This window comes from Falco punctatus (genome assembly GCF_963210335.1).
Source record: "Falco punctatus genome assembly, chromosome: 7".
Classification (NCBI taxonomy): domain Eukaryota; kingdom Metazoa; phylum Chordata; class Aves; order Falconiformes; family Falconidae; genus Falco; species Falco punctatus.
The window spans coordinates 43,695,488-43,817,383 of record NC_137587.1 but is presented as its reverse complement, the minus strand read 5'-3'; the positions used below and the strand labels follow the sequence as shown (position 1 = coordinate 43,817,383).

At 45.4% G+C, this 121,896-nt stretch overlaps 4 protein-coding genes and 1 long non-coding RNA gene across 5 annotated transcripts; 4 read left to right on the top strand and 1 right to left on the bottom strand.

Annotated features, from left to right (window-relative positions):
* Nucleotides 1-1,169: 1,169 nt before the first annotated feature.
* On the top strand, nt 1,170-37,261 carry LOC308067141 (inositol 1,4,5-trisphosphate receptor-interacting protein-like 1). The gene is made up of 2 exons (XM_080395473.1): nt 1,170-19,479; nt 37,162-37,261. The coding sequence occupies exon 1, from the start codon at nt 17,564-17,566 to the stop codon at nt 18,404-18,406; it is 843 nt and encodes a 280-aa protein (XP_080251599.1). The 5' UTR covers nt 1,170-17,563; the 3' UTR covers nt 18,407-19,479; nt 37,162-37,261.
* A 10-nt stretch (nt 37,262-37,271) lies between these two features.
* LOC308067143 (inositol 1,4,5-trisphosphate receptor-interacting protein-like 1) lies at nt 37,272-38,255 on the top strand. The gene has a single exon (XM_080395475.1). It carries the CDS (start codon nt 37,581-37,583, stop codon nt 38,109-38,111), a length of 531 nt encoding a protein of 176 aa, XP_080251601.1. The 5' UTR covers nt 37,272-37,580; the 3' UTR covers nt 38,112-38,255.
* An 11-nt stretch (nt 38,256-38,266) lies between these two features.
* On the top strand, nt 38,267-40,560 carry LOC308067140 (inositol 1,4,5-trisphosphate receptor-interacting protein-like 1; the record flags this gene model as incomplete). Its single annotated transcript, XM_080395472.1, has 1 exon — nt 38,267-40,560. Exon 1 carries the CDS (start codon nt 39,703-39,705, stop codon nt 40,558-40,560), a length of 858 nt encoding a protein of 285 aa, XP_080251598.1. The 5' UTR covers nt 38,267-39,702.
* Nucleotides 40,561-42,670: 2,110 nt separating this feature from the next.
* On the top strand, nt 42,671-43,655 carry LOC308067142 (inositol 1,4,5-trisphosphate receptor-interacting protein-like 1; the record flags this gene model as incomplete). The annotated part of the gene is made up of 1 exon (XM_080395474.1): nt 42,671-43,655. One exon carries the CDS (start codon nt 42,671-42,673, stop codon nt 43,511-43,513), a length of 843 nt encoding a protein of 280 aa, XP_080251600.1. The 3' UTR covers nt 43,514-43,655.
* An 8,758-nt stretch (nt 43,656-52,413) lies between these two features.
* On the bottom strand, nt 52,414-75,909 carry LOC308067146. Its single transcript, XR_013929461.1, has 2 exons — nt 57,714-75,909; nt 52,414-57,554 (listed from the first exon to the last, which is right to left on the bottom strand). It is a non-coding gene; the product is annotated as an uncharacterized lncRNA (long non-coding RNA).
* Between the last annotated feature and the right edge of the window lie 45,987 nt (nt 75,910-121,896).

The window sequence follows — 121,896 nt, the reverse complement described above, 5'->3', positions numbered from 1 at the left end:
AAGAGCGACTATCTTAGACTTTTGAAGCAAGTCACATGATGAAATTAACAGGTTTCATTCTATTATATAGAGTGCTTTAAAAACTGGTTTGCTGACTTAGCAAATGTTTCTTCTTCTTTGCAAACTGAACCAGAGTATTTCCAAAAACCATTCAGACTATGTAAAGGTTTCCTAAACATTATTAAAGGTTTCTGACCTTACCATTTGTGAAGGCTTTGGTGGGAATGGAAAAGTCTGGAAATGGTAACATCTGGTGCTCATAACAAAACAGAGGAATAGAGAAGAAGTGCTTGGTGGTACTCAGCAAATGACAGACTTGTTGCTGGGTATGTGTTTCTGACTCAAAAATACAGAATTGCAAAAATGTAGATGCCTGTCCAAAAAGAAGAGACTTGATGTGGCAGGGAACTGAAAATCTCTTCCATGGGAAAAATCAACTTTCTCCATGCTTGGATGCTGTGGCAAGAGGGCATATATAAATATAATGCAAGAAAATAATGTATTGATTTTACCACTAAATGTTATAATACATGCTCTGTTGTTCCAGGAAAGGTTAATTGTGTTGCCCAAAAAAGGAACATACTATTATGTTCTGAAAGTAATAGAAGTACATTTTAAAGTTATTACCCTAGGCTGTAACACAGCATAGGAGAAGCTAACTATTAACTTAACATACAACATGATGAGAAACAGGCGACAGTGCTTATTGGAGGGCCAGACTTTGTCAAATAGGGTTTAAAAGAATGTTTATTTGTTAATGTGCCAAAGGCACCACCAACTTGTCACCCACCTCTGGTTTCTAGAATACCAGTGAGCTTCCTTCATTTCTCCCCCTACTTGGAGTGGTAATAGCAGTTAATATGGAATAAAGCAGAGACTTCCAAGTAAACGAGGAATTTTGCAGTTCATCTTGCCATGGTGTGTGGCATATGAAGGCATGGACCCCAGGTGAGATCCTCCATTGTATACATAAATACTGGTTACATACAATCTCTAATCCAACCAAGTTCTGCCCTGGAATATGCCTACGTACAACTAAGCACCTTTGCAGCCAGGTCACACTCCACCAAGCTGTTTACTTCCTCCATGCTTATCTGAGGAGATCTTTTCTTCCCCAGTACTTAAGCTGCGGGAGGTTTTTGGCATGTCCCTCATTAGGAGGCTTTGGGCATGCCCCTCATTGTAGACAGGTGTGCAGACAATTAATTTGCAGGTGAGTTCAGAGAGCCAGATTTAGTGTTAGTTGTTTCCTCACTACATTTTAAGACATAATCACTCCGCAACCTGGCACCCAGACAATGAACAATCTTACAGTGGTGAATCACTGTTGCATGTCCCTCTGTGCACTTGATAAACCTCCACTGCATCCTGTGTTTGGCTGGTGCCACCACTCTGTGGTCATCCATTAGGCAAGACATCTAGTCAAATAAATCCACTATTTGTACCTCACGAAGAGAGAGGTACTTGTAGAAGGGAATTCATCTCAGCTTAGGTGCCTGGTTTAGGATCGGATGAATGACTCTCTAGCAAAATCTCCTCTTGACTACAGTCTCAGCAGCAAGTTTAGAACAATTAGCTTATTTTCAGATAGCTAAAAGTTTATGGCTTAGCTTAAGACTAAGATACCTAAATATAGGTGTTTGTGTACACACTATCTGCCTAAACTGCTTTTACGGTCAGGGCAGCTGGGGTCAATGCCATCAGTAGAGCCAAGGGAGGTGAGCATGCTCTGCCTCTACTGTGGGGTGGGTTGAATCCTTCTCCAGGTTTCTCTTATTGTAAAGATAAGGATTGGAAGGAAGAACTGATCAGTTCATGCATTTTAAACCAAAATTGAGATCACAGTGGTTTATTGGTTTGCTAAAAACATATAATCAGCAATCAATGAACTATACATTCAGGGTCAATATTAGCAATGTTACAAATAAACCATAACACCACAATAGGAGACACTTACACAAATTTAATATACCACTACAGACTTCTAAACACCCCTGTATAACCAATCCCCCAAATTCCAGTTTTTCAGCCCCATCCCCACTGAATCTTATGCAATCCTCAGGCCATGAGGGCCACAAACACAAACCTCATGGAAAGATGGGTTCCCCTGCTTCATAGCCCTTCTGATGGAGGTGTAGGTGCTCCAACTTCATGTGTACCTGTGCTGCAAGCCCACAATCCACTAACAGACACAAAGATGAGAAAGCCCCCATGAGTTCCCCTTTACATGCACCCCAGGTGAAGGTCCCTTACCCTTAGGGCTTGCTTCTGAGGTGTCTAAAAGACGTACATACATCCTGGGGTACCTGAAACATACTGGGAAGGCTAGTGGATATGACATGGGGCCTATGTGACATTCACACCATTCTGGGATAGCAGCTGGATGTCAGATAAGGTATCTCAAAATATCTCAGGTGACACTGGACGCAGATATCGAGACAGCTGAAACCAAGCTACATGTTCTTCTGTTCACTTCATACATGCATCAGCATCTGCTTTCCAATGGACTGTGATCAGTCTTAGAGGCTGAGTCTTGTGATCCCATGGAAATGTTCAGATTTCATGCTCTGCAGTCTGTGTCTACAGGCTTTCTGCTCTTGGAGATGTTTAATAGCTTTTTTTTCCTTCAGCTAGAGTTCCTTCTTCAATGAAGTAAAAAGGTAGCTTTGTAGGATCCATGCTCCAATCCCTCCATCACCTTTGTCATTAAGTACAACTTTCCTAAGAGCTGAGGAGGGAGTGATGGAGAGGCTGGAGATAAATCCAAGAGTGCAGGAAGCCTCTGAGTGCTGAGGCATGCTCTATTTTTGAGAAATTGTCAGGATGTTAATTGATTTGTATTTCAAGTAGATCAAAGCTGGCCAGCAATTAACCATTTCCAGGAATTACTGGCTGACCCCTGCAGTGTAATGCATAGGGAAGACATTTTCACTGCCAAGCCTGCTGTTTTATTCAGCATTTTGGGTAAGGAGTGCTGATTAACTAGACAGGGTCATATCTTGGCATCGGTACAACCGGTTTAACCATCACCTGCCCCTTCCTCTTGGGGTTCCCGTGTTAAGGAAAGCAGCATATGGGAAAGGGCATGTCACTATCACAAGGCTCTGCCAGGGTGGGATGGCACAGTGCTGCAAGAAGGCAGCATGCCCTGTCCTCCCTAAAGCAAAACCCAGTATGTCCTTCCAGTCACTGAGATGGATATTTTGTAAGAGCATCCACGTTGTGTGCTCATTCTTCACTTCCCCTCTTGCCTCCATCCCTTTGGCTTTCATTCCTCCCCTGACTCAGAGCCACCCATTTCTTCTGCATCTTTTCATCCATACTTCTTCAGGAACATTTACAGTTGCTTGGGGATTAGTGGTTGTCACTCAAGTGGGTACATGCTTATTGCAGATCCCTGCTGATATGGCTGGCAGAGGAACACTGCGGGTTTCTCAGGAGAAGAAGGGAGGAAGAAAGTCTCCTGCTTAAATAGATATGACCCCAAAGTGGGAATCTGGCTGTGTTTTACATTGATACTGAATGCTGTGGAATAGCTAAAACAGCCTCTTTTTCCTGTTCCTTTCCAGATGGGTTTGTTTCTGTAATGATCCTAGTAAAAAATACCATTTAAATCTTTTTCAACTAAAAAAAGACTCTTTAATGACATGGGAGTTTTGATGGAACTGTTTCCATTTTCATTCTGTCTAAAAAAAAAGCTAAAGCAAACTTCTAAAATTTGTGAGCAGAAATTTAAACACATGACAAAAGCACAATATTTTCAATGACATTTTTCTTTCTTGTCATGTAAAAAATATTTTATATGTGTATATGTATATACATATTTATATCTTCCCAAAGCTGCTCTCACAAAGAAATACAGAAGAAGCTTTCAGAAACACTGCCACTGATTTTTCTTTTTTCAAAACCGGTATGAGATAGTGCTCATGGGGACAGCTGATGCTGATCCTTCTTTCTCTGGGTCCCCAACAGGAGACGAAGGATGGTTGCAAAATTTACTGCATTAACCTATGAGGTCTGTGTGGAACATGTCTTGTCACTTAGTGCTGGAGTTTCCTAGGAACTCATGTGTTCTGGCATGCACTCACTGGTAGTGAATGGAAGAGGTAAACTAAGAAGAGGTCTTTTAGGAAGACAAGCAGTTCAAGGGCTGGTAGAATGCAGTGCTCAGCATTGGTACTTACAACATCTGCAACTAGTCTGCTGGTGGCATTGGAGCAAAAGTAAGGATTCGTCATGAACTGGCCTGTCTGGTACTTCTTTCATGTCCTGAACAACCCTGTCTCCATCCTTCTTCCTTCCCTTCTGCTCTCCCCATCTCTCCTCCAGAGCATCTCCCACGTACAGCCTTGCCTTTCCAGCTACAGAGTTCAGCCTCTTGGCTGAGTCCCCATAATCACAACTCAGAAATTGCAGTGTCCTTTTTTGTGCTCTTTATAAATTTCTCTCTTGATTAGTTACTCTTAAAGTTGCTGCAAATTGTGATTTCCCTGGCCCTTCACTTTGAGATGGATCTCTCTCCACCTTCCCTGGTTCCATCTTCTCCACTGTTTTAAAATCTTGCCTTCTTTTTTTTTTTTTTTTTTTTTTTTTGTGACGCCATGTTTTTTCTTGGTTTCATCAGCCATTTTTCTGATTGATCAGTCTCCTTTGCTGCTGTGTTATGTCCTCACCTGAATGCTTTTGGAGGTTTTCTGGAACTACTTCTTCCCATTATAAGGAATTGTGGGTTGCCATCTCTATAGCTATCATATTGTCCTCCTCCAAATGCCATCCTTTCTGACTGCCCACAGATGCTACAAACTCAAACATTAAGCCCATGCGCAACCACCAAATCCTATTGTCTTACTTCCCACTAATACCTCAGGGCATTCCATTTCATCTGTTCATCTGTTTAACCCACTTCTCTAGTGACCTGTGTTTTCTCTCCAGTAGCATATTTACATACTGCAATCAAGACCGCTCTCATGCTTCTCTCTAACAATTTAAATTGATCCAGCTCTTCAGAACATGGAGACAAAGGCATTTTCAGGAGTCATCCCATCACTTCATATGTAACTTCTACAGTCTCCTTAAATTCTAAGCAGCTGTAACACCAAAAAGTGCATGTTACACTCCAGCACTGCAGTTTGCATCACATCCTGGATTTCAGTGTCCTGCATGAAGAAGAAACATCTTCCCCACTTCTTCTCACCACTCTTCTGGTTTGGCAGCTAAAGATTGAATTAGCAAGCTTACAGTCATGGCATCATTTGGAGTACAGGGCGTGATTCCACTTGCACCTGAGCAGTTTCTTCATTATGAACGTGACAACCTTGCCAGAATTAGTGCTTTACAGAGTATAGTTTCTGCATGTTCCATAGAAGTCTAATCTGCTTTCTGTGTTCCCAGATTTTGCACCTTTCTGTGTTAAGACTCAATTATTTTTTTGTAAGCCCAGGTTAAAAAGTAAACCAGATTCCTTTGATGACTGACTGGTACTTTAATTTACTACTTTAATACTTTTTGCACGATTTAAATACTTGGTAGTTTTGTGGTATTTTAATAATTCATTTGATAATTTAATTGACTGACTGAATACTGCTTGGCCCAGAACAGAAGGAAATTTGTGAAGCATGTGTGATAAAGGTGCATCTTCCTGTTCCCTCCGATAACACAACAAAATTACTTAGGAGACGTTTATGTCTGTTCCGGACCATTATTGCCCATCTCCCAACCTCCTTCTGAAAACTGGCCTATCTTGGTTCTTGCTTTTCTCTTCTTCCTGACAGTCCTTCTTTAAAACCTCTTCATACAGTTCTTAGGGATGGATTTTTCTCTGGTGCCTTTATATACATATGTAATTTTTCTGTACCTCATTAACTTCTCATTTATATTGATTGCTATCTACTTTTCTTTTCCCCCCTCCATTTATTATGTAGGGCTATTTTATTTCCAGTTGCTGCCTTCCTTCCACTGCTGAACTAGGATGGCCTTGTGCCAAAGTTCTCAGCTTGACATCAGTCAGTCTGCCTAGATGCTGAGACTATTAGCCGCCATCCTGACCAATATTGCCTCCTTGTTTCTTGCTTTCTCCCTTTCCTCCCAGTCAGTCTGTCTGCCTCCAGCTGTCTCTTGTTTCCTACTTAGATGAAAAGCTCTTTAGCTGGAGATTTCTGTCTTTCTGTCTTTGTATAGTATCTACCAGGGCTTCATCCATTGCAAGAACTCAATAACCCTGAGCTATAGGTGGATGTTCACCAGTGGAAAAGCTGTAACTGCGTCAGAAAGTACCACACTTCAGCTCCAACACACGAAGTGACCGTGCAACCATGCCTAGATCATTTCAGCAGAGAGGAGAGCAGAGTAGCTGAAACCCCTGCTAAGGTGCTTTCAGTAACCCTGTTTCACTTTGCACTGAAATAGATCAGGACTGCTCACCTGGCCAGCTGACTTGCATCAGTCAAGCAGCGTGGTGAAGAACATTTTTATGGGCAATAATTTCACAAAATTTCTTTAAATATTGTATGAGCAAACGATTGGCTGCACACAATATTGGTCCAACAAAGGAAATTAGTTAAACCTGGATATAGGATACTGCTCCCTTTGGCCCAGGCTTTCTTTTATTGTTTTTCCTATGGAGAAAATGGGAGAAAGGAGGGTAAAAACACCTTCACACTCTGGTTGCGTTAGAAGCCACTCTGGTGATGTGAATACCTGTTTCCCTTTCTCTAAGTAACATACTCCCACATGTCATGATCAGTGTCTTTGACTAATGTAATTATTAAATACTCAAAAGTTGTACTTGTTTTTGTCAAAACAGATCAAAGTTAAGCTTTTATTAGTATCCATGCAATCAGTGTGGCTTTGATAATACACCAGTTACTACTTATTATTCAATTGATGTGAAGGGAATGAAACAAGAAGAGGGTTTGTGTGTGTGTAATGCTATTTTTCAATTAGGTTGCTTGTGTTTTCAGCATTAAATTGGATAAGTGAAAGATGGTGGATAGGACCCATCTGCCACGAAATTGCTAACATGTGGCCTTCTGTTGCTATCCTGCACTTGATCAGTGGTACAGAGTGTGTGCAGATTAATTCATTCAGGTCCCTCTGAGGTACACAGCCTGCCTAAGAACATATACCCTAACAAATAAGAACTCAATTGGTGAAAAGCACTTTGTGAAAATATTGAGTAATGCCACTAATTGCATAGAACAAACAAGAGTGGGATTCTTCCCCTCTCTCTTTCTGCTCCCCCCACTAGCACGGCTAGGATCCCATCTGAAAGAAAACCAACTCGCGTGCCCAGGCAGAGCCCTTCCCACACGTATCACTGAGGCTGAATGTGTAGATGTCATGGAGACAACAGACCAAATGCTTGGCAGTTTTAAGCTAAGTACTTGTGACCAAGACCCAGTTCAGCTCATCTGAGGTGACCTGCAGCTGCCCTTTCTTTGGGGGCCTTCAGGCTCAACTCTACTCTTAGGGCACCTGCTGAATGAAAGCAAATCCCAGCATACCCTCATATCAGAGGCACAGCCGAGGCTGGCCAAGAAAAGCAGTCTCAACCTGGAGACCCTATAGTCACCTGCATGGGGAGCCAAGCCTGAATGTGTGTATGCTGCCCCCAGCTCATGAAAATGACCTGCACTTGTTAAATGACCTGTCTCTGAGCTTTCCAAAGGAAAAAACTTTTTTTTTTTTTTATTTTATTTATTTTAGAGGAAATTTTTGTCTCCTTTTGAAATGGAAAATGATAAAATGTTCCAGGTGACCAAAGTCCATTTCTCTCTAGTTTAAGATAAATAACTTAGATCTTTTCTTCTTTTTCAGGATGGTTATATTTTCAAAGGCTCATACACTGTTTCCCTTCCAGCCCTAATCTGCAACATCTTCTTTATGCCTCCTCTGTTTCAGTCCCAGTCTCACCTCACAGAGCCTCTCCAGCTCACGCAGGCTTTTCCATGTCTAGCAGAAGGGGATAGTCAGGGCATCCTAATACCAGTCCACAGACCATCTAGGGAGTCAGAGAGTCTGGGATTGCAACAAAGTAGATGCAGATGAGCTCCAAGATGCCTCCAAGTTGTCAAATGTAGGTAGAAGGCTAATAGTGGAGATGGACACATTTAAAACAGCTAGTAGGCTCACTGGAAGTTGTAGCAACTATTCTGAACTACTTGTCCTTCAGACATCAGACAAAAATATTAGCAGGTATTCAAATTTCTACGATGTTCCCATTCTCCAATATTTTATCAAGGCACAACATCCACTTGCAAGGTGATGAAGACCAGGCTTCTAAATCCTACAGGACTGAGTATATCACAGTATTTACTCTCTAGAGTGCAGAGAACAAATATTTCCACTTGCCAAAGTACTGTTCTAAATCATCTTTCTCATTTTGTGTCTGTTTGGGTAGCACATCACAGCTTGTTTCTCTAGACTCATCATTGCTTTCATAGCCTTGATGAGACTTATGATTGTTTAATACACCAGATCTTTGGGTAAACCCAATGGTACTATCTGAGGCTTTCATTAGGGATGTTACAACTAAAAATAGCAGACATGCTCAGAAGGAGTGGTGATCAACTGTATCCCTTGCTACACTGAATAATCCTCTTGTTTTACGTTTTTCTCAAAACGTGTTTTAAATGTGGTGGTTTGTTACAGCATTTTACTCTAATGGAACATTCATAGCCTTTGTCTCTCCTTTTGTCATGCTTAAATTTAAAGGAGCAACAGAAGCATTGAGCAGCAGCAAGACCTGAGTTAAGAATGCCATCCTCTACAAAGAAAAATCACAGATTAAGTTGCTTCCAGGGAGAACTATTTACTATTCAGCCTTCAAATAAAAAAAGACAATGGATAGTATCCCTTAGCAACCCTGAGAAAAACCTTGATTTATACCAAGAAATAAGCAGTTAAGTTTTATTAGATACAATCACGTAACTCCTCAAATCAGAGGTAATTCAAAGCTGCTAAGGCACAGAATAGTGTATTTGAGCCCTCCTTAAAGCTCTGTGGTTCTATTTAGGCATCTTTGCAAAATGAGCTGTGTCAAAACTTGTAAAATGTGAAATTCACCCAAGGTGACAGCAGTCCTCTGCAGCAATCCGGCTCTTGGGAATTTGCTGGGCACTTTCCCTTTCTCCTCTTCTCCCCAGGCACTTGCAGGAGTTACTCTGCTGCAGAGGTGAGCAAACCCAGAGTTTGGGCCATTTAAGAGTAGGACTGCACATGCCTGAAAGAGACAGGGACTTTGAGGTCTCATCCACTCCTCAGTTGCTCTATCACAGCCTTGTTCTCTACCCTGAGAATATCAGAGGTTTAGGGACCAATACCACTGTTTCCTCCCAAACCAGCTCACCTTTCAGCACAGCAGGACTGAAAATTTATGCACAGAAAATCACCAGGTCTGACCCTTTCTCCTGCAAACTTATTTCTGCTCTCAGGATATTCTTCATAGTAGAAAGAAATGGCATTATTATTATCCTTATACATTTGTTTTGGTTTTCTCTTGACATTTCAAAGTTGGGTAATTGGGTCTGCAGAAGGTACCATGGGAGCTAGTGGAATAGCCCTGTGAATGTATTTTGGTTATCTGTGATCATTGTGAAATTGCTTTCTATCAGCACCTGCAATACAACACGTAGGATGGATAGAATGGAACAAATTAATTGGATTTTATTTTTATATTAAACAGGAAATGCTTGTGAGTGGAATCGCAGAGAAAAATGTCAAAGTTTAATTGCTTTCTGCATTTTTGCACACACACACACACCCCTACACAGAAACAGCTGGCACAGATTTCCTTCATATCTTCAGGCTTCCAGTGCTCTTCCTATGCTCTTCCCATTTCTGGAAACCTTGGCTGGTGGCCTGCAGTCTTCCAACCCCCCCAGCACAGCAAGCTCTCACACCAGCATTGCAGGCAGATGAATAAATGCCCTGTTACCTTCTGGACACCCAAGAGCAAGGCTTTACATGACTAAGCCAGAAGTTTATTTATAGGCGTAACTAAACCCAGAGGAATGGTTTCCTTGTGTGTGTGGCAGTCACCATAATATTTCTCTTTATCAAAATACAGATATATGTAAAAGCAAATGTAGTTTTTAAAAAAACAAAGTAGATTGCATTTTTATACACTCTTTAAAACCAGAAATGAAGAGAGTTTGAACAGTTCCCATCCTTGCTCTTACCTTGCTCACATAAGCCAACAAGCTTCCAGACCAAGGAGCTCTATATAGCCCTGACTGTGTCTGGAAAAACTGCTTTTCATATTGACCCTGTCCTCAATTAACATATGAAACCATCTTGGGTAGCGAAAGACTTTCCATACCAATGACCCAAGTGGTTTTATGAGTGTTTAGCAGGCACCAGCCTTCCAATTCTAATGTAGGACTGTTTGCTTCCAGTACTGACTTACGCTGTTCCCTGAATGCCTGTTTATTAGAGGATGTGAGAATGATGGGACATACAGACATCTGTGTTAACCTCACTGTGTTCCTATCTGAGGCTGCCTTAATTAAATTTGGGAGCCTGATAATTTCTCCATGGACCAGTTTGCAGCACAGACAGCAAGTTCTCTGCTGAGATAATGAAACTGTTATAATCTGTAGGATACATTTTCCTCGGCAGTATATTTTATACTCAGGGTTATAAAAAAAGCAGAAAAGGCTTGAGTTTTTACCATTTTTCAGTCTAGATGGTAACCAGCATTTTTTCAGCTCCCTGGGAATTCCCTCCATGCCATTGACAACATGGTGAATCATGGTGCTCTGCCACATCTCCGATGCTCGAACATGTTGAAGTTCACAGTAATTTGTAACAGATTGCACTGTAGAGCCCTCTAAAAGTCAACATGATATATTTGTTATCAGTAGCTGGTGCTTTTGTTTTTCTCAGTGAGAACAATGAGCAGACAGCAATCCTGCTGCGCTGAGATGGGGCTGGAGAATAACATGCCTCAGCCTCCATCCTCATAGCCCAGTTTGAAGAGCAGGCTAATGCTGTTCTCAGCATTCATCTGATATTTGCTGGGAGGTGCTAAGGGACGTATTATCTTTATTTATTGAGGCCCTCATCATGACTTGGATCACTCCTTAACAAGGTCACCATAATCACATTGCAATCAGGCTGCCCTTTCCCTTCTCAGTCCTGTAATTAGTGTTTGCCCTTGTAACTGGAAGATTAACCACATGACCTATTATTAACCTCTCTTCACCTATTATGGTCTTAGGTGTTTCTTTTTAATGCAGACACTGTTGAAACAGGGGCTGTTTTAATTACATTCTATTAACATGGGACAGATTTTCAAACATGTGAGGAATGTGCTGCTTATAGATGTAATGATAACTACAAGTATCAGAAAGTGTAACTGTTGCATAATTAGAGAGTAACTCCAGTGCACAACACACGGTTCTCACTTGGTACTCACTAAAATCGAAGTGGCTCCACAGTACAAATTGGTATACATAGGCAAATACATTCTCTGCCCCATGGAGTCCCATTCCAGGGCAGTCCAGTCCTGATGCTTATAGTCAAGTGCCAGATTTGAGACCCCTGTATACTCATCCTGGGTGGTTGTGTGCCCCTCTGTTGGGACACCTTCACACATTGCCCCAGTGCTTGTTCTGCACCTTCACCTAGGCCTGGAGTTGTTCAGAGACCACCTGGTCTGTCCAAGGGCAAGATGCAAAGGTAACAAAATGCAAGAAGGATACTGGTATCTGCAACTGTATTAGAGTTGTGAAAATTATTACAGTTATTACAATCTATTAATGGCTCTGAATTCACAGCCTCCTGAGATTACTTATCCTGTGAATCGAATTGAACAAAGGCTGAGTAACTATTTCAAACAGAGCACTAGTGACCAATGGACTGCATCATTATTTTGGGACTAAGGGTTCTGAGCCAGCAGGACTTCCATACGGCTGTGGGTAGTCCCTTGATTTCAGGGTTAAAGAGGTTAAAAGAGAAGTGACTTTATAAATGCTTTTGAGGCTACAGTCCTCCTCAAAACAATACTTGATGTTTACTCACAGTTAAAACAATCAAAGTGAGTTGTATAAATGTTATTCTGAATTATAAAGCCAGTTTGGATGGTTCTTTGGGAATGTGTTCTCATACCTTTCTGGAAGCTGCTGAAATGTCAGTTAACCTCTCCAGTGTTACGGCCATGCCCTGCAACACTGCAGGGATGTGCATATGTAAACACACACCTTTCCTGGTGCCTATACTGTGCATCAGATCTCCTAATGCCTGGTCATCAGGTCAGAACAGTGCTTCTCCTCAGAAGCATCCCATACTCCTAGTTTTACTGAAATGGATAGAAAAGAAGTGTGTGGATATGGAGTATACCTGGTTGAATATGGAGTCCACACTAACTGCTGGGGAGTGTAGAAGGAAGCTGGTAGCAGCACCTAATAGCTTGTTACCAGCTTCTGTTGGTTGACACACAGTATTGTACCAAATATTTCCTCCTCTTGGATTAACAGCCATCTGATGCTTTATTTTTCCTTTTCATTCATGGTGCCGCAATTAGACTGTACATAGGACACAAGATGTCTCGCCAATGATTATGTCCAAACTGACTGACTGAAAACTTCTGGCTGGTGAGGATGCCCTGTCTGCATCTGTGCCTGCTCCCACCAGGGCCTCACCTGGACACCCATTTGCCTCGCAGTTTGGATGCAGACTGTGAAAAATCTGGGAGCAAACACTCCTGACCACTACTCTGCACTAGTCCTGGAAGTCAAGAAGGATGCACGATTTCACTCTGTAAAATCCATCAGGCACAGCGGAGCTACTGGAGTTTCTTACTGTGCCTCTAGTTCAGCGGCGAAATGACTCATATATGTGTATCGGGTTCCATTTGCTGTTTTTGTGTTTACCCTGTGCCTATCTACTGATCCATCCTAAGCCAGCCAAGGACTCGATTTAACACCTACCCAACTCAGAGAGAGTCTTTCCCTTTGGACTGGGGCCCAAGAGCACAGATGTTCAGGCTCATCCTCCATGAACTCCCTGCAAGCCACAAAGGATCAGATGGCAAAGTCTCTCTCCACGTGACAGGACTGTTCACTGAAGTCATGGCCCCAGTACAGCCAACAGACATGGGGAACATGTGCAGAGGTAGAGGTGTCACAGAGCTGCAGGCACCACCACTCTGTACTCAAATCTTGCTGCCATGAAGGGAAGCCCTGGATCTCCAGAGCTGTAATTTAACCAACCACCAACACCCAAGGGCTCCCAGTGCTGCCAGTGGTCTTGGACTTTGACACACAGGATATAATTATGGGGGTAGCTGCAGCAGACATATCAATGGAGGTTGAATTTGGAAATATCCTCCCCAAAAAAAGCAAAATGAAAAATGACACTGACCAGCTTGATGGGATGCCATCTTTTCACCTCTGTTAACACAAAGCAACAAAATAAAGAGGTATTTTAATCTAACAGCTTCATAGGAACTAAAAATCCCTAAATGACTTTGCATTTGTTGTCAAAATTATCCCTATAAACTGATCTCATAAATCCAGGACTCTAAGAAAATACCTATAACACTTTATGTTTCACCTCTATTACAATTTTCTATAATCACAAGAGAAAAAATATAAAGATGTCTAAAACTCACCAACAAGTGGAAACAAGGATTTTTATGATTTATAGTGTAATCTCCCTTCCTCAGCTTTTTGGGATATCAGAAGTGATAGTTTAATCACACATCTATCTATGTCAAGAAATAAAGGAAAGACACATGTTATACAAAGGGGAATTAAATGCAAGCAGCAACTCTGTGTGGTCTGGTGATTGGAAGAAAATCATCCATGTTTGCAGATAATTGAAATTTACTTACCATAGGATGCTTCTAAAAATATTTCATTTTCTACTTAATTTGGCTGCAGTGAGTCTGAAATGTACTAATTGAGTCTCATTTTTCATCTGCACGCAAGTCTGTGAATGTTGTCACTTTCCAATCTACAAGGCCAAGGAAATACCTTCCAAGGGGATCTGACAGTGTAGCTGAGACATCTTTATGGTTATAATTTTGCTGCTTCTGTTTCAGGCCAGTTAAGTGTTGTGTCAGGATACAGGCATTCTTTTAGGCTGTTGTGAAATACAGATCATAAACTGAGAAATTACTAGTTTCTCCAGTCCTCTATTTCCCAGTTTCTTGCTACAAAAGGGGTATTGCTGGAGAAAATACCTTGAGTTCCCATGGTCCGACCAAACCCAGAAAGGTCGTTATAACCACTGAGGCTTAAGAGTAATTTTTTGGGCTGTTTTACTTTAGGAAAGGATATTATCACTGCAAAGGTTGTCTTATGTTTACCCTTTGCAGCTGCTACACCCAGAGTCTGGGAGATCATTTCATTTTCCAGTTAGAAAGCAAAGAAGAAGTCAAATGTTGTATATCTAGCTCATTGCACACTGTGAGCTGCCATCAGTGTGTCGTAATGAATGTGAGCATATTGAGGCCACTGGTCCCTAGCAAGAAATTCCTGGCCATCCAAAAGTACTCTAAATACAGGGTTCTTTTAATCTAGCTGTTGTCTCATTGATGTATTTGTTTTCACTCCTTGCTCCTAAATATTTCCTGTATTACAATATCGTAGGCACTAGCCTATAGGTGATTTTAACACATTGCTTGCAAAGAAAAGACAACATCCTTAGTAACAGTAAAGCTGGGCTGTAATAAGTTGTGATTAGCACCATTTGATTCTAACCATTTTTTTTCCTTGAGCTGTCAAATAAAGACAATAATCCTTTGATGTATGGCGATACCAGGATTCTGTGTCAATCTGCAGCACCAATAACTACTCATGTCCTGTGACATTCAAGTTAAGCTGCCATTCACCTAGATTGGCATTGTTTCAGGTATAAGTCACCCAATAGCATACCTTTTCACTGTAAAGTGATGTGGTGACCAACCCTCCCATATAGCTGCTTACTATCAAGCAGCCTAAAGCATTTGACAAGAGCTGTATGTGACAAAAAGACAATACAGAGATGCCTGTATGCTTCTTGTCAGTGCACTTCCTAATGCCTTGCTTGATGTCAAGGAGAAAAGATATATATTACTTTGTTTGCAACCTCAAAAGCATGCAGGAATGACACTTCCACCAACAAAAGCAAACTTACTGGGTTTTCTTTGGCAATATTCCGGTTTAAGTCTGGTGGGCATGGGGTGGGGAGGGAAGACATCCCTTGACTTTTTTCTCCATATGAAGATTTATTCTCAGAACACAGTCTACCTTGGGACTATCAACTCACTTACAAGCCATTTCTTGATTCAGATATACCAAACCATTTCCTAGACGTACTTGGAAATGTTTGGCTCCTATTTAAGCCAAGCAGATTTTGCTCAAAGTGTCCTTTTTCCCCCATCTAGGCACAGTTCTTGGCTTTGACATGTTTGGTTAACATCTCCAGGACTGTCATGTGCAGGTGTAGAGCTCCCAGACAGCTTCACTGCCTGCAGCGTGTTTCACCCATCACCAATGATCCTGTTCTTTCTGGGAAAATTTGGACCTGCTAGACATTTGATGTGCAATCGGTTTGGGTATGGAGGGAGTGATCCATCCTAGGAGTGCTACATTCACTGTTATACATACATTTGGGCTTAGGAAATCCATGACAAATATGGCCCCATTAGGAAATGTGGTGCTATGCATTCAGGTTTCATAGTGCGGAGACTGGTAACTTTTGATATGTGAAGTGTAACTAATGGTTCCAAAATTATGAAGGAAAGGCAATGTATTTTATTCCACTTAGTCCTCCTCCACACCTGAATTTATAAGGAATCTGAGACACAGCATTTAAGACTTTATAGAAGTGGGATCAGTCTTAAAGGAGTAGAGACTGCAAAGGTCTTAACAGATATTAAAGCTACTTTAGTAATAAGAAAAAGCAAATGAAAAAAACAAGTTCTAGGAAAAGGGGAAGACAAATAGAATATGAAGAGGATGCAAGAGAAATTGGAGGGAGGAAGAATAAAACCTGAAAAAAATAATTGCTAATAACCTTCCTCCCTTTCAACACACTCTCCCAGGATATATGAGATATAAACAAAGCTCACAGAGGCCAATGTAACATCTGCATTGCTCTCAGTCATTCTGTTGTGTCCTCTGATGTAAGGGACCTGTTCATCACTAGTGAAGGAAACCATTTAACCATCTGATAATCTCCCATCTTGTGTCCAGTCCCACTGACTTCAGAAAATTTGAAAGCATTGGCCAGAAGTCCATGGAACTGCATGCTTCCTCGACCATGTCTTTGGCTGAGAGTGCTTTGACAAAATAGTTATGGTCATTATATGAAGGTGAAAGTCATCATCAAATCCGGACTCTCCCAGAGGTAGGAATTATGAAGAAGATGTTCAAACCAGAAGGTTCTTCATAACAACAAGGAGAAGCAGAGGGAGAAGAGAGAGTGCCCCAGATGTAGGAGAGGCCCCGGGAAAAAAAAAGGGCCCGGGTGAGGAGAGGATGACTGGAAGAGAAGCCAGAACATGGAGAGAATCCAGACAAAGCAGAGGCAAGAAGCAAGTTGGGCTGGCCTGAAGAGGCTGAAGAAACAGCACAGACAGTAGATGAACTCTCAAACCATGTGGGGGATTGTTGGCCGCGCCGGGGAAAGGCACGGGACCTACTTATTGAAGTTAACCTGGCATGGGATGGTAAAAGCCTTGTTGCAGCTGGCTAGTTTTGATAGTGCTGCGACAGCCAACCAGCTGTAAAAATACTGTTTAAGTCTCTCTGAAATACTTGATACCTTTATTTGCTTGTGGAGAACCTAGAGAAACCTTTGGATCCACCCATACAGAAACATGTACCCAGGTTTGATCCCTGCCCAGGAGGAATACAAGGAGGTACCAAGACTGAATCCTGGAGTAGAGAGAGGGGAGGGGAGGTGAGGGGAAAGGGAGGCAGCAAGGGGAGACAGAGGGAGAAGGGGAGGGAGAGGTGAAGGGGGAGGGAGAGGGGGAGGTGAAGGGAGAGGGAGAGGATGCCCATGGAGAAGACCTTGCCTATCACCTGCTTGTGCACCTGAAACAGAAAAAAAGGGCAGAGGCGAGAGCACCCCTGTGATGTGCCCTGGCGCACATGATGCTGCGCTCTGGCACATGTGACATAACAGGTGAGTCACAATGGGGTGTGGTGGAGGGTGTGAGGCGGGGCAGCAGGCAGTGCTGCCCCAGTACGGCCTGGGCCAGCGGGGAGTGCACATGCAGCGAGGAGACTAGGCTGGATAAGGGCCCGGGCAGAAACGCGGGCCCTCAGGGAAGGGGTCTGACCCTGTGCAGAGGGCCTGGTGCTCAGAGGAATGCTGAGCAGGGCAGGGCAGGCCATAGCTCTGCCAGCACCAGGGCTGGGCACCGGTCTTGCCGCCTCCCAGCTCCCTCGCCCCCTCTCCTGCCTGCCCCCAGATCCCTGTTGCTCCTGACCCCACTGCCCCCGCCCAGCCCCACTGAGCCCCCTCCTCTACCCTCTCCTGCACGCTCCATAGCGCTGGCTGCAGTGTTGTCCTTGATTGTGCCGGGCGTCATCCAGATGCCACTTGCACAGGGCAGCTGCTCCAGGAGATGCCTCGGATGATGGAGCAGAGGACCCAGCAGCTGAGCGAGGTGGTCAGGGGAGCCATGCTCTCCACTGACTTCCAGCAGTGCCTGTCCTGGGACTTTGCTCAAGGCCTGGTCCTGCTCTTTTGTCTCTGCTGGCTCTTCTGGAAAATGAGCCGTGAGACGGGAAGCAGCAGCAAGCATGGCATCTCCGGAAGCCTGCAGGAGGAGGAGGAGCCATTAGATACGGACAGATTTCTGTATAAGTACCCGTCGAGCAGGCAAATACCCATTGTGGTGAAAGAGCTGGTGGACAACCTTCTCTGTGTTTGCCAAATGCTCTCTGGCAATGGCTTCGTGCCGCGGCTGCAGTCAGCTATGGAGGACGGCACCTTCCCAGAAGGCGAGGATGCCCATCTTGTCTATCGCTTGTTTGTGCCCCTCGAGCCGCCCCCCGGGCACTCCTTCCACCTCGAGCTGGGCACCAAAAGGGACATGCCGGTGAGGAACTCCTGCCTGCATGTGGAACTGGAGTGCATGTGCACACAGGAGTATGAGATGCAGGGCATGCTCTGCTTCCTCCACCAGCCTGAGGACCTGCTGATGAACAGGCAGGAAGCCAGCCTCCTAGAAACCTTCTGCACTGGCTCATACCTCGACGTGCGGAAGACTGCCTTCTGGCTCCAGCAGTTGATGATGATAGCCGGCGTTGTTGTGCCTCGGTTGGACAAATGGAGGCTCACGGTGCTGCCCTCATCACGCTTCTGCAAGATCAAGCTGACCAACGTCCTCGAGAGACCCCTCACCATTGAGCTGGTCTTGGCAGTGCAGCGAGGCAACTCAGACGCTTTTGTGAGCCTGGAGTAGGCAGAGGCCAGTGTCACCAGCAGTGCCGCGAATGGGCATCTGGTGCCCTTTCTGTTGGCTTGGGCATACATATTCCACCCTACTCAATAAAGTCCTTAGGGAATTGAGCACTCTGGTGTATTTTCTGTAGGATTCTAAAATTTAACTTTTAGATGTCTCTGAAAAGGCTAGATTCCAGCCGTGATGAGCATCGGGCTGAAGCCTGCTCTGGTCTGACAGCGCCCTTCAACCCTCTGCACCAGTGCTGCTGGCACCTGCCATGACAGAGATGCAGGCCCCACTACTACTGGAAAAAGTGCTCCTCGGAAGCCGGCAGTGGGGAATACCAGCCTGCGACAAAACATCAGACGTCTGAAACACAATTATTCATGCTTTGACCACCTTTGGTATTTCCCTGCATGTTTGTAAAGGACAGCTGCCCAAAGACTAGAAATGCAACACGGCCTTAGTGCAACATCCTGGCCTCAAGGGACCGATGGAAAACCCACGGGAACTTCTGCACTGCTGCCTTGCTGGATTTTGACTCAGGAAGCAAGGCTTTCCCCCACCGCCACTCTCCCAGGCAGTCGCTGCTGCGACTTCCAGTCCGCACCGGCGGGGAGAAGCTGGGTGCGCTCCGTGGAAGGCCATTCTGCGAGCTGACCGTCTCAGAGCTCCTTCACAGCCCTGCCGGGCTCGGTGTAAGGCTGCCCGGCCATTTAACCGAGCCCGGGAGCTGTGGGCCAGACAAGGAGCAAACAGCCACGCGGAAGCAGGCATCGGCGGGGGTCCAGAAGTGGGTGCCTCCTTTTGGGGGTCATCTCCAGACACGACCCTGCCCCTGCCCGCCCCTGCCCCAGCCCGCCTCAGCCTCAGCGCGCCAACGCGGCTGCCGCGTGCGCCCCTCAGAACCGCAAGTGCCGCTGTCAGGGAAACGCGCTCCCGGACGCTCTATAAAAGACCGCGGCCCCGGGCACTGAGGCGATCCGGGGACTCCACCACCGACGGGCTACGGAACTAGGGACTGGCGGGCCGCCGCCGCTGGGTCCGTGCTGGTGACTGTCTCTTGCAGCTCTATCCCTGTTGCTCGCTAGGTTTCCTCCTTTCCTAGACTTCCAAGTACTGGCCTGAAGAGAGCAGAACATGCTCTCTGTGGAAAGGGTTTCCCTGACATTGTGCACACTGGTCCCTGTGCACAGGTGTCCCCAAAGAGCGTGATAGCCACCTCTCTACATGGATTTAGAGAAAGCAGCCTTGCCCCATGAACTCGGCATGGCCAAGGGCCCAGAGCAACCCACTGTGCTGCCTGTCACTCGTGCCAAAAGGAAGCTGTAATGAAAACAAGTGGCTTTCAACAAAGCCTTTGCGTTCACTTGGAAATAATGAGAACAAACACAAAGCAGCCAAGGAGTCCTTCTCAGGCTGTGTGTTGCTGCTCCCTGTGGTCACACTGTCACCAGTCTCCCCTAGAATGCTTGTTCTGGGTCCTTGCTTGCCTGCTCCACTGGGTTTCCCTGCAGATTCACGGTATTAAACATCCCCTCTTACCAGCACTGATAACAAGCCACGAGTTGTGCCCCCTTTTTAGCAGTAAGAGGAAGCCACTTGCATTGGTCTTTGAGCATCAGAGATACTAATCTGAGGGCGCTCTTGCTGTTTGCCATGCTTTGAGGTGATTTTTCTAAAATTGTTCTGATTATTCATAAGCCATGCGCTCACAGCTTTTGCATGCAGTAGTTTATTTCTTCTGCTTAACAGAAGCTGATGCTTTACATAGAGAAAGGCCTTTTTTAGTGAATCATGCAGAGCACTGAAGACACAATTTGCTGGTGAGAAATCCTGGAGTTAATGTGACCTGACAACAGAAAATTTTGTTCTTCATGTCTAGTTCCCAAAGACTTGCCAACAGGAAAGCTACAATTTATGACTAGTGTCACTGCAATCCAGTTTTTTGAAGGGAAAAAAAAAAAAGATTGTTGATTTACATAGAAAACTCTAATTTATGTATTATCAAAGGATGGTGTTCCTGAGCTGGAAGAAGTTCCGACCTGCACAGAGAGAGCACTTCCCAGACCTATGGCACTATTTCAGTTACAAAGAAAGGAGTGACATGAGCAGGCTGTAATTTCCCTGCAGAACTTGTGTGGGAGTTCAGCTGCATGCATGCATGTGTGTGTGTGAGAAAGAGAAAGGGATAAGCCGAGAAAGGAAGAAACTTTCTGCATTATGCATTAATTTTAGTGTATGTAGGCAGAGTACATGCCAGAATTTTCTCTCTTGGGAGCCTAGAGTTAGGCCTTAGTTTTGTGTTGAGGTACTTATGTAGAAGCGCTCCAAATGCATTCCCAGTGTGCCAACTGCCTGCTACTTCAATTATGGTCATATTAAAACACAGCATTCATGGTTCTGAATGACTTGGGGTAGTAGGAGCATGTATTGCAGTTGTTCACCCTGAATTTCACCAAACTCCTTTTTTTCTGACTCCTCCTTTCTGTTGCTACCAGAAAACTTGCAGCCCAGTAAAACCAGGAAACAATCGATCTTTTACCCCTCAACAATTCAGAAGATATATTTGGTTTACTTGATACTAGCCAAGAAAAGGAATCTTATGAGGGCATCAGCTCCCTTAACACCTCAAGCCTGGCTCTTTCCCCATATAGGATAGGGCAGTTTAGACTTGGTCGCTACCTTCTCTTGATAAAGCAGTTATTCCTGAGAAGTACTGAGCACCACCTAGCAGAGAGGAAGCCCACTGATACCCTCTCTACTCATCTCTTCTGGCTGTAAAACTTGAGGCAGCAAGGAGAAACCCACAGAGGAATGAGACATACTTTTGGTAGGTGACAATGGCTTACGTTGGCTTCTGACAGGACTGAGTTCAGCACTCAGTCTAATTGGGCTCATAAAATCCCAATGGTGGTGGGGTTTGCAGAAGTGCTCTTGTTCTCATTCAGGAGCTGTGAGGTTTCCAGAGCTGCCAGCATTTAGTGGGATCTGGCTCTGAAGGTGGGTGCTCAGAAATACTGAGAATTAGACATCTTTCATTGAAAAGCCCACATGTTGCTTCAGAAACTGAGTGCTGGGGCCAGGGACTACCATTGCTATCTGGGCAGGGGTCCCACTGGCCAGCTCCAGCTTTCATGTGTCCAAGCGGCAGCTTGTGCTCCAACTCTCCTCTGCTGCTCTGACACACCGAGCACTCCCAAACCCTCCTGCCAAGCCCCATTTAATGTACAAGAGACTTGACTTTTATGAAAATTGTCATAATTTTATCCACAAGCTCTAAAGTTAAAAAAAAAAAAAAAAGCCCCATCCAAAGCTTTCAGCCTGACAGCTTCTCCTGAAATGACAGATCCTCCATGTGCCACATATCTAACACCCCAGGTGTATCTTTATACATCTCTTGTCACCTCCTCTCAAGCTCACAAGACCCAGACCCTGGTACTTTCACGGCTATCATTTTGCCAGCCCCCATCTTCAACGCTATCTCTAGCGCAGGGCCATACTGATTATTTCTTTGATTCTGCTGCATGCTAAGAATCATTTGCTCTTTTCTCTCTTACTATTTCTGATCTGGCACCACCAGCTTCATGAAGAGCACTTAGATGTACACTTAAGACAAGTCAACATGTAGTATCCTGAAAGAAGATGATTTTCCAGATCAAGGTCCACTTTGTGAATACTGTTCTTAAATAGTCCAATCTTTTATAAGGAATGGGATGCTTAAATGTTCCACTTCCTAAATGTTTCTCCAGGGCATAATTAGACAGCTTAGTGTCTTGCACCTTGACGTTGACACCTTGGATGTACTGAATGACAGGTGTTCCTGCACCGCTCTGCTGCTTGTTGCTTCCTGTGTCCTGGAGTTATTCCCTTCTCTGTGGGAGGTGATAGCCCACCCTGTCACATGCCCAATTTTCCAAACAACATGAAAAAGCAGCAAAGACCCAGATATATAAGGATCTCCATGCTGTCCAGGATGTTTCATTTAGCAGTTCCTCCAGGAAAGTCTGCAACTGTTTAGCAGCTCCATTCCTGCTATTTTTGCAGAGGGGAAAACAAAATGGATCCAGAAAGGAGGAGTTTCCTTATTCTTCAGAAGCATACACTTGCTATCATAGCCTGCATTGTGGATATCAAGTAGCCCTGGTCCCCTAGCCAACTTTTTATTCTGGTTCATCCAATTCTGAGCCACCTCAAAATATTGTGCCTACATACATGCACACTTATTTGTGTAGGACTATACACATAGGTAAGACTTAAGCCCTGCAGCATCTCAATGCTAGTCTCCTTTACAAAGGAAAAAGTAGGGCAGAGTTATGTCATTTGTCATGATCATGAAGGGAATCCACAGCAGACCAGAGACTGAAGGATTATCTCCAACCTGCCCCTGTACAGTTACCCCTTTAGTTCACTTCTTATTGCTTTTCCTAGGGATACTGAGTGTTTCATGATAGCAACAAACAAAAATCTTCTGTGGTACATTTTCTGCCTTTATGATGGTTGTTTGTTTACCACACCTTGTCAATATTCTCCTTCTTCTCTATTTTCTTCACAAACATTACTTTTTAAAAGGTGCCACATGTTCCTTCACCCTTAAAATTCAGCTCAAATGTAATCAAACCATAGCCCCAGATGACTTAAAACTCTCATTTATTTTTCTGAAGTCTATATATAAGATAGAGCTAGGAGGGAAGATGGATTACTTCAGGTTTTTTAAGAACCAGTGTCAAAACAATCCTATCAGCCCATGGCGCTAAATACTTGAATTACTGTTTCTTTATTTTAAAAGACAAAACATCAATTGTCATAACAGAAACATCTATCAGAAAAGGCATTATTGCCATATAATTAACAGCTGTCCTGACAAAACTCAGAGTTCAACATATATGCAGGACTATATTTTGAAAACATCATCAGAAGGAAATGAGTGAAGAAGGAGAAAGGAATATTTGGTACCTTCACTACTGCTGCAGGGTTGGTATGGAAATTAAGTACTCTTTCTGGAATGATAGCCCACACTATGGGATTATAGCAACAGATGCCTGAATTAGCCAGTATGATTCTTAAAATATTCTCAAAAATTCTGCCTCTAAAGCCCCACCATTTTAGTGTCTTAAATATAATTACTGAAGCAGGCTGTGCAGATACAGGTCAGCTATTTGCTGACTGTCAGAGCTGAGTGTTGTAAGTGAGAACACAAAAGCAGAGCTAATTTTGTGCTAGAAGAGTTTCTAAGATTTGTATACATAGAAACAGACATTTTTATCAGCAGTGTAGTAAGATTTTTTATTTTTCCCAGGAAAAGCTCTGTACACAGTCCAATATCACTCTGCTACAAAATTAGCTCTGGGCAAAACTATTCCAAGGGTTGAAGGCCAACCTAGCCCCTATTATGCTCTGAATTCCCCTTTTTCTTAATTTTTCCCCCCCTGCTATTGATATGTAAATACCTTGACAAAATTCAGGCTTAGTTATGCTAGTAGCCATTGGCCAAACTTTGATGCAGCTACTGGTAATTCTGCTCCCTGCTACAAGCAAGTCTTGTGCAGGCCTCCATTTTCCACAGCTAGTCACCCAACCTGAAATACGCTAAGGCAGCATGTCTGTCAGACAGTCTAAGCACTTGTCCTCTCTAAGTGAGGCCCTGGAGGTATTTCAAGAGGGACTTTCTGAAACTGAGACACCTTCCATGACTAGTGACTTTGCAAGTTTACTCCATTGTAATCCCACCCCTCTGCCCTCCCTTAATGTAACTGTGGTGTTTTTTTGAGGTCAAATCATTTAATGCCCAACATGAACACTGTCATATTTGGAGGGAGCATAACCCTTGCATCTCCATTGAAACATTTGTTTTTTTGAAATATATGCCCAGTAGGTGGTGAAAAAGATGCCACTGGTCTGTAAAAAGGACAGTAATCCAGAAACTAACAGTGCGTACCCTCAGCTCCATGACTGTGGTGAAGTCTGTGCAGAAATCACAGTGAAAAGAAGAAGCTGGATTGCTGGCCTGGGACTGAAAATAGCAAGGTTCAGTTTTTCGTCATTAAAATGAAGCTACCATACTGTTGTATCTCACACTGACATTTATAGGAAATGTTATTAATTATAAGACATCCCCATACAACACTGATGGGGATGTTTCAGATCACTATCAAAACTTTGGAAATCAATATAACTCAGGTCAATGCCATCCTGAGCGGGCACCTGAACAATTATTCATTCCTCTTGATAAATTTCCATGGAAAAAGATTAGTAATAATCAGTTATGGGCACATATATGAGACCTAAGTGTTTAAATATTTGCAGGAATTTGTAGTTAATATGCCTAGGCTGATTAAATGTGGCAAAGGCAGCCCTGGCTGAGCTCTGCAGCCAGGGAAGGGAACTGGAAGTATGTGAAGGATGGGAGTTTTTAATAACATAAACTCAATTCTAATCAAAGTCCTGTCGGAGCAGAAACCTGCAATAACTTACACAGTGTTCTAACACAACACTGTTTAGTGCTGGAGAAGATTTCTGGGCCAGTGTTGTGAACCATTCTACTGGTGTAGCTAGATCTGGAGGACAGTGGTGAAAAGGGCTCCTACCCACTCCAGCCCTGGCTCTGAGGCATGAGATCCATCCCTATCTTCTTAGCAATGCATTGCCTTCACCCGCAGGTGAGTTCAGCTCCCCAGCACTGTGGCTTCAGATCCATGGTGACGCAGCCCTGGCACGATCTCACTGGCACTGGGGGAGAAGCAACAGCAGCACCACAGGAGGAATAAAGGACCTCCACACAAGTGAAGGTGCCAAAGCAGACCAGTACATGGAAATGTCCAGAGTCTGAGCGCACTGGGGAGGGAACAGCTGTGGAAACAGCAGGCCATTATCCTCACTTACCATAGGGGAAAGTGAGGTACCAATGTTATATCACATTGCATCATCCTCAGCATTCCTGAATCCCAAAGTTCAGACCTGGCTGGAGAGCATCAACGAACTACCTGCAGCCTGCACCAGTCCTGGTGAACCAAACACAGCTCTACATTCCAACCATTTCAGGAAAAATATCTTTCTGGAAAAGAAGCTGTCAATGTAACCAAAGCTACAGCCTTGCTGAAGAGGAACTGGAGCTCCTTTTGTCTCTGACACATGGCAAGTTAGACAGAGTGGTTAGGAAGAGCACTTCAAGCATTAAAAATCTGCAAAGCTCTGGCATCCCAGGCACACAACTGAACCCCAGGACCTTGCTTCCTCTCTTTAACCAACACAGCTAAGTGTATGTTAATCATTTGTGGCTGTAAAAATCCTTTCTTCGCTGAAAGCCAGAAGCCTTTCCTGTCTTGCACTTTCATTAGAGTTCAGAAATCAACCAACCAGCTCTGAAAGTGGCTGCTGGGCACACAGATTTGTGAGCTCCGCATTAACTTCCCTCTTTGCACCTCTGTTACTTGGGGATAAGATGCATCTTTTTTCTAAGAGTGACAAGATCTTTAGTCCCTGCGGGAAACTGTTTCATACAGGTCCTTACACTGCCATTGCCTCTCCTGTCACACTGACAGATGAGGATCAGCTTCCCAGGAGGAAAGTGGGCAATGACCTTGATAGATCGTAGCCTTGGGTGTGTTATCAAGGAGCTGGAAATGTGAAACAAATGGTGGAGACTCATAGCAGAGTACAAGCTTCCCTGCTCTAGGCTCCGTCTCACACCCAGCACAACAAAGTACATGGCAGCTCCTGACCGAATCCAGTGGGAAGAGGTCTTTTTTTTCCAGTATCCGCAATGATCAATGAGGAACCAGCCCAGAACCCCCACAGTTCCTGCTGCAGAAAGCAGAGTAGGCACCAGTGAATTGGATTGCCAAGAACTGTCAGTTTTTACACAGGTTCGTGCAAGGTCGCTCATCACTGCAGCAGATGCCGACTGCTCTTAGCAGCATGGAAAAGAAATTAAAAGTAGGTAAAAAAGACCTTTTTGTTTAGCTGGAGGATAAATAATAGATGAAAATGTTTAAAATATTAGCACATTGCTGCAGCTCAGACACACAAGTGGGCTCCTGCAGCTTAACACATGGCAGAGTTGTCACCTGAGCAGTGGTGACTGAGTGTGTTGGTGGATGATTGCCAAGAGAAAAGCGTGGTCCCAAAGTCAATTATTATGAATGATCTGTGGTAGCTCATTGCTGTTACCCCAGTGTCAAGCTCTTGGCTGATCTTGAAAGCTGGCTGGGAAGAGCAGCTAACCTGGCCACATGGCAGTGTGACATGGCTGAATACGATGTCCCATTACCTGTCTCTATCAGCAGCTTGGTCTTGGAGAGGTGGAGCTGTTTGCCAGGGCAGCTTCTAGTGGGTTTGAGGGGTTTTAAAGCTCACAATAGTATATACAGACGTTCCTGGAATATTAAAATACCTTTTCAGTGTTGAGGCATTGCAGAGGGTGCTTATATATTTGATAGGGCCACAACAAGCTCACTGTTGTATAGGAAAAAGAGAAAGCAAGCAGCAGTCCCTGCCTATTGTGGCTGATTCCTACCCTTTGCCATCAAAATGCTGCTGAACTTATTCCCCTTGTAAGGAAGCCGATCGTTATCAGGTCAACAACAGCAGAGATGAGGGTGAGCTCAGAACAACTGATGGAGATCCAATCCAAATTGCCAATTGCCAAGTGCTTTCTCCATCCAAGATGCACCTGCATGCTCTGCAGCAAGTTACTGGTGTCACCTTGGCAGGTGTCACAGCTGTCTGGGAAGGCAGCACTGCCCACACCACTGATTCCAGCCAGATGGACCCTTTCTGGGCTTGCACTGATTTTCTGCAGCTCTTTCTTTTACAAGAAGTGAGCAGAACAAGCCAGCTTCTCCTTCAGAATCATGTGTTGATGTGTTGTCTTGTCATTATTTTTTCTTTAATTAAAGGTATTAAAAGATGGCTGGATCCATGCAGTTGGCTGGAGCTACTAGGAGAGGAAGAGCAGACTGGAGACCTGCCTCTCTGTGGAGTGGTCTGTGCCTGCAACAGCAGTCTCAGACATGCACCAAGGGGAGGCCAGCCCCAGTAGGCTGCACAGACCTGCAGTAGTTATTTTCCACATTGTAATAAGGATGCAAATAAAAATGTCCTTGTTGACATATAATTGCTGTAACTGATCTCAAGGCTGAACTCCTTCCATTTAAAAGCCATTTAGCTCAGAGCTTTGCTATCAAAATTGTTATCAATGTTAACTTGCCTGACACATCATACCTGTGTGCATTTTTCTTGTGTGCATGTGGGTATGTGCATTAAAAAAAACCACCCAAGACAGCAGATAACCAAAGTTTTCACATATGCATAAACTCTGTAAATCTTTTCCTTGCAGAGCAGGAACAGGAGGGAATCTCCTACTCCTCATGATGCAGCTGAGCTAACCCCAACCCTCTGCTGCAAACGCCCACAGCTAAACATGAGCTTATGGCTGACTTGTTCCCTCACCTTGCCAGGCAGCTTGTGACCACACTCCCGTCTGCACAGACTCATTGCCAGCAGGGTTTACATGTACTCATCTGAGCTGAGCTTGGCTGTGTTCACCTGAATGCCAGTCACAGAAGTAACTCCCTTGAAGACCTTGGCATTCTTAGCTGAGTGCCAGCCTCCTAAATTTACCTACATAAATAGTATTTATTCATAATATGCACATCTATGAATAAAACAGGCTGTCTGGAGAATGCAGGCTTTGGAGTTTACCTGCGAGTTGAGTCACGACTCAAAGAGCACGTACAGACCTTGCAAAATTATGTATCCTGTAAGCTCATTGAAGTGGCCAGAGAAGGGAAAAACAGCTGTGAATGTTTTTCTCTCTGCTCTTCTCACTTTGGGACTAAGTCTATAAAATAATAATACGCCTTTCTAGTAGTATTATTTGTCTCTGATTTTCTGTAGAGAATTGTGTAACAGCAACAGTCCTTTTAGCATTCAGCACTCATTTTTTTGCTTTGTGCTTTCTCCCTTGTTCCTTTTGCTTAATAAAAGAATGAATTTTGCATTTGTTAGATGCCTGACAGCCCAGGAGACTTGGTTGTGTTCTGTTTAGCCATTAAGTAGGAAAACATGGGACTTGCCTATGTGATAGCCCCTTTGCAATATGCCCGCTCTGTCCATATATTAGGAAGTGAGAAAATTCAAATCACACTAAGCCGGTGATGCTGATGAGAACCTAATAGAGCAAGAGGGACTGAAAGCTGTCACTGCCAGGGGGCGGTTAGTTACCAGACAGTCACATTTGCAAGGTCTAAGAGGTGAATAGGTTGAAAAGTGCTGTGTGCAAGGACTGTTTTCCAGACGTATTGGCTCAGAGCCTTGTATAAGGAGTTGCAACCTGGAGTTGCAACATATCCCAACTATTAAACAGTATTTCCTCACCTGCATTTCTTATCATCTCACTTTTATTATCCGCAGGCAAAAAATTTGCCCTGCAGAGCATCTGGAAGGTGCCTGTCCAGAAGGAAAGATGATGTCTCCTCCCTAGAGTAGGGAAGGAGGAGCTGATGCAATGCCTTGCTCTGCTCTGGTGTCACAGGGCCCCCAGCTCAGTGCGTAAAGCTGGGCAGCAGGAGCCACAGGAGCAAAACACACGTTAGTCCTTGCTTTCTCTTTCTGTCCTTAACTCACTGCCATGTAGAGTGCAGCTCCGGTGGCCTGGCTGCATCCAGGCTACAGTTCAGTGTTACAGGGGAGCGATCATCAGCAAGTGCAATACTTCATTAGCACCAGCGGCTGGAGAGCCCAGGCCAGTGAAGATATTACACACAGTGATGGTCCCTGCACAAGGGCCAAAGACTGGGAACAGACAGTCTTGGAAACCTTTGCAAATAGTTGCTGCCTTGGTCAGCACAGAGAGATGCAACATTTCCCCTGCAGTGAATAATCATGGGATTTGAGTCCCAGGGTAGCAGGTCTGGCTGTCCAGAGCAGCAGCCGCAGCAGAAATGAGCAGCACTTCCATTTAATCCGGTTACACGCCTGCAGAATGTCACAACTGCGTCAGAAATTTAGTGAGGATTTACTCCTCTCCCTCCTCCTTTTGGTAACGTTATGGAATTAAATATTTTTATTTTCAGAGCTGAGAGAGGAAAAAGGGAAATTCTTACACCTTCTCAAGGGAATGGTGGTGTTTACTGAAACTTCTGACACAGCCACTAGATGCCCCTGTTTTCTGACGAGTGCTCCAGAGCAGGGCATGTACCGGGTGCCGCAGCCAGGACCTGAACTTGGTAGTACTTGGTCTACGTAGATATCCTGACTGCTCCAGCCTCTTCCTCTCTAATGACCTTTGAATTAGCTGGGACTGTCCTTCTACATGTGGCAATTAGGAGAGACAGTGCTGCTTAGTAACGGGAATGGTGGTGTCCACCTGCCTTTTCTGTTTAGGTTTTGTGGTGGCTCTGGAAGATGTGATGCAAAGCTCAGTCACGAGCGGTCGTGCATCTGGGCATGGTTGCCTGGACCCACACACCCTGTCCCTGTGACCATACAGTCCATTGCACTGTCCCACCCCTGGAGCAGCACTCTCAGCCCCCACTGACGCTCAGGGGTGAATCAATCCATACCAGAAAAGTCAGTCTCCAGGCAAAGCCATTAACCCAAGCAGAAACATTTCCTTAATTAATTCTGAAGAGTGAATGTTTTGTACAGGTCCAGAAAGGAGACTGACACCACTCAAATGGAATCTGGCTCTTGGTCAACGTGAGGGAGCTTTTGTGGCTGCTGAAATAGTTGTGCCTCCAGAAAATAAATGCTTGCACCACATCCTTCCAATCCCAGAGAAGGTAAGCAGCAATGGTCAGCATAGAAAATCACATACAACATTTGCTCCTTCTGAAGGGATCACTCCCCTAAAATTATCTTGACTTAAGCAAGGATTTATTTGAGGGTCTCCTGGTTTAAGAACAGCAAATGTTCCTGCTCCAGTGATATCCTGGCCAGGCTTTGTAGGGCGTGCACCAGCACGTTTTCTCTTACCAAAGTCAGCACCAGGTTCTGAGGTAACAGTGCATGGTGAATATTATGGTCAGATACCCAACTCAGAAATCCTATAAGATACAGAGTGGTGGTTTATGGATTTGGTGCAACAAGACCTTGTTTTTGTCTGGGCATTCAGCCTCACAAGGGGAATGTTAAGAGATCTCCTTGCTTGAGGTTTTTACTTAGAGAGCTGAGTAAAATCCTGGGAAACCTTCAGAAGAGAACAAAAGTGGGCTTTCAGAATGAGAACACCTATGAAGGGCTTCTGCTACTTAATTCTTCCTGTTTTCAGGAGCAAGGTGCCTAATTAGCACTACCGAATGTGATGGGGGCTCAGAGCTCTGAGTCATCTGGGAAGATGTACTTTTTTAGTTGAGGCTGCTAGAGAAGCTAAGAGCAGATCAGAGGAAGAAGCACTAGAAATTCCTAGTAACCTAGTATCACAAATACTACTGGGGTCCAAAATACCTTTTCAGATGTTTAGAAACCAGTAGTTACTCACCCACTGCGACTAAAAGGGTCCCTCTGCTTCCCTCTAGAAGCTCTGGATCATGGTGTAAACCTTGTGACACCACTCCTCTCAGCACCCTGCTGCTAGTATCTGTATTTAGTGCAGTTGGTAACCAGCCTTATGATCACGATGGTACCAGCATTTCTGACAGGCTTACATAGATGTGTCACATAGCATATAGCACAGACAGCATTGAGGCTGGTCTCCCCCCTAGACTGACACTGTGCAGGACAAGCCACGTCTCTGGAAGCCACACATTGCCTGCCATTTTTTCATAAATTAAAAAAGAAAAAAAAAAAGGCTCAAACATACAATAGAAAATGGAGCCTGGATTAACTGATATCTCTCTTCTTTCAGTGATTTCCCTGTGTTTTCCCTTGGGCCTGTGTTGCTCTGCAGGATTATGGCATTCCAGAGTCATTGGCATAACGATAACATGACAAAAAAATATGGAGACTCCCCTCTCCATGCTAATCTGTGCCAAGAGAATACTGAAGGCAGTAGATAAAGGAGTCACTACCACTGAGCTACATTTTGCTTCTAAGAATTGCCTCCCAGAGGCTGTAGCCATTTTGCAACCTTTTTAATTTTCAAAGAAAATGCCTCCTGTGCCCATAATTAAGAGTTTAGTATGCCATGGGGTCTTGTTTATCACGATAACTTACTTTGAAAAAAAAACAGATAGACTCTTTGTAGGTCCTTTGAACACCTTTCAGCCAGTCCATTAGATGGGGCTGTGATACTGGGGATTTTAATCACTGATATTCATTATTCAGTTATTATTAATTTATTTTAATAAAGAAGCTGGGAATTTCCTTTGTTTTACAGGCAGCAGGATCTGATAAGGGATTTCAAAGCATGGAATAGTTCGGTTATCTTTAGCATCAGCTAGCTACGTTTACAAGTTTGCAGGATGGACATCAGGCTGAGCTTTCTCTTCTCCTCTTAGCATTGTACAGAAGGCATGTGGATCCAAGGCAAAGACACCTGTAAATGTGGCATGCATCACAAGACATATGGGAGCAGTCTTTTATCTCATGCGATGATTAATTGCATGTTCCCAGCTGGAATATAGTTTCAGAGCTCTATGCAGTTCTTCAGTAGAAAAAAAGAGGTCTGTGTAATCATTCTAACACCTGTGAGCAGAGGGCCCTGGAAATGGAACATGGCATCAGTGCACTGTCCTATTTAAGAGGGCACATGAGATTTTATGGCAAAAAGTCAGATTGCTTTAGTGCCTCCTTGATGCAAGATGATGCAAAGGGTAAAAGTAATTATGTGCAGACTGCTTTGCCTCAACCAAGAGCAATTGCTGTTAAGTACGCTGAGCAGCCAGAGACTGAGTTATCACATAACTATGTATGTGTGTGAGTGTATTTTAATATATAGTGATGGTTTCCGTGATAAAAACAGTATCTAAATCATGGTGTCTCATGACTCGGCTCCTTGCTGTTCCTCTTCGGCACCAGGAAGCAGCCTGATTTCCAGCTGACTTCTCTCCAAATGCCCCTGTTTGTATATGCTGGTGGGTAGACTATTGACCTTGGTTAGTTTCTTTTCACTGCACTGAGGAGAACACAGGGAAATGGAAAGCCAACCAGATGCATACCAATGTGAACAGAGAGGGAATGCTTGCAGTACGTGAGCCATTGAGAATCAGTACAAAGAAAAACTTCTAGGATGCCAATCTCAAATGGTTTGAGCTAAACCATTTTCCTGAGGTGAGCAGCTGCCATGCTGGCAGGATCCACAGCAGAGGGGAGGATCGTGGTGTACAGGGAGGTTTTCTGTACCTGGGAAACCTCAGGAGTGCGGAGAGACCCTCTGGGAGCCCACAGCTCACATGAGAGTGGCTGACAAGTCCCCACACCTATAAAAGAAACCCCTACGGACAGCTAGCTTAAGAAGATTAAGGGGAAAGCAAATGATGGTGATTGGTAGCTTCTTAGTCACCGTGATGTTGAAGTAGTTGAGTTCCAAATCATTGGTAATAGGAGGAAAACCGGCAGCAAAACTTTGACCCCAGATATGGGAGAGTGGCATTCAGGCTGATGAAGGAGCTAGTTAGCAAGATCCCCTGGGAATCTGCTTTTGAAGGTATTGGGGTCCATGAATACTGGTCGCTTTTTAAGAGCCATCTCCTAAAAGCACAGGAACAGGCAATATGGGACGACTACAGGGATGCTGTTTGCCACTGTAGGGAGAAAATTTGTGGGACCAAAGCTCAATTACAATCATAGAACCATTTAGACTGGAAAAAGTCCTTTAAGATCATTGAGTCCAACCGTTAACCCAGGACTGCCAAGTCCACCACTAAACCATGTCCCCAAGCACCACATCTACGCGTTTTTTGAACACTCTCATGGATGGTGATTCCACGAACTCCCGGGGTAGCCTGTTCCAATGGTTGACCATCCTTTCAGTGAAGAAACCTAAGAAGGTTCTAGGGATAGCAACAGACAATGATGGAAGGGGTGGTGGTGGTGTGTGCAGCTGGTGTCCCTTGGTTGGCTGGTGTCTCAATCACTTCTGGAACTGGGGCAAGGGAAGATTTCAGAAGTCCTGGAACTGGGTCAATAAACAGGGGCACGCACAAGCCTCTGGAGCGCTCTCTTCACTGAACACTCCTGTTGGCAGCTCCAACACTGGATCCAGGACTGGGGATCTCCATATCTCTCTGTAGCTCTCCCTCTGTCTCTTCCCCTGCTCCCCTCTTTTTTTCTTGAAGTTGTTAAGTAATACAAGGCCTACCTCAGCTTCTCATAAAGCTGCATAGCCTGATTGGGTATAATTGTGAAAGGCTTGACATTTCCTGACTGACTGTTCCACAAAAGTTGATGTCTATGTACAGACCTTGAGTGTTATCTTACCTTAGCTCACACTGAGGGGATTTGTGAATCTGAGCCACTCTCCCCCTTGTCATAGGTGGGACATGACAGAGGGCAGACGTGGTTCCACCAGTCTATCTCCCTCTCACACTCACTGGTACTCCTTAACTTTTCTACTTCCTCTTTCAGCTCTGCCCCCAGGCTGAGCAGTTCCTCCGCCTGGCTGCACCTCACACAGTCGTTATCCCTGCTGCCCTCTGCTAACAGTGACAGGCTCAGGCAGTCCCTGCAGCCTGAGACCTGAACAGCTGCATGTTTAAGTGGGAGCTCTGTCTGGGTCACCACATGCCTTCTAGCACTGCCTTTCGGCCAAATGAAAATCATGCCTAGGTGTCTTGTGAGAGGGTGATGACCACTACTTGAGCTCACCTCTTGAGCTCCTAGGGTGACCGCGCAAACTGCCATGCCGCAATCCTGGTCACTCATGCTCCCTGGGGGCTGCTTTTGCACGTGTGGAGGTTTGGCTGTCTTCATTCCCAGTCTCAGTGACATTGAGCTGGAGCTTCTGCTCTGGGGGAGGAGGACAGCGTGCAGGCACCCTCTCTTTCTGTCTGTGCTCACCTTGCAGTTTTGCCAGTTAATGGAAAGCTCCCCATGGTCCCTTGGCACGATCTGCCACTCCAGAGAACATCTGCGGGAGTAGTAGAATTCAAACTGGCCAGCATTTTGAAGGACAACAAAAAGGGCTTTTTAAAATGTTAACAGCAAAAGGAGGATCAGAGATAACATTGGTGCATTACTTGATGAGGTGGATTATGTCACAAATAGGGGCCTAGACAAAGAAGAAACATTTAATGTCTTTTTCACCTCCATCTTTCACACTGATGATGGGCCGTGGGACCCCCTGCATCCTGTGTTGGAATACTGTGACTGAGGGGATGATAAACTCCTAGCTGACTCTGAGACCTGCTGCTCCAGCTCAATGCACACAAGTCTATGGGGCCCTATGGGATTCCTCCCAGGGTACGAAAAGAACTGGCCAATGTTATCACAGGACCTCTCCATTCTCTTTCAACTATCTTGGGAGCCTAGAGAGGTAAGAAGACCCTGGTAATTACAGGCCTGTCAGTCTCACTTCAGTGCCTGGTAAAATTACGGAGAAGGTTATTCTGGGAGTTATTGAAAAACACTTGAGAGGCAATGCAGTCATTGGTCATAGCCAACATGGGTTCACAAGGGGGAAGTCCTCCTTACCTGTCTTAATTTCCTTTTATGACAAGGTCGCCCACCTAGCTGACCAAGTGAAGCCAGTAGATATGGGGGGGTGAGTTTTAGGAAAGCTTCTGATACTGTCTTGCAGTACCTTTCTGGACAAAATGTCCAGCATACAGCTAGACAAGTCCATAATATGTTGAGTGAACAATTGGCTGAAAGGTTGGGCTCAAAGAATTAGAATAAATGGGGTCACATTAGGCTGGTGTCCAGTCACCAGTGGGGTTCCTCAGTGCTCGATTTTACAGTCATTGCTCTTCAATGTTTTTTATAAATTATCTAAGTAAGTTTGCCAATGATACTAAATTAGGAGGAGCTGTGGACTCCCTCGAGGGTAGAGAGGCCTGACAGAGAGATCTGGATAGACTAGAGAGCTGGACAATCACCAACTGTATGAAATTTAACAAAAGCAGGTGCCAGATTCTGCACTGGGATGGGGTAATCCGGGTTATGTGTACAAACTAGGGGAGGAGAGGCTGGATAGCAGCCCTGTGGATTGATTGCAAGTTGAATACAAGTCAACAACATGCCCTGGCAGCCAAAAGGGCCAACTGTGTCCAGGGGTGCATCAAGCACAGCATAGTGAGCCAGTCAGTGGAGGTGATTGTCCCTGTTTACATCACACTGGTGTGGCCCCACCTTGAGTACTGTGTGCAGTTTTGGGCACTTCAATAGGAGAAGGACATCAAACTATCAGACTATGTCCAAAGGAGGCAATCATGATGGTGAAAGGCCTCAAGAGCAAGACTTGGAAGGAGTGGCTGAGGTCACTTGGTTTGTTCAGCTTGGAGAGGAGAAGGCTGAGGGGTGACCTCTTCACAGCCTGTAACTTTCCCAAGGGGGGCAGCGGAGAGGGAACTGCTGATCTCCTCTCTTCGGTGACCAGTGATAGGACACAAGGCAATGGAAGTTCATGTTGGACATTAGGAAAATGTTCTTAACTGAAAGGGTGGTCAGTCACTGGAACAGGGTCCCCAGGGCAGTGGTCAGAGCACCAAGCCTGTCAGAGTTCAAGGAACATCTGGACGATGCTCTTAGTCATATGGTTTAGTTTGAGGTAGTACCGCAAGGAGCAGGGAGATGGACTTGATAATCCTTATGGGTCCCTTCCAACTTGAGATAGTCTATGATTCTAATGTAAAATGCCAATTAAATTTTTCTGTTTTCACCTGTCATCGCTGACAGTTTTGATTGGGGAGCACAGCAAATAAAATCCTGCAGGCCACTGAGTCTAGGGTTTTTTTTCTGATTTCTTTCATTCAGCTTAACAAGAAAACTCTGACACATTGAGGCAGACCGCAAACATCTAGCCCATTTTCTATTTACTACCTGACCACAAGCATCTCTGAGCTTGGGCAACACCCAGATGCTGGCTTGGAGAGGTGAGGGGACAATAGTCCCCCCTTGCTCCCTGGCCAGTACCCAGAGCAGCACGCACAGGCCGTCAGATCGCATTGTATCCACAGCATATCTGGATCCTGTCCTGCCTCTGCTTCCTGCATTATGTCAAGGTAACTCACAAAGCACTGTGGTCCCCTATTCTGCAGAGGAGAATTACCACTTGTCTTCAGGAGAAGAGGGGGTTCACATCTGCCTGTTATTCAGACCTCAAGCTCTGCCTTAGCAGATGCATTTTTAACCCAGTAATTTTCCAAAGCACGTTACGCTGTAGACAAGGCCTATTCAAGGGTGTAGAACAAAGAGTGCCAAACATGCACAAAATCTGTAATTATACATATCTCAGCACAGACCTTGACTTCAGTCCTGCAGTTTGCCAGGCTGAGACACTCGGACAGTAGAGAAACAGCTGCGTCTGTTTCAGGTCAGTTAAGTGTTGTGTCAGCATGCAGGAATTCTTTTAGGCTGTTGTAAAATACAGTTCATAAACTGAGAAATTAAAAGTTTCTCCAGTCCTCTACTTCCCAGTTTGTTGCTACAAAACTAATATAGCTGGAAAAAATACCTTGAGTTCCCGTGGTCCTACCAAACCCAGAAAGGTCATTATAACCACGGTGGTTTAAGAGTAATTCTTTGGAATGTTTTATATGGGATTATGGCCATTCTAGGAATGTGACAGTGGTCATCAAATCCAGACTCTCCCAGCTGCAGGAACTAAGGAGCAGATGTTCAGACCAGAAGGATCTTCATAACATCCAACCCATATCCCACTCCACCTACCCTAGGTTTCCTCCTTTCCTAGACTTCCAAGTACTCGCCTGAAGAGGCTGAAGAAACAGCACAGACAGCAGATGAACTTTCAAAACATGTGGGGAATTGCTGGCCACGCCTGAGCGAGGTGGTCAGGGGAGCCATGCTCTCCACTGACTTCCAGCAGTGCCTGTCCTGGGACTTTGCTCAAGGCCTGGTCCTGCTCTTTTGTCTCTGCTGGCTCTTCTGGAAAATGAGCCGTGAGACGGGAAGCAGCAGCAAGCATGGCATCTCCGGAAGCCTGCAGGAGGAGGAGGAGGAGGAGGAGGAGGAGTAGGAGGAGGAGGAGGAGCAGCCATTATATACGGACAGATTTCTGTATAAGTACCCGTCGAGCAGGCAAATACCCATTGTGGTGAAAGAGCTGGTGGACAACCTTCTCTGTGTTTGCCAAATGCTCTCGGGCGATGGCTTCGTGCCGCGGCTGCAGTCAGCTATGGAGGACGGCACCTTCCTAGAAGGCGACGATGCCCATCTTGTCTATCGCTTGTTTGTGCCCCTCGAGCCGCCCCCCGGGCACTCCTTCCACCTCGAGCTGGGCACCAAAAGGGACATGCCGGTGAGGAACTCCTGCCTGCGTGTGGAACTGGAGTGCATGTGCACACAGGAGTATGAGATGCAGGGCATGCTCTGCTTCCTCCACCAGCCTGAGGACCTGCTGATGAACAGGCAGGAAGCCAGCCTCCTAGAAACCTTCTGCACTGGCTCATACCTCGACGTGCGGAAGACTGCCTTCTGGCTCCAGCAGTTGATGATGATAGCCGGCGTTGTTGTGCCTCGGTTGGACAAATGGAGGCTCACGGTGCTGCCCTCATCACGCTTCTGCAAGATCAAGCTGACCAACGTCCTCGAGAGACCCCTCACCATTGAGCTGGTCTTGGCAGTGCAGCGAGGCAACTCAGACGCTTTTGTGAGCCTGGAGTAGGCAAAGGCCAGTGTCACCAGCAGTGCCGCGAATGGGCATCTGGTGCCCTTTCTGTTGGCTTCGGCATACGTATTCCACCTGCTCAATAAAGTCCTTAGGGAACTGAGCACTCTTATGTAATTTCTGTAGGATTCTAAAATTTACCTTTTCCTGCCGGGCTCGGTGTAAGGCTGCCCGGCCATTTAACCGAGCCCGGGAGCTGTGGGCCAGACAAGGAGCAAACAGCCACGCGGAAGCAGGCATCGGCGGGGGTCCAGAAGTGGGTGCCTCCTTTTGGAGGCCATCTCCAGACACGACCCTGCCCCTGCCCGCCCCTGCCCCAGCCCGCCTCAGCCTCAGCGCGCCAACGCGGCTGCCGCGTGCGCCCCTCAGAACCGCAAGTGCCGCTGTCAGGGAAACGCGCTCCCGGACGCTCTATAAAAGACCGCGGCCCTGGGCACTGAGGCGATCCGGGGACTCCACCACCGACAGGCTACGGAACTAGGGACTGGCGGGCCGCCGCCGCTGGGTCCGTGCTGGTGACTGTCTCTTGCAGCTCTATCCCTGTTGCTCGCTAGGTTTCCTCCTTTCCTAGACTTCCAAGTACTGGCCTGAAGAGGCTGAAGAAACAGCACAGACAGTAGATGAACTCTCAAACCATGTGGGGGATTGTTGGCCGCGCCGGGGAAAGGCACGGGACCTACTTATTGAAGTTAACCTGGCATGGGATGGTAAAAGCCTTGTTGCAGCTGGCTAGTTTTGATAGTGCTGCGACAGCCAACCAGCTGTAAAAATACTGTTTAAGTCTCTCTGAAATACTTGATACCTTTATTTGCTTGTGGAACACCTAAGAAACCTTTGGATTCACCCATACAGAAACATGTACCCAGGTTTGATCCCTGCCCAGGAGGAATACAAGGAGGTACCAAGACTGAATCCTGGAGTAGAGAGAGGGGAGGGGAGGCGAGGGGAAAGGGAGGCAGCAAGGGGAGACAGAGGGAGAAGGGGAGGGGGAGGGAGAGGGGGAGGGAGAGGATGCCCATGGAGAAGACCTTGCCTATCACCTGCTTGTGCACCTGAAACAGAAAAAAAGGGCAGAGGCGAGAGCACCCCTGTGATGTGCCCTGGCGCACATGATGCTGCGCTCTGGCACATGTGACATAACAGGTGAGTCACAATGGGGTGTGGTGGAGGGTGTGAGGCGGGGCAGCAGGCAGTGCTGCCCCAGTACGGCCTGGGCCAGCGGGGAGTGCACATGCAGTGAGGAGACTAGGCTGGATAAGGGCCCGGGCAGAAACGCGGGCCCTCAGGGAAGGGGTCTGACCCTGTGCAGAGGGCCTGGTGCTCAGAGGAATGCTGAGCAGGGCAGGGCAGGCCATAGCTCTGCCAGCACCAGGGCTGGGCACCGGTCTTGCCGCCTCCCAGCTCCCTCGCCCCCTCTCCTGCCTGCCCCCAGATCCCTGTTGCTCCTGACCCCACTGCCCCCGCCCAGCCCCACTGAGCCCCCTCCTCTACCCTCTCCTGCACGCTCCATAGCTCTGGCTGCAGTGTTGTCCTTGATTGTGCTGGGCGTCATCCAGATGCCACTTGCACAGGGCAGCTGCTCCAGGAGATGCCTCAGATGATGGAGCACTGGAGCCAGCAGCTGAGCGAGGTGGTCAGGGGAGCCATGCTCTCCACTGACTTCCAGCAGTGCCTGTCCTGGGACTTTGCTCAAGGCCTGGTCCTGCTCTTTTGTCTCTGCTGGCTCTTCTGGAAAATGAGCCGTGAGACGGGAAGCAGCAGCAAGCATGGCATCTCCGGAAGCCTGCAGGAGGAGAAGGAGGAAGAGGAGGAGGAGCCATTATATACGGACAGATTTCTGTACGAGTACCCGTCGAGCAGGAAAATACCCATTGTGGTGAAAGAGCTGGTGGACAACCTTCTCTGTGTTTGCCAAATGCTCTCTGGCGATGGCTTCGTGCCGCAGCTGCAGTCAGCTATCGAGGACGGCACCTTCCTAGAAGGCGAGGATGCCCATCTTGTCTATCGCTTGATTGTGCCCCTCGAGCCGCCCCCCGGGCACTCCTTCCACCTCGAGCTGGGCACCGAAAGGGACATGCCGGTGAGGAACTCCTGCCTGCGTGTGGAACTGGAGTGCATGTGCACACAGGAGTATGAGATGCAGGGCATGCTCTGCTTCCTCCACCAGCCTGAGGACCTGCTGATGAACAGGCAGGAAGCCAGCCTCCTAGAAACCTTCTGCACTGGCTCATACCTCGACGTGCGGAAGACTGCCTTCTGGCTCCAGCAGTTGATGATGATAGCCGGCGTTGTTGTGCCTCGGTTGGACAAATGGAGGCTCACGGTGCTGCCCTCATCACGCTTCTGCAAGATCAAGCTGACCAACGTCCTCGAGAGACCCCTCACCATTGAGCTGGTCTTGGCAGTGCAGCGAGGCAACTCAGACGCTTTTGTGAGCCTGGAGTAGGCAGAGGCCAGTGTCACCAGCAGTGCCGCGAATGGGCATCTGGTGCCCTTTCTGTTGGCTTGGGCATACATATTCCACCCTACTCAATAAAGTCCTTAGGGAATTGAGCACTCTGGTGTATTTTCTGTAGGATTCTAAAATTTAACTTTTAGATGTCTCTCTGAAAAGGCTAGATTCCAGCCGTGATGAGCATCTGGCTGAAGCCTGCTCTGGTCTGACAGCGCCCTTCAGCCCTCTGCACCAGTGCTGCTGGCACCTGCCGTGACAGAGATGCAGGCCCCACTACTACTGGAAAAAGTGCTCCTCGGAAGCCGGCAGTGGGGAATACCAGCCTGCGACAAAACATCAGACGTCTGAAACACAATTATTCATGCTTTGACCACCTTTGGTATTTCCCTGCATGTTTGTAAAGGACAGCTGCCCAAAGACTAGAAATGCAACACGGCCTTAGTGCAACATCCTGGCCTCAAGGGACCGATGGAAAACCCACGGGAACTTCTGCACTGCTGCCTTGCTGGATTTTGACTCAGGAAGCAAGGCTTTCCCCCACCGCCACTCTCCCAGGCAGTCGCTGCTGCGACTTCCAGTCCGCACCGGCGGGGAGAAGCTGGGTGCGCTCCGTGGAAGGCCATTCTGCGAGCTGACCGTCTCAGAGCTCCTTCACAGCCCTGCCGGGCTCGGTGTAAGGCTGCCCGGCCATTTAACCGAGCCCGGGAGCTGTGGGCCAGACAAGGAGCAAACAGCCACGCGGAAGCAGGCATCGGCGGGGGTCCAGAAGTGGGTGCCTCCTTTTGGAGGCCATCTCCAGACACGACCCTGCCCCTGCCCGCCCCTGCCCCAGCCCGCCTCAGCCTCAGCGCGCCAACGCGGCTGCCGCGTGCGCCCCTCAGAACCGCAAGTGCCGCTGTCAGGGAAACGCGCTCCCGGACGCTCTATAAAAGACCGCGGCCCCGGGCACTGAGGCGATCCGGGGACTCCACCACCGACGGGCTACGGAACTAGGGACTGGCGGGCCGCCGCCACCGGGTCCATGCTGGTGACTGTCTCTTGCAGCTCTATCCCTGTTGCTCGCTAGGTTTCCTCCTTTCCTAGACTTCCAAGTACTGGCCTGAAGAGGCTGAAGAAACAGCACGGACAGTAGATGAACTCTCAAACCATGTGGGGGATTGTTGGCCGCGCCGGGGCAAGGCACGGGACCCACTTATTGAAGTTAACCTGGCATGGGATGGTAAAAGCCTTGTTGCAGCTGGCTAGTTTTGATAGCGCTGCGACAGCCAACCAGCTGTAAAAATACTGTTTAAGTCTCTCTGAAATACTTGATACCTTTATTTGCTTGTGGAGAACCTAGAGAAACCTTTGGATCCACCCATACAGAAACATGTACCCAGGTTTGATCCCTGCCCAGGAGGAATACAAGGAGGTACCAAGACTGAATCCTGGAGTAGAGAGAGGGGAGGGGAGGCGAGGGGAAAGGGAGGCAGCAAGGGGAGACAGAGGGAGAAGGGGAGGTGGAGGTGAAGGGAGAGGGAGAGGATGCCCATGGAGAAGACCTTGCCTATCACCTGCTTGTGCACCTGAAACAGAAAAAAAGGGCAGAGGCGAGAGCACCCCTGTGATGTGCCCTGGCGCACATGATGCTGCGCTCTGGCACATGTGACATAACAGGTGAGTCACAATGGGGTGTGGTGGAGGGTGTGAGGCGGGGCAGCAGGCAGTGCTGCCCCAGTACGGCCTGGGCCAGCGGGGAGTGCACATGCAGCGAGGAGACTAGGCTGGATAAGGGCCCGGGCAGAAACGCGGGCCCTCAGGGAAGGGGTCTGACCCTGTGCAGAGGGCCTGGTGCTCAGAGGAATGCTGAGCAGGGCAGGGCAGGCCATAGCTCTGCCAGCACCAGGGCTGGGCACCGGTCTTGCCGCCTCCCAGCTCCCTCGCCCCCTCTCCTGCCTGCCCCCAGATCCCTGTTGCTCCTGACCCCACTGCCCCCGCCCAGCCCCACTGAGCCCCCTCCTCTACCCTCTCCTGCACGCTCCATAGCGCTGGCTGCAGTGTTGTCCTTGATTGTGCCGGGCGTCATCCAGATGCCACTTGCACAGGGCAGCTGCTCCAGGAGATGCCTCGGATGATGGAGCAGAGGACCCAGCAGCTGAGCGAGGTGGTCAGGGGAGCCATGCTCTCCACTGACTTCCAGCAGTGCCTGTCCTGGGACTTTGCTCAAGGCCTGGTCCTGCTCTTTTGTCTCTGCTGGCTCTTCTGGAAAATGAGCCGTGAGACGGGAAGCAGCAGCAAGCATGGCATCTCCGGAAGCCTGCAGGAGGAGGAGGAGCCATTAGATACGGACAGATTTCTGTATAAGTACCCGTCGAGCAGGCAAATACCCATTGTGGTGAAAGAGCTGGTGGACAACCTTCTCTGTGTTTGCCAAATGCTCTCTGGCAATGGCTTCGTGCCGCGGCTGCAGTCAGCTATGGAGGACGGCACCTTCCCAGAAGGCGACGATGCCCATCTTGTCTATCGCTTGTTTGTGCCCCTCGAGCCGCCCCCCGGGCACTCCTTCCACCTCGAGCTGGGCACCAAAAGGGACATGCCGGTGAGGAACTCCTGCCTGCGTGTGGAACTGGAGTGCATGTGCACACAGGAGTATGAGATGCAGGGCATGCTCTGCTTCCTCCACCAGCCTGAGGACCTGCTGATGAACAGGCAGGAAGCCAGCCTCCTAGAAACCTTCTGCACTGGCTCATACCTCGACGTGCGGAAGACTGCCTTCTGGCTCCAGCAGTTGATGATGATAGCCGGCGTTGTTGTGCCTGGGTTGGACAAATGCAGGCTCACGGTGCTGCCCTCATCACGCTTCTGCAAGATCAAGCTGACCAACGTCCTCGAGAGACCCCTCACCATTGAGCTGGTCTTGGCAGTGCAGCGAGGCAACTCAGACGCTTTTGTGAGCCTGGAGTAGGCAGAGGCCAGTGTCACCAGCAGTGCCGCGAATGGGCGTCTGGTGCCCTTTCTATTGGCTTGGGCATACGTATTCCACCTGCTCAATAAAGTCCTTAGGGAACTGAGCACTCTCGTGCAATTTCTGTAGGATTCTAAAATTTAACTTTCCTGGACTTCCTTCTCCTTTTTGTCGCACTTTTCTTATCAACACTCTGCCCCCATAAACATTCCTAATTTGCGGCAGTTGAGCTCATTTGCGTCTGCACCTCCCTGTGATTGTCGCACCGGATCTCCCTGACTCGGGCTGTCCCGGGCCGGAACGTTACATTGGCGGAACGGGAGCCGAGAGCGCCGCGTTGCGCCCGTCCCAAGTGCGGTGTGGGGCGCTGGGGCTGGGCGGGCGGTGGGGGCGCTGCAGTCAACCCGCAACGAATTACACTCTCATAAGGGGCCTCCCCAGTTCCTGAAAAGCTATTGACATTCAGCTACAGGGGGAAATCCAGGCCGTGTCCCGTGGCGAAAGGGTATTGCCGCATTAGAAGGGATAGTGACCCCTAATTGCAAATCCCAGGGAAAGAAAACGTGGACCTGGGGAGAAGTTGCTCAAGAATCAAGAAGTTACAGATGAAAATACGGCCCTGTCACTGCTCTGCTTCAGGAAACTTTCCTGATTGGTGGCATTTGACCTCATTTGAGTCTTCATGTCACTGCAGGTATCAAGCCAAGTCTCCACGGCTCAGGCTGTCCCAGACCAGAACATGCTCTCTGTGGAAAGGGTTTCCCTGACATCGTGCACACTGGTCCCTGAGCACAGGTGTCCCCAAGGAGCGTGGCAGCCACCTCTCTACAGGGAATTAGAGAAAGCAGCCTTGCCCCAAGAACTCAGTGTGGCAAAGGGCCCAGAGCAACCCACTGTGCTGCCTGTCACACCTGCCAAAAGGAAGCTGTAATGAAAACAAGTGACTGTTTTCACAACAAGCCTGTGCGTTCACTTGGAAATAATGAGAACAAGCACAAAGCAGCCAAGGAGTCCTTCTCAGGCTGTGTGTTGCTGCTCCCTATGGTCACACTGTCACCAGTCTCCCCTAGAATGGGGTCCATTTGACTACAGCAATCTACTGCAAGGTATCGTTGGTCAGAAAACTTAAGTGCTAAGGGAACCTCCTAAAATAAATTACTTTCAAAAGAAAAGATAGATAATTATTTTATAGTTGTTCTGCGGTTGCTAAAATTGCTAAAGCTGCTTTTTCTCTAGGACCTTGCAGACCCCCAGCTCACTTCAAGTGAGGAGGAAACTCCCTGCTGTGGTGGTCTTCATGGAGCACCAGCCAGTTTCCATCCCCTCTTGTCTCTTCCACAAAAGCAGAAGTGGCATGTGTACTTCGGTCCTTGTTTTCCGTGGGAGTTCCTGCCCCACTGACTGCCCTGGAGACAGGCTGCAGACTTATTGCACATCTTCAGTGGGTAGTCATGCAGTTGTGACTATCAGCAAATGTCTTTAACCCACAGTCTTCACTGTTCTTCCTTTACTTCCCCTAAGTTTGCAAGAATTAATACGAGAAGAGAGATGGAGGAAAAAAAAGATTATTTCCGTGAAGCTGTCTGAGTTACCTAATGGTTTTATAGATCACCTTGCTAGGAAGGAAATACCCTACAGAGCAGTACTTTGTGTCCCTGAAGGTTTTAACCTGTATTCAAATAATCCTGGTTGACACTGCATGGAGACAGTGACAGCCCTCGGAGGATAGACTACTCCAATAGCATGTTCCAATGACAATGTAAAATCATTAATTTATTTTTTTACAGTGCATTTCACAAAGTTGGCTCCCAAACTACAACCTACCAAATAAAAAATATCTCTGCCTTGTGTTGGTTGGTCTACCAGCTTCTCAAAAAATCTTGTTGGATCCCCACATGACTTGGTTGACACGTCACGTTTAAATTAGTACTTAAAGAGATTACTTGAAGTTTATTGCTCTTATCTTTGCTGTTCACTGGGTGTGCCTGTCCCTCGTTGTTTTTTTTATTTTATTTTTTTTTTTTTGCGCTGAATGAAGCTGTCTGAAACACAGAGTTATCACTGCAGGGCATTTGTGACAGCAGAAGAAGAATAAAAGAAGCAAGTTTTTTCTAATCTCCCAGTGTACTTCATCATCTTCCATCAGTGCAAACCTACCAAATGTGAAGTTTAGAAATACATAACAATTTCTTCCTACAGCACAAACTCACACTATTAAGGCAAACTAGCAATTATTCTTCCACACTAACATCAACATAAAGCAGATTAGAAGAATTAAATGCACAAGAGTGCAGTTCTTCTATGATTATGCACCCTTAATCTTCAGAAGATGGTTAATTACATTTTAAGCAGCATAAGAGCCCTAACATATTTGTATGTTAATAAAAATTCTCACCAGGGGTTTAAATCTAACATGTATTCACAGGTATAACTAATGGCATTTTTCAGTAATGCTGTGAAAAAATATGCCTGCAAGTTAGTACCTTCATACAGGAAACTGCTGGGAGTTTTTAATTTACTCTCTAACTATTCTCCTAATCATTCTCTTATCATGCTGGGATGGCTAAATGCATACAGATTATAATGATGGTGTGCACCCACCACAGCAGTGTCAGCAATGACATTTGTCAGCGTTGGAAGTCAGGTTGCTGCAATCAGAGCTCAGCAGCCAAGGGAAGAAGAGAAATGAACAGGCATGACACTGCAGCCTTGCAGTTTCACAAGAGCTCACGTTAACCAGTTTAAGGCTTATTCCAGTTCAAAAAGGGATTAGTCTTTACCCAGCACAGGCCTAAACATCTCTGTGATTCAGAGCTTTTATGACTATGTGTTAACTATGTCATGCTCAGGGATGTTGAAAGTGCAAAGAGATTTCTTACCTAGAAATCCTCATAAGTGAAGACACAGTCTGTCCATCTATCTCTGCTTCCAGTCTTTGGGAAGCCATAGCACTGAGATTCAAAGTGGAATCTGTATTCTTTATCCAGATCTGCTCCTTGGAAATTTCAGCTCCAGACAGTTCAGAATTTTGGCTAGGGTAAGACCTAGCATGCTTCTGGGTCAAAACCCTCTTTGCTTCCAATCCAAGGCAGCTCCAGAAAAGCAGAAGGGATCCCACTTCTGGGAGAGAGATAACATACCCAAATGGGAAGCACATGCCTTCCTCCTTATTTCACCCACTGCCCAGGAGGAGAGAGGGGCTCATTCACTGAACGGCACCAGAACCAAGCAAGCTCAGGGGAATGAGTATCATGGGGAAAGGGAAAAAGCGGGTGCTCATGTTTCCTGCAAGTGCTGAAGTCAGTGGCCACTGGCTTTGTCCTTCCCTCGGGTGTGTTTATTCTGTTGGTTGACCATCATCATGCCAGTTTTCTCTGCAGGAGCCACCTGAGTTTCAGGAAAAAGAAGCTTTACAGATCAACTTTATTTTTCTCTACTGTTTGGTCATTTCTTCCCAGCAGTGTTTTTAATTCATGTCTGCCTTCCAATGCAGACATTGTAATTCCGAAATATCCCCAGGGCATAAAAGATAATTTGGGAATGGAGGAAAGAGCTGAACTTTTGAATTATGTTCCCTAATTATTAGTATTCTGCATTCTGAGCCTTATTTGTGGCAAGGGTGACTCACTGCCCTTGAAAACCCACTGCCTATCTATTTCCTCTAATATTGCTTTCCCTTCTGATTTTCCGGATATGGATAGCTGACTGCTTATCTAGTCCTACCGTTAAAATGATGCATAACTACTGCATTTTGTGGATGGAAACATTATGGACACTGAAATGTCATCACAGCCCCATTTGCTCATCTGCTGTTATTTACTTTCCAGCAGACAATATTCAGTACACAGGCACACACAATGTAGAAGTCAGCACAACATTCATCATGTTGATATCAGGACATACAACACATACTGCCACTGATCAACAGAAACAGTCCAGGCTGGAGGATTTACAGAGCTCCCCATCTCTCTTCAGGCTCTGTACAAATTTCCCCTGGCTGAGACACTGTGGCTCTGGAAAGGAGCAGAGGCATGGCTACCTGGCAGTGGGAGGAGCTCCTGGAACAGGAGGATGTAGAGGTCTACTGTCGGGGTGACCTTCCTCTCCGGTGGATGAAACTGTGCACTGGTTTCCTTCAAAGCCTGCCAGTGCCATGGCTGCACTCAGTGCTCCCTGGGAGGTTTGCATAACACTCCCTAGGGCACCAGCCTGTGTCACTGCCTCAGATACTTTCCACTGGTGAGGCTTTTTGTGGATGCAGATGAAACTCTGTTTAGAATAAGAAGACATCTCCAGAAAAAACATCCTGAAGTCCTGCTACACAGTCAGGTCAAAAGAAGCAAATGCCTAGCTAGCCAAAAGCATGCCTCAGTGAAATCACTAGTGTTGCCCAACAGGGACTGTTTAGATCCCTTCAGTCCAGGGCTTGAAACCAGAAGCCACAATACCTTGCATCTGTGCATTATCATGTGCTATGCTCTTTATAAACACCCTGCAAAAATTGCCCTTACTCAGGCGAGTTTCCACTTCAGTGATGCAAGTCAGGAGATGAATACTGCCCTGGAGTGCTGGCAGCAACAGTAAGACCCCTCACAGTGGTTATGAAGACTATGGAACAGGCTGTCCAGTTAAGTCATTGAGTCACCATCCCTGGAGGTATTTAAAAGATGTGTAGATGTGGTGCTTAGGGACATGGTTTAGTGGTGGGCTTGGCAGTGTTAGATTTATGTTGAGACTCAATGATCTTAAAGGTCATTTCCAACCTAAATGGTTCTATGATTCTATGATAATATTCAGCCAACTAATGGGAATCCCTTGGCAGGGAACTAGCAGTAATGAAGATGAAGATATTGGCCTTGGGCTCTGTGGAGAATTTTTCTCTGCTGAGAGAGTCACCGAAAGAAAGGATTGGGCATCTCTTAAAGGCAGGTGACTGGTCATAGGCAGGCAGAGGACTGTACCTCAGAGGGCTTTAGATCTCTGGAGGCTGGGAGATTGCCACTGCATACCTGTCTTCCTCTTCTTGCTTCTCTGGCAGGCTCCCTCCCTTTTTGAGAAAAAAATCCTGGGTTATCTGGACCTTTGGTGACCATTCTGACGGACTTAATAACACAGATTTCTGGGAGAGGCCAAAGGAAAAGTTCAGCTATTAGAGGGTGATGGAAAGTGAGTTTTATGGTGTGGTTAAGCTCTTCTGTCTTACATTTCTTTATTCTTTTGATTCAGCTTTCAGTCAGCATCCATGATGTCTCAAAACTTCTAGCTTCACATTTGCATCAAGATCCTTTTCAGCCCAGAGCAGGGCACTACTATGTAATGCTGAAAAAGAGGAAAATAACCACAATACTTGCAAAAAGGTGTAGGGAAGATAGCAAACAAAGCTGCTTGGAGAGCACTGGAGGTGGTAAGGAGCTGGCTGCAAGGTGGTGAGATCTGGGAGAAAATCCTCAGCTGGTGCAAGACTGGGGCTTAGCCCAGCTACTCCCCTGAAGAGAGATGTGCTCTAAATAGTTGTTCATTTTCCTTCCACATGGTTCTGAATTTTGTTATCTTTTCCTTTTGATGCCCTTTTCAAACAAGGAGCTTTGCCATATGGAAATTCACAATTACACCAGCTTGTAGTTCCTCATATCTGCCACATAAAACAAAGCCAGTCACTCTTGACATCTGGAGGCAGCTGGCTGAAGAGGTTGGATCCAGCTTCAAACAGTGTTCACTTTTGTTGGGCTTGTCCTCCAACCCCAGTTCACACATCTGTTTTGACACAACCAGAATGATGAGTTTCTAAGTTTTACAAGAGCTGCCTCAGTGAAGGAATGAGGAAAGACTTTGCCAGGTCAGATCAGAGACCCACCAGTCCCTGTGTGGACCCTCCAACCTGGCCCAGAGCAGATGGACACAAAGGGAAGAGGATATGGACATTGCAAGCAGGTAGCCATACTTCCTCAACATGTAGTATTTCAGGTCAAATAATTCAGTCAGATGTACACTGGTTTCTTGCAGTGGAAGGGAAGACAAAAAAGTTATTCTTCCAAAGGTAATAGAAATTTCTGATACTGTATGCATTCACAAGCATAATTCAGAAAACTTCTGTCTTAAATAAACAGCTACTGCCCCAGCGCCAGGTCAGAGCCACACTGTGCACTTTGCTAGCCATGATGGGAGGAGAAAGAGACGGTCTTCATCCTTAGAGTCAAGAGGGTGGAAATACTCCAGATGTGAGGAGCTGCAAGTCTCAATGGGAATCCTGATTCAGCTTTTCCTCAGCACAGCGTGGATGCTGTGAACCACCACTGGGCTAACAAGCAGAAGGAAGACTGGAAGGAGCATTGGTGGTGGATGCAAGTGCTCAGTCTGACTCTTCCGCCCGCTCTTCACCTCCTGCTTCAGGGACTGAACCTGTATCTCCTGATTGCCCATGACTTGGTTTTGGGAACACCCCCGTGTGGAGTCTTAATGGATATTGGATGCATGCAGAGGACTGGGAATAAAAATTGTGGAAACACAAGGTTTTTGCAAAATATTTCAAATTGGATACCAGTTTTACTAATCTTAAAGTTGGATTGCTGGTGTTCAGGGTGGCAGGTCATGATGACCTAGAGCAATTTCTCCACACTTGCAGACACAATGAGGGGATTTTCAGTTGCATGAAAACTTCATCTGAGTGTAAGCTGTGATCTGGAAACCTCCACTCCACACAAGGAAAAGATTTGATTGTGACACCTGGAGAGCAAGAGGTCACACATTTCCCATTTTCATCCCCCCATCCCCAGCTGGGTGTAAATCATTCCTCCCTTCTCCTGGTGGTCCTTCCACTCTCACCTTCCTTTCACAGCCTTTTGGCTAAGACAAAGCCAAAAGCTGTTACCTGGAAATATGTGAAATCACAGAAAGTCAGGAAACATGGTGTCAGCTTCAGTCTTGCCAGAGATTTGCCATGACTGAGCATGTCACTTAACCTTACATCAATACCACAAGTGATGAAGGCCTCATTGGTATCACATTAATCTGTAATCAAAGCTTCACATAAGGATTACAGTATTAAGCTACTGGAGCAACAGAATATTCTTTGTTTGGGTGATCCCTTTGTTCCGAGAGCCCATGTGTATTATTGTCATTTTCACATCTGTTCATCACTTGGGGCAAATTTCTTTTGTCCCTTAGTAAGCTAAAGAATACATTTTCCCCTGCCATGCTCCCCCACGCTAGTATTTTTAAATCTAGATAAATTTTCTAAAGGTTAGAACATGTTGTATAGTTAAAATCAAGTTGGCAGCAAAGAACTATTTCATTCACTACGGCTCTTTTCACCATATAATCTTCCAGCTGGAAAGTGGGTGGGAAATTTGAAGTGATCTCGTACTTCCTGGCAACAACAAGGCTGAGGTCATGGACAATGGCTAGTGACCCTGGATGTTCATTGTGACACTTGTTATGGGAGTTTAATCTTTCAGTTTTATTCAGTACTTTCTGAAAATGAGATACTGTAAGGTAATTCCAATAAGCATCCCAAAATCACAAATCACTTCTGTAAGTTGTGACTTTTGCACTCATTCTGGGAAAAGCACAGTGTAAGAAAGGTAGATACTGCTCAGCACTTCCACTATCCCAAATTTTTCTTTCCTGTCTTTTAACTTCTTTCTGTTATATATGAAGTAGCTCCATTCTCCATGCAGACTCCTTCCCAATATCTTTTAAAAGTAAATGAACTTTAAAATTGGAGGTGGTTCTCTAGAGAAGTAATTCAGCAATATTCCAACCTACAGAAGTTCCCAAGTCTGTAATTTATTGATTTAGCTAACAGTTTATACTGACTAGATAACAGTTTCCTATCTTATTACCCTGTGTTTTCATTATATCCAACCTGTCTGGTAGAAGGAATATCAATCTTTGGCAGCTTACAGTTGCTAACAGTAGTTGTTAAATATCTCTAAACTTGCCTTTATTTCCTTTTGGAGTCTCTCGAAGTTTCCTGGTTTGGAGGATTGGCAGAGAGTTAAAAAGATTTACTTTTCTTCCCAAGGAAAACAACAAAAATAAAATATTTTGATCTTCACTTGTGTCTCCAAAAGAGAGACAGACGGTTCTGCACTTCTGGTGCTTGCGCAAAATCCTCAGCTGCACTTCCCACCCAGCCTGCATAAAGCATTTGTCACGTCACCCCTCCCTCTCCATAGCAATAAATGCAGATGATGTGTGGTTGCCTAGTAGATGGAATAACAGAAAGCAGTGATGCACTTTATGATGCTTGGCAAGAAAGACAGACTAGATATTACTGCATTTTTAAGACAGGGTAGATGTTGATCACTGACACTTGTGGCTGAGAAAAGGTTCCCCAGGCCAGAGCTGCTAAAATTGGACCTGTAAAGAGGAAAGTATGAGAAGAGTGGGAATAATAAAGTAAATGTTGGGTATGTTCAATTTGTGAAATGACTTTGGTTCAACAATAGTCACAAACATTTTGTTCTTGGTTTTGGATGATATTTGAATGATTAGGTAGCTAAAAGGCTTACAAACAGTGGCTGTCTAAATTGCAAAGGAAAAAAGAAAACAAGTGGTGAACTGAGAGTTCACATACATGTTGTAGTACTGACATGTGCATCAGGAGTACTCTTGTGCTCTTACAGACATTTTTGTCCCATGCTACCAACAGGAACCAGAAAAAAAACCATGACTCAGCTGACCAGTCACACCTCAACAGATGCTGAACGCTTGCTATCTGTTGACAGAGAAAACATTCAAAGACTTTTTTTAGGCAAGAACAACAAATAAGGCCTTCTTCAATTTATCAGTTACTGCAAATTAGTTACTTAGCTCAATTTATCATCTCAGACCTGGCTCATCTAATGAAGAACTGAAAGAAGTAAATGACACAAGATTCAACAGGCATTTAGGGACCACTTGTCCCATATAGCTAATGCCTGCATTAATAAGGAGACCTCTTCAGAACAAGGAGAACACAGGACCTGTAACTCTCATGAGAAAGAAAGTTTAGAAGCTTTCCATTGCACTGGTGGAGAAGCAGTTATTTATCTGGCTTTTTATGAAACCAATAGCTGTTTCTTCTGCCTTATGGGCAATGGCACTACTTTGTAAGAAATACACCAAAACAGATCAATTCCATCTCCTGATGGACTTACCTGCCCAGGCTGGCTTAATTTTTCCCAAGAAAAACCTATGTATTCTGCTACCTTTAAACAGATGACATTGCTAGAGCTGAGTCTTTGCCCTCAGGCTGGCTCTACCATACCATCAGAGCAGACCTCTTGAATTTCCTGTTTTGGGGGCAGATGAGTAGGGAGGCTGTAAAGGGGTTTGCACAGGTGCTCTACACTCATGTGTAGTGACCATCCCCTCACCAGAGCCCAAACAGTCCCCAATATCACCTCCTCGGGCCTGTCTTCTGTACAACTTCCCGAACTAAAAACCGCACAGAGCTCCTTAACCTTTCCAGTGTGCCAAAAGAAAGAAAATAGGTTGCCCTGTGTTCCTCCATTTCCTGAGCTGTGTGATGATTAAGTGAACGTTCTGCTCCTTCTGCCATTATTTTGAGCTTGAGGACCACCAAAGTCTAGACACATTAGTGTTCTGATGTCAGTCTCACAGACTATATAACTTAGTGCACTGGTTTCAGCCAACATATCCCAGGAGGCAGCAGTTCCCTTCTCCTAGGCCATAGCATTGACAAACTTGAAGAAGTAGCAGAGACTCCTCACCCAGGGGACCAGTTAGTGTGTGCTGCCCCTGGCCCTCTTTGCAGAGCTCAGTGACTTTCTCATCTCACTTCTTTCCAAGATGCCCTCTTTGTTATCCAGCCAGGCTCTTGATGCAGCTCATAGTTTTCTTCTTCTTCTGAGAAAGCTGATGTCCCCAAACAGGGTAAAGCTGATTCCCTCTGCATGGAAGAGCACATGCTCAGCCTTTAAGCAACACTTGTTCCCTGAGCACCAGCCTACTCATAAATCAGCCACTAGGAGCTTCTATGGCTGCTTCTTTTCCTTCTGAAGCAATTAAAAAGGATTAATAGTCACAGTCCCACTGCCTCTGCATCCAGGAGCATAGGAGCACAGCTTTGGCTGAGGCAGTCTGTGTAACTCATCTCACCTTGCAAATGTGAAAAACTTTTGTTAGGGAGAAACCCTAGGATTTTGGTACCAAAATAAACTCAGCCCTAAGCATGGCTGGCCTGGCCTGATATTATCAGACAGGCTGCATAATATGGTTCCAGTTCTCCTTTCCCGTGCCTTTTCCTAGTTGTCTAGCTTAATGCCACTGAAACCCTCTGGCCAGCATGTTCCCAAGTATGAATAAAGAAGCTGAGCTGTGCTTTATCTGTTTCTCCTGACAAATGCCCCAGTGTGAACTTTCCAGCCAGTTATTCCAAGCTGAGGTAGCATTAATCAAACTAATGATATCTGGTTATCTGGAGGAAAATCAATATTATATCACCAAAAAAAAAAAAGAATCCCACAATTAATACTGTATTGTACAGTATCTGTGTTCCTATGCCAGGCTGGACATAATATAAATGACTTTTTTTTTTTTTGTCTACTCTTTGGAGAGGCCTATGGTATAATGAGGGGTATTGGAACCCTACAGCTGTTCAAGGATAAAATACCTTAGCTCTTGGCTTTACTGTGTTACTCATGCAACATTATTATGGCCATGGATGCCAATGACAGTCTGGAGTCTCTGTCCTACCCAGACACTTTGTGCAAACTGTCTGTTCTGAAGTAACAACTCCTAGGATAAAACCTGGAGAAAAGAGATTGCAAATCTAAATGAAGCCACAGTGACCTGTGGTTTGGGAGACACCAAATCACCTGTATCAGGACAGGGAATTCCATCACCTCAGTCTGCTTAGAAAAGAAAAAGAAAGCATGGCCCCTTTTCTCCAAACAATGCTGTGGTCAGGAACTGATTTATCTTAAATCTGTCTGCAGCACTCACTGCTGGATTTTATGATTGTGGCTCTTCAGCCATCCAGTATCAATAAGAGTAATTCAGTGATGAAAAATTCTCTTCACATCCCAGTTAGGCTTCTCAGGTGTGAGCTTTAAGCCTGTTGATGAAGCACCTATTTAACCCTTTTATTCTACTACCAAGAAGAAATGTCTCTCAGACCCTGCCCAGCTTTTCCAGTAAAGGCACTGTTGACCAACCAAAGAGGTAATAAAGATGCTAAAATCTGACTAAACCCAAGAGCAGGATCCCAGAAAAGCAGATGCTGAGCATCTCAGTTATTCTTAACCAGATAATTTGATCCAAGATGCTTTGTCAAGGAAGCTCATTGGTGGTAACGAGGGGTCTGCAGTGACTTCAGTGACACACACAGACCCTGAGAGCCCATCTTGACTTCTGTCCCCTCCTTCCAGTTTTACTGGTATCTTGAAAACAAAAATGATGTCTTTTTTTGTCTGCAGTGATGTTTTTCTCTATGTTTGTTTCCCCTGGGCTCTCTGTCCAGGGGCCTTCAGAGGGACATCTTCAACCTGTTCATCCAGGTCAACCAGACCCCCTTGGTGCTCTAACCTAGAGATCCTTGAGTGGTGGTGAGTACACATACCTGGTCAGAGCCAGCAGTGAAAGTCACCCTGCTGCAGCATATGTTCAGAGCCAGAAAAAAAACCCTCATGTTTCCCCTTTCTGCTAGGAAAAGCCTTTGGTGAGGATGGGGTGACAGCTGGAGGAAGTGCCCTCCGCAATCGTGGATCAAGAGAATGGGGCAGGCAGCATCTGGACCCTGGCCACATCTGGACCCCGGCTGCAATGTATCTGGGGCAGAGGCAGGAGAACAGAGCAGCAGAGTCCTGCAGACTGCTTCAGGAGGCAGCTGTTTCTCCATCTGACATACCTCGCTTCCCCAGTCATGTGGTTTGCATTTGTCTCTTTTTTTTCATGTGGAAATACTGCCTTCAAAGCCATCAGCAGGGATGAGAGTAACAGCCATGACAACATTGCCACCATGCCTCTTCCACCTGTAACTCAACAGCTATTGACAAAGTGGGAAATCCCAAAGGGAATCCTGTGGCTTTGGCAGGTTTATTCTTCTCTTGCATGCAGATGGTCTCAGTAAAGAGCAGGAGAACATGTCAGGGCAGAGGAAGCAGGAGAAAGAGTTGGAAAAGAGGTAGGTTAATTAGAAAGAGGCAGCATCAGTTACTGTGACATTTATTATCAGTGTTTTCCTTTTAATAGAGAGCACACTAGTTCCTTTGGGGAAATCTGCTATCAGCTTTGAGCCAAATGCCAAACAAACAGAAACTATCACAAACCCTCTCAAGTCCATGATGCCATGTGAGATTACACCTTCTGTGGACCTGGTCATGTTGGTGCTGCACAGCCCCGTGTCTGCCTTGGCACACCCCTCCTGAAGCAAAACCCAGGTTCTTAGAGACAACTTTGGGCTTCATAAGACAGATTTATTGTTTACTAGAAGATTCTTTGGCTTTATTCAAATCTCCATTAGGACTTGTCACAGAAAGGCCATGAGATAAAAAAAAACCAAAACAAAACAAAACACCAAAACCAACAACAAAAACCAGAAACAAAGACAAAGCTTTCCTGCTACCATGTCCAAAAGCACACTAATGAGATCTAAGCAGATAAATAAGAGACAAAGCAAGGCACATGACTCAGGATGTATCTGCACTGCACTGCAGTCAGGAGCACTGATGGAGCAGGGGTAGAAATACTCCCACTGGCCTTCCTCTAGCTATAACAAAGCAGCAAGGCAGGTTCATTAATGAGCCCTTGGGTTCCTCCAGGATCACAGGGACTTCAGCAGCTACTTCACATTGCAATCCAGGCTGGTTTTTCCCATTAAGTTCCTGACCAAAATCTTTTACAGGGACATTTGCACACACTGTAACCACTTCTTTAAGCGCAGGGTCTTCAGACAATTATGACTAACTTAATGTGTCCAGGTCCTAAGAGGGTGGTCCCACACTCTTGCTTTTAGCAGTCAGGCTGTCCACTTTGAGAGTGCTGCATTCAAATGGATTAGTTTGGAAAGATACGGTTTAGTCTGATCAGTTGAAAATGATTCATTTTCTGCCAAAACAGCTCCTTGGTCTACTCGTGTGCCCCATTTCATGCTAGTACTGGCATAAAGCAAGACAAGTATTGGGAGCTGGAAGCACGGACCCACATCTTTCTATATCAACGTCAACTGTGATCAGCTTAAACAGATGGAAAAATTGCAGCCAAAGACATGGGAATGGTAACCCCAGATATCTCGTTCCATTTCTACCCAAACTCTGAACCTAAATCTTAAGCTAAAGACTTTTTCAGCTAAGTAAAATACAGTGTCTTGTTTTTAAACTCTGACCTGCAATAAAAATACTCATTTCTACAGATCATTTTTAACAAAATGAAGATAATACCGCCTCACTTGTATGAATTTTCTTAGAAAAAAATAACATTGACTCAGGGATTTCTAATATATCCCTGTGCTCACAAGAATAAGTGGGGATTGTGATTCAGAAAGCAGTGGTGCTGCTGCTCACTGCTTGATGCTGATTGTACCTAAACTGCCAAGATTCTCCAGACTCCAGTGTTGTGGTTTAACCCCAGCCAGCAACTAAATGCCAAACAGCCACTTGCTCACTCCCCTTCCTCACAGTGGGAAGGAGATAGATGGGGGGGAATTGGAAGAGTGAAAGGGAGAAAACTCATGGGTTAAGATAAAGACAGTTTAATATGTATAGCAAAAGCCACACACAAAAGAAAAGCAAACCAAGGAATTCATTCACCACTTCCCATCAGCAGGCAGGTGTTCATCCGTCTCCAGGAAAGCCAGGCTCCGTCATGTGTAATGATTAGTTGGGAAGACAAACACCATAACTCCAAATGTCTCCCACTTTCTTCTTCTTCCCCCAGCTTTATATGCTGAGCATGACACCATACGGTATGGAAAAACCCTTTGGTCAGTCAGGGTCAGCTGTCCTGGCTGTGTCTCCTCCCAACTTCTTTTGCACCTTCAGCCTGCTCGCTGGTGGGGTGGGGTGAGAAGCAGAAAAGGCTTGACTCTGTGGAAGCACTGCTTAGCAGTAAGGAAAACATCCCTGTGTTACCAATACTGTTTCCAGCACAAATCCAAAACATAGCCCATACTAGATACTTTGAAGAAAATTAACTACCCCAGTCAAAACCAGCACATCTACTTTCCCTTTCTCCAAACTCCACCACTATTATTTACCTTCCAACAACAAATGTGTGGAAGATCTCTCACAGTTTTATCCTCCTTACCAGGCGGGAGATGGAAGAAGCAGTTACAGGGATTTCTACCTGTTGATGGGGATCAGTGAAATAGCAACGTGGCTTCATCAAGCGTGGGAGAAGGAAGCTCCCCTGCTGTTCAGATCATACTTTTCATTCTCCTTGCAGCTTTTGGCTGCCTGCACAGGAGCATTGTCTCTAGCTCAAAGCTCTCCTTGGCCAGTCAGCAACAAAATAATTTGTAAGGATGGCAGAATTGCAGATGATCTCATGGGCATTTATTAGTTCTGCATTTGCACTTCTAAACAGGTCAGGGAGCATTTCCTCCTCTTCATTTTCCATCTCCATGCTTCAGCTGCTGGATTGAGAAGTGAAATTGGAAGCATTTGCAACCCAGCTGTGGGCAGGTCTCTGCCCACAAGCTGTCCATCCCTGTCATCCCAGGAGATGAACATTGTGTGGCATCCTTGGCTATTAGCAAGACCTTGCCAAGGACATTTCCCATGGAGAACTGACAAATTCAGCTGTCACTTTCTTGCAGCATCTGCAGTGAAAGCTCCCATTAGGAAGGGATATTTTTAGCCTGGAGGTATTTGGCCAACTAGCCAGGGGCTGTCCTGGGTGCTTGAAGATGCAAAAAGGAAAGGGGAGGTCCCAGAGGTCTGAGTATTATCTATATTATAGGAACTCTGGTTGCAGGTGATCTCCTGTACAAGGAAAGGGTGTTCCTTTCCTTGTGAGCCAGTGTCATGTCACTCAGATTTGCCCCTTTTGAAAATTCATGCACTGTGCCTGGTGAATGTGTCCTGAGCTTTTCTAAGGGGTAAAACACGCATCAAACAATACCCCACAGTACCTCAGGAAAGTGGAAGGGAATGGAGCTGCCATGATATGCATTATATTAAGTGTGCTTGGCATGCACTGTCATACTATAGAACCAGTCCTTGAGCTCTTCCTTGCCTTTTGCTGCTTATTATTAACTTGAAAGAGAAATGCTTTAAGTGATGCAGGGAGTCAAAGACAGCTGCTGCAACCATCATCAACTACAAGTCAGTAATGGACACTATCCAGAGATGCTTCAGTATAAGAGGCATTTCACTTTCAGAAGACCAATTCTTGAAGTGAAGCAGCTGCCATTGTTAAAAGTACAATGAAATAGAAGAGTGGGGTAAAAAGTATTAAGAAAAGTGTTCATCATCATTAAGAGAATAAAAAAAAAAAAAAAAAAAAGAGGCCAACTTCTTAACTGAGACTGATGAGTCAAACTTTCATACTGACATGGTGCCTATACATGAAATTTCCAGCCATAAAGGTCTACCCTGCCCCTGGTTCAGGGCCCAGTTTAAGAAGTGAATATTTGGAGATGCCACAATGGTGCCTATGCTCACTCTTGCACACTCAGACACACACACACAAAGCCCTGACCAAGTGTAAGAAAGAAGACTTTTCTGCCTTTTGCTGAGTTAATTTGAAGACACAGCATTCCTCGGCCATGGGTCCAGACGTAGTGGCACAGAGTGATGCTGTCACAGGGTAGGAGGCAGGAGCATTGAAGAGCCAGGACAGACTGTGCCAGTTTAAGCTATCCTGTTCCCAGATAGGAGCTCAACTTCTTGTACCTGTACAGTCCCCATCAGTGTCACTGGTAACTCCTTCTAAAACCTCAATATATGGTTAAACTACAGTAGCGCTGTAAGAAACTCATGCCAACTGGAATTAAGGTTTTGGTTGAAGTCAGTTATGTGCCAGTTAATTGCAAGGTAAGGATGATGTATACATACACATGCAGCAGAACAGTTCATCTGTATCTCATTGATTACTCTTTGCATTTAGGTGTGTTTATGGTGTGGATTCTTTCTATGATATCTCTAGGAGTTACTGCTTTATCGCCCTGAGAGCAGCAGCTCATCCAGTCGGTATAGCACAGGGGCTCATCCAGATGCATTTCATCCGGCTGATGCAGAGAGGCTGTCCAGGAAAGTGTGGGACAACGCCTAGTTGAGACACAGTCCCTGGTCTACCCTGTGCAACTCTAAGCAAGTCACCATAGGCTGCCATGGCATGCACAGACTTTCTGTGAAATGGGATAATATCATCTCCTTAGAACAGGAAAAAGCTTGATCACAGTTAGCAATGTTGGGTCATCTGTTCCTGCTTTCAGGAGCCTAGGGAGAAATTACTGTATACAAACACTTCCAATAACTGCTTTTGTAGATTCACTAAACAGAGTGGTTAAAAATTATACCCTCAGTGAGTATCCAACAGTGTAACCTTTTAAGGTTGGAAATGAGTTCTGGATTGTCTGAGTAAAAACAGCTTTTAACTAACAGGATGGAGTCTAATGAGAGATCAATGTCTATTGTGGGAGAATTGGCCCCCTCCCCAGGAAGCTGAAGGAGACATTTGCCACTGTGGGGAGTGATGAGATGCGGGAAAGAGGCTGGGAAAAAGAAACAGGCTTGATTTTTGGTCAGTAGCACCACAAGACTAAAGCATGATCACACTGCAGCCCAACAGGAAACTGCCTCCAAGATCAAAACTATTTCAGATTCTGATTTCAGCATTCAGCCATCCTGCAGTATCTTTAATTAAATGTACTAACATAGAAGCTAATAAAACACAATGAAACCCTAATAACAATCACTCCTTTAGTAGCCTCCATTGGCAGGCCAGAACCAGAGCATTCAGGTCAGTGAGAGATGTGCCCTGAGGCGGGGGGAGCCCTGTGTATGGCAGAGCAGCTGGGGAAGGATGGGAAAAGAGGAGAAGTCCAGAGTTGAGGACTTTGTGACCCTACTGCAGTACTACAAGCTCCAGGTGTATATAAAGCTAGATGTTTGTAAAAAAGATCCCCTCTCCTAATACCATTCATTAAAACAAGGCAGGTGGGATATGGGTTGCCCCAATCTAATTATAGGGGCTTTCTAAATGAAAGAACTGAAGCTTTGTAAGTGGAAAGTGTATAAGTACACCACATCTTGCATCAACATTGGGAAAGGATGCTGCAGAGAATCACCAGAGTTGCCATTTGGGCAGGCAGCTGTAGATTACAGCCAAAGGCCAAATCTGCTGTTGAGTTAACTGGCCATTGGGTAAGATCACCAGTTCCATGTCATAATGACCTGATGAGTCATTATAGACAATTGTTCAGATTATGAAGATGTTTCATCTTCTTACCCATCTAGAAAGGAATCGGCAATACCATCTTTGTCATGTCAACTAGCCAGTCAGTGAATAGGAAAGATACCTGGGGAATAAATCTGAAATGAACTGTTTCTGGGAGGAGGAAGGCACTGACACTGCTCATTTATGCAGAGGGTAATTAATAGCAAAACATGCATCCTTCCTCAAGTTATTTTTCAATAACATAGTTCAGATGAGCAGCCACTAAAACTTTTGCATTGAGCTGGGAAAATTCCTGAACATGGTGACACGTTCAGAACACATTGCAGGAATATAAAGGCAAAAGATTAAATTTTTTGTACAGCTTTAGGCTTGCCTTCCTCAAGGCTTGACTTCTCTGCACCATCTTGGTTTATAGGCCCACCAGGTGGAGCTAGGTTAATTGTTTTATGAATCAATTTTAATGGACTCCAGAAGCTTGATTTTGCCAATGAAACTGGAACAGAGAGATGGATTCAGCAGCTTCTTAAAGTGTCTCCCAGTTGTTTCTTCAAAGCTTAGTGACCTCTGTTTGATCTGACATACAGTCTTTGCCTCAAACTTTCAACACTACCCATGGGTCCAGAGGAACAGAGCACAGGGTAGTCGCTGCCTTTGGAAGATGTGCTACAGAGGAAACAGGGCCATATCCAAGGTGTAAACAGCAATGCTGTTTAACCAACTCAAAAGGGATTTTAATCCAGATCACCTCTCTTCACTTGGGCTGCAAGATGCCAAGTTCTGGGGGAAAAGTTTTGCCTACAACATTCCTTCTGAGGAAGCAGCAGTAAGGGTGCATTGCTGCAAAGAGTGGAAAGGCTTGTTAGCAGCTCATGCTCTTCTTGTGGGGTCATTTTTGTGTTCTGGTTATCTAAGTGCTTCCATGCCTTTCAGCAGAGTTAGCAGCCCAGGCTTTTCTACCTGGATGAATGACAAGGGAATCCATCACCATTACCTGCATTACCTGCTCATGTTCCCTGAGTAGTTCTGCTCTATGAAGTGTTGATAATGCTGTACTCATCTCCTTAACACATTTATTTCCCACTCCCTGCATTAAGTGTATATTCAATTATGTTGGAAGAAAATCTCATTCTGAAACTGGAAAACCTCCCTGTGTGCAGCTCCTCTACTGCTGACCTTCTTCAAAGCTGTGAAGACAGCCTGTGTCCTTTAGGGACTTCTCCTCATCTGGAATTAATAACTTTCTTCCTAGGATAGTCAATCCTTGTTGAACTCATCATGTAATTCCTGAAAAAGCCAATCCACCTGTCATGAAGGTGACAGATTTTATCTCACAGATGGCCCTTCTTTGAGCAGAAGGTCACACTTGGGACTTCCTGAGGTCCCTTCCAACCTGAATTTTTCTCAAATTCCATGATTCTTTGATTTATCTAGGAAAACCTATGTGGTGCATGGTCATATATGGGAGAGGGTCTTGCAGATGCCTCTCATACCCCATGTTATGGTACTCTCTGCAGATGCTTTTAACTCCTTAAAGCACTCACTTGTGAGTGAGCTCAGATTTGCTGGCATAGCAACCAGTTCCAGGCTGGAAATCAGACTGACCTGGGCTGCCCAAGTGAAGCAGCCTGCTGGGGAAGCAGAATTAATAAACCCAGCTAGACCCCAGTGCCCTATCACTTTCCTGACCTGAGCTATGTTATTGCACAGTGCGAGCTGTGTACCACCTCTCTCCCAACAAATCCAAGGAATCTCTCGAGAAAAAGCAACATGTCAAGGCGCAGATACGTTCCATACATGCAGGTGATGACGGGGGGTGCCACACGTAATGACTGGCGAAGGTTACCTGCCCAAGGTGACTTGCCCAAGACTACAGCAGGGAATTAAGAATTGGCAGCTGACACAAGAGGGACATAGCCCTGATTCCACTATCCCCGGTGCTCTCCCATGGACCAGGCAGTTGTCCACATGTTCAAGGGCAAGCAGGAGCCAGAATTGCCCGTAGTTTCAGTAACAAGTGGAAGCTTCTGGCCTGTTTTCTCCTAACTCTGTACACTCACACACATTCTATTTACAGCACCATTTCTTTCCTAGGGCTATCCACAAAACAGTAATGTCAGATTTTCATACTCAGCATCCTATTTTGGACTAAAGCATATATTATCATCTAAGACTGAAATCTTTGGCACTTGATTTTTCATGGCTGAGTTTCCTACACCCTGAAAAGGTCTAATTTGGGTCTTCAGGAGGAATCTACCCTGTAAGTTTCCCCGCACAGTAGACTGGAGTCATGTATATCTCTATTACATCTCTTTCGCAAGAGGCACAAACAATTGTTTTCCATTGAGTTCCTGGGCTTTCTTCCATACAAATCATGACGGAGGCATTATTTTGCACCACAAACTCATACGTTCTTCACCTGGAGGTTTGGGGGGGGGAGGGTTTGTAAGATTTAGGCCAGAAACTGCAAAGGAGCACAGAAGATCAAAATCTGTTGTTTCTCACAGAATGGAGAAACAGAAAGAAGAATGCAATAAAATCGTAAGTTCACCTCCTGTAAACAACTTTGTAGATAAATGCAATGAGATGTGTCCTGCATATGAATACTGCCAGGCAGCCCTTTATAGATCTTAAGCTTGTATTGATCTGTGCATCCATAAAAGCTCTTACTTGTCAGGCATAAGAGAACAGACTCAGTATGCATGACCACACATGCCAATGGAGCTATAAAGCTGCACCCTCAGAAAAATAAATTGTAAGTCAGATTTTAGTTCAAAAGAATGGAAATCTGTGACATTAAGAATTAAAAATCAAAGACTTCTGACCCAGATTAACTTTCTTTGCTCAATCACCCATACATAACGTGCTCTAAATCAGCTCCTGGAGATGTCCTTTTGCATGTTTTTCATGATTAATTGAATTAGCAATTGATTTGTATAATATGACTCACTTAGAAGTAAAGACACACCAAACTGACAACATGCACACCATTCAGGTAGCAACAAATCACAGGTCCTACAGTTAATCTCACCCCAACCCTCCCGGGCAATGCAGATTTGTTATCTACTATCCAAAGCATAGACTTCCAGAGAAGGGTAAGAGTGCCTGTGCATGCTCTGTGTGTGTGCATACTAAACAAGCATGCACACACATGGCGTGCAAATGCACAAATAAGTTCAGGCGTTGCAGTCTCAATTTATTCTACAGCTAATTTACAGGTCTCTGCTGAGCCCCAAATTGGGACCTGTGCTTGCAGGGCTTGGAGTAAAGGTACAGGGCTTGGAGAAAACAACTCAAAATAGGTGCTTTTGAAGTCAGGGAGGGAAATGGGAAACCATATAAATTATTTAAGGTTTGGGGTGGGTGTTTAGTGATCCCTGACTAGTGTTAGAGTAGGACTTCGAATGTTCTAGGCCTGAGTTGCATCCTGGGCCTCGCTAGCAAAATTTAGGATTGAGGCCCATGGGTTTATGTCAGGACAAAGCTGGAAAGGAGGACTTGATGGGATAGAGACTGTGCTGGTGTGTGTGGGGTTCTGCAGAGTCAAACTGGGCCACTTTTGGGACATGCAGAGGGGGATTAAGCAGTGTGAGGGTGACAGGAGTTCCCACAGCCCACATGCTTGGAGTTAGTGAGAAGGAATGCAGAGCCACCCAGGATGGTGCTGAAGCAGCTGCATGCACATTGTTCTTCAGGCCATGAATATGGGTTTGGCTTGTAGGGCGTCCAGAGAAGGACAAAGCTAAAGATCAGATGTTTGCCTGAGCTCAGGTCAAACTGAGTGAGAGCCCAGGATTAGTTTTTGATGCAAATGACTGCACCTTGCTGGTTACCTCATACCCAGTACCACATACATGCCTGGTGGCTCACAACTGAGTGCATGAAGGAGGTAGCTGCCCTAAGCATCCATCCTCCCATCAATGGCAGAAAATAAAATTGAATTTTGTAGCAATTCAGGAGCAGACTCGGCTGACATCCCCCTGCCCTGGTGGCTGCCACTCACTTGGGAACCTAATAACACTATGATTTTAACCCACCGGTGTGCAGCATCCCAAGAAATAGCTGTGTGCATTATTCCCATCACTCAACCACAGCTCCTCAGCCAGCTGCGAGGGTGGGCTTGCACAAGATGTTGGAGTTCAGGACAGCTGGAGCAGGCAGAGCAGGAACAGGGAGGCTGACAATGAGACCAGGCAACTGCAGGTGGGGACATGCTTATAAGTGGATTAATCGAGTATGTAACTCCCAGACCAACTGTCCAGCAGAACGTGGCAGCCCACGTTTTCCAAAGTTTCCAGGAGATACCAGCGGAGTCCCAGCCCCCTTCCCTGGATGTCTCTGGACTTGCCAGAAATGTGAATCCTCCCAAGGTGCTAAAAGCCTTCATAAGAGGCCAGGGTTGCTTGGGAAGGAGGGTAGCTAACAGCAGTGGGAAGAGATGACCTTTCCTTGGCCCAATTATTTTGATATTTAAAATGTGGATCCAGAAGTAAGAGTTCATAATTTCCTTTGTTGGAGATCATTATGCAGTGAGAAATGGGCAATATTGTGAATTATTATAAACTGGCACCAGACTGAGACTGCTCTTTTCTTTTCCCCTGTCTTTTTCTTTCCCAAGAAGCATCCTCATTCATGTAGTGAAGGAACAGCTTTTCATGAGAAAATAACATTTCTATGCCTGTCAAAATTTCCTTTCATTTACGCCAAGAAGTCACGACTGATGCCATGTCTCCTTTTCTCCTGGGTGCGAATCTCTTTCCCAGCACTGGTTAAGGTGGGGGGAAGACTGAACTTTATCTTTCCTGTCAGCTTGGCTAGACACCACTGGGAACAGGAACATGCAGAAGGATCCCATATTCTTCCCTGTCGGTTTAACCCTGCAAATCCTGATGCACTGTAACACTTGAATGGATAGTTTAGTCCCAGGACTCGGGGAGTGATTTCCCCTTACTCATCCCACTGTTAGGGAAAGCAATTCTAACTTGTTAAAAATAGCATGCCCATGTGCAAGAATAGGGTTTATTCCTATTTTCCACTGCAATATTTTCAAATCCACTTAGAAACTAGATTTCCCCCAATTTCTTGGGCCAATTCTTTAGATTGCAGCTTTTAAGAGGTTGATGGGTGGGTAGAGCTTCACTGACGTAAAGACCCCAGAATTTGGCTCACTGGTCGTCAATCTGTACAAACATGCAGCAGCTATGTGGTCATTACCATAGTAATTCCCCCCTTTCATAATTTCTTTGCTATACATACACAGTCCACGGGAAAGAGAATCATTTTGTTCTCGGCAACTACATCATTACATTAAAGCAGTGTCCCTGCTGGCCTCCAATTCTGCTTGAATGGAGCTGCTCAAGAAAGTTGTGTAGTGCCTTGTTTTGTTCAGAAATGCTGATACGCAGAAATGAAAGCTGGCTTTGTGGAAAATGGTCAGTTTTGATGCATTTGCAGCTTTTTTATTCTCCCCTCCCTTCTTTTCTCTTTACAGAAAGGGGTTTTGGAACAGTGAATTAGCTGCAGCGTATTCAAAACAAAAAAATGCTGGTTGCTCTTTCTGCCTAGAAAATTAATTACTCTAAGTGAGAGTAAAGTTATTTCAAAACTAGGGATGCTTTGAATCAAAAGGAAATATTTCTGAGACTTGTACTGACTTTTTCAGGTTTTAATTTCTCAAATGTGTTTTGCTTTTAATGTTTTTACCCTCTTTAGGTCTAGATAATTTTTTTTAATCTAGAAAAAAGAAAATACTTGCAGGGTAAGGAAATTATCTCCTGCTCAGCACGACCCCTCAGTGGATGTTTCAGTGCACATGACAAATGTTACAAAGTGAATCATTGTTCTCATCTGTTCCTGGGGGACCTGGTACTGGTTCCTTATTGGTTTTGTTATTTGTTATTTGGTGACTTGTTTGGAAGACAAGTCACCTAGACTAAAACCCCACATTTTGCTCTTTATGTTCAGGGAAACAAAAAAAAGAAAAAAAAAACAACAAAACCCAAACCCAGGTTTGATTCATCTCTTAGCATTATTTTTATTTTTGGTCTATTGAACAAAGAGTGGAGTTTAAATCAAGTGCTCTGATCTGGTGCCAGCTACTGTTACGGGGTTGTAGATGCTGTGTTACAGAGTTCACCAGTCACTGGGAAGACACTAGCTCTGCTGTTATTATTTTTGCAGGTATTGTCTGTGTAGAAAGAAAACCCCAGATTTAGAATTGATGTCCTCAAAAGAAATAGTAAAATGACATCTGTGCATCTTCAAGCTGAAGACTAACAGAATATCAGTAACTGACATTTTACCTGGGCCAAATATGTCTGCCAAGTACCAAGTGTGATTGAATCTGTAGTAGCACCACTTTAGATCTGAATGCACCTAGCTCTGGGCATAATAAATTTGAATTTCCCCACTAGCATCCATGTGGAATGAAGACAAAAGCAATCAAAAGAAACAGCAGAAAACATCAGGATTTCAGTTTAAGTTCAAGGCCACTTGGAACGTCTCTGCACTTCTCAAAATGAGAAACTCTGCAATGTTTCTAGCAAAGGTTTTTCTTGTGGTCTCTCTGCGTGCGTGTGCACACCCTCTCTCAGCGGGAGAGCACTCCCTGGGAGAGTCTGAGCTGGCAAAACTTCCCCACAAAAATACTCCCATTCACATCTTTGCTACAGGCTACACAAACAACAGGTGAAAAGACTGATCTGCTACAAAGATCCTCCTACCAGCTGGCAGACAAGTTCCAGAGAAATTAACTCTTCAGGGCTTACCAAAGATTTTGGTTTTCCTCAGGTGTTTTATGCTTTCAGGGGCAGTCCAAGGTAAAGGCTGAAATAATACCATTTGTTAGGTGTTTTAAGTAGGCACAATGTATTTAAAAGATAGAAGAGTGTTCTTACAGTTAGGCTACAGAAAACACAATAAAATCTGGACATAGGCAGCCAGAGTAGTTGCTTTGCTAAGTCATTCTAGTATGGCTTTACTGGAGCAACTGCTTTCAACTCTTACAGCTTTATAGAGATCTGATTTTTGCCCATGGTAAGAAGCAGGCCACCAAGAAGGCTTCACACAAGCACTCTGCTCTATTACAGAAATGCCCTGTCCTTATCCTGACCTGGCCCAAATTTGCACAGTTTAGGAGAGGCACCAGGATCACAGCAAAAGGTGGCTGGCTACATCCCAGGTGGAAAAATGGGGTCTGCTGTTCTCGTTGGACAGTGCAAAGAGGGAAAGAGGAGTGTGGTCAGGGAAGGTGCTGAGAAACTCTCCCATCTTTCTAAAAAATGTACCTACAGTTTTGATTCTTTAGCTAGTCCACAGATTCTGGGATTTTCTTTGGTTTTTGCTAACCTTTGGTGATAGCAATGCAACCACAGTAATTGTGTGGGATCAATCATTCTTAGTTTTGCTGGCAGTGCGCCTTGCCTTTTGTGCCCACTCTGCCTCATAAGCCAGCTTCACACAAATCCCTGTAAGAAGTCAATCCTATATGCCAAATAATACCTGACAAATTGTGCTCCCCTCGAAGTTTAGACTCTGGTTTGGAAACTGGTTTTCATCTGTTTAAACCCTAAAGTCAACAACAGCAAAGATCTAGAAAACTGTAATGGGTCTTGGAGAACAGCTTGGCCATTAGAGTCAAGAGCAAAGGTTATAGTTAATTTCGCTGCTCAGCATAAACCCAAGTATTTTGCACTATAAAGGTATCTTGGTATCTTTTCCTTTTGATTTTTTTTTCTCTCTTTTTGGAAAGGTTGTCTCCCAGCCATCAGGCACGAGAAGATTAATGCACATTCAACGCAAGCATCCTGGGGTGCATGTCAGAGCAGGGCAGTCCTACGGTGGTGGGACTCAGGGCTAATTAAAGCCCAACAATGTGTCCCCAATTCATACCAACACTAGAAACAGTGGCTGATAGGGAAATTCAGGCACAGCAGCTGCTCTTTTCACAGCGGTACAATAACTATCTCTTTAATGGGAAGGGGTGTGGGGGAGGGATGCAGCCCAAATAACAGCACCTGCCTGTTTATGCCACACCGAAAATCACAACAGCTAATCCTCCTTGCCTGTCATGTTAATTGTTATGAAGCTCCTTTTGATATCAAACTATTTGTCCTTTGATTGAAATAAATCAGGCCTTAAGCACTGCATTTATCTCGCTATGATACAGGAGCAGAGGTGAGCACTATGGAGAGATTTATACAATGGGAGCAACGTACAGCACACTGGGACAGTATTTATGGGCTCAAGATCTTTTCATCGGGAAAAGCAGTCTGTTGACATTGTTCACTACAAAAGAAAAGTTCAAATGCTGTATATTACACTACAGCCCTAATACACCATTTGACATGAGCAGGAGGTAAACAAAGCAAGGAGGAGGAGGAGGGGGGAACACCTGGCTGGCTTTTGCACACGGTGGTGTTTTCAGCTGGTTCAGCAAGATATTTAAGATTTGTATACAACTATGGGGCCCAGTAGCTTCATTCTGACTGTTTATGCATTTAATGCTAGGAGTGTATTTAACAGCATTTGCTGATGTTGGTTCACATTATGGAAAATGCACTTCTGCAGAGCCCATAGTGTGCACTGGCACCGTCCTCCTGGCCCAGGGGTGATTGGCAAGAGACGAAGAAAGTTAACCTCACAAGGGCTGAAGCCACCCTGTCTCCATGCCCTCTTCACGTGATAGGCACTGAAGCAAGCCCTCAGTGCAAGGTACAGTAAGAAGATGCTCAGAGAAAGGCACATGGAAGAGCCTTTCAGACTTCTAGTGCAGGGAGGTTACAGACTGGGAGGTGGGGGAAGAGATCCCAGACTTGTTTGCTCTTCCTGGCATGTTTTGTCCCACAGAACATCACCTTTTTTTCAGAATGACTAAAACCCCTTTGGGGGATTGCAGCTGAAGGGCTTAAACTGACTTCACAGAGCAGTTTGGGTCTTTCTGTTGATTTGTTCCACTAGTGCTCAGATGCCCTTGTTGAGGTCCTCCATCCTCCATCCCCCATGCAGTGCCCTCCACAGAGGTCTTGGGCTAGCTGCTCCTGAGAGTTTGCAAGGATATCTCTGGAAGGATAACCTGGATCCACATGGACAAGGGAAGGTGTTATTTGCTGCAATTCCTCTTTGCCTGCAGGGACTGCAGGTACAAACCTGCCTGAATTTCACTAAGCACCAGTGAATGTTGTTGAAAATTTTCCTATATTCTTTTTGGAGCAAAACAAATAAAAAGTAGATACCCTACAGTGACAGCATCATCTACAATCCAAGAAAATCCTGTTAATCTTTCACACCTCCTAAGAAACACCTGTCTTCTATTTTTACTGCTCATGTTACTAATGGAAACCAAGCAGTTTAACTTTGTTTGTGCAAATGTGCTGCTCTGGAGAAGTGTATTCAGAAAAATATCTGTGAGAAGAAAACCAGCAACTCCCTCACAAATATGTTGGTGTTACTGGGAGAAAAAAACTTGAGGTGTTTTGATGGGACAAGTCCCAGAGCAGTGTAGAAGGGACTTATTTGGGGTGAAAGGGAATTTTTACTGATTAAAGGATATTCCCTGGTCTTTTCAGTGTGGAGGCTTCTTTCCAGAGAAATGCTTATGGACTTCAGTGGGGTCTTTCCTGAGCTCCCCAGATGTAGGCAGTGTTGGGGAGGCCCTACTGCCCCCAGAGAGGGGGCTCTAACCTCCCTACTCCTGTGCTGCTTCATAACACAATGCAGAAGTCCTATGAAGAGCAAGGGTTGTGTCTTCCCACAGACTTTAAGCAGGTTCCCAAGCACAAAAATCCCCTTACCCTCTTTGCCAATGTAAGGGCTGTCCCAAAGAACAAACCAAGTGCTCTGACCAGCATCAGATCTCCACAATCCATGTACAAGGTCTCTTTGCCCTGAGGTCTTCCGCTTGCCAGGAAGGACCCCACCTCATGGCAAAGATGGAAAATGTTCCCTACCTCCTCAGTTTACAAGGTACACTAGAAACTGATAGATAGGGAATCCAGACGGTGGGGGATTCACTGAAACAGAGTTCACTGTGTTGCAGACAGTCCCAGAGTAAGGCAGTAAATAAAGCATATATGTTTGGGGATGACCTCACTCCATTTAAAGCCAAGGACTTCTTTCTGTTGCATATATCTTGACAGAGTAAATGCAGTTGCTTTTTTCAAAAAGGTTGCGCTGTGTCTGTGCTCCTCAGGTCTGGCTCCTCTCCTGAGCCTGGACTGCACCAGCCTGGTTTCTGACAAGAGCAACATGACTGGGAGCAAAGTTAATGGCTTACTTACATGTCTGCCAGCCAGTTCCCTCTTCCCAATAAATCCTGAAACCCACTGACTCATTTTAATCAGATCTCCCAGAGCAGCAAAGGTCCCAGCGATTTTACACTCTGTTTCTCATGCAAATAAGCAGCCACCACAGGAGAGGAGGACCTGTTAGCACCATCACCAAAGGGGAAGCTGAGCCATGAGCTTAATTAAACACGGGGGAATCTGTAGCGATGAACATGTCTCAACAGCTGAAAATCTTCACTGGTGGCTTCCAGCTTATCAGACAACAGAGAGTCCACGCAGGAGGTAGACATGCAGAAGTAAGCAGTATGCTGTTGCATTCTGCTCATGCAACTATTTGTTGTACGGTCCAGCCCAGCTGCTTTCAACTTTGCATAAAATTATGCTTTTTTATTAAAATTACATATCCTTTTAAAATCATGTCAATCGTTGCAATGTGCCATAAAAACCTGTGCCCGTCCTTTAGCAAGGGCATTTATTATGCCACACGTGTGGCACAAGGTGATGTACACCTCGGGTATAAGCGCTATGATGCCACTGGTAATGTGCACCACTTGTTACTGCAGGCACCAGACCTGCAATTCACATGCAGGTCCCACACCTGACTCCAGAAGTCCCTGAACCACCCTTTGACTCAGGCAAGGAAAATAACTCTGGGGAGGCACTGCTCCCTGATAGCTGTCCAAACACTTTTACTGTTCATGGGCATCTGGGTTTCACCTCCAGGCAATGCAGCCTTCACATGGGGCTGGGAAGTTTGTTACAAACAGGGCTGCACCATAAATAACGGAGCACACCCCATTCCCAGGGCTGCTCCTTGCCTCTGTGCACTGCATTACAAGCCTGGAGAAAGTTGTATTTTATGTTTGCATTTAATTTACTTGGGTTTGGGGTTTTGCATGAGGTCGGGGGACTTGTTTTTACTTTTCTGACTTTAACACAGTTTTACAGCAAAGGACACAGTTACTGTGGGAATTGCTGTTCATGAGCAGTAAGGCTGTGTTCTCAGGCAGCAAGGAGTTTGTATTTTTATTTCTTAATGACATTCTTTCTGGCTGTGAAACTTCCTGGCTCCATTACTTGCTTTTTGTTGTTTCTGTTGAAATTTGCAATTAACATCCTCACTAGGTGAAAAGAAAGTTGTGAAGCTGGCACTGTAACCTGAAAGCCTGGGTCACTGTGGAGGATGCCTGTCCATCCATGCCCACCGGCATTTTTCTAGGACAGTCACCTATCCACATTATTTCTACACCTTCCTTTTTGAAGGTGCCTCTCAGCTCACCCATTAATTTTCTCTCAGTGTCAACAGCAGGTCTAATCTCTCATCGATATATAGAAATTCACCCCCTTCCCCACTCAGCTCCCTGCATGGCTGGGGGAAGCAGTACCTGCAGCCCACCCATGTGTCAGGGGAGCAGGCTGCTTCACCTCCCACGTGTCTGTAAAGGTTTTGTTGTTGTTTACAAACATATTGGATATGCCTGATGGTTCCTGCTCTGCTTTTCATGTTTTGTGCATGGCAGATAGCACTGATCTGTGCCTTGATCTGTAGTCAGCAAAATCACTTGCTCACATTTTCTACATCAAAGCTGGGGGGTGGGGGGGAAGAAGCCATCTGGTGAATTAGCTCTAATAAAAATAAAGGGGGTCTCTTTGCATAATAGAGTATTAGGGGATAATACTGTGGGTTGTTGGGACAAATAGCTCTAAAGGGTTTTGACAGCTCACAGGCATCTTGGCTTATGTTTCAATATAAGCATTACAAAACCAGAGCTCCATCAGTGGCAACAGATCTATTGATTGCAACGAGGCTATGATTCTTCACCCTTATAAATGTCTCGGTCAGCTGAATCTCATTATAACAATGTGCAAAATATTTATTCAATATGATTGTGCTCCATGAGTTGTTCATTTCTTCTACTGTTCCTGTAAAGCTGCTTTAACATTTCTACTGTTCATTATTCACCCAAGTTGTTCTGCTGCTTGGGCTCTTTCGGTGGCCTGTATGGACTTTTTAAAGATGCATAGAAATTGGTCCTTATTTGATACTCGTTTAATTTCTCTTTGCAGGGCAGCAGTCTTCCCAGGGAAGAGTGAAGGGATTTTGCTTGAAGGCAGCAGGCCCCAAAGGGGCCACAGCCCTACACCGGTCAGTGGTTAGCCTTAGCTGTGTTCAGTTCAAAACGGTGATGTGTAATACCCACATCTTAGGAGACAGTGAAGGGATGCTTGCTTGTTCCTATTTCCAGTTCTGGGTGAAAGAAGATTGTACTTGAGATGACATGGATGAGGATGACTTGCAGGCAGTGAGATTTTATTTTTAAAGTAGGTACAGTTTGCAGGCAGCTGGCATCATCTCAGATTTCGTTTGGAAACTATCTGCTCCAATGTGCTCTACAAAGAAAAGAGATTATGATTCTGGTTTTGTTTGATTCTGGTCAGACCTTTCCCTTCCACCACACACACGTCCAGACAAAGATGCACACACATACACACCTGCCCACACTAGTTAGCCTCTAATTTCCAACGCATTTAAGGCTCAGGCTCTGCTAAAGAGTCAACATGGATCCATTATTTGGTGGATAAATAGAAGATTGATTGGCTGGAAAAGACTTTCACTGATGGGGAGATGGCTGCAGGTGTCCTGCCGCAGGGAAACCACACCTGAAAACACAGCTGATGAGCAGTTATAACAGATCTCACCAGAGGTAAAGTCTCTCTTCTGTTTTCTGCTGAGTTTCTCATGCACTGGAAAGTAACTGCAGACATGCTTCTTTGTAGGATCTGTCTGTTTTTCAGTTGCACATAGTTCACCACTGTGCTATGGCTCACAGTAGGTACAGATCTAAAGATGACCTGTGACCCAGAGATCTCCTCATCCGCGTGGACAGAATTATATCTGGACAAGATAAAAATGGAGAAAAATATTTCCTCCTAGCTGCTGGTGGCAAGCCAGGGAAAACACAACCAGTATGATGTGGTTGTGGTGGCACTCTGCATGTATTCACAGTGGTGTTGGCCAGAAGGGACCTCTCAAGGTCTGCATTCCAGCCTCCCACCTGGAGGAGAACTGTGGCCAGCACTGGATCAAGCCGGTCATGGCTTCATCTAGCTAAGCTGTGAAAAACTGCAAGGACAGAGGTTGGAACAGGCTGCTTCAGGGTTTCAGCACCCTCCTGGTGAAGCATTTCCTCCATCTGCTTATCCTGAACATTCCAAGCCACAGTCAAGGCCATTGCCCTGTTCTTGAGAGCAGCTTGGTTCCTTCACCGTTGTAACTGCCTTTGCAGTAGGCTGTTACTGGCTTAGTCCTTAGCCTTGTCTTGGCCAGAAAAAACAAGCCCAGATGCCTCAGTGTCTCATCGTGGGGACTCAGGGCCTATAACCATTTCCACAGCACCCTCTCCAGCTTCTTTTTACCCCCTTGACCTGGGAGACCCAAAACTGGACAAAATATTCCGGGTGTGGCCTCACTCATGCCAAGGATAAGAGGGAAGAAACAAATTCTCACCTGGTGGCCACATTCCAGCTAACCTAGCCTTATCTATGTAAATTTTTATTTATTTTAATTTATATGAAATATAAAATTTATATAAAATATATATTTTTAATAAAAAACTATGTGATGGTTTGCCTTATCTGAGAGTGTATGGTTGGCTCAAGTCTGACGTAGCATCCTCTGTCATGCTTGGCAGAGCTACTGGCCAGGAGGATGCATCCTGGTCTATACCCTTGACTGAGTTTATTGCAGCCCTTGTGCAGAACTTTGCACGTTTCCTTGTGGACTCCTTGCCTTTCTGCCCTTTTATAGCTACCCTTTGTGTACACAGGCATACATATATACATGTACATATGTATACAGGAGAACAGCTATATGAGGAACTCAAAACCAGCTGGAATCTAGGAATTAAATCCAAGGGGATCCATGAAACAACAAGCTGTTGTGGCAACAGCTATTGTGCAACTGAAATTGTCCTTATGAATGACAGGACACGCTAATGAAATGATCCAGAACCTCCAGCATGCAACTACAGAAGAGTTGAGCTGTAGAAGTGCTAGTGTTTCCAATACAGAAAGACCTAAAATTTCCCAATGCCTGTAAGTAGGTTTGTGTCAATGTCTTTTCCCTTAACTCCACCTCATGCAAGGGCAGACCTGACTCCTGTTCTCAGTCAAGCTGTAAATATCAGCAGTCCACAAGCCCCCAGCCTCTCCACAGCAGCTCAGCTGGTTTCTTGCCCAATGCCACAGCTGAGCCAATTCCAGCAGCTGCAGCAAAGAGGAGCAATGAAAGGCTGCCAGTGGTGTCAAGGCATAGCAGATCAAACAGAAGATGAAGAAAAGTTCCTCCTCCCTCTCCAAAATCCTCCAGGGCTGGGTGCAGTGGTTTATAGCCAGAGCCTGGCAAACAGGTGATTTGAGGCAGTAAACTACCCATGAAGTTTGGTGACCTGAATTCACTGAGTCAGTTTGGACTCTTCCTATTAGGCTGTTGCTAGAGTGGGGTACACCTCACCTGTATGCACCCGACACGGAGCCTGGGCAGGGCTGTAGGGCTCTGCAGGCTACAGGACAGAGCCCCTTGTTCCCATTGTCTCACACAGAAGTTTAGTTACTCTGGGCTATTGCTGTCCATGTTAACCATCTGCAACGAAGATTGTGCTCACCTCAAGCTATGCCTGTCTTTTAAGCGGTGGGCGGGTCAAACATCTGCTCCAGGCAGCTGAATTGCATCATAATAACTTTTAGCTATGTTGCAAACTTTGTCATGTCTCCAGCTGCTGCTTACCAGTGCTTCCACCAAGGAGTTTATACTATTTCATGTTGTTTCTCTGGCTCAGGATTACATTAATAAATGCTAAACAGAGACAGTCCCTAGTTGAGGAAATAGCATGTGGCTCTAATAGTAACCAAGTGTCAGAGCACTGAAGGAGGGAAAAAGGGGCAAGAAGCACAAAGCAAGCACAGCCATCTTCTTCCCCTTACAATATTGTTTGGGTTTCCAGACTTTTCCAGTTCATGTTCTCCTAAAGTATAGCCCACATCAGTTTTTCAAAAGCAGAGCAACATGATCTACTTCAACAGCACTTTCTAGAAGCACTGATCGTGGGGGAGGTTGAGGGCAAGTAGAGTTTCCTTGTGACAGAGCTGTCAACAGGGCAGCTGTTTGTAACATCACAGCTTGGCAAACCTCCTCCTATTTAACTGCTTTCCCTTTTGGCTTTGCAGACAAAAAACTTCCCTGGTGCCAAAGTGTTGCTTTGAATAGGGATGAAAGAGGCAATGCTGTAGCAGAACAATTACCAGTAGGAAGGTAATTACAGATGGCCATGGGTGCAAGAGCCACAGGGGCACTAGGAACAAAAGCTGTGGAGGGCAAATGGGTGATGGTCAGAGGCGGTGATGCCCCAGCAGACCCACAGGACTGCCTGACAGTCATGAGACGGGGTGCCCGGTAAGCTGTAAAATACACAAGAACTTCCAATATTCTGCTTATGCAAAGTGCTCAAGTCGTGGTGTGCATGGCTGGAAATGGCGATGAGAGGAGCTGCACGTGGAGTAGCTTCTGCAAAGAGTTTCATAAAGTTGCTACATTATGCAGATATGGTCTTACATGTTGACCAGGTAGAAAACTCAGACAATAAATTAAGGCATCCTCAACAAGTTTTTCAGCTGTGAGTGATTCCTGAACACCACATTGCTGAGAGAGCAATCTTAGCAGTTTTATCCTATCTTTTGCCTTATCAAAATACAATTCTGAAAGTGCTTGGCCTTCAAAAGAGTCTGAGATAGAGCCTGGGTGCAGCCTTGCTAGAGCTGTTCCCCCCCAAACCCTGTCTCCCCACCTGTATTCATCCTTTGCAGTCTCTTCATTTTAAGCCGCTGTCTCCAGAAGCAGCACCCTTCTGTAAAGCCAGCAGACAGCTGCAAGAGGCAGGGCTCGGGCTCAGCAGGATGACCAGCAGCAGGACACGGGTGCTGCCCACCCAGTTTGGCAAACGCTTCGCTTAACTTGGAGCAAGTCACCCTCACCTCCCCTCGTAGTTAGCTGGGAGAGACTGGCAGAGACTGATTCGTCTCACTCCAGAGCAGATGTCAGAAGGAGATCAGCTGTATCACACCTCGGATGTGCCTGTTTTTCATTCAGTGTGAGGGGAATGTGACAGCTTGTCCCCATGAGGGGCTTGTAGCCAGACAGCTCAGCCTGGCCCAGGTGCTCCCTCGGGCACCGCAGGCAGCCCAGCTCCCTGATCTCTGCCCATGGGAAAAGCAATACTCATCGCATCAGTTCCCATCAGCACGTGCCCACTCCTGTTCCCGGCTGAACTCTCCCCTCAGGCGTCAGAGACAAGTCTTTTTGGAGAGTCCAAGACCTCCATCAGGGCAGGGGGTGACCAGGAAAACAGTGGGACCCAGCCTGAGCCATGCACGGTGACCATCCAGCTCTGCAAAGTGCCTCTGAGGGGACTGTGGTGCCCATAGCTGTGACACCCCCCCACTCCCCGCTGAAGGACTAGTGGGGTGCCTGGTGGCAGGGCAGTGGCTGACAGAGCGATGCTGATAAAGTCACCGTGCCATGAAGCTGTCTGGGAATTTTACCACTGCTGAAGTCATTCTGGGCCAGCAGCCTGCTAATGAGCATCATTTGGGAGACATTACCTTCACAGGGAAAGGCTCAATGACAAGGGGAAAAACAACAGGCAAGGTTTTTTAAAGAGAGCAGCAGAGAAACAGACCTCTCCTTGCTTCCAGCTGAATCGTGAGCCTAAGGTTGCTGTGTAGGTCTGCAGGGTCAGATGGACAGCAGAGGTGACACTTCCTGGGAAGCCACTGCTGGCCTGTCACTCTAGATAGTCACCCTTTTCTCCCAAGCCAGGGATTCATCAGGCCACACAAGCAGATTTCATCATTATTTGAGAGCAAGGCCGTCAGGGGAGGCTGTGCTTCATGTGAGCTGATTTGAACCCCAGGTAAACACCCCAGCTCTCAAACTGAGGCAACTGCTCCCAGTTATTGCTGCACCATCTGTAACTCCTCAAGATTTACACTAAAGCTAATGAGATCAGTCTCATCTGAATTCTGTGTATCTATTATATCAATCTGCTGAAGAACACAAAGTTTTAAAAAATTATTCATGCCACTAGCTCTTCATTTTTTACTCCCTGTATTTAAGCACCATTTCAATACATGTAGCAAAAATCAGCCTGGCAGGCTTGGTTTCTGGCAGTGTTTATAACCGCCAGCTAATTGTATTGAATGGTACCTCTACGTGATGTATTTGATATTCAAATAAAAACCAGAACATAAGACAATCATCATGAAAATGTCTTGAATGCGTCACAGGACTGTGAGAGGGATTAATTTATTAATATTTAATGAGTGATTTGGAAAGGTGAAGTGTCTAAAAATGAAAAGCGCTATAAGAACTTTGTCAATGATGAAAGATGCAGGAGATATTTCATTTATGCAGTTTGACTGTATAACAGCTAGTACAATGTGACTCCAAACAAGGATGAAAAGACGGTCCCTGCAACAGAGAGTTTGTCTCATGAGGCATATACTGGGTGCACTAAATTAACAGCTTTCCTCTCTGAGAGCAGTCTTCTGTGTATCAGAGAGGGTTAAGCATGACGGGGTCAATGAAGCGTGTTGCTGGTGGTGGAGTCAGGTCCCAGCAGCAGTGATGGTGCAGCGATAGCTCTTAGGTCTGTGCTGGGATGTGGTCCCCCCTTCCCTTGTGTGAGATGTGAGATGCTTACACTTCACCCCAGACTTGGACCTCCCCATGTGTGCTCCCTCCTCTGGCTCAGTGATAACGTGGGTGGAGGCACTGATGTGAGCACCTATGTACAGACATTTGCTCCATGGGCAAGGGCTTATATAGGGAAATTTGTAAAATGGCTTGCATCGGGACCTCCACAAGGCTTTCTGCTGCCAGGCACAGCTTTGAGCTGTTTTGTGTAGTGTAGGCTGAGTTTCTCTGCTTTGCATGCCTTGGTAATAAATATATATATATAAATAGATTTGCGTGCACCTCATGTACCACAACCATTTGAACATAAATCAAATTGCCTGTAGGCAGTGCACTTAGCAAATGCACAACCATTTGAGGTGTGAGCAAGAAATAACTTTCAAAGCTAACAAAGACTGCCATTTGCTTGGGTTGGGAGGCGAAACGAAGGCCAGATCTTCACTCTAACTGCCTTGTACTGTCTTTACTTTGATATAATCTCAGCTGTTCCTGTATCATTTTTTGTACATGTAAATACCTTCCCTGCCTTGGTCTTTTCTCATTTCTACCTGGTTTCACTAGGGAAAATTTTGGAAAAGGCTTGTTAAATTTTCTTCCTTCCCTAAACTCTCCTGGCTAGTTTTCACAAAGAAAACTACAGGCTACACTGAAAAAAAAAAAAAAAAAAAAAAGGTAAATCTTGAAAAAAGAATTGAGATTGAATTGAATGGTTGAAATCAGCACAAACGTTCCAGGTATCAACGCATTCATTGCTTCTCTCTTGGAAACTGTCAGATGGACTCTGGATCTCCTATCAATGATGTAGTGATGGTAAGTGTGGAGTACCCACATGGGGTGAGATGAAGTTCCCTAACCCTCCCAGCTGATCCAGGAACCTCTTGCCCCCTAGCCTGCATGTGGCTTCCTATTTCCCCAAAGATAGAGACAGACTGTGGTTCCCCCAGGGGAAAAGCACCTTGACCAGGTGCCAGAAATCTCCATTCCATCCCACCCAGAGGGCGAATAGAGGTTTGTGTGGCAGTGAGCTCTATGTCAAAGCAGCACCACTCCGGTTTTTATCCCGTTGCACTCCCTTCCCTCACACAGCTCCCTGTGAGAGCTCATCCGGGGCCAGGGGTCAGCTGTGGAGGAGAAAAGCGGTTTATTACCCCTGGAGGCTGAGAAGTAGCTACTGTTAATACTGTATAATCGCTCTTTCAAAGGATGGAGCAGGGCACTGTTGAGACACAGGCTCTGGGTTCATGGGTTCAAGGTTTGGTTTTGATGTAGACTCTGGATGATCTGGGACAAGACACTTGCTTCTTCTAAACGCTGTCACTTGTATTAGCAGGGAAAAGAGAGTCCCTTTTCCATTTTGGTTTTTTTAGATTGTAGGAGTCAGAAGGTTATGAAATATGAGAGCAAAGGGTCTGACATACAGCCTTTTGGTGTTAATATTGTCACTGTAAAAGCACCCACTTGCATAAACACATATACAGTCTTACACTCACATACAAGTATTTCAGTGTGGTTTCCTGAGGGAAAAGCAGTCCCTACTAGGCATCCTCAGTGGAGAACAGGCTGTGACCTGAACCCAGTACAGAGGCAGAAAAGGAAAAAAAACAGCTTCAGAGGGGGCAACAATGGACCCTACTGCCCACAGGAGTACCCCTTTCCCTTGGGAGCTGCCTGCACCCTTACTTGGGTGCCCTGAACAGAATTTTTTGTAACTGGTATGTACTCTCACACTCTCAAAACTGCAGGGTGAACTGGAAGAACTCAGTCCTCCATCACCCTCGAAACACAACTAAAAGCAGGTTTTCTCAGGCCAGCAACTGTGGAGCTCAGCTCCTGGGTCATATTTTTGTTGGGTTTGTCCTATAGAAATCTTCTTCATCATATATTCCTTCATGCCACATATCATTTGAAGTCTCTTTCACTGGCTACAGGTTCATTCCCTTTCCTCTAAACTTAGATGTGAACTCTCTATTACTCGTATACTCACTAAATGATATCACTTAATAGGTTCTCTTTGCCTCTACCACATTTCCATAACTTGTTCTTTAATCTTCCTTTGATCCTGAATACCAGAGAGATTTATGTGTAATTTATTCTTACGTTGTTGTACTTGTTTAATCTTTCATTTTCAGTTGGATTCATTTTCAAACAAGAGCGCTTGTTATAGGTTCAGATAATTGTTGACAGTTGGGACCTACCTGCTCTTTCTGAGACACGTTTCCATTATTGTGTTTTATCTTTATCAGTTTCCTCTCAACATGTATTTAACTCAAGGGCTCCGAGCGATTCAGCGTAACTCCTTTCTGCCTTCACATTGAGACTGGGGTGTTACCTTTCTTTGGCACGTACTTGATTGGATCTTGTTGCTCCAAAGGCAAAAAATATGACATCCCCTTTTGCCATTGCAGGCAGTCTGCTGGTGATCCCTAACATCAGCTCCATTCCTTTTTGCTCCTCTTTGATCAATGAATGAAGCTCCCCTTTCTCTGTATTTTTTTTCCTATATGGAGCATGTTATCAATGAATTTATTGCTGTAGAATCATCCTCATCCTGCTTGGTTTAACACATGATAAAGGGTGTCTGAAGCTATCTCTTGCAGAGGTACCCAAATTAAAGCCTCCGGCTGCCCTCACAGTTGAACAGATTAGCAAAGGAATCGATTTACCCCCCAGAAAGATAATTTCCATCTGTCCACCTGATTCTTCAAAACAGAAGAAGGAAGAGCAAGCAGCTGGCCAGCCTCCATGTGATGCTGGCCGGATAACTCACCAAGGACACTACAGAAGGTGATCCATGAACAGTTTCCCAGAGTTTATTTTGGATCAAAGGAAGAAGGTTGCCTTTGGGAAGAAGCTGTGGTAACTGAAGCAAAGACAAAAAAATCTCCCCAGCTGAGATGGAGACAGCCCACGCCTTTTTAAACTATATCAGTCCCTAAAGACCCTTAGGTTCACTTTGAAATCTGAGATCAGCCCAGATTTTGCCATCAAAATAAGGCTCATTTAAAAAGAAAGGAAGAAAAAAAAAACACCAAATTTTTTTTTTTTAAAAAAAAGGAAAAGCAACCAAAGCTTCTAGCTCACTTGAGAGCAAATAATTTGTGAATATTATGTGGTCCAAGACCTGCTGAACAGACACCCTATGGATGGATGGCCTCACACTCACGCTGGGGAGTGTCCCTGAAAATCATGGTGCTGCCTCTCCAGGTCACACACTCAGTCTTGGGGAACTGAGGCAGCGCTGGTGGGGGCCCTGGGCACCGAGTGGCAGGAGTCACAGGTGGTGCTGGCCCCAGACACCTGGCAGGGACACGGACTTCCAAAGCACCGGCTTGACCAGTAGGAGCCAGCACGGCCAGGTCTCTTGGCGGCTCCCTGTTGCCTTTCTGATGCAGAGCTGCTATAAATACAGCCCAGTGAGATGGGGCTCCCTGGCAGTTTTGGGGTCCGAATCTGCCTTCGATAGCCTTGCTGCTGCAGGAAATAGGAAATTTTTTTGGGGGAAAAAAAATTAAAAGCTGAAATTCTCAGGAAAAAGGAACTTCATAAGCTAAGATGGAGGGAGTATATCAGTAATTTAAATACAACAAGTGGTACAAAGCTCTCTGTTTAGTTCCCCCACATGGTATCTGGATTTATTGTAAAGTAAAAATCAGAAAGGGAGCCAACTAGGAAAAAAAACTTACTCTGCATTGTAATGGCGCCATGAGGAAAAAATATAGGAGAAAAAAGCCCATCTAATGTCTTGTTAAAATAGATTTAATCTCATCTCAGACCACAGATGCTAAAATGATTTCATCATAATTGTATTGTTATGGAATGACTGTTCCGTGTAATCTTCGCTCTGAATTTCTCAGCGTTATGATGTTTGATTACGAGGGGAGGAGGTTCAGCATTAATTTTTCCATTCAGCTTTGAAGAGGTGTAGGTAGGTAAGAGAAAAAGGGATGTCTAATGGTGATACGTGCAACTTTTGCAAAGTTGGAGACATTTTAAAAAGCAATTTGGTAGCAGGCTGGATGTTTTACAGCCTTTTATTCTTTTATTTTGTTTTCCAAAGTTGAGAGAAAGAAAGAAAAAAAATCTTCCTTTTCAGACCCGCACTCCATTCCCAGCTCACTTGAGCTGCTGCAAAACCTGCTGGGGTTGTCCCTGAGGGACCAGAGTGAGCTGATGGGAAAAGCCCAACATGGCTGAACTGAAATTAGAGCATTCTATTCACAAATCTATTCACAGTCTGTCTGCAGACCCTGGAAAGACATAAGCGCTCACAATGGAGATTTTTGTTTAAAATAGAAAGGCAGCACTCTAGGCCATAGCAGCTCCAACTGCAAGTGGGAGGTGGGGTATCACCTTCCTCTTTTTTGTCGGTGGGGAACACAAGGAGCTCACAGCACTCCAGCACAGCTGACGTAACCTGAACATCATGTGCATCTCCAGTTTGCTTAAGGCTGCACTGGGTTAGGATAGTCCCTGATCAGGAATTGCAGCTCCTCCCCCAAATCCCATATCAGTACATCAGAGTGAAGTCTGTCTGGAGATAACCAGGGAGCTAAAGGGCATTCAGCTGTGCTCCTCCTGGTTATCTGGGCTTGCACAGGGAGGCCAAACCAAATGAGACCCTCAGTGCATAATTAAGTTGTTCTGTCAGCAGCAAAAACAATTAAACCTGGATTTCTGCAGATTTGCCTCTGAAGTTGTGTGCATGCCTCCCACAGAAAGGCAGCAGATCTCCTCCTACAGCATCTTCAACACACAGCCTCCTTCCTGAGGGTCTCTCCTGAGCACCTTTATGTCCTTTGCACTTTTTCCCTTTGGGCACACAATGATGATGCTCCCATCATATGCCATGTGCTCTGCCTCTGCCTTTTGGGCAAAACGTAAGATGTGCAGCAGCCAGGAGCTTTGCGGGGGCCTGTGGGGGCATTGATTCAGCTCTCCGTCCTCAACACAGTCTTCTGATTTTATGAAACTTGCAGGAATTTAGTAGTTTGAAGACCTTTAGCTCCCTGACAAAGTTTGTTGATGTCGGCCAACAGATTGAGAAGCCATGGGGAAAGGCGAGGGGCACAAGCCCACAGACTACAATGGCAGAAGTTCTGTTCTCTTCAGGCCTCAGGCTTATAACCAAATTATCAAAGAGAAAAATCAACTGTTTCCCCAGGATGTGTGACTTGGAGAGGAGTCAGGTGGGCTTGTTCATGACGTGAATGAAGCAGAGGAAAGGCATCCAGCTCCGGCACGGAGCAGCCGGGTGGGCTCATACATTCCTGCAGAGGCTTTGTACTGCCCTTTATCCCTTCTTGCTGGTAAAGCTCTGTAACCAGCAGCAGTTTGGAGCGTTACACAATAAACACTCAAAATGGTGACAGAAGGAGAACAGCTTGATCAGAGCCTGCTGCTGCCACTAATCTGCCTGCTGCAACTTCTGTTGCTATTTTGGCTGCTGCTTCTTCCATATTGCCTCTTGCAGTGTGTCCAAGAAAGCTGGGCTATTGATCCTAAGCTCAGATGTACCAACCTCAAGCAAACACTTAGCAGGGAGAACACCAGCACAACATTTAGATGGAAAAAAGTCTATGCCCAGGTATCTGCTTTGGTTGCTGTTATGCAGTATAGTTCAGATTCACAGTGCCATAGCTTAGCATAGTTTGTACACAATTAAACCAAAGATGTTTAGGGCACTATTTCACTGTTCAGGCCTCAAGGAGCCTTGCAGGGAGAGTAAAGCTCTTGCAGCTTTCTCCAAGAGGCAGTAGAAATCATTCCTTACGTGGATCTTGTGACGGGACACCTTTGCGTATCCAGGAGCAATTTTGTACCTTTATACATTAAAGTCAGGCTCTGGTCTGCCTTTCAAACACAGAACGGATTATGTTCTAGGGAAAACACATTTCAGACAGCCCTGCATCACCAAGGTCCTTGAAGCCCACCACATGAAGATACCAGAGGTGTTTTTTCTTTGCATTGTGTTTTTTTTTATCTCACTCATCATATTTTCTTGCAAAAGATCTGCCTTTCTCCCTCCTTCAGATTTCCTTCACAAAACCTGTGACATGAGCAACATACATATCTGCTCTGAAGCTATAGTCATCTGTTGTTCCCTGCAAAGCCAATACATGCATGGGGCCGCTGAGCAGAGTGGGCTCTTATAATTGTCTTATTATTATGTAATAATGGGCTATTATTTAAGTGTTGGGAGCATATGGTACACAATGCAAGGGAGCCACGCAGTCCTCAGGGCTCCTGCAGCGGTGGCAAGTGCACAGACCTGACACCACCACAGCAGCTGACCCAGGAGGTGATTTTCCAGGGAAGGGAGAATAACTACTAGCAATGATGAGCTTTGCTGAAAGGCATATTTTGAGGAGGAATATGAGTGAATGAAAGGAACTGTTACCCTCTGAGTCAGAAGAGTAAAGGTAACTCAATTTCCAAGAGGCTTACACTTAAACAGTCCAACAAGGACAGCTGTTGGGAGCTAGCTGGTGTTTGGATAGTAGTCACCTCTATTAGAAGCTCTTTCCTTTTGCATTTGTCAATCTTCATATTGTGCCACCACTGTAATGCTCAGCAGAACCCTGTTAGGAACAAGCCCCAAAGAATGCAGCAGAGACAACCTCCAGTCTGGGAGAAAGCCCCACACACAGGGTTTTGGTGATGGGAGGGTGGAAGAGACGTAGCAGCAGTAAGACGTGGTATCCTGCCAAATTGGGATGGAGAGCAGAGAGGCACCAGGCTTGGTGCAATGCAAAGGGCAAACAGGGCCAGATGAAGGAAAAAGATGCTACCTAGGAAGAGAAGTTGACGGGGAGGGGAGGGAGAAGGTTTTGCAGAATGAATGTCTAAATTTGCAGGAAAGAGGGCAGAGATCCAAAGGTTTATTGACAGTTAAATATCATTCTCCTCAGTTAATTAGTTTCATAGCTACTGTTAACAATACATCAAGTGGGCTGAAAATCGTGCCAGTAATACTAGGAGAAGCACAGAAGTTATTAACAGACACTTTCTTATTGAGAAGCCCCTGTGTTGTCAGTGTTTTTCACTGTCATGCATCAGATGAGCTGCACAGTATGGTCCAGGGGACCTGTTTTGCATCATTTGAAAAGTAGGGTTCATTTCTGGTGTCAGAAGAAAGCAAAGTTTGAATGGTAGAATTCATGCCTAGACACTTGTGGAAATTGTCCCAAGACATCCCTTCTCTTGGATCCTGCCAAGCTGATCATCATGCTTTATCAAGGAGGGCTGTGTTTTGTGCCTGTCATGGCTGTGTGACTTTTAAAACCAGAGGATCTTAAGGTCATGATCAAGGCCTCTCAGAAGCGTGAGATGGCTCACAAGACCTGAACAGTAATACTGTCAACAGCCCACTCTCACAAGAGTACCTAAACAGTGCATCCCAAACCATGAGTCACTTCTGAAAATCTTGGCTTGTGGGGGTGGTTTTATCAGAGCTTTGCCATTTAAAAACCGGAGAAGCAAGAGAGCTGTAGAAATGCATTTCAGGAATAGCTTGTAGACACCCACCTTAGTCCTAAGTAAGACTGAGGAGGTGCTACCTGTGGTGCAGTGCTAGGGGACTGCATCTCTGGGATAATTCATGCTGCTCTGCAGCAAGCAACTGCTAAGGTTCAAAAAGCAAAAGGCAGAGGATAAAGTCCCAGAGTCGGGTATAACTTTCACTTCTGTAAGTGATTAGTGCTTTTCACTCAGGACCAATACTAGACAATTACTCTGCAAGTGTCATTTTCCTTTAACCACCTTCCCGACTGCCAGTTCATGGACACCTGCAGGGGGATATGCATGGCAGTGGCACACCATATGGCCATCGCTGCTCCTTGCTGTTGCACATCAGCTGTGCAATGAAGCCAGCCTCAGGGTATTTTTAGTAGGACTCTGCATGCTTCTTCTGCAACCCCAGAGCACGTCTTGGGTTTCTCTGCTGCCACTTGCCTCAGGAGCTGTAAGGGAACTGCTCACCGCAACAGATGAGTGACAGCTATGGAGACCCAGCAGACAATGTGATGCAATCACTGTGGTTTCCAGCAGCCTGCTCAGGCTGGCACTTACAGTTCTTCTGCCTGTCTTTATTTGGTCTGACTACTGCCTTTCCCTGAACATCATGGTGCTCAGTGCTGGCTTGGGATGGGAGCATCACCTCCCTCACAGCAGATGTGGTTCCAGCAATGCCATGGCCATCCAACCCAGGAGAGGTTCCCTGTTTCACGCCTCTATCACTCATAGCACGAGAGCAGCTCAGAGCTGTGTGACAGGTGGCTATTTGTCATTTTTTTCAGTGCTTGGTCTTGCAAAATACAGTTTTCCTTTTCTACCTTCCCCAGGTGGAGGTGCCTCCACTCATGGGGGTGCCTGTGGCAAACACCCTGACCTTCGGGCTTATAACAGTATAACAAATATCGTCAGGCAGCAAAGCTCAGCAAAAGCAACCCAGCCAGTAAAGACATGCTCAAGGAAGCCTCTCACCACTGCGGCACCCCAGGAGGCCTGGCGGGGTGTCCTGAGGGCTGTCAGCACTCCTCTGCCACTGTCAGAAAGTGCAGCTGGAGGGTGGCCAAGGGGAGGGACAGTAGCCAACCACCCTGCCCAAACCCCCTGTCTCTGGTTCCAGCAGAGCACTCAGAGAGGCTTGCCAGATGGTGAGACCTGCTCATCACACTGGGGTAAAATTTAGTGTTAGATTCAATAGCACCTGAGATACCTCAGGCAGAGCAGAAGAGGGAGCGGGGGATTTCCCAGTGCTAATTATCGAGCAGTCATTAGCAGGAGCTGCTCCCCCTGCCAAGGGATTAGGTGAAGCATTGTTTCTCACTCAATAAATCTTTACAATAAATGCCTAATTCTCCAGGCACCATGTATGAAAATTAATCCTGATCCCCTCCTCCTTTTTTCTCATCGCAGGGATGTTGTCTTCTGCTGTAATGACAGCGATGCACTGTGATGGCACAGGGAAGGTGCACATCCAGTGAGCTGGACTGGTGGGGACAGGGAGGGAGTCACTAATAGTGCCCCTCCAACATGCCCAGTAAGCAGTGTAGCAGCCCTGGTAGCACTCATGCTCTTGTAGTCTGGCCATTGCCATGAAGCACAGTCCTAGGAGAGACCCAGGACCTCGTGTTTCCTCTGGCTGCCTGGATGCAGCAAGAAAATGGCAAGGCCATTTTCATCTCTGATTGGTGTCATTGACAGGTCTTCGCTAATCAGCTGCTGAGCATGTTATAAATGCTCAGAGATGCTGAACGGAAGGGCCACGGTATAATTTTTAGCACAAGGAGAGGTTCCTGGCTCTGGGATCAAAGCATTCTGAAGAGGAGCTTCAGGACGTGATAGTGATGTGGGAGGGTCCAGCAAGCCAAAGGGATATTTCTTTCAAAGCATGCTTTTAGCAGGAGCTAGGATCCACGTGTGAGCAGAGAGTCAAATACCATTGTGCTGTGGGACCTCCGGAGCCTCCTCTGTCCCTGCAGGTCATCAGCCTCTGGAGGGAAGCGGAGAAGCTGTACCCTCTCCCTAATTCCACCTCTGAGGAGAAAGCAGGAGCTCAGGCTGGGTTTTAAGCAGGACAGGGGAGCAGGCCTACAGGTTTTACTCATTAAATTACTACATTATCCATGCAATCAAGCCTGCTGCTGCCTAATTCCTGCTGGTTCCCCGAAGGGCTGGCATGTCTCTCAGCCACAAACAAGGGTATCCTCCCCAATGCCACTTTTCATTTCTGCATCCCATTCACCCTCCGGGACACGTCTGCCTGTGGGATGTGCCCTGGCACACCCCACTCAGATATGTCTCAGCCCCAAGAGCAGAAGGGGGGGCACACTCCTCCCTGTCCACAATCTCAGACAGAAGCATCCCCACGGAGAAAGAGGGCTGCATCAGGCAGCGTGGGACACAGTAGTATCGCATGTCATGAGAAATGCCTGTTTAACAAGGCCCTAGTTCACGCACAGAGTGGCTTTTACAGCATTGTGGAAGCTGTTGCCATCCAATAATCTAAGATATAAAAAGAGGGGCACGTGGGTTTGCCCTCAGGTCTGGCGCGGGGACAGCTGCATGGGATTTCACACCCAGCCACATCCCTGCAATGCTGAAAGCTCCCTGACTTCCAGGTGTCATGCTTACTGTCACAATGAGGCGAGCCAGCAGCTGCGAGTCTCCTGGTCCTTCCTTGCATGGCAGCATCCAGTGCTGTTTGCTCACAGGGTGTTTGCAGCTTTCCCTCATCCTGGTCCAGCGTCGCTATTTCCAGCATCACCATTCACCATTTATGGAAAAAAAAAAAACATGGCAATTTTTTTCCCCAGCCACACACAAGCATTTCCGCACAGCGACACCCTCGAGTCAGTGCACGCAATCCTCCCTCGGCAGCGCTGGCACTGTCAATCTTTTCACACCTGCTAAGTGATAGAGTGCTTCTCCCAATTTACTTATCCATCATTTTTATTGAGAAATCTGCTCTAGTCCCACACAGTTATATGAGTTAATGGAATGATGATTCGGGGATTCTGCAGGAACGAGCTGTGATTTCAGGCACACCGGTGCAAAGCTGAGACTGCACCACAGTATTTCCAGCACGGCTGCACAGAGCAGGATTCGATCCCTTTTGCCATGAGTTTCTAATTATTTGCATCTTCTTTTGCTTGTTTTTATCATTTTAAATATCTGTGTTGATTATTATTGTAATTTTTAAAGCCATCTGGCCAATTATTGCTGTGTTCCTGAGCAGAGAGAATACTGTGCCAGTCTGTTCCCATTAGAAAGCCTCTCTCCTTGATTAATTCTTCTGGTGCCAGTTTGATCCCCACTAAGGCATGGGGAGGTCACTGCCGCTAACACCCCAGCAAGGCAAGGAACAAGCACCCTCCCAGTCAGCAGAAGCACTGTGGCACAGAAACAGAGTCATTTAAAGGAGGGGAAAAATAATATGCAGGTTCCCCAGTGACTGCCATTTCAGTAGGAGATGAAGCCTGGGAGAAATAATCGATAATCTTCTGCATACACCAAGTCCCATAGCACTTCAGAACCTTAAAACATGTATGAGAGCTTTCACAAAGCATCTCCTATATAAAAGTTTTCTAGAGCTCAAAGCCACACTTGACCTCTGAGGTTTAGAGAGCCTGCTTTTTCCTCTGCACAATAGCGATCAGCATCTTTCAGGTTTGAATACAGGTCGGGGGCGAGTAAGAAGGACGAAGAAGAGGGTTTGGGGTTTTTGAACAGCATCATGAGGGCTGCAGTGAAACTCCAGTGATGTCCCCAGGGTGGTACCAGCTTAGCCTCAGGAAGAGATCCTGCACAGTCAATGGGAAGTCCAAAGTCTTAGCTAATTTACAAGACATTTGAAATGTGTGTGTTGAGAGGCACTGAGGGACATTCCCATCTCATCAGGCCTCGTGTTAATGGAAGCCAGATAAACGCTCACTCACTAAGAAGGGAATAGCATATCACCACTGACATCCTTAATCACAACCAATGCCAGCAAAATACCTACAAAGGCACCTGACAAGTACGTTTCGTGCACGATAAACGTCAGCTGCTCCTTTCAAACATTCCCTCGTTCCGCACTCCCATCCCTCCGGCCTGGTTGAAGCCAGGCTGGGATTTTGCCTCAGAGCTGACAGACAAACCAAAGCTTGTGCCAGCTGCCAGGCAGACCCAGGGAGCAGATGAACCATTGCAGCTCCCTGCCCGGTGCCTGGCCTGCCATCTCAGTTCTGTATGTGCTACAGTAGGAGAAATTCAAGCTGGTTCAGGACCCTTTCAATCTACAGAGAACTGCTGCGGTGCTGAGAGCAAGCTTTTCCCATGCACAAGCCACTACAAACTGTGTCAAATCTGTCTCTACCCAAGAGCTGCTGCTCCGTGTCTCTGACGTTCAAATGGCTTGTATAGTGCATATATATCACAAAACTCCAGGAACTGAACTCTCTTTAGATGACAATTGATTAAACATTCAAGCTATATAAAGTACTGAAGTATTGTAAATACATTTTAAAAGAAAAAAAAAATCTTTGAAATTCACTTTACGCTTTCTTTTCAATTATTTATCACAGAATCTCAGCCCCATTAAAGTCAGGCTTAATGGGCTTGTTTATATATTACAGAAAACATTCTGCTTTTAATTGCTTGCTGAAAGGCTCTTACACCCGTCTCTCAGCTTTGCAGCACTTAACCGGAAGGCAAGAGCCCAGCGAGGCCAGTGGTGGGCTTGCCCACCGCATCTCCATCCTGGGATGCTGAGTGGGAATGAAACTCACCCACAGAAATCAATCTGCCCCTTGAGAGGTTCTTTTGCTGATGAATTCGCCCCAACTCTCCTCCCCAGTCAGGTGCTACATAAGGGGACCATGTCAACCTCATGATACTCCTATCCACTTTGCCGTAGACCCGTTACCTCCATGGCTATTGTAGCCATCTGTATTCCTGTGGTACAGAATTACTTTGCCTGTGGCTTCTGTTCCCAAGATCCCTCTTTTTATCTCTTCTTACTTGCTGGAAATGATCCAGGTTGTTTCCATGAGGGCTGACACAATGGGAGACCCATGACACTTCAGAGCTGGGGGCCACCCAGCCCCGTAGCAGCACTTTTGATGGGGGGTGGGGTGGGGGTCAGATGCTGACTGTATCCTCCTGCTTAACCAGCTGCATCAGGGTTGCAGGGCAGGGCCGAGTATGGGCAGAAGAGCACAACTGAAGAAGATGGATCATTAATTGAGGAAACGAGGTGTATTTTGGTCTTTAGCAGCAACTCCCTGAGAACTGGGAAGGGAAAAGGCTTCCACTGGGATGCATTGGGGAGGATCTAGAATAGCATAAATGTCTGTATGGGTTGTGAATGTTACTGCGGTGAGGTCTGACCAAAGTGAAAGGGGAAAGAAAAAGGAAAAAAAAAAAAAGGGAAGGGGGGAGGGGAGAAAAGGAAAGGAAAGACTAAACTAGGAGAGGAGTGGAACAGAGAGCAGCGGAGTGGAAAGGAGAGCAGAGAAAGAAAGGGAAAAGAGCAAAATAATGAAATAAGATATGAAACAAACCAAACCAAAATAGAATTAAATTAAAACATCCAAGGTTCCTCTTCTCTGATGCTTGGGCCTGGCTGATTTTATCATCTGTTCCCCATATTAGGAACTCAGAATATCTTGGGTCTGTATCTGCAGCTGGCCACAGAACTGAATGTCTGAAATAACAGTCCAGTATTGTGGCCACCAGTGTTCCCCCAAAGCCCACGTGCAAGGCGGAGTATTTCAGACTGCTAAGTCAGTAAGTGCACTGTGCTTGGGAAAGCAAAAACTGTGTCATGCACACAACTGGAGGATAAATAAACTGGAGGAAAAACTGTAGGTTTTTCTCTCTCTGTGAGGATTGCAAGTGAGCATTAGCACCTCTGTGCATGGTCATGTAGCTATATCTGACCCTGTTGACCAGACTATCTTGTCTGACTTGCCTTAAGGGAAGAAGAGAGATAACTTCTGTCTATAGGTGCATACCAAGCACAGAGACAACCGTCCTTGCCTGCCATAACCAGTATTAAAATAATGAGTCCATATAAAGGCTGTGTGAGGAAAAAAAAAAACACCAACTTTGCTGTTTCTTTTGAAACCCCCTTCAGCCCCAGCAATTAGTTTGAAGACGAAGGAGTAAGTTCTCTAAATTCACTTTAGAAATGGCTCCAGTTTCTTTAGAAGTTTGATCCTCAGGTACCTTAAGTTTAGAAGAAAAAGGAGAGTTGATGTCATAATGACTTCTGGATTTTGTGCTGAAATTACATTTTTGGCGCCGTTAAATCCCATTGTGTGCTATGGAGGATATAATGTAATTCTCATCAGAGGCAGGCAGCAGTGAGGTTTACTGGCACTAAAATCAATAGGCACTGAATAAAATGGCTCCAAATGATTTAGAATCATGCACACATCTTCTTTTTGTAAGCTTAAAACCATTTGGAGAGGCATTAATTCATTAAAGGCCTCTTGAAGAATGTCATCATATTGTGTAGTCTGGGCCTGTGCACATCAAGACCATCATAGATTGTGGTTTTTATTAAGGAGACTGGAGAATATAATTCTTCCTGGAGTACAACAGGCTTTAAAATATGGTGCACTTTGAGATCAAAACAATGTTTATTGCAATGTAGTTACTAAATATTTTAACATGTACAATATAAAACATAGTGCATCCTGGAATGTGTGTTTATGCTACTGAGGTAGCTGCTGGACTTGTCAGATCCATTACAAACCACCATGTAGAGTTTTTTATTTGTTTTCATTTCCTCTTATAGTTTTTTTTCCTTTTTTTTTAATTGGTTGCATGCTATTATTATTTATTTTTATGTAGGACCACCAACCCAAAGCTCAGTACCTTTTCTCTTAAACATCTTGCAGATGTGCAATTAGTATGTCTTATTCTTACATTTGAATATGGGCATTTATACTTTCACACCAATAACAGGATCAGTTTCTTTACTGGGGAGTGCAGTATGATTCCATTAAAAGGAAAATAGTCTGGAAATAACTGGGGACCTCGTCATCGCCTCACCCTCTGCAAGCCTGCAGCTGAAAATGTCACTGTGGCATGGAAGATAAAACTCAGAACTTCTGCTCTGGATACGCTGGTCGATAGAAATCAAGGTGACTCATGGACTAACACGGGCCATGGTTATGGGAGCCACGCTAACGTATTGTCTCCCATTGCATAGCTACAAGTCAGATTATGATGGGCCATTTCTTTACCTGCACAAGGTGGCATCACCCTGCAGATAAGCAGTGGGACTACAGCGATACATGGCAGCTGAAGAGTCAGCCCAGCTGGTACCCATTGCAGGTTTACCTCTGGATGCAATTCTGGCCTCCGAGCACTCCCTCATGTTTTAGCTACAGCACATCTGCTGTGGGATGTGCAGAGCAGACACTCCACATGCTGCTTTGGCAGCGGAAGGGACGGGATCTGCGTGGTCGCGTGTGCGGTGGTACGCAGCCGGGGGAGCACGGGCAGTGGTGGCAGTGAGGCGGGAAGCCAGCCCTCCCTCCGGAGATGTGCTTGATGGATCCCAGCAGCTCAGCATGTGAGCAAGACCCCTTTGATGTACAGGTTCTCTTCCTGGGGATAGGATTTCACATGCAGGGAGGGACAGCTGCGTCCCTCTCCCCTGACTGCCAAACCACAACAGAGAAGCTGACCGTTCATTTAAACACTTAAAATCAGACCCTTCCTTTACAACAGATGTTTCCTCCTAATATTTAAGAATTAACTACAGTCAACTCAGACCTGTACAGCTTCTAAGTTTACGGTACTACCAACACTGGGAGGGAGGACTGGTATCCCTGGGCTGAGTGCTGTGCTCTGCTGGGACACAGTTGCCTTCACACCACCCTGGGAACTTCGCAGTCTATGCCAGCTCATGGGATGGCTTAGGAACAACAAGGAGGCATATCCAGTTGCTTATGACTGTAAATCAGAAATCACAGACATTGAATTACATCAGCTACATCCCCTCGGCCCAGCCCTGAAACACAGGAATGATGGGCATGAACACAGTGTGCAGTGTGGTCAGAGAAGTCTGACAGTGAGGGTGATTCTCCATGGTCAACCAGAGCTGGTTCCCAGGCTGACTTTTTCCACTTTATTTCATGGACAATGCTGAGGTTCATTTTCTGAAAACTATGAAATTTGGCACAAGGACTAAAATGAACTAGATTTGACCAGGAAGGGTGGATGAAATTGAAATGTGCTGGTTTTTCCTCATCACGTATGTTTGACAGAGCCTTCTCATGAAGATTTTGACAGAATCTAGGATGGATTTTCCTGCTGTTGCTAGATGGAGGGGGCCCAAAGTAAGGACATCTTGGCTCAATTTTGGTTTGCAAAAAGCATTTGCAAGGATCAGTTTCTACCACTCCACAGACCAAAAAATAATTAGAAAACATCTGAAGCTGTCCCATAAACATACCCTTACACTTGCCCTTTTTTATTGTTTTGGTTCTATTTTTTAATTTACAAGAACAAAATACATGCACTAAGGCTGGAGTTAGTGGAACTTGGATCACATCCAGCCCCCCCACCAGCAGCCTAACTGCAGCACTCAGGTCCAGCTGCCTTTGCAAGGGGTGAAGGGATCGCACAGAAGCACAGGGAACATGAAATAGGGATGAGGAATCACAGCTGAACCATCCTGCAGGTAGAGGAGTGGCAGTGAGGAGAAAGGCTAGTTATCTGCGTGAAATTCCTGGGCATCTTCCAGCAACTGAAGTTCAAAGAAAACTACATTATTTAAGAAAGCTTTGAAAATATTCATTGAAAGTTATAAAAAATTGCTACTTAAATTCCAGGGCCTTTTCCCTGTTAATTGAAATGCTAAATGAGTTTCTGCCTGTCCTGATTTTTCCACCGTTTTACCTGTTAGCAGAAAAACATGATCCTCCATGGAATAAGCTTCAAGACATCCACAACTAAAGAAAAGTTGAAACTTCAGGATTTATGTAATAAATATTAATATTTACATACCTAACAGATTCCCTCTTTCCTTTACAAAGTATATATTCAGGTATCTGAAAACAGAAACATTCTGGGATGGAACATCACTGCTGCTCTCTTTTCATTTAATTTTGATATTAGATTGCACTGTGTTTTCACCCAGCTTCCACCAAGTTCAGCTGAAAACATAGTGTCTTCTAAAAAAATTGTAAACCAGCCCATGGGGTGGGTTGATACAGAGGAGTACAAGGGCTGCAAGGTAACATCTCACAATGTGCTTCTATTCAAGATGCTGAAATTAAAGGGTCCCCTATAAAAGTGCCTGTCATTCTCAGCACACCTCCTTCCCACCTGCTGGGCATCAAAGAGGCTGGGGTTTAAGCTCTTGGAGGTGTTGTATAGAAGGTGCTCTGGTTTACCCATCCAGTGTTTGGGAGGCTGAATATTCACTGTGTAATAACTGGTTCATCACTGACAGGGGCAGCCCATAGAGGCTGGGGGATGCAGGGGAAGGTGTTCAGCTGTTCCCTGATGGGTGCTGGCTCTCACCCGGCCAGGGGTGGGAAGGTTTACTCCAGATGGTACTGCAGCACGCCTGGATGGGAGCAGTAGGATGCTCTGTTAAAGCAGATGGAGCCAGGAAACCAAGGCGGATGTTTTCACTTCTCTTGCAAAACACATGGCTCTCTCGCTGCTGGCTTCTCAAGCATGGGCGCCAGGATGATGCAGAGGAAGAACGGACACTGCAGAGTCACAAGTGTGTGCTTACAGCAAGGACCCGTTGAGAGGTTTTTCTACTGGTGTTTACCCCTGCTCTCAACTGACTTTTTAAACCCTAGTAGGGCAGGATTCTATCTTCAATTGCCTACGGTCTATGTCTGCTGCCCCCCAGCTACTGGTATGAGGGTCCCTCTGAGCATAAACTAGATTTTAAGCACCGGCTCAAATCCCAGCGAGTGTGAGCACGAGCAAGCACAGGCTCGGTCACACTGCTCAGGAGCATCACTGAAGAAGTATCTGCAGCAGGTCTCCTTGTGGAAAAGAAACTGCGCCATCATGTCTCATCTCATCTCAAGGGAAATGCAAAGCAATCAAGCCATTTAAGAATATATTTCAAACTCTTCATAGCAGGTGTTAGACACTATTCTCCGGCTGCTGACAGGAAATGTGTGTGCAATTCTCCTAGGTACCACACTCAGAATATGCTTCTTAAGGGCTGGCTGCTTAAAAAATTCTGCAAAGCGTAAATGGGTCTCATAAAATCAGATAGTAAATTGTCTTCTCTGTTTGTCCTGAAAGTGCTCAGCCAGCTGGGTCTTTCCTCCATGTCAGAGCCAGCCAGCCAACACATTACAGGGCCGTAATGAAATGTTGGGAGGAACAGACAATTCCAGGCTAGGAGCTCATCTTAGGAAAACTTTCTACAGAGAAAACTGAGTTCAAAGTCCCCCATCAGCTGAGAAAAAAATTTAAAGGGGAAATCAGCATTTTTACACAGGCTGTGTAAAAACTTTTCTCACACCTTCCCTTTCCATCCTGGCCATGGGACCGAGCAATCAGCATGACATAAACCAGCAGGTCGTGATGTATTCTCATGGGGGGGGAAACCCTCCCTCCACATCAACACTGCAGCGCTGCCTTCTGCTACTCACTACAGGGAAAAAAAAAAAAAAAAAAGAAAAAAGAAAAGAAAACTAGGCTAGATTTAAAGAGAATTTCCAAGCCTCTCTTCCCTCCCGTTCCCAGAACAAAAGCAATTGCATAACAAAAGCCTCTGCAAAGGAATGACAGCACACACGTGCACAGGGTCACATTAGGAGAAGGGGTTTTTGACCCCACACACTGTCCAGTCCAACTCTGCCCACAACCCCCGCCCCAAAAGCTTCGGGGACCCTCGCTGGGGCTCAGGTCTGGTGATGGAGTCGCTGCAAGGGCAAGGTGGGAGAGGGGACAGCGAAGGGGGTCACCCCGCAGGAGCATCTGTTGAGGCCCAGGCGAGACATACGGAGTCTTTATTCATCCTTGTGGAGGCACGAGCATTTTCCTCCCTTCTGCCATCCTCCTATTGTGCGAGGGGGCTGCGAGAGGCTTTGGAGGCAGCTGCTGCCTCTAAGCTGTTTCCTCGGGGGGGGAGAGGGGGATGCCACAAAGGGGCCCGTCCCCATCCCCTGACAGAATCACCTCCCCATCAATCAGGAGGACACAGCGTCCCAGGAGTGGTGATGGACACCTTGGGTCTGGTTACCAGGGGACAGGGAAGTTAGAGGCCTTTTTTGTTTGGTTTTGTTTGTTTGTTTTTATATTTTTTTTTAAGCAAAGGAAAAATATCTGGTGGGTTGCTCGTTCTGTGAAAGGGAAAACTACCTTCCCTTTGAATTTCTGTGAATGTTGAAATACGGATATTTAAAGACATGGAGGAAAAAAGTCGTCATCCAGAGCTAATTATACAGCTGTTGAAAAGCCCAGTAAATATGTTACTCAGGAATATATAATACCTTTGATGTAGTTGTAATCCGACTGAAGTTATTATAGGTTTTCACAGCTGCAAAGCAATCCAGCTTAGGAAGGCTTTTTTTTGTGCTGCTTTTTTTTTCCCTTCCTTTTTTTTTTTTTTTTTTTTTTTGGTAATTTGCAGAAGCAGAAAGGAAATTCTGCTGCCAAAGCAAAATGAAGATCCTCATATAAACACAGTAACACAGACTAAGAAAAATTGTACTGATGCTGAGGAGTATTAACCTGTCCCAAAGCTTGAAAGAGTTTACTGGGTAATAAATGACATCAGTGACTCCAAAAGGGCTAGGTTTCAGAAAGGCTCTTCTTTAAGACAATTAAAGCTTTAAATAAAAGTGTGACTTTGCAGTTGGGAATTCTCTATTCCCTTCAAATCAACAATAACTATAAACTGTTAATGCTCTGAAAAAAATATGTACTGAAGCATGAAATACGGGAACGCTGCTAGTAAACCTCCAACATGTTCATTTAAATTGATCATGGAAGTAGTAATATCATGAAGCTTTGTAAATGGATGGGTTAAAAGCTGGAACTTCATTGCTGTTTTCATTCCCCAGGGCTCTGCGGTAAAACAAGTCTCCACGGAAGATCTCTACCCGATGAATGAATTATTCACCCAGTTATGGGTCATTAAATGAGGCTGAGCGAAGGCCGATGTCCATTATTATATTGTGATGTATGAAGAAAGACTCACTTTGTGGAGATAAGCATGGGGGTACTCTCAAGATGCCCAGTCATTTCTGCCACAGCTTCTTCTGAACTCCTCTGGCAGAGAGGTGAGCTTGTCAGCTGCACAAAATAGGATGAAAGAGGTTTGAGGTTAAAACCACAGGTAAAAGACAGGAAATGTTAAGCCTGTTCAGATGCTAATTGCAGAGATGTCTATGCTGGTTTTAAGCTGTTGTTGTCCTGCAGCTGCTTTTTGTCACCCTTCTGCATCTCCCAAGGCAATGCAGCCCTCCCTGGGATCAGGTCTCCTCTCCAAGACACCTGTGATTGCTGACTGCTTTTGCTGTGCCTGTGTAACCCATAGTTGGGCACCCTTGGTTTCATCTTAGATAAATCTGTTCACAGTTTTAGTAACTTTCAGTAACCTTTTGGTGATTTCTAAACCAAATTCAAAATAGACTAATTTTTTTCTGACAGTAAGGTGTTTCCATACAGTATGTCGCCCTCTATTAATGAATACGATTGTCCAGAAGTGCTGAAATACAGGTTTGCCCTTGGTCTCATTTTCTCCTTGAAAAAAGAGAGCTTTTTTTCTGAGGTCAAACAAAGAGTGAAGTTGCTGTTATCTTAGTCCGCATTCTGATGAGAGACAGGATCATGGTGAGGACATGCCATTCTCTGGAGCTGAAAAGCCTGTGCATCCTATAATCCAGCACTATCTTGTATGATCAGAGGCAGACATGTAAACATGTCCCCGTTTGAACACAGCCTCTATGGGAATGATTTAGCCAAACTTTCAAATTAGAACAGGAAAAAAAAAAAATCAGTTAAAACTTCTGGTGCCTTTACAATATATATATAGAAAAAAAGGGCTAGATTTTTGCTGACCTAAATGTTTTGGTAGTTATCTTGATATCTTCATGTTGGTTTAGTTGAAAAAAAGCCCCTAACATTTTTAATTGACATTTTCTAAATGAACTATGATGGCTTTTGAGTTGAAATGACCTTCTGCTTGGAAGAACATTTCACAAATCCTCAAAAACAAACCAAAAAGGTGGTGAGTCCTAACTGCTTTCCTCCCACTTTTTCAGAGCTGGTAGAAAAGCAACAGGGAAAAAAATAGGAGGAAATTAAAAAAGAAGCAGTTATTATCATGGCCACATTTCTTGTTGCTTACTCAAGCAAAATTCCCAGTAGTTCAAATCCCAAGGCCCCCTTTCAGTTTTCAGTCAAACAAAGAGACATCTACTGCAGTTAATAAGAAAGCATCCAAGGTATGAGTGAAAACTGAGTGAGGACTTCAGGACTTGTCTTAATGACTTAAAAAGACTGTACCCTGAGTAAGATGGTATTTGTAATGAAATGTAAGCCCAAGGTGCAGCAAATGCAATTTAGCCTGCTATATTGCTTTTCTTAGCATTTCTCTTTTTTTGAATGTTCTTGTTGAGCTCAACATACACAACCAGTCTTGAGGGATGAGGAGGGAATAGCTGTTCTCTAATAGTCTTTCATTTCTGAGCCCTCAGTTCAAGCCCTTCAGGACACTAATTATCCAAAGTTGTTATCATCTGACAGCTGTCGATGGCCTCTGCGAAATGAGGTGGTGGTGGCAGCCGTGCTCCCAGTGGGCATGTGTCAGCATCGTACACACACTACTACAGTTTGTCTGGTATTTTTGTTGGCAGCCTGATCTTTTACAGAAACAAACTTGTCTTCTCACTCCTAGTGGGAGCTGCTGCTCTTCACATGTAAAAGAGAACGGTAGATCACTGAAGAGCACATCCCTCTAGTGTTAATGCTGGTGGTGAATCACTGGAAAGCGTGCCTCTCTGGTGTTAAGGCTGCAGCACATCGCTAGTGATCTTCAGGCTCCAGAAATGTCACCTGGACATGCTTCAGGGATGCTGACTAAAGGGAGGAATTCAGTAGTTAGCACACTAGCAGGCAATGGCAGCTTTCGGTCACAGACCCATTACAGACGTGTCCACGCTCCCTTGGCCCCACGTGTAGGACTTAACCCATTTAGCCTGTTGTGAGCCAGTTAGTGCATGGGCAGCTACACAGCTCAGCTCAACAGGCAGGCAATCGACTTGCACTTCTCTACTCCATCCTACCACTAAAAAGAAGTGTCTTTGTCCTGCAGTGGATTGGGGGACCATGGCTCTACAGTTAGTCACCAGCTTCAGAGGGAACTAGGCTAACTAGGCTGGAAGCAACACTGCTTCTTAGCCTTATTGCCAAAATTTCTCTCTGTATCACTTTTCATACTTCACAGTTAGCTAGGAATAGATTTCCCCAGACTTTACTACACCAAATCTGAACAGCTTTACCTGTGTAGATGTGAGTGTGGATGCTCCTGCCCTGGCTCAGCAGCAGCAGGGGCAGATAGAGCCATTCAGCTTGTTCAGTGTCTAACATTCACTGGGCATTTGGCCATCCTCTACCAGCAAATAGGCTGGACATGATGGTAGCAGAGGCTTGCTGGATCATATCCCCTTCAATCACTTGGCAGCCCCCAGACCATTTGACACCTACAAACAGGTGTATTGAGACTAAATCCTACAGGTAGCACCCAAAGCGAGAACATTAATAAATCATTTTTGGAGGAACAGTACTATCAAGACACAGTTTCCCTTGGGTTTGTGTGCTCTGCCCTCTGGCCAGAGGATGGCCACAACAATGACTCCTCCCTTGTAATCTCCATCATATGTAGCAGCAAATCTGAACTGCTGCATGCTGTCTAGCCAGGTGGCTGCTAGGAACTGGCACCTCCTTTATGTGGGGTATAATTCAGAGATCTCTCCTCTAAATAGCTGCCAGTTTTCACTCAACTTCTAAGATCTGGGTTATCTTTGAAATTCCAGGTGAAAACATGTCTTTTCCTGAATCACTGTCCCCATTCAAGCGAAAATGAGAGATTTCCCAAAGCAAGACAGGACAGGCATGCAAGGTCAGTCCTGCAGTCCAGTGCTTACAGTATTCAGCCAAACAAGTAGATCTCATTTCTATTCCCTGCCTTGAACATGTTTTCCATATTTTATCCCGTTTCTGCTGTGCAAACACTAGAGTTGCACCACTCACAGGAGGTGTGCCAGCAGGCACAGTGGGATTAACGGCCTTTCCAGAAATATACCTATATGAAATAGCTGGAAATTAGAGCTGGGATGAATTAAGGTGGTTAAAATCCTTTTCCTAATAGCCCTATGATTAGGTCATGAGCCTCCCTCAGAAGGGAAGTTGTGAGGACGAGGCTCAGTTAATGGATCATCCAGGTACTACAACAATATAAAACATACACAGGTAGTTAAATGACAGAAAATCAAGCAGTGTAAAATGAGTAATAATAAGTTACTGCCTCCTCTTTCTGTAACACCTCTCCCACTTCATTAGACAGAATTTCACTCCTCCGAATATGACAAACCGGGACAAAAATTCTTGGTGTAACTCAGTCATCCCACTAGTTGTGATGAGTAACTGAAGGGAATCGAATTTGCTTCTTTTCTAGAACTTGCACTGGAGGAGTAAAATCCAGGAAAGCGGGTAAGAAAAAATACTGTGTAATATAGCATGATTTATGTACATGTCTTAGGCAGATAATTCAGGCTGAATGATACTTAAAAGGCTATTATAGACTTGCTTCCAGCAATGAAATAGCCTGTACTGCTATAAAATACCTGCCCAGGGCACTTCAGTGAGTTTGGGATCGTCCTTCTAGATTAGCCAGGGGAAATAACTGAAGTCTCTGATAATGCAGCCTTCTTTTAGATGGTGCTGGAACAGCTCTATGCTGTTAGCATGAGGCTGTTGGAGATGACTGAAACATGTATTTTTAAACTTGCAATTATTCTAAAAGTATGAGCTCTTCTCCATGCTGAAATACTGGGAGATCTTCCGTTAGGTCAGTTGGTTACTATACATTTCTTAGACCCACACTGAACTGAATGCGATGGGTAAAGTCTGTCTCCCAGGGACTGCCAATCTGTTCATTTATAATAAGCAGAAGCAAACAGAAGTTCTTCTTTTCAGCCAGAAAACGCTGATTCAAGAAAACAAACTCTTTTGGCAGGAACTCATTGCTTGTGAGAGACCTGTTGGGAAATGCCTCTGGGCTGCAGGAAAGCCACTGCTCTTGCACTGAGACCCGAAAAGAGAGATGTGCTTATGTAGAGGCACCTGCTGCTGCTGCTGCCGCATCTGCCTGGCCCCAGCACTCAGCAGTCACCGCTGGAGAGGGCCTTTCTGCTTTGTTTTGGCTAGCTAATTCTGTGCAAAGGAGCAGATGTCAGCAAAGACCAAAATTATGTTGTGGCACACCAATCTGTCACAAACCTGGCACACATTTTATTTCTGTATAGGAGGAGAAAATACTGAAGGCTTGGAAGAGTCCCATGGCACGGGAACATCATTTTCCACTCACCTCAGATTAAGGGGTTTTAAAAGCAAGCGCTGTCCTTGTCAGACATCGGCACTGAAACAAGCATAAGATGTTCATTATTAACACCCTGAAGTCCAGAAACTCCAGAGACATGGCAGAGGTGTTCTTGTCAGTTATAAAACCCAGGATAGCATACAGCCATGGCCAAAGGAAACATCATAAATTGAATCACTGGCATATAAAATGTGTAGTGCAGGTGTTATTTAGAGACACCATTTTAAAGGCCCTGTAAAAGCTCTGGCACAATTCTTTTACACCCGAAAGGTGCCATATCCAATTTTTCCCCTTCAGTTTTAATGCTTGGATTTTGTGTAGGTAACACTTGGATGAGTAAAAGTGGAAGAGAAACTGAAAGCTTGCCTTATAAAATCCAAGGAGCAGAAGAAGACATACACAGAACTTCTCAACTATTTTTCCATTTTCCTGATTGAGCCCACACCTTGAAAAGAAAAATAACTGGGGGGACCAGCAAGGTGAAAGAACAGCTGTGTTTAAGTGTTGGCTTTACTCTGCAGCTCGATTTCCTTGCACACTTTTAAAATTAATATCTGTGTTTAGTCTAATGGAAAGTGTCTGTCTAAAGGTGCTCACTGCTCCTGTGAACATTTTCACAGACACAGTGCTCAGCCCCGTGGGGCTGGATAACTGATGATGTCATGTCACACAGCATTGACCAAAACACTGTTGAGCAGATTTTTTTCATAGCTCTTTCTTCATTTCAAGGAAATGCAGACTAGCAAATAACAAACGCCTGCCCTGTGCTACACATGCTGTGCTACAGAGGACGATTTCCAGATGGCAGGGTTTTTTTGTTTGGAAGGGGAGGCTTTTTGCTCTGACCTGGGAAATTGCCACTTGTAGGTACGTTCAGTGAGGACTTGAGACCCACGGGCCAAGAACATTCAGCTTTTTCAAAGAACTTCATGGACAGATGACGTTGGGCAGAAGACTGAATTTGCACATTCATGGATGTGTCATGGATCAAGTATGGGTCAAAGAAGAGAGAAGAGTAAGCAGCAGCAGGAAGACAGGATTGTAAAACTATAAGGATGCTGTCAGAGTTTTCTCTTTCTCTGTCACCAATAAATAAAATATTCTGTAGTCTTTCCCTGGTCACCGACTGCTTGAGTTCTGCTTCAATAAATTACTTGAAGCAAAGGTAGATGCCTTTTATGCCTCTTCCCATCACTGCCTCTCCAAAGGCACGGACTGCTGATAGCTGTTCAGGGCCAGATACATACTGTTGTTTTCACAATGTAGCTTGACACGCTTGAGCCTTCAGTTTGAAATGTGGGAGCTCCTAAGCTGAGTGAAGCTGCCAGGTCCCACCGGTTGGACTAGAGCCCTGGGCACCAGGTTGCTAGCACAGCTCAAGGTCTGGGTAGTGCAACATGCAGCCCTTCTTTCCCAGACTGGACATCTAACAGCAAGGCATGCACAGTGCAGATGTCACACCAGGACCCTTCATTTACAAATGTCTTATATGCCAGCCCTAAACTTAATGTGAATGCCCATGGCCTGGGCTGGTCCTTGGCACTGCACTTCTCATCATGCTGTCATGCACAATGGGGGATCAGCAAGAGCAAGTGGACAACTACCCCCAGAGATTAAGGTTAAAAAAATGTTCAAAAAACATAAAAAAAGGTTAAAAAAAAAAACTCAGAAAGCAGTGAAGTACACCTTGGCTTTTTAATTTCTTTCACTGGGGTGCCCAGTCTGGCTTAAAGGCTTTGTATAAAAGGTCATCCACAAAGTCCACCACCCTTGCTGAGCCTGGATGCACTGCACTCTGCCTACTGAGCTGTGCTGGAGCAGGACTGCAGGCTGGAAAATGAGATGTGTATCTTGAAAGGTTAACCCCTTTGAGGATATTTCAAAATAAACAACAATCACTCTCAAAGGCTTTCTGCCTGCTCTGAAAAATCACATGGCAAACAGGCCCGGGCAGGTGCTGGGGGTGGGGAGCATGGGCTGGCAGCTACAGGACAAAACGGTCACAAAGCAGCACCGATAACCACAAGCACAGGCACGCTTGGCGCTCAGACCTACGGATAAATCAGCCTTAGTGTAAAAGGATCTTCTAGATCCTACTAAAGGTCAAATTCTGCAAACCTGTCCACAACCAAGCAATGCATGCCACAGTGAAGGGGATTTTTTCCTCTGAGTAAATGGCCATTTTTTTCCCCTGTAATGGCCCCATGGGTATTAGTAAATTCTACATCGATTAAAAGATTCAACAGGCTGTCAAAATGGAAAAATGGCAGCTCAGTACTAGGCAAGTCCACTTGAGGCTGGACATTTTGAGATTATCCTCCTACACATATTACCAACAACCTTCTGTCTTCCACTTCCAATCTTCTATCTTTTGAAACTTTTGAGTAATGTCCAGTCCTGGGCTCCCCAGTTCAAGAGGGACAGGGAACTACTGGAGATGGTCTAGCAGAGACTAGGAAGGTGGCGAGGGCACTGGAGCATCTCCCTTCTGAGGAAAGGCTGAGAGAGCTGGGGCTGCTTGGCCTGGAGAAGAGAAGACTGAGAGGGGACCTTAGCGCTGTATGCAAATACCTGAAGGGCTGGTGCCAAGAGGACGGGGCCGGGCTCTTTCCAGTGGTGCCCAGCGACAGGACAAGGGGCAACGGGCACAAACTGCAACACAAGAAGTTCCACCTGAATATGAGGAAGAACTTCTTTACCTTGAGGGTGACCGACCGAAGAGTCTGCCCAGAGAGGCTGTGGGGTCTCCTCTGGAGAGATTCAAACCCCACCTGGATGCGGCTCTGTGCAACCTGCTGTAGGTGACCCTGCTTTAGCATGGGGTTGGGCTGGGCGATCTCCAGAGGTCCCTTCCAACCCCGACCATGCTGGGATTCTGTGATTGTGATGTTTGAACACGAGCTTATTTCAAGTACATTTCTTACACTGTCTGCTCCCTTTTCTCACTGTATGTACTTTGTAGAAGTTTCTTCCAGTTTCATTCACTGTTGTTTTCTATCCTTCTAACCTTTAAAATAATCACTGTTATGAGTGGTTGTTGTAGAGACACTCTCAACTGGTTTTATAAAATATGTTAATCTCTCCATCTACCAAGTTACCTTGTTTTTAATGGAGAAATCATCCTCCATAAATATTACATTAAAAACACCGCTTCTCTACATCAAGGGCCAAAATCTGCTCTCAAAAGTGCACACACAATGCTGCTGAAAGGAATGGCAGTTCTACACAGGAATCCAACAGCAACATCTGGCCCCAGATGTTTTATTTATTTGTAATTTAACATTGCATTATACAATATTCATAATTTTGCTGCTTTCCATTTCAATGACTGTTATTTGTATGACTTTAAGAGGCTGCATGAATGCGTTTTTAGTGCTCAAACAAGGAGAAATGAGTACAGCAAAGCAAATCTGCACGTATTTCTGGAGGTTCAGAAATCTTCCTGATGAACTACACTTGTCTCAGTGATGAGACAATGCTGAACCACCATAATTCCAGGGGAAATCAACTGCAAAAACACCTAGTGCCTATGTGAGAAAGACTTTCAAAACCCAAGGCAGCTTGCAGGCAAGGACATGTCCGTAAGTTTTAGGAGAGACAGCTGGTCATAGAGCACACAGCAACTTTGTGACACAGGTGGAGGAGAGGGCAGGTCTCAGTGCAGCATCTCTTCCCCTGTACGAGTCCACGTGCCGCTTATCCCCATCGTGGGGACTGAGCTGAAGATGAAGGCACAAAGGTCTGACATGGAAGCTGAGTGTGTGATTTAGCCTTTCAGAACTGTGAGAGTTTATAAAATCACTAAAACCCAAGTAGAGTTGCCTTCATTACTAGATGTTGCTAATTTATTACATTTAAGGCTTTTCTTTTGCAGTGTTCAGCCAAACTGGACCCCTCATGCCTGTAAAGTTAATCCTCCCCATAAAATAGAAATCATTGTTAATATTTGCAAAATGGAAATGGTGACCTGTGGGACTGTCCCACTTTTCAAGCAATTGAAGCATTAAGACGTAATTTATGCACTTGAGAAGAAATTTCCATATCACAGAGATTGCTCCATTCCCTGTTATGACTTATGAAGGGTGTTACTAGTGAATGAAACCACAGAGATCTGTATTACATAAGAACTTGTTTTGACACGTACAGTGCATCTTATTTATGGTGATAGTCCAAATGTACTGATTTAATGCAACTGAACATTATTCCAAGGTTGTCCAGACAAAAAAAAAAAAAAAAAAAAAGGCTCAAGCAAAATCATACGATCTTCATTTCACTATGCATCAAAATCCCAGATTGCTGTGACACTTTAGACAAGCTGTCTGTGATGCACTGAGATTAATTTTTTTTTTTATATAGTATTTATATGAAAGATGGTCTATTGGGGAAGGGAGGGACAGGGGGAGTGAGGAAGGAAGGGAAGGAGGGAAAAGACAGTGGTGGAGAGGGACGGGAGGGAGGGAGGGAGGGAGGGAGGGAGGGAGGAAGGAAGGAAGGAAGTCCTGGTGTGAGCTGGGGACTCAACCACCACTGCACCATCCATGTCCTTCAGATGTGACAGACTAAGAGCAGCTTCTCATGAGGTGTTCTGCTGGGTCCTTCCCTCATTCCCCATCACACTGCTCAAGCAGAGGTGCTCATCTCTCCTGTGCTCCTTGGCTCCTCAGTAAGTTTCTGGAAGGGAATTAAACCTTTTCTCCTCAGAACTGTTTTTTCTTCCCAATTCTGACCAAGCCCACAGCACCTCAATGGATGCAATACTTGTTCCAATGACTTACTGTTACCGATAGCTACAGTTGGTTGAGCATTGCTGTGTATTTCTGTAACACAACACTAAGCAAAACCAGAAGAGCATGGATTCCCCTCAAATCCCTCCCTTGAATACCTTATGTGCTTTGAAACCTTATCTGGCATTTACTGTAAGAGCTCTGGTTAGAATTACTACACACATAAATTGTCTTTGATACATGCTTGATCCAACTCCATCCACAGGCAAGAGATTCCACCACCAAACCATGCATTTTATAGACATGCAAGAGGATTTACTTTAATTAAAGTCCATAATATATTCCACAAAGATAGTCATCAAAATACCAACTGGTGATCCCCTGCCTAGCCCCTTCTCCTATGAATAAAAATTAAATTATTCCTTTTCTCCCTTGTAGAAGAGTGTTGATGAAAACAAACTACTAAATTTTTCTTTAGGGCTCTCAAAAGACTGAGTGAGATATATTAGCTGTCTGAGGACAAAGAACTTTCTATTCTTGGTGGAATTCTTGTTGGTTTAATTGGGCTTTGTAGAAAAAAATAATGTTATTTTAAAGGACCAAGGATAGAGTGTGGATGTATTTTTATACACTCAATTGCTGGTGTATTAGAAGTCTGTCGTAGAGTTAACCTTACACACATTTATTATTTTCTGTGATGTGTATAAACAGTATTTGGGCATTTTAAAAATATACAGGAGTATTAGTGTTACGCAGATGTTAAGCCAGAATACCAGCATTTGCTCTGTTTGATGGAAATTACAGTCTGGGTTGCAGGGAAGTTTTTTACCATGTTGCAGAAAGCTGGGCTTCAATCAAGGGCTTGACAATTCTCCCACATTCCCATTTTCACAGGTCTTTCCAGTTTTTACCCTGCCAGGCTCCAAGCTGTGGGAAGTGTTAGCAAGCCTCTGACTCTCACCCCCATGTAATCATACCCACAGGTATGGCACATGTTTGCATTGCCCCTGCATGTGTGTCCTGCAGCTGGGAAGTGGCAGCTGTGCCCTATAGGTATATCCCACTGCCTATAGGACGGTATGAAGAAAAACCACATTCAGCCTCTGTGATTTCCAGAGTGTAGGGCTCGGAGGTGCTTTTGGTAAGCAACAGGCTGGAATTCCAGTCCATAATCCTTGCAGCCACTGACAGTGAAAGTCTATCTTGGATTTCATCCACAGGCACACAAGGGCTTTCAAATCAAGAGGGGCATCAATTCCCATTCTTCCAGAAGATCAGTGATGCAGAATTGGAGGGTAAGCCTGGAATTTATGGTTTCATTCAGACATACAGCACCTCATCTTCCATCTGCCTCATGGAGTCAAGAGGGAGCTACACCATCGTTAAAAGTCTATCCCTTTCAAGCCCATAACTTGCCAAGTGCTCTGCTATAGTCTTTTCCTAAACAGGATAAGTACCTTCCACTTCAAACTGAGCCAAAACCCAGGTACTAGCATGAACTGATCAACGTGAAGTAATTTAAGGAAGCTGTTGTGAGAAAGATGTTGTAAATCATACCTTTTATTTTGGCTTAATAAAACTTTCAACAGGCGTTGCAATGAACGATGTCAGGCTCTATCCCTGGGAATTTCAATTAATGTTATCCAAGCCCTACTAGCCCTGTCTTTCTGCAGAGAAAGCTTCCTCAGCTCAGGCAGGTTGCATTTTATAAGTCACCACCTTGCTTCTGGATGGTTGTTTCCTTCATCTTAAGGGCAGCTGAAAGAAAAGAACAACTACATAGTGTTAAGAAAAGCAACCTGGCAAGGAGCTGGGGTAGCTTTGCTCTTGTGTAACGTCGAACTGTTGTCAGCAGGCTACGGTTGAACCTGCCCAAGGAAATCAGAGCTATGAGTCTGGATTCCTCTGTCAGCATAAGCTTTTCATTCACACCTTAGTACAGTTCTTGACAGCTGTGGCTTCCTTGTCAGATTAAATGTTTCAGGGCTCTGCATCTGTTTTCAAACTAAGTTAAAAAAGCTTATTAGAAAGCATGCTAGTTGCAAAAAGATCAGAATAGTTGCACTGATTGTACCATCCTAATTACATCTCATTAATCCTGAGAGCAAAGGTGGGAAGGTGGAGAATTGTGAACACAGACAGAGGCAAGATACCCTATGCACTAGAAATAAAATGAAATACATCGCATGTAGCTAACAGTTGTTAGTTATTGTGGTGGTGCCTAATACAAACCCACTGTTTTCCAAATGCCCAGATGTTGTTTACTCTGCAAGAAATGCAAACCCAAAGGGAATGTGTTACCAGCCTGTGGGAGGATGCTGAAGATGTGGGCATCCTCCTTCACAACCTGTGACAAAACAAGGGTAGCCTGGCCAGCGTAGGTAGGCGATGAAATCCCTCCCAGACTTGCCTTTCTGGCTGTGGGGCTGACTTAGAGCTGTGTTGCAGAGCACCCTCTCACTGCTCGGCACCCTGAAGGCCAACAGGCTGCTGGTCCCCCGTGGGGGATGCCTGCAGTTTGACCTTTACCCTGCAGTATCTCCTGGTACCAACAAAATGTCAACGTTAAAAGTAAATGCAGCTGCTATAATGCAGGTTTTCCAGGTGTGCAGAAACAATGTTATTTTGGATATTTTTATGGATATTTCCTCCAAGAGGCACATCTTTGTCTCATCTTCCTAAAAAGCTGACGGGACACTTGCACAACTCCTGTGGATGAAAACCAATCCTGAAAATCACAACCTGGGCGCGACAATGCCCTTAAATATGTATTTCCTCCACATTCAAGCCTTCCCCCAATGTGAACCGAGAGATTCACCCCCTCATGTTTGCTGAAGATACCAGTTATAACACAGCAAGGGCAGTGTGTTGTCTCCATCTGGTAGAAGGGACATGAATGTTAGACGGAGCAAATCAAAATTCTCTGTCAGGGTGAGAGTCTTGCTCAGCTCTACACCACTGCAAAGGAAATGATCTCATCTCATCAGCAGGCTGGTGGAGACCAAACTCTTCATAAGTTCAAAAATACTTAGCACAAATGAACACCTACCATTTCTAGAAACAATAGGTGTAATTAATCATTAGCTCCTAAAAAATCCTGGATGTAATAATAGCCAAACATTTCCAGAAGGAAGGTTAGTGCGGGGGTAACTGCATCACATACCAGGCTTTGGTGGACATGGTATCAAAACAATGTCTTCCTTTGCTGCATAACACCATGATTACTCCTACACTTAGCATCTGTATGCTATGCCTGTAAATATGAAAGCTGGGTTATCTGGGATATTTGTGTTGTAAGAATACTCAAACATCTTTTCCTTGATATGTAAAATTCTGGGAAAGAGAAAAAATTAATCCAAAGTTCTTGTCTGAATTCACATGTCTAATTTGAAAGGGACAAAAAGGAGTGTCTATGTGTGTTTTCAGATCCAGCAATAGGTATTATTGCTTTTTTTTTTTAAAAAAAAAAAAAAGATCTGTATTAACATGGCTGCAGCCAGTTATATGGGCCATTAGATGGGAACCTGAGCGAAAAAAAAAGAAGAGGAAGAGGAGACATTATCACCTGCTAGAAGAACTTAACCAACTGGCTAATGGATGTGCTAAAAATCTTAGAAATGAAAAAACAAACTCTCCCAAATAAGCAACTGAACAATGCAGAGAAAACACAACATCCAGGATTGATGGGACTTGTCCATAGCAGAAATAACTTTCACTGCCACGTTAAAGACACAGAAGAGTTTCCTGCATTGGACCCCCTTTCCAGAGAGCGATGGGTGGAGAGTCTCACAGCCATGCTGCTCCTGTGCAAGGGCAGGTGTAGCAGAATGCTGCAAGAGAGGAGCCCAGCTCTTTTTTGAAGGATAGGAGCAGACAGACTGAAAGAAACTGAACCTTCAGTGGTGAATGTTGCTATAAAAGAAGCTCAGAGCAAGCTTGCTGACAAGAATAGGATCAAATATTTTTGCCCCCCAAAAAAGAAGTTTGGAAATCTTAGGAAATATTATCTGTCATTGCCTATAGCCTGTTCTTACTAGTGGTATTTCTGACAAGGACTGATCTCAGTGATCTCTCACTTGAGAAATACATACAGCCTATATTATCCTGTTAATTTCTCTCTGACTCAGAGTAGGATGCAGGTGGAATCCGTAATGATTTCATTGCAGCCAATCTTTTTTGGACTCTAATCTCAGAAGGTCTCAGAGATAAGCAAAATCAAGGGAAAAACCCAACCAAGAGTCTCCAAGGAAAATCCAGATGCTAAAGAGAGAGGCAGGGTGACTCAGGACTCTTTCCCAAGGGTTTCTGAATCTGTCCTCTTAACAAGGTTGCAGAGGGCACTGAACAGTAGAATAGTTTCAGATCAAGCAAGTTTCAGATCTAGCCATTTATAATCATTAGCAAGACTGTATTGCAGGACAGGACCTATGAGTTACTGTCATGGCTAAGGATATTGAATTAGGCATTGAACAAACTCAGAACTGGAGACAATCTATAGGTCTAAGAAGGTTACAGATTATATTCTAAAGGAAAAAGAAGCATTAGGAAAAATCCACCTCCTCTTTCACAATTGCTTCACTTACATCCAAACAGGTCCATTTTTGTCCCAATTGGAGCCTCTTTAATGGCATCAAGTTTTCAACTGCAAGGCCACTTTCCCCCTGCTTGAGAAATGTTTTTTGGCAACTGAATGACAAAACTTGCTTTCTTTAGGATCTCTGGCTGGAGAGTGTTTCATACAAATATTAACATAATTTGGTGTTGTCATTTCTAAAGCATCTTTTTAATGAGGGGAGTTGTTTACCGGTGACTGAGGCAGACGTTGCTATCTCAGAGATCATTTATATTTCACAACGCTGTCAAATCCTGACAAGCAGCAGATTGTAACAGGACGGCTTCTGCTTTTCATGCAGTGTTTAGTACTCTCCATTCATATGTGAACGGGCTTTCTGTTTGTACCTTGTCAAACCAGGGGAGAGCAGCTCCAGCGAGGGGGTAGGTGTTTCTACTCAGCTTGACACATTCAATTTACATCGGTTATGCTTGCAATGGGGTAAACATTTTTCTAAAAGAGAGTGTTGGCAATTACAGTGGTTGTCTCAGCACCTTATTGATATTCTTTTGCAATTCTCATCAGATGGGGATGTGTGTGCCCCCCCCACCAGCCAGTAGTCACTCACATCAGGCAGCTGGGGAGTGTTTTGCTGCTGGTGTGCCCTCCCTTCAGTAACCGCTACAGCCAGGGAGAATAGTCCCCTCTGTCCCTAATGAAGTCAGTACCTCATGATGTAAGAGTCCTAAGATCAGTCCTTTATGAAAGCTAAAATTGCAGAAGCCAGACTGTCCCCATTTAAGCAGCCTGGAGGATTTAAGCAACCACTTGAGCACTTGGAAGCTTGCAAAGGACTGCAGCACAACTTCTTAGGGGTGACAGGCGACACAGCTCTGCTGAAGGCAGTGGAGAGAGACTGACCCAAGCTAGCTGACATTTTGGCTCTCCAGACCATGTTCACAGATATTGTACAAGCTCTTGGGTTCATTTGAAAGACTTTTTCATGGAAGCCAGTGCCAAAATGCTCACCTCTGGGCTATCTCCTGCAGAGTCTGGTGTTACAAGAGCTGGGCAGCAAGCTCATAGCAAACGAGCGATCTGCCAAACTAGCAGGTCTTAAAAGAAACTGAACTGAAGAGAAGGTAAAAGGCAGTTTGCCAGAATGAAATGGCCCAGCTGCAGAAATAGCTAGAGTGACTGTTTTCGAGGTATTAATCATATCTCCCTCCCGACCCACCCTTCTCATTCTCACCAGGGCGGCTGTGCTGGGCAAGCAGATTTTCTGCTTTCCTACTGACACAGACTTTGTGAAGCTCCAGCCTGGCGCCCACAGCCTGCCTCTTTTTAAGGCTCAGCAGCACTCCAGCAATGCGAAGGCAGCTGAGGTAATCGAGGAGTACAGATTTTACAGTATTGTCTGCAGTTCGGCAGTTAGCTGGTACATAAAGGCTCTGCTTTCATTTGGAGCCAGTGCTGGCAGAAGGCCTGTATTATGCCCTTTCATTTAAGACAAAAGCTCTCACACTGCCGTCTCCGGTGTGGAGAAATCTTTTGTACAGGCAGAGCCAGTGGGAGAAGGAGCCTTCTGGTCCCTGTGCTCCTTCTGCGGGGAGATTATAAAGAAAACCTCTTCCTTCTGCACATGGGCCAGATGAAGAACTGAAGCAATAATGCCTTTTTATCACAGTAATTACAGTGTCCATTGTTTTAATGACAGTGTTGTTGGGAAACAGGAATAGACTGCAGTCCCAAGGAGTTGTTCCAGTGTACACAAATAAACGATTTATTACATTGTTGTCAGATTAGACGGACCACTCAGCCTTACTTATACTACCATTTTCCCCCCACAATTCTTTGTGCGTGTGTGCATTCATTTTATTTAACCAGATTATGCAAACTACCCGATCTGGGAGGAGACAAAAGACTGCTTTCTCTGGAGAACTTCCTTTGGGACTGGCAACGACAGGCTGAGATGGACGAGGGAGACCTTGTCCGACCACAGCAAAGCCTGCTTAGCGTGGTTATTTACACGGAACAATACTCTGCTCATAGAAAATGTGCTGGAATTGCTGTTTTCTGTTATTTCTTAAATCTCCATCTCCAGCACACTCAAACACACCTCTGTCTAGGTACTTGTGGTTGTGCTACCATACAGAAACCTATACAGAAGTGCCTACAGCCTGAGAAGCCCTGGGTTTAAGCAAAGTGGGTTTATAAAAGAACTAAAGAAAAGTAATAATGAAGCAAAATCTAGCTTTAGAGGAATTAAAATCCATGCTGGAAAGTATTAATAACAGTGACTAGTGCTACAGATAGCTGGCAAGACATGGTGAGTCATGTAAGAATGTATCTGAGAAAGAAATCTCTAAGAAAGGGTCGTGATCTGGTGACTGTCTCAGTGGGAATCAGAAAATCTCTGAGTGCAGCCTATGGGATGCAGATCATGAGGTCAAGGCACAACCTCACACACAAAACACTCAACAAGCAACCACATACTCTGAGTCAACTGAACCTTTTCTTTCGTCAGTAGGGACAGATAGGCATCTGCAGAGGCTTCTACTCCCCTGGGATGGCAGGAACCACCTCTGGCAATGTTTCCTGCTCTCCACTGGCTTTGGAGAGAGCCCATCTGACAAACCTTGGCTAGATGTTGGCTTTCACATAGCCGAAGCTAGCTGCAGGAAGCCCCATGCAAAGCAGTTTATATGTGAAGACTTAATTTTCCCAAACTTGTCTGCAAGCCAAGATAATTCAGATCACAGCTTTCTAAGAAAATTTGTGGAGCTGCTTTCTGAGCCACTGACCTCAATTTATAACAGGACTTGGAAAATTAGAGCGAGTCATGAAACCTGGAAGATGCTATTGCACCAGTACAAAAAGAGGCCACTGATAAAGCCTTGCATAAGTATCAGTTAGTTCATCTGGAATTGACTGCATGCAAAATCTGATATGGGAGAAAATCAGGAAATAATTAACAGATAGCAGCATAATTAATGCAATCAAGATGAGTTTATGGAAAATAAGGCTGGTCATAAAGAAACTTGGTGCTGTCTTCCTCAGGACAGATATGTCTGAGAAAGTTAACTTTGTTGATATCAGATACTATCTCTAGACAGTCTAGTTCTCAGTGAGCAGTCTGACATCCTTTAAAAAAGATTTTGCAAAATTACTGGGAGTTTAGGAAAAAATAGCAAGGTTCGCAAGAAGAAGCTCAAGAAGGCATGGTCACAAAAATGGACCACAAAAACTTCCTCTTGTCCTGTTGAGGAGAAGACTTCCATAATCAGGTGCACACGAAGTACCTCAGTCCAATGATGGAGTTTAACTGGAACTAAAGACAGGGTTAGAGACAGGGGGTGTGTTTGTAACATGGTGGGTAATGTACAAGAACACTTTATCATTGAATCACAGAATGGTTTGGGTTGGAAGGAACCTTAAAGGCCATCTTGTTCCGCCCCCCTGCCATGGGCAGGGACCCCTTCCACTAGCCCAGGTTGCTCCAAGCCCCATCCAGCCTGGCCCTGAACACTGCCAGGGATGGGGCATCCACAGCTTCTCTGGGCAACCTGTGCCAGTGCCTCACCACCCTCACAGTAAAGAATTTCCTCCTTAGATCAAATCTAAATCTCCCCTCTTTCAATTTAAAGCCATTCCCCCTTGTCCTATCACTACAGGCCCTTGTAAGAAGTCCCCCTCCAGCTTTCTTGTCAGCCCCTTTAGGTACTGGCAGGTGCTGTAGGGTCTCCCTGGAGCCTTCTCTGCTCCAGGCTGAACAACCCCAACTCTCTCAGCCCATCTTCATAGGAGAGGTGCTCCAGCCTATGTAATAATTTGTCTGTCTTACAGAAAAGTATCTCAAAAGTTTCTAAAGCTGAGAGTTCATTTGGCTTCTCTCTGCACCTACTTGCTTTAGCCAGACCCCAAATGCACTCAGCACCCTGTACTGCTTGGTGACCGCAGCCATGCATTATGGCTTTGCAGTGCGGATGGGATCAAAGGAGACCTGATTTTCCATAGACCCCCGAGCATGGGTAGCACTGGGCAGAGCCCACCTTCTGATCAAATCCAGCATTGCTTGAACAACATGGCCCTGATTTACAAAACAAACCCACCACTCTCGCACTGGTGCTGCTTTCATCACAGACCCTCCGCTTCTTAATTGCTTTTGACCTTACCCACAAATGTAAAGAGCATCTTAGGACTTGGCTTATTAACTACTACAGCAGCAAGCCCTCAGATAGTAATGGAGAGTAATTGATATCATTCCAAGCTCACAATAACTTGTGTCACTGGGATGAAATGTTTCCCAATTTCAGGGGAATTTAGCTCACAGGTTGTTGGTGGGAGGGGGGTGTTGGTTTTGTGTAGGTTTGTTGGGTTTTTTTAATTGCCACTCTAAAAACAATAATCACAAAGTGATTTGGGTCTACTTCTCTTATGACATTTTTAGCCTGAGCACAGGGAACCGCATTTCTTTTGCCACGTTCAGAGGCTAGTGATGTTGGTAGCACACAGAAAAGCCAGGCAGTTCTTCCTGTGTAACGTTGACAGATTTTAAAATACAAATCCTTTAGCCTTCCAAAATTTCATTTTTGTTCATTCCAAAGCAAACACCTCAGGAACCCTACCTGACCCCATCCAGTGACAATTTTTAAATGGTGAGGCTTGAAAAGTCTATACAGTTGTAACATTTTCCTGTGTTTAAAGACTCTTACTTATTTTTAATCTGAAGTAGCTTAGCATGAACTCACAGCCAACAGATATTGCTACTCAGGATGCTTTCTTGGCATTAAGAAGTAAAAAAAACAAACAACCGCTTTTTGCAAAGTTAAAAAAATCATGAAGACAGCAAACCATCATCCATATCTTTGAAGGAGATGTTCTGCTGTACATTAATAAATCTTACATGGCTCACAGTCCAGCGACCAGCCAACCCAATTCTCAGTGTGACATTCAGTGTTTTGGAAGGACATGAGCAATATTGCTTGTGGTTTCTGCGTCCAGCTTGCAGGCAACTGACGGAGAACAATGTGCCTACCTTGGTTTGCTAGTGGCTGGTTTCAGGGTCTACACGCTGCACTGATAATGGCCTTTCCATCAGGCGAACCATACACACAGTCAATGAATATTATAATGTGCTTGTTAGCAAAACAAGGATGGCTGTCAGGGAAGGACTGTGGTGTTTCATCTCTGGAGCACGTCTAGCAGCTCTCAGCAATACACACCTCTGCTTGCAGTTCCTGTGAGGAAAGTACATTTGGTTAAAGGAAGAAGGGTAAGTCCAACTGGACAAAGCATTGTGGCTCCTGCTGCAGCCAAGAAATCCCTGTTGTTGTTCAAGGAAGGCTGACCAGTGAGGAAGGGAATGAGCCCAGTGTGTGCATGCGCACAAACACCCCCCCCCCACCCTTTCACCCCCTGGACGACAGTCAAGCTCTACACCACTCTGCATCCTGCCAGCAACATGCTAAGAGCTGTCCTAACCTGGCATGCAGGAGAGAGGAAAAACAGCATGTCTTTCACTGTATGTGCAGGGAGACTTAAATGAAAAGATGAAACAGAAAATTACTTTTTTCCCCCCCCAAGTTAGAATTCTAGGTTTTTTTTCTCTTTCCAAAAACAAAACCAAAACAAACAAACAGAAAAAACAACCAAACAACCATCCTTCTGTTGCACCTTTCTGGATCATTTAGGAAAATAGTGTGACAAAACAAAAAGTATCCTTCAGAGCACCAACCCCATACAAGGGTTGCCTTGCCAAGGCAGGAGAGAGTTGTTCTTGATGCATCTGATTTTAATTTAACACTACGCTTCACCTTCACAGCAAATAATTTCACATACATGCTCTAATTAGTGATGAGGAAACTTCAGCAGGTTATGAGTCTGGCTTCAGTTTAGAAAAGGAAAAAATCTGGATGTTTCATCTAAACCTCATGAGGATGAAAACATAGGAAATTGGAAATCTCTTCATAAGAACAAGGTTTCTTGTAAGACCGTTTGCTTGTTTCAGTTTCAGCCTGAGACAGAAACCAGAAATGACAGAACCTCCCTGGACATTTCTGAGCCATTATAAAAAGACAGCTCTAAAAGAGAGATCTTAAAATGAAATTGAATACAGATTTTAACTACTTTTTGTTTTCCCTGAATCCTGGTGTAGACAAAGCTCTTTTTGACCTTATATATCTGAAATATTGCTGCAAAAATAATTTTCTTGACTGCACTTTTACCACCAGGACCACAAAGTTTTCCATGAGAATTGTGCTTTAAGCAAGAAATGTTCTTATGGAAAAAACCTGACATCTGTGTGGAACAAAATCATTTGTGGATATTTTTTGTTTTCTGTTGGGGGAAAAAACCCAAACTATTGTGGAAGGTTCAGTGCTATTCTCTGGGGGGAGGGAAGATGGACAACAGCTTTCCAGAGAATGGAAGAATATGCAGCCAAGTTCAGGAGAAAAAATGCAGTTTTCCACCTGCCTCCACAACCACCCAGATCTGTCTGCAAATCCTAGTTTCAGGGAGGCCCGGGTAGATGCAAGGATGGGGACAAAAGAGAAGAGACACCAATGCTTACATGCACTGCATGCCTTTTGCCACCAGAGTTTGATGGGAAAGAATGCTGCCAGGGCATCCTGCAGGCAGGACTTAAAATCAACACAATGGTCCCAGCTTGGTAACTGCCAAATCACACAGCTTAGCTTTAGTTTTTCCCGAGGCAGGTTTTCTAGAAAGACATTTGTATTAAATATAAATAAATAAATAAATAATGCCATGCCTATTTTTTTCCTCTGTTTCAGTACACTTGGATAAGAAAATTGCCACCCTCAGCCACCTCTGCCTATCCCATTATCCTACACTGTACTCCTAACCAGTAAGTCCCTTTCTCCCGTGGCATCACAGAATCACAGAATGGTTTGGGTTGGAAGTGACCTTGAAGACCATGTAGTTCCACTCCCCTACCATGGGCAGGGACACCTTCCACTAGACCAGTTTGCTCAAAGCCCCATCCAGCCTGGCCCTGAACACTTCCAGGGATGGGGCATCCACAGCTTCTCTATGCAACCTGTGCCAGTGCCTCACCACCCTCATAGTGAAGAATGTCCTCCTAATATCTAATCTAAAACTACCTTCTTTCACAGAATCACAGAATGGTCGGGCTTGGTGTCATCAACAATTTTGCTGAGGGTGCACTTGATCCCTCTGTCCATGTCACCAACAAAGACATTAAACACCGCTGGTCACAATACAATTTAAAAATGGGTGTTATGTTTCCCCTTTTCCAGTCAGTGAGAATTTCACCAGTCTGCCACAAATTCTTAAGTTATGGTGGATAGTGGCTTAACCACTTCATCCGCCAATTCCCTCGGAATCCACAAATGCTTCTCATCAGGTTCCATGGACTTGTGTATCTTCAGGTTCCTTAGATGGTCTTGAACCTGGTCCTCTCCTACAGTGGATGGTTCTTCATTCTCCCTGTCCCTCCCTGCCTTTACCTTCTGTGACTTGCGTGGTGTGGCTGGAGAACTTGGCAGTGAAATCTGAGGCAAAAAAGTTATTCGGTACCTCAGCCTTCTCCATATCCCGGGTAACCAGTTCTCCTGTTTCTTTCTGGAGAGGGCTCACATTTTGATGTACCTATATGTACCTGATGTACCTAGCCTTCCTTTGATCACTGATGTACCTATAGAAGCTTTTCTTGCTGCCCTTGACGTACCTGGCCAGATTTAATTCTGTCAAAGCTTTAGTTTTCTCAGCCTGATCCCTGGCTGCTCGGACAATTTCTCTGTATTCCTCCCAGGCTGCCTGTCCTTGCTTCCACCCTTGGTAGGCTTCCTTTTTGTGTCTGAGTCTGTCCAGGAGCTCCTTGTTCATCCATGCAGCCTCCTGGCCCTTTTGCCTGACTCCCTCTTTGTTGGGACACATCGCTCCTGAGCTTGGAGGAGGTGATCCTTGAATATTAACCAGCCTTCTTGGGCCCCTCTTCCCTCCAGGGCTTTGTCCCATGCTACTCTACCAAGCAGATCCCTGAAGAGGCCAAAGTCTGCTCTCCTGAAGTCCAGGGCAGCGAGCTTGCTGTGCGCCCTCCTCCCTGCCCTAAGGATCTTGAACTCCACCATTACACAGTCACTGCAGCCAAGGCTGCCCTTGAGCTTCACATTCCCCACCAGCCTCTCATTGTTGGTGAGAACAAGGCCCAGCGTAGCACCTTTCCTTGTCGGCTCCTCTGTCACTTGGAGGAGGAAGTTATCACCAACGCATTCCAGGAACCTCCTGGATTGCTGATGCCCTGCTGTTGTCCTTCCAACAGATACTGCTGTGGCTGAAGTCCCCCATGAGGACCAGGCTTGTGAACATGAGGCTGCTCCTGTCAGTGTTTAGTGGGCCTCATCCACTCGGTCTTCCTGGCCGGGTGGCCTGTAGCAGACCCCTACTATAATGTCACCTGCCCCTGCCCTCCCTTTGATCCTGACCCATAAACTCTGGTCGGATCCTCTTCCATCCCCAGGCGGAGCTCCGTGCGCTCTGGCTGGTCACTGACACAGAGGGGAACACCCCCTGCTCGCCTCCCCTGCCTGTCCTTCCTAAAGAGCCTGTATCCTCCCATGCCAACTCTCCAGCCATGGGAGCCATCCCACCGCATTTCTGTGGTGCCAACAAGATCGTAGTCCTTCGGGCATGTGCATGTCTCTAACTGCTCTGGTTCGTTCCCCACGCTGCGCGCGTTTGCATCGAGGCGTTGAAGCTGTGCCCCCGGTGAGGCTGGCTGAGCGGCCGGAGCGGCTGGAATTCCTTTGTGCTGCTCTTGAGGTGCTCTCCTGCTGACCTGCCATCCCTCTCCAGGCTCTGGGCATCACTTGCTGGCACTGGCATCAAACTGGTACTGGCATCCTGTGCGTCCTTGTCAGCTTCCTCTTTTACAAACTGTGGCATGCCACCCAGGCACTGACATCTCTCCAGTTCCCACCACACCTCCAGCTTTTGTTGTCCTCCCACCCAGAAACACGCAAAAATGCATTATCACCAGCTTCCTCCCCTCCATAAGGCTCCTCAGCCCACCCAACATAGCACGGCCAGTATGGCTGGAGATATCCAGGGAAGTCAGACCAATTTTCTCATCCCCTCCTGATCCTCTTTTGTGCTGGTGGTGTCCAAACACTCTGTCTGTTGCCTCCTGCCCAGACTCAGAACGCTCAGGGAGGAGGAAGCCTCTTTTTTACTACCTTTTATACCTACTGTGGTGAAGTCCTGAATTCTGGCTGGAGCCAGTAGGTGCTGCTATGTTCAAACAGTAAATAACAACCATTCCTAACCACAGCCATTTAAAAATAATCGCGTTTTGGCTCCTGAAACACCTACTTTTTACATTTGAATGCTCTCAATGTAACCCATGTAGGTTTTGCATCAGTATTTGTTGTTCTGGCTGGTTAAAAACATTTCTCCTGAGCAGGGGGATGCCAATCAATGCAGCTACACTGCTAAACTAATACAGCTCCTTGCTCCGATCCATAATCTGAAGAGTTATTTCTGCATTCATTTAACAGAGGAAAGTTGTTTTAAAGAAATATCACAAATCACAAACACAGGAGCCTTTTCCACTATTGCAGTTTTCACACATGGATGACTTTGGGTGATTGTTCTTGGGCAA

What these genes read in the sequence shown, in the direction of transcription:
- LOC308067141 (XM_080395473.1), top strand. Translation starts at nt 17,564, where the DNA reads ATGCCTCGGATGATGGAGCAGAGGACCCAGCAGCTGAGCGAGGTGGTC.
- LOC308067143 (XM_080395475.1), top strand. Translation starts at nt 37,581, where the DNA reads ATGCTCTCGGGCGATGGCTTCGTGCCGCGGCTGCAGTCAGCTATGGAG.